General features: G+C 41.1%; 3 protein-coding genes and 1 non-coding gene across 5 annotated transcripts; 1 reads left to right on the forward strand and 3 right to left on the reverse strand.

Annotated features, from left to right (window-relative positions):
• Window positions 1-260: 260 nt before the first annotated feature.
• On the reverse strand, window positions 261-32,892 carry LOC115799192 (polyamine-modulated factor 1-binding protein 1-like). The gene is made up of 12 exons (XM_030756213.1): window positions 32,811-32,892; window positions 32,519-32,663; window positions 31,214-31,451; window positions 25,246-25,330; window positions 22,604-22,694; window positions 10,027-10,136; window positions 9,569-9,643; window positions 8,561-8,654; window positions 8,408-8,448; window positions 3,794-3,896; window positions 523-793; window positions 261-433 (listed from the first exon to the last, which is right to left on the reverse strand). Exons 3-12 carry the CDS (start codon window positions 31,308-31,310, stop codon window positions 261-263), a joined length of 1,140 nt encoding a protein of 379 aa, XP_030612073.1. The 5' UTR covers window positions 31,311-31,451; window positions 32,519-32,663; window positions 32,811-32,892.
• Window positions 32,893-32,981: 89 nt separating this feature from the next.
• LOC115799193 (trichohyalin-like) lies at window positions 32,982-89,193 on the reverse strand. The gene is made up of 16 exons (XM_030756214.1): window positions 88,727-89,193; window positions 85,577-85,696; window positions 77,497-77,567; window positions 71,412-71,535; window positions 69,837-70,016; window positions 62,577-62,660; window positions 50,504-50,623; window positions 44,301-44,471; window positions 39,253-39,336; window positions 38,767-38,934; window positions 38,577-38,660; window positions 37,728-37,895; window positions 35,596-35,823; window positions 35,219-35,449; window positions 33,319-33,420; window positions 32,982-33,062 (listed from the first exon to the last, which is right to left on the reverse strand). Exons 1-16 carry the CDS (start codon window positions 88,955-88,957, stop codon window positions 32,982-32,984), a joined length of 2,247 nt encoding a protein of 748 aa, XP_030612074.1. The 5' UTR covers window positions 88,958-89,193.
• Window positions 88,599-88,680, reverse strand: trnal-uag (transfer RNA leucine (anticodon UAG)). The gene has a single exon. It is a non-coding gene; the product is annotated as a tRNA-Leu (tRNA).
• Window positions 89,194-89,367: 174 nt separating the features above from the next.
• Window positions 89,368-97,595, forward strand: pex2 (peroxisomal biogenesis factor 2). Of its 2 annotated transcripts, none has more exons than XM_030756826.1 (2): window positions 89,368-89,460; window positions 96,147-97,594. In XM_030756826.1, exons 1-2 carry the CDS (start codon window positions 89,457-89,459, stop codon window positions 97,133-97,135), a joined length of 993 nt encoding a protein of 330 aa, XP_030612686.1. In that variant the 5' UTR covers window positions 89,368-89,456; the 3' UTR covers window positions 97,136-97,594. The 2 variants fall into 2 exon arrangements, with proteins under 2 accessions (XP_030612686.1, XP_030612687.1); XM_030756827.1 differs by having other exon boundaries at window positions 89,381-89,460; window positions 96,150-97,595.
• Window positions 97,596-113,498: the final 15,903 nt, after the last annotated feature.

Genomic DNA, 113,498 nt, shown 5'->3' on the forward strand with positions numbered 1-113,498 from the left:
CTTGTGTGAACTGTTGGGAATTTTCAATTGAGTGCATTTGAAATTTTGTGCTTATCGCTGCAGTTCTGCTGCAGAATAATAATATTATTTGAAGACGTAATTGCTTGGAGCACTGACACATTTTGAGGACACAATCGGTTATCTTTTTTTTTTTTTTTTTTTTAAGTCTATCTAAATAATCTGTCAGTGTGAACATTTTCCTGGCATGAATCTCTGCTTGGAACAGTAGTAGCCACATAAATATGGCTGAGGAAATTCCATTATTTTCTGGTTCTGAGCACCCTCAGGCACAAAGAACTGTGGGACTTGACTTTGACCCGCAGGACATTAACCTCATCCTGGGTATGCTCCCCGGCAAGCAGCTGAAGGTCAAAAAGCCATGACAGGTCAAAGTCTTCAGGGCGCTTCATTTGGCCAGATGCCTGCTTGTCCCCTTAGACCCCGCATCTTCCACAGAGGCGGAGAAAACTTACTCTGAAGATGGCCTTATCAAGGACGTTTTATCCAAAGCCTTGGACTCACCTGGCTTCTCTTCTCCAACTGTACTCGGCTTGGTTTGAGTCCCATTAGTGTCCCCTGTTACTGGGTCTAGGCTCAGAAGACGAGGCAGGCCCAAGGATGAGGGAAAGGAGGCAGAGATAGAAGGAGGGCTGACACTGAAGGAGAGTGGGAGGTGGATGGAGGCTGGAGGGGGAGGAGGGAGGGGCCCACTCTGCTCCATTTGTCTATGCACAGACCGCTCCTCTTCCAGCTTCCTACGCAACTGCTTATTCTCCTGACTGACAATGCTTAACTACAGAGAAAGAGAGACATACACAGAGAAGGACACGTACAGACAAAGAGGTTAATACGTTTGCAAGAAAACCGTCATGTATGGCTGAAGGAACACGGACACATTTTTGAGAAGTTTCAAGGAACCGCTCCTTTAGTCAGAGCAGCGGAACTACAAAACTTAATGCAAAGTTAGCAATAAATATCGACCGTCAAACGCGAGCAGCTATCGTGTTCATCAAGTAACTGACACTCCATTATGTGATTAATTCATGATCTTTCACAGTTAGTTTCATGCCTTTTGAAACAGAAATGCAAATGGAAATTGCGAAGGGGGTGGGGGGGGAGTTCAGGATTGTATTGTGTTCACAGTTTGAAATGGTTGCAAGTGGGAGTCATGCGACAGTGTAAATTTCTACATGAAAACAGCCAATTTGAGCGATCATTAGAGGTCGATTTGACACAAAATCATCCGTGACACAAAACAAATCGCACATCGTCAGGACATGATTGGGCTCCCTGAAACACAATTATAGACTAGCTAAATTGAGTTTTTTTTTTTTTTTTTGGTTTGGTTTTGATTTTTGGTTTTTTGACAAGGACATTTGGGTAAAGGCAGAGAGGAGTGCGAGTTAAAAAGTGTCTTTTAGTACAAAAAATAAAAGCATTTATATTTGTTGTAAAAGCATGGTAATTATATGCAAAATGTGCCAGTCTAAAAATTGTAATAAGGCAGATAAAAGAGAATAAAAGATATGAAATAATGTATTTTTAGCTATGAGTAAGAGTAAAATAAGAAATTAAAGGATGTAAAGACACAAAGACTCATCGGGTAATGACAGTTGCACTCATCCACATCTGTTTTTAAGTGTGTGTGTGTGTGTCTGTGTGGGTGTGTGCGCGTGCACGTAAAAGCTGCGGTTAAAGAATGATGTCACATTGACATGTCTGGCCATGTGTGTGCCTATAACTCTCTCTGTGTGTGTGTGTGTGTGAACGAGAGTGAAAAACACAAACGGAGATGAGACAGACACATTTCCGGATGGTTCTGCTAATATTACCCGTCCAGACACATGCACACAGACACACATGCTCAGTAACTCTGAGCATGGGTCTTAGGCTTAACCCTCAAAGAACCAATGGTGTGTCGACGTGTCAAAGCTATCATAAGATGCTTAAAAAGTATTTACTATCTTCAACGGGCAAACATCCTGCAACGCGTTCATTTTCTGTCACGCCAAAAGCAATAGAAATTCTAGATGAAAAACACTGAGGCTGACATTTATAATTAACTGCACAGGACCTGTTTAATTTTTCTCATCTTTTGTGGCTCTGGATGCTTTTCTAATTGCAGGGGGGGGGGTGAAATTAAAAATCACAGCTTGTCTCCTCAACCTTCACTTTCAGCGGGTGAATTGTGTGCATATGTGAGAAGGACACGAGGATGTGTATGAGCAGGGCTGAAACGAACTAAGAAGGTGTATGCTTGTGTGTGTGTGTGTGTGTGTGTGTGTGTGTGCATGCATGTGCCCATTGTTTGTATAGTATTAATACAAATTACGAGAATTACTTAACTGTAAAAGGTAAACAGGTAAAGAAAACTTGTGTACATCTTGAGTATGTTGAGTTTTTTGGGGGGTTTTGAAATTGTTATATAACAACAGTTCAGCTTCCAGCCACTGATGTGCGAGATTACTGCCTAATTCCTGTTTTAATTGTTGCATGTAGCCATGAAACAACCGGGATATCATCAGAAGAACAATACCCTAATGCTAATCAAGGCTAATCAAGGTCCTCTCATATTTGTCTTCATCTCCGTTAATTTTCTGTGACATTTCAAAAGTTTGCATGAAATTGGCTTGACAGTGTGATGGGACTCATGCATATGTGTTCTGTATAATGCCTTTCGGCGAGCGCGAAAGCGACGGCGTCAAACCAGTTTGTTACTATGAGTAAATACGACTGATTCAAGGAGACACAGACCTGATTTGTAACCCAGCGCCTTTCACAATCTGAGTCATTTCATTCAACTTCTTTACTGATAGCTCTCTGCGTGTGTGTGTGTGTGTGTGTGCAAGTGTGTTCAGTGGAGAGTGAGGTGTTTACATCCTCTCCTTTCCTGACTGCCTGCATGTGTGTGTGTGCTGTCCATGTTGGATCAATGTGTGTAATGATTCACACTAGAGATTAAGAGGTGCTATTACACACCTGACCTGTTAAACAACACCTCTCTCTTTCCCTCTGTCTGTATTCTCCTCTGCTCCACGTTCCTCTATCTTAAACCCACAGCTAATGTCATTTGCTCTTCACTGAAACAACACTACATTAAAACTTCAACAAGTACCAGCTTTTGTCATACCCCGTCAATCAGCAGGCCACTTCACAAACTAACAAAAGTCGGGTGAGCCGTTCCCTAGGCCCTGGAGTTTTGGAGAACTGAGGGGGCTGAGGAGTACTTTTGATTTGTCTCTTCTTTGGTGATTTGTTGACTCTTGTGAAGCTCAACACAGTAAAAAATGTCAGCATTTCCCAAGAATATTCCTCTGTGTTTTTTCCCCCACATTGTTTTATCACAGCGGGCCATTTCCCTATGCTGTCATGGAGAGATCAGCACGGCTGTATTGATATACATCTCTCTCTCAGTTTCATGAAAGGGAAATCATTTACCAGTGGAAAGGAACGTCACTGCTTTTTCCCGATACGATTTGTCCCCCCCTCCACCACCACCACCACCAAACACACCCTCCCCACACTCCACCCCGTTGCCGATTTTTCACTTTTATCGTAGGAAGAGGAAATGGATGTCTGCGTGCGCCTCTGTGTAAGTGCGCTTGTGTGTTTGAAGTTGGACGCATGAAAGCTTCCTCTTCTGTGTGAGCTCAACAGCAGGTGGGCCGGTGTGTGGGTGTGTGTTTGTATCTGTCGGGTAAAAGGACTGTCAGGACCCGGTGTGCATGTATACTTGCGCGCACGCGCGTGTGTGAGCCTGTGCGTGTGTGAGTGTGCGTGTACGCGGTCTTACTTGTTGATTTAGCATTCCGATGGCCTCCAGGTTGCTTTGCAGTCTGGTCTGCATGTCCTCGATTTTGCTGAGGTTTAGAGCAACACAACCCTTCTTTTCCGTGCTGCAACACAAGTGTATGCACACAGGCAAACAAACATACATGAAAAATAGACTATTTAAAACAGTATAGGGAGTTTAGTGGTTCAAGAGTAAAAAAAAACAAAAAAAAAAACAGATTTTTTTTTTCTTTCCTGCAGCTCCTTTAACAGCTTTGTCTGTAGTTTAGCTTAAAAAGCACATTAAGTTTACACTTGCTTCCACCTATTTTTGCACAATGATATGCATTTGCCTGACAGAAACAGTTCCAGTCAAATGTCCTTGGAAATCTGGGGCATAAAGAAGTTGGCGTACATCATCTTCATTATAACTATCTTCATTATAACTTATTACTAAACTCAAAGATGGGTGAGCAAATGGCTTCCAGAAATCATTAAATTATATAAGAAAGTGCATACAAAACTGGGAGGAAAAAAAAAAAAAAAAAAAAGCAGCAAAAAACAAAAACAAAACAAACGCAAGCGCAGCCAGGGAACATTAAGAGTACAAGAAGCCATTTAAGATTTTAACTGTTTATTAAAACCGTTTTGGGAAATGACAAACAAATGTTAGGATCTCCTATCTTCAGACCGAGGGCTGTCTAAGGAATGTCTATTAAATTAACGACGGTGGATAATGGTACTCTGTACAGGCTGAAGAGCTTGCTGCCCCCGCTTTACGCTCTTTCTTTCATGCCCCAATGAACCTGTCCAGTTAGCATTTGGGAAAAAAGAGCCTTCTAAATACTTTATTGAAGAGTTCTTAGCCCATTAAAGTACCACTGTACCTCTCCAATGTTAATTTTCTTGTAAAAGAGCAAGCTGGGATTTTCTATCAGAGCAGCGGATGGGAAGACGGTCCCATTTTGCTTCAGCTGAGAAGATGCGTGCACTCATCGAAACGCTAATAAATAGCCTCATTGTTCCTGTAGATGTCTGCGCACGCATGCACACACGCGCAGTCATAAACTTTCGCTCTTATTAGCTGCAACTGAAACCATTTACTGAAACCATCTGGAAGACACTCGAGAAAGACACAAATATTTGAACTGACATTGTTTTCAGCGCTCAGCTATCTGCAGTAAGCCTCAACCAAAAACAACAAAATAGTGACAACGCTGCATAAAAAATGTTATCCAGTGTAGTCTAGCAGCAGTGTCTTGACGAGTCATTTATATGGATACTGTACACTTATTTTACATTTCTCCAGCTAATCCTGCAACCCTGAGTTAGAGCACGTAGCTTGGACACCAAACAAAGTGTGAAGGGCTAAATCTTTAAATGACTCAAAACAAAATACAATAACAAATAGATTTAGATAACATGAATTCCCCCAAATATATCCAACAGAAATAAAACAAAACAAAAAAAAAAATCCATACATACTTTAGCTGACAGAACATAATCTGAGTCACTGCATATTAGCCAACTAACTAATTTAGATTGGCCAATATAAGTAAGAAAACCTAATTTCCTGAAAATGACATTTATAAACTGAACATAATTGCGACTGACCCTCGCAGATCTTTTAATTTCACACCCTAATGATGATACAAAGAACATTAATAAGAGAAATGCTGAAATTTCCTTTGATCTTTCAAATTGCAAATGCCGCTTAAAAGATGAGTTCCACGGGTTTCCACTGCCACGGTGAAGGAAAAAACAGAAGACATAAACTTTAACCACAAGCCAATTCCATAAAATCCAAAGCGCCGCATCTACACATTTTCCTCAAATGATTTAAACGCTTTCCTACACGGTAATGTGGTCTTCAGCAGATCATGAATCATCTCCGCTGCTGAGACAACTGCGTGAGATTTATGCACTCGATGTGAGAAACCAGAGAAGTACTGAGCGCTTGGCTTGATGCCCATGCAAACATGTGTTCCTGTGTTTACACGCAAACACAGATGTGTGTAATTAGCAGCCTAATCCAATCAGTGTGTGTATAATTACAGTCATTAGTGTCAAAGCCAAGCGGCCATGCTCTCTAAACCAGGCAATAAACTACACTGTTCCTCTCTTACTCCAATCTCACTCATCTTTCTTATTTACTGCTTTCATTTTGCTATAAATTTTATGCAAGGCTTGACTCTCCTTTCACACAATTTCCCTCTTATCGCCTCTCTCTGTTTCTCTGTCACTTTAGTTCTCTGTGTTTGTACAAATCCTCTGCTGTGATCACTGGGTGCTCTTAATTGGAAGCACATCGTTAGCGGTGCAACTGATGAAGCCTGATGCTTTATGAGCGCTTCCCCCAGTTGGCTTATGTCAGGCAGCCACTGAGTCAGTGCTGCCAGAGGCAAACAGCATCAATCTCTACTTCCACCACTCAGTGCATTTCAATGTGTACTGGTATTTTCATATTTTCAGATATTAGCAGGAATCCTTTTTGCATTGTAATATCTGTTGTCACAGGTTATCCTTCTGCTTTTTCTTCATAATAAGCATTTCTGGAGGAGAGGTATGGAGAGACAGGAGGGGCAAGTAGCATCAAAACCAATCATAATCCATAAAGCACTTTGGAGACAGGTACACGACAACATCAGTATGAAGTTTTAATGAGGCTGTTAATTCACTTCAAATTTTGAGCGAAAACAATCTACACTTTCTGTCACAGCTAAAGCATCTCTGCTTTATGGACATATGGACAGTAGGAACAAGGTTTGAAACCCTGCAAGCGATAAAGTTCTGCCCTAGTTTTTAAATGGCTAAAGAAAAATATATATTTGATCATCTACAATTCCACAACATCTGGAAAACAGCTGCTGAGGAGGATTATAGAGAAAGCTACTAAATGAATTTGGAAAGGCACAACCAAGAGCACACCGTTACACAAAAACGTTTGCTCTTACAGACATCACCTCATTAACAAGCTCTTAATGTATCTGTGTGCTCCGAACCCCAGCTGACCTGCCTGCTACGGCACCAAACTCAGCGACGAGTTGGCCGATGTTTGGAGATTTCCTTTTCTTTCATCCGCTAAAGTAGATCTTGAGGAGAAATATATATATATATATTTGCATGTAAAAAAAAAAAAAAAAGGAACCTTCAGTTTAGCATAATTTTCTAAGGCTACATTGTGTGGTCTTAAGCCACCCTTCACCTTAAACATTACAGAGAAATCCTTTTACCAAGCTAACAATTTCCATCCGCTCCATTGCGCTTTTCTTCCCTTTCCTGTGGGCTTTATTTTTGCAAAATACTAAATGCAATGAAAGGCCTTCTCACTCAAGCAGCTTTATAACAGGAGGTCAGGTAATCATAATAAATTTCTTTAATAAAGGCATATCTAATGACAAAACCTTCACCCCAATGTTGATTGCTGTCAGTGATAGTGACAGTAGACAGACACTGTTAAGATACCCCCTGTCCCACCAGTAATGAAATTTATACACTGAATGTATACGGCTGACTTGCAATCATGACACATCTATTGCCTTACAGAAGTGCAATTTTAACACATCTGGCATTTTGGGTAGGCGTGAGTGTGGGGGAGGGTGTGGGCATACTAATGAAATAAAATAAATTAGGAATCATCATAATGAAGGAATAGAATGAAAGGGAAAAAGGAGGAAGAGAGGCTGGATGGGGAGACACTATGGAAGAGGCTTTCATTCACTGTTTTTATCTCGTTCCGTGTTATTATATTCACTCAATCAAAACCTCTCCTTATGCATACATCTATATGAACTGCCTCTCTCACTCTGTCCCTCTCGCTTGCTCATTTGCAATTATGAGGGAAAGACAAAGAAAAGCGATTCATCTTTCTGTCGCGGCCCCTTAATGATATCATTAAAATGACTGACAGCTTTGAATAGCACTGGAAACCTACCCTAGTCAAAACAAATCTGATCCGTTTTGGAAACAGAGTCTGGTGGTTTGTCAGGGGAGGGGTGCAACATGAGCACATGTAAAAAAAAAATGGGGTGAGGTTAGTGGGGGGGTGCGGGGGTGGGGGTAAGTTGTTAATGAGCAATACCTTAGGGGGTCACACTCGGGGTATGGGGAGTACTGCTGCAGGCAGGTGCTCCCACAAACACCCTCTTCCATACGCACACACCCTCTTTTCTCACTTCCATCCTACACCCAATCCCATCTGTGCCACATTCATTTTCATTGCCTTAATGAACATAATAAATATATCTCCTCTCTATTGATGAATGCTATTTGGCAGCCACGGGGGTGGCAAGCAGGAGAGGATGGGCACTTGATTGAAGTGTAATCATTGTTAAAGGCCCAGCATGAATAACATATTCAGATTGAAGAAGAGAAATAACACACCCGCACGTGCACACACGCGCACAAGTACGCACAGGTGCCCGGGCCCACGGGGGAGCTCTATTCACAACTTGGCACTCCTGCTGTTATTATCATCATCAGCTTTGTTCGGACCAGATTGCGTGTGAAAGAGCCAAACGTGGTGGCTTTTGTTACATTTCTAAACTTTGATCAGCTGGTGAATGCAAACAAATGCACGCCTCAAATGTATGGTCACACACACGCGCGCGCACGCTCACACATGCAGATGACTCACGTTTTCCTGTCTTGCTGAATGCCCCGGTCTCGGAGATGGGCCTGCAAACAATTATAAAACAAAAAAACAAAACAAACAAACCTGTTTATGATTGACTCTCTTTTGTATCCCCTTATTTGTTGCTCATTTCTTTTCTACTCTGCTCCTGCTCACCTTGAAGAGCTCCATGTCTTTCTCCTTCTCATCCATCACTTCTTTCAGTCTCTTTACCTCCGCCTTCAGCGTGTCATTAGCCTCCTGAAGATGTCTGACGAAAGCAGGGAGACGCGGAGATGTGTTAGCAGAGAAATATACATAGAGAGGCAGACGCAGAGAATAACAGACACCTATTATCATCAAGAGACTCTTGTTAACATTGCTGACAAAATAGTCTTTCAAGCAACAGCAACGGTTACCCGCATTTCTTTCTTTCCGAAGCAGCCTTTAACTCGCAGCTCTGACATTATCACGTACACACACACATATACTGTAGTCCATTATGACAAAATTCTTTTTTGCACAGCATTTATCACTTACTATTGTGACTACCCATTTCAGTATGTCCACCAATTTCAGACCTATTAAGAATTCTGAAATTGTTTTATTTGCAGGAGGGAGGGGCAGGCATTTTCCAGTTTGGGAATATTGAGGGACTGGGCTCATTATGATCCACTGAGGGAGATGTGATTTCAACTAAGGTGTATGCAGTCTGTTATGCACAAGAGCCACATGTTAGCATGATGCAAAACACACACACAAACAAGCACACGGTGTGAACTGAGACAGAAGAAGACCTGGACTGAGGTGGTGCTGGGTGGAGATTAGGGATCTATGCCACTACAGCTGGATCCCTTTGATCTCTGGCATGAAGAATAGGTCACGCACATGTCTGCGCATCTGTGCATGCGTGTGCGTTATTTATGAGACATGACTACACAGGAAGACCGTCAAGTGTGAGTATGTCAGGGAGTCTACCTGAATCACTTCAATACACGGACACGCACACACCGTACAGACACACATACACAACTGCCCCACTTCCAAACCACCGTCGACCATCTTTAGTCACATTCCCTAAATAAAGTGCGATACACGGTTGAAGCACATTTATTCAGACACACTTGTCCACTAAAAGAAGCAAATTTAGCTACTGAAATATATTGCTGTGCTAGATATACTCACTCTCTCTCTTCAGTGATGATGAGCAGTGCTTTATTTTGGGCCTTCATCTGGGCAGTAATGCTCTCACTGGAAGCCCTTAATAAGGAAGACACATTTCTGAAATCTAATTTTACACCAGCTAACACTTTAACAGTTTTTGGTTGTCCTTTAGTTCTTAAATAATAAATAAAGACATTAAAATGCAGCACAAAATTAAACAGATTTACATAAATTCAATATTTTGTAGATCATATGGTGTGTTTTCAGTATGCTTTGCAGAATCCATAGAGGAACAAATCGATAACAGTACTTACAAGTGCATGCACGACACACTACACTATGCAATACACGCATACAATGCCAACCAATTAAACAGTGATAACTTGCTTTTTATTACTTAATTCCTCAGTTTTTCAGTTCAAACAAACAAAAAAAAAAGTAACATAAATACAAATACAATGTTGTGAGTGTGTTCATACTTTTGTTCACTGATCCAAAGGTTGACATTAGTCATGACCAGCCGGCTCTCGCAGAGAAGCTTTGCGTTTTCGGACCGTGCCCCCTCCAGCTCTGACCAGAGTGTGCTCACCTATAATCGATACAGCAGTCAAGTATTATCCACACAACTTAAACAGCAATGTTATTGCAAATTTATTAATTATTTATTGGGCCCTCCCCGCTGTGTCAAGCTGTATGTGTGAGCGAGTTAGTTACTTCCTGTTTTTACTTTGGTAGTCTTTTGTGTCCCGTGCTTTGTATTTAGCTCTACTTCCTTGTCTTGTGATTAGTTCCAGTTGTGTTCCCCACTTGTTTCCATCTGCCTCATCACATCTTGTATTTATTGTCTCAGTCTAACCTTGTTGGCTTGTCACATTTTGCTGTTTATTTTTCCTTGTGTTTGCCAGTTAGTGATCACTCCTCGTGACTCCTGAGTTATTTTCCTTTGCACCCTCGTTAAAGATGCTCACCTTATGCTAACCTCTGCGTCCTGCATTTGGGCCCACAAAACTACAACCCCTCTCCACACAGCAAACCCCGACAGCCCCTTTTTTTGTACTCTACCGACTGGATTAGTGGAGCACACACCGACATTCGCTCTAACCCTGTGTCCATGTAGTTCAAACAGGTTTGCAGCTTAAACGCAAATTTTGATGTAAGAAAAAAAATATTAACATCCTGCAGCTTTACACATTTATGGATTGCATGTCTCTCTAACAAACAGACACACACGTGCACGCACACAAACACGAACATGTATAGGTATAAATACGGGGTGGAGGGGAGCAAAGGTGTGATTAAAGAAAAGATAGAAAGCGAGGCAAGTAATGCTTTAAGCAGAGGGGGAGCAAAAGAAGAGGGGCGATAATAAATGCTAAAAAATAGAGCATAATAGCAACACAAGAGAAAAATTAGGTAAATGGAGAATAATGGAGGATGAAAGAGATGGCATTTGCAGACACAGGTATAAATAGCAAGGTGAGGTATTAAGCAGGGAGGACGGGAGACGGAGGATTGGGGGGGGGCAGACTGAAGGCAAGATTGGAGTCAGGGAAAAGACGGGTGTAGGGTGAACAGGGACCGGATGGCACTGGCCAAACTGCTGACTTTTTCATTCTGCTTATCAGTCAGGACCTTTCCAGGCCTAAACTCTGGGGACCCTGACATATTACCCTTATCGCCATAGAAACACCTTGATATGCCATACCATCTTCCCACAAAGACTTGAGCAAACATAGAAAAAGTTTCCAATATGTGCGCCGTGATTTAAGTTTATAAAAATGTCAAATGATTAACCCGAAATGTCAAAATATCAACTGCAGGTATGAGATGAATCAAGCACGGTGTGCATATGTGTGTGTGTGTGTGTGTCAGCATGTGTGTGTGTGTGTGTATGTGTATTTTGAATATCATACGTGCACCAAAATATTTTCCTGCCAACGTGTTTCTCGAAAGTTAAAGAGGAGTTAAACGTAACGCGCGGATAAGACAGGCGATTCAAAGAAAAAAAAAAAGTGATTAACAATTATTATAATTCATTTTATCATCCAGTGACTTCACATGAACATAACACATAACAGTGAAATGTGAAACGGGGAATGGTTAATTATCAAGAAAGTATAAATATAAGATTGTCTATAGTGCCCAAAAAGTTTCATAACTCAGCTTCTGTTTGCTGATGTTGGTGACTGAATATCCATCAAATATCTGTTGCCTGTATCCAGATCGGGCTACAGGAAAACAGAAACAAATATTTTTAGTTGCCTGAGGTCATGGTTTTTAAATTATTGATGACTTTATCTAACAGAAGTCAGTCCTTAATGTTCGTACCACATCAGCCCAGGGCTACAGACGGAGGCATCGGTTCAAAAGTTTACTACTTCTAAAGCAAATGAATTTTTAACACACAAAAGAATATACACAGCAACAGATGGTGCATCAGGGTTTGCTCCACTCTAATCCAAAATTTAAATCTGTTGCGATGCAAGGGAGCTACATGCTAAACAAACCCATTTTTCAATACCTTATGCATGTGTTGAAAAAAAAAAAAAAAATGATATACATAAGAGTTTGAAATGAGGCTGTGAACATGGCGGCGACACATAATTCATAATTCATCTTGCATAACACGACGAAGAATTACACTTTTAATTACATTTGGATTAAGGCAGGGTCGCATCTCAGCAAATAAGCAATGAAGAGAAACTGTGGGAACAGTGAAATTACATCAAGCAAATCATTCAGCTTTGCAGAATAAACTGAGTCAGGCTATCAATTGTAATTACATTAACAGTTGAGTAAATGTTGTGAATCTCCTGTTTGTGACTTCATCTTGTGTTTTTTCTCGTGCATCGACACATTTTCATGTAAAATAAGTTCTGTTGAGGATTTAATGGCAAAACCCAGATATGAACATACCAATATTAATTATGAGCGCAAATCTATCAAGCTATACCATTCAAAAGATCAAATAACAGCCACCCACACAACACGTCTGCACACACACACACACACACACACACACACTGGCAGGATCTGCAGCATGCTGTAATGACAGTAATTACCTGTGGTCTCACATTAACATCTCCCTCCTGACTGTCTGACTGGCTCAGCTAGTGGAGGGATGTAAATCGCAGCACAAGTCTGATGTTGCGATTAGGTCTAAATTACACATCATCACTCTGTTTTCCACCAGTGTCAAGGGAGGCAGAGAAAGGGTTTGTGAGAGAGGGAGAGTGTGAGAAAGAAGGAGGGGCATTTATAGAAAAACGGGGAAAAGGGACAAGGAGGTGCCACCGCACGATGGGGGAGGAGTAAGGCAGCGCACCTGCTTAACATTTAGATTGGTTTTGTTGCACAAATATTTTAGCAGATGATGGGGGCTAAAAGGGGCAACAAAATGCATTTATAGCCAAGTTTGGTGATACCACTTGTCCTTTCAGGTTTATGCTACAGAATATGAGTTGACTACTGCGGCGCTGGTGAAAGATTTAGAACCTTTACAGCTGCTGCACCAGTATTTATTATTTTTGATTTATTCTACCGTCTAAAAAAAAAAAAAAAAAAAAAAAAAGGGAGCTGGATTTGTCCAGCCCACACTTTTCATTGCCAATAGATGCAAGCTAGACTCAAACATTCATTTTATTTTTTTTTCTGAACTTACACATCTGAATGAACTTTCATGACAACCCAGAAAGCATACCTGCAGACAGGGGTGGTGGTGGTGGTGGGGGGGGGGGGGGGGGGGGGGGGGGGGGGGGGGTAAATAATTGTAGAGACTTTAGAAGTTAATAGATTTTCCATCTTTCTATTCTCCGCGGAGCTGTGGACTGGTATCACATTGCGCACTGGACAAAAGTGTATTTTCACTAAAAGCGACCGAAACCGTCCAAGGTCAGGGGATAAACATGCTTCAAAGCAGACTTTTCCTGGTAATGAGAGGAACATAAAAATGAGTATAAAATCAGAAACAGCCTCGTTGTTGCTACTACAACCATCAAACCGCTAGAGCTGAATATGAGCCATTACTCTGTTCCACTCAGCTCATCAGAGCACATCCTCTCATCAAATTAATGAACACATTTATTGTTAAACACGTTTTTATAAAACATTCATTCATTCTGTCTAATTAAAAGACCCAACAGGCCTGACATCACTTAAATATGCATACTTATCACTCACATGGTCTGAATTAAAGATCTACAAGTGTGTGTGTGTGTGTGTGTGGCTCTCTGTGTGTATGCTGTATGTGTGCATGTATGATGGTAAAAGAGAATGAGGCTTCCTAAGCAGGCCTTCTCACTCTAGGCTTAATGGTGGTAATCGTGGTGCGACCCAACATTAAGACAGTGTGTGCGCGTGTTTATGTGTGTCCCACTCTCCCTAATGGCGATGATGATGACATGTTCTCCATTAGACTAGTCAGTGGGCCACAGCAGATCTAGCATATTAATGATGCTGATGATGGCTTCTTTAATTACCTTCGTCTGCTGCTGTGTGGCCTGACTCCTTTTCCCCGATTCCTTTCATCACACACTCTCCTACGCATGCTACTGGGTTGTTTATCAGCGGCTGCCATTACTGAAATCCTCTATCTTGCATCTACTGTAGCCTGTGTGAGCGCAGCTGCATGATCAGCCTTGGCTGAAGTTTCGCAGGCCCTTTCAGGAAACAGTAAAAATATAGTTCTTTTAAACTTGTAAGGTGTACAATGGAAACATTGTACCAAGTTCAGTCATTATGCCAGCACTAATATAGCATCAAATAATATCCAGCCTTAGAAATAATTCAATTTTGCAGTTTTATTTCACAGCTCTTGCATAAAGCAGGGTAAGTTAGTCCTTGAGGCGCAACAGGATTACTGATATAAAAAAAAAACAACTTGCAAATTTAGTCGTGCAGCTACTAAGAGGGCTACGTTTTCAGCAGAAAACTTTAAATGTGTTACGGATTGAAAGGATTGATGACTGATGTTTAGCTTTCCAGGTGTCCAAAAGTGCTTAAATAACAGCAGCAACACAAAAGAGCAGTTTTAGGTTTGAATTGCAGCACTGCTGTTTTGTTTTAGTGATGAGTTGACACAGGAAGAGTTAGGGAAAGCACAACCAATCCTGTTTTAAGTAACTGCGACATACAGTTCCAGGGAGGAACTGCTGCCCCAAGTGGAGGCGTTAAAGCATCTCGGGGTGCCCCGCAGGTGGCTGCCCTAAGAGAGTGTTCTGGGTGTCTCTGCTCAGACTGCTGCCACCATGATCTGCACCCAGATCAGTGGCAGAAAATGGATGGATGGATGTAACATACAGTGCAGCATGCAGTTTGCTTTTTTTTTTTTTTTTTTTTGAACTGCAAGACATTTATATATAATTCATCATATTCTCCTGCATGCACGCATGCACACACCAGCTAAATAAATTTAAAAAATGAGCCAAGGCCAATCCTTTCACAGTTCAGTGTGGTAGCTGAAGACTCAGCAATGTGGGGCTATGACAGAACACAGTTTATGGTATGATCTTTTCTTAGACACAATCATTTACATAAGATATGAAATTTTATTAAAAATCTGGGCACCAGATTAGCTCACGGTGTAAGCAGGAGCCCACATGTTTTATGGCTGAAAGTGAGTGGCCTGGGTTTGAGTCTGACCTGTGGACATTTGCTACTCTTTACTGTCACACTACCCAAGAAGGGCCAAATTTTTTATTTATTTTTTTAAATCTCACAAAACGGGGAAAGAAAAATGTACGGTGCTGCGAGAGCTGGTTGCAGTGAACGGCTTCTCATTAGAGTGACACAACACAACTCTTGGAATCCATGAGGGCAAATTTAGCAGAGCTAAACCTTTCTGCCAGGGTGAAATAATTAGATGTTGACCTTGAATAATTGCAATATTAGTATTTTTCCTTACTTTTATTTGATTAATTAGACACTGTTAAGTTAGTGTCATGTGTGATTTATAAAAACTAATTTCCACTCTTTTCAAAAGTGTTGTAAAACCTTGACCGGGGAGACAAACTATATAAAGCAGGAAAAAAAAAAGAGAGCTATGACTGATGTGAGTCTGCTTTGGAATAACTAACAAGGTAAATACCTATTTTGTGCTTGGAGAAGAAAAAGCTTAAGAAATCCAACCCATTATCCATAAAACAAAACCACAGGTGGCAGCAAAGAGGAGAAAAAAACAAAAACAAAAAAACTTTCTATATGCTTATTTCTGATTCCCTCTTCCTTACAGTCGGAGACTAAATTCGTCATGCCATATGTCACCTCCATGAACCTGTACAGGAACTTTTCATGGTGTTGAACTGAGTTTCTGCATTTGTTTCAGTACACTGAAACACATACATACAGCTTTCTTTGGTGAAGAAAGATACTGCGGGACAGCTAAGAAGGACACGGTAAGTTACAGTGACAATACGAGAAAAAAAAAAAAAAAACACCGTTAGTTTGCCTGCTTGACTGTCCTTTCGATCTCCCAAATGAATTACAGCAGTGTAGCTTAATGAGCTGTGTGGGATGGTGATGGGACACACATGCGCACACACGCACACTGTGCAAATACAAAGTCCATTCCATGGTTTAACAGTCAGACAATTGGGCAACTTCTCTTTATTCATCAGCTAAACAAATGAGCTTCATTTGTCTGTCCTCATTTCACCATGCGTGTTAGTGTGCATGTTTGTGTGTAAAAATGATGATCTTAGCGCAGGTCGTTCCAAGCTAATTAGTCCAGGCTTGAAGGCTTCTATCAGGTATAATGAGTGAGATCAGTGAACAGCTACAACCATTACAGGGACCAACATCTCAAGCGTCTCCAAAATCAAATGTAAAACACACTCTCCTTTTGCAGTGTGCACCCATTAAATGCTGCCGTCAAACCAGAAGCTTTTCACAAATCTAAAGAAGCGGCGTTTAGCGTCTAGACCTAAACAAAATATTTCTTTGTGACCAGCTGAGTGAAAGTGAAAGTAAAAACAAAGTGTAAACGTGAAGCTTCTTAATTGGATACAACCCACTGTCTCCTGTTTGACAAAATTATGACCTATGATCCACAGTCAACCCACCAGCCTCCAAATGTGGACTTTGTTACTTTAAATATTTGCCAGGCCTTTACTACATCTGTCTATGCTGTTCGCTGGTCTTTCTGCCTTTACTTCTGTCTTCAGCAAGTAAAATGCAGCTCAGTTTGATTTAGTTCACATGACCGATTCCGCTAGTGCAGAATATTCCAGTTCGTTACCGTCAAAAACTCCTGGGTTACTCGTATGTTTTGGGCCACTGTCCATCTGTCCTTCGAAATGCAATCTAGTCAACTTTGTTCCAATACAGCTGAATCCAAGCAGATAGTGTATCCCTATACACTTCTGCCACATCATCAATAAACAGTAGTGATCCAGTGCTGCTGGATGATATGTATGTCAGTGTGTCACACTGCTTCCAAGATATTCTATGGATGATGTTGTATGCTTCCAAACCTTCTCTTAGTTTTTATGTGTCCAAAGAATATTGTTGCAGAGCTGGTCTGGATTTTTTTGCAGCGCAATATCAGCTTGGATGATGCAGTGTCACCTCCCACACGCCAAAGACATGCATGTGAGGCTAATTGGCGATTACAAATTGGCCGTAGGTGTGAATGTGAGCATGAGTGGTGGTCTGTCTCTTTGTGTTAGCCCTGTGATAGACTGGGCACCTGTCCGGGGTGTAACCCACCTCTTGCTCTATGACAGCGCCAATTACACTGCCTTAGTGGTTAATGCACTTTATGCCAACTTTAGTCATATAACTGTTATATTGTTATGGTTTGGCAAATTTATCAAAAACCATATGTACCTAACTGCACATTATATTGATATGATTCAACACACCTTCTCACAACTTAAATTGATATTGTGCATTCCTGCAGAATGACACAACTGTTGCTGTTACACATTCTAAAAAGTATGTTTGCAGGTTAAGATGTATTTTGTGTATTTTGCCCAAAAAAAACAATTTCATAATAGGATTTTTAGGCAGTTGAATACTGCCTAATGATTCATTGTAAAAAAAAAAAATGTTGTAGCAAGAGGTAGTAGGAGCAGATGACTCTTTGTTCCTTTTTTTTTTTTTTTTTTGGTAATTCTGTGTTTTTCTCAAGGATATTAACAAGGGACCGGGCTTCTCTCTGTAATCACTAGGCAAGCACCCCACTGACTCCGAGTGATTAAAATCCACTGTCTAATTGTATTTGTACAGATGACATCAATAGTTGTAATGATATTTGGGTAACTAAAAAAGTTTAAGAGCATGAAAACATGCTTATAAACTTTGCTATCTGGAAACTTCTCTGCAAATTCTCATTAAAACTGTTTGAAATCTTTAACTCCATGCTCAAAGAAGTTGAGGTAAACACACTAATGACTGTGATTGTGTGTGTTGTGTGCATGGCTGAATAAGTGTGAGGGAGAGGGAAAAGGAAAGAGGGATGATCTGATCAATCACATAAACATGCCTCATTTTTACCCTGATTTGTATTTGAACTGGACTCATGCAGAGGGACAGGACTAAGTGAAGTGTGCATCGGGTGTGTATCAGTGTGTGTGTGTGTATGTGTGCTGAGCGGTATGCATCGACGAGCAGAGCAAAACTGTCTAACATGCAAATCGTTATCGTCATACCAAAAAAAAATATACTAACAAACAAGACTCTCTCACACGCACTTACACTGTGCATACAAAGACATACATAGAGAAAAAGACTAGCGCTATCTGAGGTTCAGCTTCTCTGCACCAAGGCAATTTGTAATATAGATTTCCTCTATAAGCCACTGTAGAGTACCATTTACCATTTCAAACCCTTTGATTTTTTTCGCCATTGGATAATTCATCTTCTGGCATTCAATAACAGAGATTGGGACCTAATGAAGGAGTCATAGTCACAGCGGCCATCACACAGGTGTTTAAACACTGTTTGGAGTCAAATTCACTGAAAGACTCATCTGTTGTTGAAATGATGGAGGACGTGAAGGATGCAAAAGGAAAATGCAAAGGACTGGCCCACAGGGGTGGGCCAGTGAATACACACATACAAATACATACATCTGTCATCATTGTACTTAAAACACTCTGCTCATATAGCATACTGAGCCTTCAAAACTCAAAAGGCAATTGAAACATTACAGTAACAGTAAAAGCTCCAGTTACACTTGTAGTTTTTGGAAGGTCTTTATTAGCTGGCAAAATATGCTTATCTATATACTACAAATGCTGCAGAACTTTAGGTTCTATCCCAGCAGGCTCTACTCTTTTTCTACTAATACTAAAATGCCAGAGAGGAAGTCCATTACTGATATTGACAAGTTTCTGAACTCATCTAACTTGTCAGTCCATTAAGGTCACCCGATAGGGGATTCCAGAGTCTGCTTTACAATCTCAGTCATTAGATGCTCATGGCTGTTGCGCCTTGAAGTGGCGTGAAGAAATACTATGACGCTATGGGTAAGAGCTGGGTGAGAACATTTCTAGCACTTTCATATTAATCCTTTAAATATACGGCTACAGACAGCAGCCTATTTGCTCAGCTTAGTATGAAGTATGGCTAGCCCATCTCTTTGGAGCCCCTGTAAAGTCAGGCTAGCTTGTAATCTGTGCTCACGTTTTTTTCAAGCCATGCAGAATTTGTGGGAAAAAGAGAATAAAGAGCACAAGGAAAACAAGGAATTAGAGTATGTGATTGGATCAGCCAAGCAAGTCTACTTTATCTGATTTTAACAGTAGATACAATGCTAAAACATGATTTGCAGTTGACATTTCACAGCTTTCATTGTATTTTTAATGTGTGCTTCACTCCAAAACAAACAGCAAAGGTTTATTTAACATTCCTTGTCCTTTAAAGAAAGAAGTCTTTACAAATCTGTGGGTTGATTCCAAAATCATAGGCACAGGTTATGATACCAGACCATGATTTACATATGGCCCATCTACTGAGCCCAGGAGTTCTCTGTCCACGGGAACTGGGATAGCCAGATATGATTTAAAAAAAAAATCTTTAATTTATTCTAATGCTAGGAAGTTATTGAATTAAAACAAGAAACATTGCTCAGTTCAATAAAATATAACATGACAGAACAGCAGGAAGCAACTTAGAAAGGTAAAAAAGTCACTCCAAAGAAGGAGATCAAATCAATAGAAAATACAAAAAGTAAATCAATCAAAATTGAATAGATACCATAAGTAGCTTAAATATAAAATCAGGTTCGGTATGGTGATATAAGATGCTGTTCCTGTGGCAGCGGAGCTGAAACAGATGTTAGAGAAAGTGCTCAGCAGCAGTAAGTCGTGGAGGCGCCATTAATTGTCCACAGCCATTCACTACAGCCACAGTCATTTTGATGACCTCTGTGTCAGCTGATGGAGGAATCCAAAAAATCCAAACAGTGTGTTGATTGAAACTAGATTCAAACAGCTACAGCAATGATAAAATCTCTTGGCAAGTTATACGGATGCATTCAAACAGTTGGCAGTTCACTATCCAGGCTACAGAAACATTTTACCCAAGGAAGCACGTCAGTCCCTCCACATTTCTTCTAACCACTAAGATTAATGTCTCTGTCCATGCAAAAAAGTCCTGAAGCCAGGTACACACTGTGGTCCAGTAAATTTGTGTAGCAACATCTCACTGCAACGCTCCAAGTAGCACATGACATTATACTCTCTGTGTCCCCTTTGGTCTTAATCTGTATTATTGTCTAAATGCCTCATACACCGCCCCTGATGATCACTGGAACAGCTCCAGCATAGAAACCCCATCGTTTCCTCCATAGGTCCTCCAGGATTACAGGCTGTGTTCCGCTCAATACAACTGTCAGCACTGGTGAAGAGCCTTTGTTGGCAAGAGTGTAAAGCAAAGAAAAACATCTAGTAGATTAAACTTGACTTCACAAGACTTGCAAAACAAAAACTGGACATTTTGCTTTTGCATAAATCACGATGAGCAAGAAAATTCTACTTTATCAGGCGATGAAGTCATTAAAATATTCCATCCATCCCTCCATTTTCTTAACCTCTTATCCAATTTAGAGTCGCATGAATCTGGAACTACTCCCAGCTGTCATTGGGTGGGAAGTGGAGTACACCTTGAGCAGGTCCCCTTTCTATCACAGAGAGGCAGACAACCATTCATGCACACATTCACTCCTACAGCTAATTTGGAATCCCCAATTAACCAAACATGCATGTGTTTGGACTGTGGAAGGAAACTGAAGCAGCCAGTGAGAACCTATTCAGGCACAGGGAGAACATGCAAAACCCACACAGAAAGGCCCCGGCCCAAAGCATTCTTATGTTGAGACAGCAGTGCTAACCGGTGCACCACTGGCACCAAGAGAAAAAAAATGCAACATGGTATTTTTTTAAAACAGTATGCATGTTAGGTTAACCAGATTCTTCAGATTTGAGTGTTATAAGCTTTTCAGTAAGGTAGGTAGCTAAAGGGTAGGTAAAATAAAAGTATAGGGGTTGGGACAAAAAAAAATTCAACATATTGATCTTACATAAGATTTGTTTTGTTTTTTTTAATACATCCATCTATTTTCTTCCACTTATCCAATTCAGGGTCACAGGATAGGCTGGAGCCCAGCTGCCATAGGGCAAGAGGCGGGATACACCCTGAACAGGTCGCCAGTCTGTCACAGGGCTAACACAGAGAAACAGACACCCATTCACACCTATGGGCAATTTAGAATCACTACTTAACCTAATCCCACTAACTGCATGTCTTTGGATTGTGGGAGGAAGTCAGAGCACCCATGCGGACATGGACAGAACATGTAAACTCCACAGAGAAAGGCCCCAGTCAGATGGTGGATTCAAACAGACCATTTTTTTTTTCTTGATAATTTATGCACCAGCAGTCATTGCCATGTCTGCTTCACTCAACAGTCTGACAGACCTCTGACAAATGTCGTGCAAAATTTTTGATCACAGACAACAGAGAAAAGAGAGCCAGTCGCACAGTAAAGGCAGACATGAAAGAGTTTTCAACAGTCGTGACTGTGCCTTCAGACTGACCAATCAGCTGGCCTTAGTTGGTGTCTTACTGGCCCTGGGCTATCACAATTGTCAAGCCACGGTGCACTAAACAGAAGAAAGGAGAGCCGTGTTATGTCGGCTGCATTATTCACAAGGACAGAGTGAAAAGAAAAAAAAAAAAGAGAGTAAGGTGAGGGAACATGAGTGAAGGACAACAAAATGAGAAAAAAAAAAAGAAAGTGGAGCGCATGAGTAAGATGGGACAGAAAAACAGGAGTGGGAAAGAAAAAAGATATGAGCAGAAAATGGAATACATAACAGAAGAAATTTAAAGAAAAAAAAAAGAACAAAACACAAAATCAAGACATGAGAGAGCACCACGGTGTGGGTAAGCTTACGGCTGGATTCAGAGTTTGTCAAATCTAAATGAACATCACTTCCCCACACTGCCTATGCCCTTAATTATCCATTCTGCCTTTGTACAGCGGTAGCTCAGCTCTGACAACTGCTCTCCCTTGAGATTCCCCCCCCATCTCCCAGTCAGAACATTAGGGAATATCAGGGAATATTACACCTAGGAATTAACGCTCCAAATCACCTTGCCAGGTTTAGGTCCCACATATACCCCTCCCTTTCTTGGACAAGATAATCCTGGCTCTAGCACCGGATATATGCCACTAATCATCAAAAAGGCAAGAGGGGGGGGGGGGGGGGGGGGGGTGGCAGGGAGGGAAGGAACAGCAAGGAAGATCTTCAAGGGAATGGGAGAGTAGAGGAGATCATGAGTATTAGTATTCATGTTTATGTAGTACAGTACACCTGGCTTAAATGTTTCATCCGAATGGGTCAGCGAGGAAAATCAATACCCCGACTGTGCAGAAGAATTGGATAATCACATTTAAATAATGAACCGATAAAAACTGTATGTACGGACAGTATCAATTAATTGTCTCCTCAGCAAACATCTCACCTGCATTGTGCCCCAAGCCATTTTAAACAAACACCTGAAATTATTTGACAAGCCCGTGTCACTGAGGTTTGGTGTGTATTTATTCACCTGGTCCAGCGCATCCTGTTTCTCTCCCTCTGCCTTGAGTTTCTGATCGACAGCCTCTGTCAGCTCCTTCTCCAGCCTCACAGCCAATGACCTGCACACGCAAACAAAACAGCTGAGCTTTATTATCATTCTAAAACAAGGCTTATTTATGAAAAAAGTAATAGTTGAAGGGAGTAATTATTTTCGGCTACATTTATTTGGTTATTTAAATGAATTTTATAAATGCATTATTTCCATTAGTGCTCCCAAAACCAAACACAGACAGAAAATCCCGCTCCGCGTTAGTGTTTAACGCAGGCCCATGAAGCGTGAGCATGTGTGTGTGTGTGTGTGTGTGGCAGCCGAGCTAAGGGAATGTGAAGGGGATCAATATGAAGGGGTCTATTCCTGCCACGCACCGTGCATCTGCGTGCGCGCGAGTCAGTTAGTGTCTACGAGCGTGTGCGTACGCGTGTGCTTGTGTGCTTGTGTATGCCGGCTGCCCCGGCTACAGCCGAATCAATACGACAAATGATTACCATTTCCACAAACCTCCCTCCACAGCCTCACTTCAGCCGCTCTTGAGCCTCAACACCCCCACCAGCCCTCTGCACACATATATACACGCACACACACACACACGTAAACAAACAACCCCCACTCTTGACCCGTCCCTCTAAAAGCCGATATAAAAGCAAGAAATTAAAACTTTATGAATAGTAAAAGCATCTGGGCCTTTAATAGCCAAAAGTTTTTTTGACCATGATCTGAAGTTAGCATATTATTGATTTTACAGTTAAAAAAAAAAGAATGACTGGGCAGGGAGAGACCACAAAGTCAGCATCTGTCTATTAGTTTTTATTGGCATTTGTGTTAAAATGACTCATCCAAAAATATCAAAACCTTAATACAGAGTCCAATATTTACCCAACTAAATCTTTCTAACACTGGTGATAAATGTATTTTATACTTTATACTTAAGTTAATCAATCAGTCTATTAAAGGCTTAAAAAATATGCAACTTTAACATACTACCACTTCTGTCTTTTTTTTGGCTGCTTATTACAACTTATTATTTTCATTATCGTTTAATCTGCCAGTTATCTTTCATATTTAATTATTTACATGCTCTACTGCAGTTTCCCAGGACCCAAGTCCTAAAGTGGTTTCATCAGATTACAGGTTTTGTCCTCCCAGAAACACAAAACCCAAAGACAATTTCTTTTCAGATTTAAGAAGCTTGGGAAACCTGGCTTTAAAAAAAAAAAAAAAAAAAAAGATCTTTAAATGAATAATTAAGTAATAACTTCTCAAATAATGCCACGGATAACCGTATAGTCGACAGCAGAAGGATGCCAAAAAGAAGAGAGAAGCATGTGGCAGATATCTCTGGGCCATCGGTGCTCTCTCTAGATCATACAGTTTTCCTTGAGTAAGAAGTAAATGATCAAAAAGTAATGATCAAAAAAATTATGAAAAATGAAACCTTGATAGTTATGAAGGCATACCAGCAAGAGTTTGGCAACTTTAATTAATTTTCTTCTCAAGTGATTAGAAGGCGAGAAAATGAAGAACATAAATCCTTATACACTTGCATAATGAAAGTAAATTATCACTGACTCCACACACAATCACTGACTAAATGTTCCACAGCAACTTTAAAGCTGATCCTAATAAAGCAGCTCACTGGTAGCAAAAGTTGAAGTAAAAGTCATACAGCCAAAACAAAAGGAAGAGAAAATGTCTGATGGATCGGTCCATGGAGAGAACATATGATAGGATGAAGAGAGTGGGAAAGAGAAAGGAAAGAAAGAGAGGAGGCGTCCTGTGGAGAAAGAAGGGGGATTTCCCACAGCACAGATGGAAGCCATTAGTATGGTGCTGTTGCTTAAAAACCTTTCATGTCTTTGCAGTTATTAGATAATACCCAGTTAACAGTAAACAGCATGATTCTGCAAATGGATCTAATATGCAGGCACAGCGATTGTTTTACCATACAGCATCTAAAATTGGTTAAAATCTAATAAAATGTAATAATTCAGAATGTAACCTATAAAGTCTCCATACTGAGTTTTAAATTGTCAGTTGACGAGCAAAATGTTCCATGGCTCAACTTAACCAAGAAACTCCCCGAGACGGAGACCGTAGCAGTGAGGTCACGTCGAAGCCAAAGCCGCAACCACAACTATGCGTGCGCAAACAGCAACACACAAACACACAGTCGACTGGGTGATACATGTTTGCTGATGTCATCACCGCAGCTCGGGTGAAACAGAGAGGTCAACCAGGGGTCTCACCTCTGAACTCTGAACTCCATGACCCAACATCTGCTTACTCACCTTCTCCCATTATATATATATATATATATATATATATATATATATATATATGTGTGTGTGTGTGTGTGACATGAATTAAGGAACAGATGAAAAGAAAGCAGTTAACATGTTCAGGGATAATCTAACATTTTGCTTTGTAGACTCAAACAGTGTATGCATTTAGAGCTCAGGGCTGTTCTGTTCGACACATGTTCAGTTAAAAAGCCTACTGTACGTCGCACGTAAAAGTCTAAATGTTTTTGATTACTGAGCTTACACAAGGGACGACAGGAAATGGGATGAGAACGGAAGCCTCTTTCCCTTTTTCCTTCTCTTGCTTCTTACCTTATTTTCTCCTCTGCTAGCTTTCCTTCATTCAGGCACCCCTCCATCCGCCTCACCTCCGCTGCACGAGCTGCCAACTCCTCCACTGAGCAAGAGAGAGAGAGAGAAAGAGAGAGAGGGGGGGGAGACAGGAAGAAAAGTGTGTGATAAAGAGCAACAGTTCACTTCAGACACACTCAGGATTTGTTAGAGAGTAGGCCTAATTCAACTAACCACATGACAAAAAAAAAATAAAAAAATCCAAAAATACCAATAAAATTGTCTTAGATGGCTCTAGATGCAAAGGTGATTTTGTTTTTGGAAATGGATTAAAGAAATAACTATCCAAGATGACCGCAGACTTACACAGTACTTCATATCTTCTAGCAGACAAACATTAACTGCATGATTTACAAAACCTGCATACAAAGAGGTCTTTATTGATTCTTGTCAAGTTCAGCACGAGTGGGAAAACATGAACTGCGAGTCACCTTCACAGCAAACCGAGAACTCTGCCACAGAAGAGGCACTGAATGCCTTTCAGAGGCGGAGAAGGAAGGAGTGAACACAGTGCACTGCTTACAGTTGGTTGGCGAAGCAACCTTTTGTTGAGAGACAAAAGGAGTGCTCCCTGATTTCGTCAATAGATGGCACTCTTTACCTTGAGCAAGCCACTTGAGCTCATACCCCTGACTGCAGCCCTTCAATCACATACCCTTTTCAGCCGTCTCTTCCATCTACATGCAATAAAACCCCATTGTCCTACACTTAGTAGTTTAGCACACTGAGAATGCATAATAAACCAGTAGTCAGGTTTCTTGGTTAGGTTTGCTTTGCGGGACCTATTCAGTTTGAATTTAAAATTTAGGATTTGCCCCCCCCCCTCCCTTTTTTTTGTTCTCTGTGCTGTTTTGTGAGTCAATGTTTCTTCATAGCTCTTAAAACCTTTTCACTAAATTCAGTATTCATTGAATATAACATAAACTGTCAGCCATCGGTGACCGAGGCTAGTGAATATTAAGAAGGTGTGTGCACTGAATATGAAGAGGTGTGTGTGTGTGCGTGTGTGTGTGTTGAATATTTACGGGACGGACCTTGACTTTCTGTGTGTGTGAAATAGAAATATAGGAAATGTGTGTTTCTGTAAGGCTTTTAAGGCCACACAGCAGCCTAGGATAGAAATGGGAGGAAAGACTGAAGAGGAGGAAGCCAAAACCAATACCATAAAGGAAACAATACAGAAAAAGAAAATCCACATTTAATAAAACTATGACTAATTTATGGTTTTGTTGCATCAAAACAGTTTAAACTAAAGCCCTAGGAAAATTGAAGCTGCAACTGCAATTGCTAAATATTTAACGATGTGCTTTTATTTGTGTATCTATGTGCATGTATGTGCCCTGCCTTGGCTATTTTACGGAACCTCAAGGTGAAAGTTTGCTATGAATCTCAATAATCAATAAAGTCGAGGTGCGAAAACTTGAGATGGGGATCAAATTCGTATTCGAGGCATTCGCTTCGCAGGTGACCTCAGTGACACCTCCCACCAGGGGAGGCCACAGAGAGAGCAATTAACTGTGTAGACTGACCGTTTACACAAACTCTCTTATTTGTACTCAAACTATCATAAATGAAGGTGCACATGCAGCTGAATAACACCAAGAATTAAGTGAAAAAAAACAGCTTGCTGAGTTGCTTAAAATTAGTAGAAATATATCATATAAATGGGCACAAAGCAAAGTAGTGCAAACACATACAAGTGCTTACTTGAATGTGGTGTATATTTGGCTAAGTAACGATTGATGACCAAATACTGACAAATGTTTCCACATAAAATGAGGATCTGCAGAGGGCTGTCGATTTTGACACTTCTCTGTATCTTAGTGGTAAAAGAACTGCAATCCATATCCTGAGGTCTGAGGCCCTTTGCAAACTGTTTTTAGTGGCTTCATGAGTTATGTCCGTAGTTCACAATCTAAGATCTTCAGTCCTTCTCTTTCTTAACCCGTTTATTCTGTCTTCACAACTTATGGTGTGACATTAGGCCACAATGTAACTCTCTGCCGATCTCTCCCTCTCAATGCCTTCGTAGGAGCTTCAAAGCCCATCATACAGCATCAGCCTATAATCACAGATCTGCGGTCAGATTACCCTGCTCTCACCGCTAACCTTTAACATGAGAAGGATGAAAACCTCGCTAACCCTGAATCAGTGGTTGGGGCTAGGCTGGGCCCTGCATGGCCCCCATAAAAGCTTCATAAGGCTTCATGGGAGCTTCCTTTGGCTTTGTTGGGGGGATTCGGAGTCGGCTAAGGTGCTCCCGAGAGATGTCCCAAAGCCTCCCAAGACTCTTTCTCTCGCTTTCTGAAGTTTCATGGGCTTGCAACACTGCTTTTGGGTATAAGCCAAAAGGTGCAGACACACAGCCGCACACTGTCATGCACACAAATACACCACAAGAAGACCAAAAAAAAAAAAAAAACACACCTCATATGCACACAACTGTGAACACTTACAAAGACAAAGACAAACACACGCACTCACACAGACACACACGTACGCCCCAACACACTCCCCTCTTGCTCTCTCCTCTTCGCTTTATTTACAATCCTCTGGCAGCGGTACAAGGGCCCGGGGCTATAACACACGGCACCTAATGCTCAAACTGCCAGGTAATCTCATGTCTGACATCCCCCTTTGATAGAAACTGATCAATAGACTCTTGTAAAGGAGTCATTTTCTCTGATGTTTCTACCAACCACTTCTCTCTATCTCTAACTCTCTCTCCTTTTCACTCTCTCTTTCCCCCCCTTCTCTTTTATTAGCCATACATTTATAATTCATATTTCAGCTGGGCTGAGTTTGCTCTGAGACAAGGGGGTGGGGGCTGGTGTGTGTGTGTGTGTGGGGGGGCTGCTTCTTTGTGTAATAAAGAACAATAGTGGTGAAATGATGGGGAGAAATGCCAGTGTTTGCTGCTGGTTCCGGTGAACAACAGTTTTGGGGATCGATAGAGTGTGAAATGGGATTATAGCTAGTAATAGAGGTGAATTGGAGGAGAGAGGCCTGTGCACGTGTGTGTCCAGGGATCTACACTGGATAGCAGCACACACACACACATGCACGCACGTATATACACACACACACACACACACACACACACACACCCACCCAATAATGATTTCATCATCTTTAGGCAGATGCACATCAGCAGCACAGAGGGGTGGTAATATCACATTTCTGTTTTGGTGGAAGTGTGGAAATAAGGATGTAGTGTTTTTGTTTATGCTGTTATTTCATTTGTTGTCACACAGCATCGCATTTATTTTGCATCATAACCAACCTTACAACACATCTTATTCAAGATGCAAGTTGACTCTACCAGTCATGTTTGAATATTTTCAAGATCCGTCCCTGCTCGCGTTCCACAGGCAGATGCTGTGAAAACAGCCACTTAGAGTGCACCACGTGTGATTTGGCTGGAAAACAGATTGCAAACGCAATCGTCCCTTCGGTACACCTTTGTGTGTGCTTTCTGTAATTATCCATATACGCCGCATGTTCGAAATTGTGCACAACAGTTCGCTGCATGCGTTGCACACACCCTAGCCTGCTCCAAGAGCCATAAGTGACAGAGTGACAGTAAATTTGACACAAGCACCCATACGCCAAGTTTAAGGACTTTTTTTTCTCTATCCTTTTTAATCACTCCTTTCTTTCCAGTCTCTTCATCCTATCCTGACACAGTCTGATTGAATCCAGCTGCCTTCAGACACTTCAATCTAATCCATGTGACACTTCCCCGGTTTCCAACTCACTCTTTTTTCCTGCTTCTTTCTTTCTGTCTGGCCACAAAGACCTTTATATAATATCCATTACATCCCAACTACATTTATGTATTAAACTGTATAATGCGCATTAACAGCATTAGAGGTAAAAAAAAAAAATGCTTTTATAGAAATCATAAAAATGGCAATTTATGTTGTTAATTATCTAAATATCAACATCAAAAATTATGTCGGCCTGATAAGATTGTTACTTTTGAAAAGCTGATACTGGCTGCGACTGTGTTGATATTTCATTGCATTTTAATTTACCAGCTGAATAATTCTGTTATTTTACATGAAAATTTACAAATGACTGGGTTATAAAAAGCTAATAAGTTATGTAAAGTCATGTAAAATATCTTAAATAGACATTTATGCTTAAATTATTCTGGTTATAGTCACCACTAGCATACCTTGTTTTGTTCACACATAATTGTATACCTCTCTGTGTGTGTCCATAGTTTTCTTATTATTTTCATTCAAACCCATTCACTTTCACAGTCCACTCTGTCTTAGATGAGATCTACTGTTATTAAGCAACAAACAAACCCATCACCACTCAATGTAATGTTTTCATAATGCAGAAAGAACCTCGACAAGGGCTTCATGTTAATAAAAAGGCCCTTTGTTCATGACAGTAATTTCTCAAGCTGACTCCTCACCCAGTTTATTCAGACCATTTCTATATCCAGGTAAACAATGCCCCCCTTTGTTATAATAATGCATCTTTATTCTTCTTAAGTCATTACAATAGGCTCTGCATTGCTGGATTGTATTTGCTGAAGGTAAAAGCTGAATAATATGTGGTTTTGTGTGTAGAGTAGAGTTGAGGGAATGCGTTTTGATCACAGACAAAGGCCAGGCTACACAGCGTTGTCCTTCTGTCTCTATCTTGTTAATGAGCAGTGTTCAGTGAGCAAGCCAGCCACTGTCTGCCACAGAGAGAGACCTCAGATTCATCTCTCTGCGGACAATAGGTGATTGTGTGTGTGTGTGTGTGTTTGTACCTTGGAGAGCCAGTGTGTATGTGCTAATTAAAGCAGTGGGAGTTGGAAGAAATGGCTGTGAGCGTGCGTATGTGAGGTGTTTGCCTGGCGTGACCGTCGATGTGTACGTTAATTCTTAATGAGACATTTCTGTACCCAGAGAGACCCAGCCATCACCATTCCTGCACTGACACACTACTACAAAGGCCACCATTGGCCACACGCACACATGTACAGACACACACAGAAACCAGATCATTACCATACAGCTAAAGCAGTGCACCATTAAATCAAACCTCTATCTACAGTGTGTGTGTGTGTGTGTCTGAGTTAACATGGTATGCAGACAGCTAGCAACAGAATCACCACATTGCTGGCTAATTTGAGCTAACTGATTGAGCTAACAGCAGTGCAGGTGGTTCTGCAACAAAAGGCAGGACAGACTGCATACTGTATACTGTAGCTCCTCTGGTATGTGATGGGCTTCTGATGGCCAATAATATCCAAAACCTTAACAGCAGGGAACTGTTCATAGAGAGCTAATAATAAAAGCAGGGTGATGAATGGATCAAGCAGTGAACTGACATAAAATCTTTGCTTTTGGTCATGTTGACTTGCTTTTAAAACACTTGGATACTTAACCGAGCACCGGTGAAATACAGCCTAATTTTCATATTACACTGAGCGTAGTGTCAGTTCCGGCAGGTCACAAAGTCAATCATAGCCATATTCCTGTCAGATCAGTTGATCTCTATGCTAGACCACAGCCTATACCCTACAATGCATCTACAGTAGCTGGAAAATCTCATGAAGACCACACTGTGTAAGCATCCTTAGGTACCTACAGCTGCTGCTCATCTGCATGCCACATTGCAACCAATCTTCATCCCAGCTCTTCCTTTTCATGCTGTGCCTGACAATGTCATATAATTCATACAATAATATTGTCTTGTTCTTGCTTTCTCCTTATATAGCAGTGACCTCCCTGAGCAGTGCCAAAATATCAAATATAAATAATTACAGACAGAATCTTCCTATAATTATAGTGGTCCTAAATGAAACATGTATATGTAATGAACATGGACATATGGTTGACTGAAAATTATCAGCTGATGACTAAAGAGAAACGTGGAATGGCATCATGGGTAACTTATCAGTTTATGGACTGATTGCTACCTGTCACTTGGTGGCTGCTGCGTAGCTCCTCCAGCTCTTTGCTCAGCTTCCTGATGAGAGTGCTCAGGGTCTCATTCTCTCTGATAGCACTCCTCATCTTCTCCTGCTCCTTGTGTAGCTCCTCCTGAAGTATCTGCGCCTTTCTTCTCTGTACATCCACCTCTCCACTCTTTCTTGTGGACTCTTGTCTGGCCTCCTTCAGCTCCTCGTGTGACTGCCTGAAGAGTGTCACCTGTACCTGAAACATAAGTAAGGGCCAAAAGAAACAGTGAATAAGTTAAACATGTAGCATTTGTGGAGCTCTTCAGTTTGCAAGACTTTGTTTATAATGCAGATAAAAAAATACATATTTGCACCTGATTTACAGGCAGAAAAGACACAAGGTGGTGGAAATGAAGGTGGATATTTAGGAACCAAGCAAATTTCTTTTCAAATAAAGTTTCCTCCAAAATGTCTTTAGTGTTGATGGCTCCGAGCTCAGCCCCTGAATGTATGACTAACCATTCATGTAAAGGATTTGACTCTTGTATAATTATGTATATATGCATAATGATAAAAGTTAATAATGTGTATATGCATTATGCATGTGATAAATGTAGATGTACCCTTCAAGATATGTGTACCTACATGACACGGACTCATTATGTGGTATTCCATAGGGAAGCTGTCTGGAAGAACGGGCAAGACCTGACAGGAAGAGAACCTGCTGCAGTTGCCCGTGTGTGTGTGTGTTTGTAAGAGTAAACGCATGTGTGCATTGCATATAATTTTGGTAAGTATAATGTGTTTTGCTAATATGTGACAAACACACATTAAATGTGCAAAATCAAATATTACCATTTCTACCTACGCATACACGGCTAAGCAAGCATACACACAAATACACACACGCACACATATAAACAAATGATGTGTCCAAGACTGCCAGGAATGTTGGCACTCTGCCAGGCTACAGTCACCACTTTGAGTAATTTGAATATTTAGTGTCCCATTGAGCTCTTAATTGGAGTCAATTTCACCAGCCTTGGCACCGTTTGGTTTTTTAATTAATGGCGAGGCAATTTGTTTCTGCCAGACAATCGCAGGACATTCACATGAGTGGTGGGTGTGTGGTGCCCGTGGAGGTGGTTGAAGTACTCCTCTTTGGGAACTCAAACATGTCCTTAGAATAAAATGACTGCATAGCGAACATTTAAGGACAATTGGAGACGCTTCTGAATTTAAAAGCAGATGGGACAAAGGTCAGATTAATATAGCTCTCACTAAATTAGAGGACAGGTCAGCAGATATGCATTACTTTAATACCTTTTGGGTGTTCGCCAGTTCGAGCTCTAAGGATGCCACTTCCTGTTTTAAATGTATCACTTCCTGTTCCAGCTGCTTTTGGTTGCTCCGCTGAGTATGCTGGGACACAGCAAGACTTTGCTTCAGGTCCACCTTTTCCTGGGCTCTACGGGAAGGAGAGCAAAGAGTAACTGCCTGACCAAACTGCTCTGTAAAGATGTATTGTCCAAATTAACACAGTGTAATAACACATAAACCAGATAACAGATTAATGATTAGTGAAATTAAACAAAAAGAAAAAAGATTTAAATACATGTCACATCCTCCTGTGTCCCATTTAGTAAGCAGACTGTTAAGAAAATGAGAGAGAGAGAGTTAGGGGGGTGGGGTGGGGGGTGGAGACTGATGAGAAGGGCACGAAAGGAGAGACAAGGACAAAAACCAGGATCAGCCGAGGAGAATGAGAGTTTTATAGACTCTGTTATTACTGTCTCTCCAGCTCTGACTTCATCTGAAGAATAGTGTTTTCACACACCGCAAGGTGTTCAACCTGCGCTGCACAGCGCTGAAAAAACACACACAGACACACACAGAAAAAAAACGTGAGCAAAAGTGTAAAATAGAAAAGAAACTTTAAATATAAGCTTACATTTAAATTGATCTGCGTTACTCCTGAATACTAGAATGTCAACAAATTTTATCTCTCAGTTATCACTGAAAATAACTGTAAGTATTGAAACTGTAGCAGATATATTTTAATGTCTCATTGTGATGATAATACACAGAATGCGTAATCCCAACAGTACCAGCCAGGATATTACCTTCTGCAGCTGCTGTCTGAGTCTTACTAGACTCAAATACTCCTCATCAGAATGAGAATGGCTCTGTTGATAGAGCTGCAGGTCACACTCCACGGCAAGTTTCTATAAGTGACGAGAGAGAGAGAGAGAGTAAGTGATATAGATAGAGAGAAGAAAATATTTTTTTTTAAGAACGTGCTGCTTGGTTTAGTCTCGTTTTAATCAGTTCAACACTGACAACCAGTGAAATCCATACCAAAACCCACTGAAGCAAAAACTCAAATAGAAGCAAAAAAAAAGCCAGGTCAGGTCACAAAATTGTGCATTTGCAATGAATTGCATCTCAGCAGATTAAAGGCAATGGCACCGATGGGTCCTTAAGAACACACATTACTTTGTGTTACACTCATTTGTGTATTGATTTGCACAGAGAAGCCTGACCTTGGTGTTCCAAGCACAGTATACAAACTGTAACGCAACAAGTTCAAAATTCACATGTGAATCGAGATCAGAAAAACTACGACGAGCTCTGCAAAAATGAAAAGTGTAACTCATTGTTTTCAACTCCTGAGAACACTGTCAGGAGGAATATTCTCCATTTTTTTCTTCCATAAATTGCTTAATGTATCACTATCCTCAATCTTAGTCTATTAGCTGCTGTCCTTTATACGGCCAAATTATGTAAGTAATTCAAAAGTAGACATCTTTGTAGGAGAGGGAAGAAATCTTACTTATCTTAAACTGTCCATCTTTATGTTATAGTGAAATATTCTTTAGTCGAATTTAAATTGACCAGTAGAGATAGAATTAAGATACTACACTCACAATCTGAGCAAGTCAATGTTTTATCCATTTACCCCCAAATGTGAAATACTACAACTTCTATCCTGTTTTTATAGTCATGTTTTAAAACAACACTGCTTCCTGTTTTCTACCATTTATTTCTTTGTAAACAGGGAATGAAAGGCAATAGTGATTTTAGGGTTAGCCGAGCCCAACAGTGACATGAGGTAGCGAATTAGCAGGACGTGAAGCTCCATAAGAACTCCTAACCTCTTGATAGGCGCCTTACAATCAAAGTCATTAGCCAGTGTAATAAAGGGCCTGAGATACAGCCATTCTTCAACAGCCTAACTCTTTTATAACCAACAGATTAAAGTTGATTGGATTAAAATGACATTCTGCCCGTCTGACCTTGGCGGCAGCAGTTAAGTTCATCCAAATTAAATTTCTCCGTAATAAAGATGATTCATTTGTTGCCTGACGTAGTAAATATAAAAAAGAAAGGGGGGGGGGGGGGGGGGGGGGGGGGGGGGGGGGGGGAAGAAAAGATTAAGTGACACACGCCAGTGTACAGATGCACAAAATGCACACACAAAGTAATATATCCATGCATGCACTTGCACAGCATTAGTGGAGCTGGCAAGCACCTGGGTGCACATGCAAAAAACTGAGACTCATCTGAGTTAAGCTCAAAAAAAAAAAAAAAAAAAAAAAGCATGTAATCCAGATCTATTTTTTGAGGATGTGGGCGTGTCCTTAAAAAAATATACAGTAAGACAATAAAGTATGTAACAACACTTGTTTCCTAGTTTGAAATGAAAGACTGAGCAGGTTTATGGGCAGCTTTTCCACTGATCTCACAGTCAACCTCATTTATTACAAGACATGTTTACATGGAATTAGTGTACACAATGAATCACACTGTTTTCAGATGTTTTAATTCATGTAGTGCAAGGAGAATAACTCTGCTGCAAGAAAGGCTAACACTGTTTGTTACGCAAACAAATCAGGATTTCCACAAAGATATAAAAGATTCACTATGTACTGAATTTATATGTGTGTTCATGTCTGGATTTATCCCTTTGTTATTGCTGCGTAAGGAAATATCGTAATGTATTAGGAAAATGTTTGCCCTAACCTGCTGATTGAATGCATCCATCTGCTCCTCGAGGGATCTCACCAGGCTTTTGAAGTGCTCCACCTTTTGCTCACTCTCTCTTAGCAGGTTGTGACTGGCCTGAAGTTCATCTGTCAGCTGGTCAAGAGCCTCCTGTGAACTCTCCCACTGACCAACCTTTTCCTGGTACCGGCGTTCCAGCTCTGCCAACTCTTCCTTCAATGCAGAAGTTGCTACCTGCGACTCTCTTAGCTACCATTTAAACACAGTGAACATGTAGTTGGACTCAAAATGAAAGAAAACATATGCAAGTCAGAATCTAATGGCATTTATTTTTTATGGAAAGGGGATGCAAATTTCTAAAAACTGCACATGCATTGATATCAACCATTATTAACCTTTTCCTGTGGATATCGTAGTTCCTCCTCCAGATGTTGCACATGCTCTTGCACCCTGCGCACCTTCTCTAATGCTGTAGTGTATTTTTGTTTGAAAACTGCGGCTGTTTCTTTCTGCTCCTGGGTTTGCAAATTGGCGTCTTTGAGCTCATCCTTTAATTCTTTCACCTGCTGAGTAAGACGTCCCACCTCCTCCTCCTCCTCCAGATTCTTTTCAAATGTATCAACCTGACGGCAAAATCAAATAGAATACAGATGCTGATGTTGACCTTTGTGCTTGATAACAAAGACCAATGCAGTTAAATTTTAAAGACAGTGGCACTGTGGCCACAAATGTAACATGTGCATGTGTGAAATAACCAGTGTGCAGTAGGAAGACATAAATAATCTCACAAAATCTAAACTTTTACATTACATAAACTATTACAGCAGCAACCATCATCATCATCATCATCCCCACAATGCTAAAAACCAAACAGTGAAACCAAAGTCTTTACTTGATTCTTCACGACTAAATGTGCCTTAAAAAAAACCCTCTGAAAACAGACACATGCTAGTTTGTTTAACATGGTGTAATGTACTGCACTGCTCTACAATAACCTCTGTCATAATGAAAGAGGAACTCAGGAAGTGAAACCAGGCTTAATCCTGCCGTTACACTAAGAATCCTACCGTGGCTCACCTTTCAAGGGGAGAGGTTGAGAAAGTTAAACCCGCTCTAACACTCAGCTTGAGTTCATCCACATTAATCCCGCTCTAATCTGGATCAGAACACGAGGGTTTACAACTAATGACAGCCAACTAGTTAGATTTCAATGGTTCACCATGGCTCGGTTTAACCAGGGATTAACCGGGCCCACAGGACTAACACGGGATTGAAGGTGGCACGACGGAGCAGAGAACTTGCTCATGCAAAAGGAAGAAAGAGACAAACCAGAGAGGAGTCATCAACTCTTATTCTCTATTTTCGAGTGAAAAACTGAGCAACCTGTGTAGGTGTAGGACCGCGTGTGTGGACTGTTTAAAAGCATTGACTCAGCCCATGCAGCCTCTATTTTATCTGAGCGTGATGGTGGTGAATGGTGAGTGTTTTACAGGGTTGTCTGAGGTAACGGTTTAAAAATCGCACTGAGAAGCACACAGTATAAAGTAAGGTGTTGTATGCCAGCTTTACATATCAAAGCTATATTCATTACTTGCTCTACTTGTGTCACTGTATTTCTTCCCTTTAATGAATTCACTATCCTACAGGCCAAACGCTAATGGTGGACTTTGCATTTATCTCTGTTACTGGATGAAAGGCCTCATAACAAGACTTAATGGGGACACTATGGCTTTCTTGTGACCATAATCAGAAGCGTGTGCTTTGGGGAAACAAACAACCCTCATTAAACATGATGGAAAACACATTTGACCCTCATGACCTGACAAGCCTCATTTGGCCTGATGTTTGAGTATTCATTGCTGTCACATGACTACCCAAGTTGACCCTAAGTTGATAATAACTTTATTCTTGGTCTACATTTCCCTATCTGTATTCATGTTTAGTTCCAATTAGATGTGAGAGCTGGACAAACAGTAGGGTCATCGTGTCTTGTTTAGTTATTCAGATGATGTAGATGGGAATATATGTAAGTTGACTACAAAATAAAGCTTGTCTGCCGCAAATGAGTCGCTTTGCTCTTCCTGGCAGAAAACTCGGACTCCTCGATTGTCTAGCGTGATTTAGAGCGCTCGCACTCAAAAGCACGAGTGCATCAGATTTTTCTTTTTATGTTCCTCACTGGATTATCACAGTCGATGGCTTTTCTGTAGGATCGTGTCTCAGCTGACAGACAAGCGAGCGCACAAAAAGAGCTGGCTTCTCTGTCGTTATGTGCTTCTGACTTAAACTGTCCTTGAGCTTCGTGACCTCCGACTCTCAGTCTTTCAGTGTGCTGTGCATTTGGCCGAGCTCAGAGTTGTTCTGCTTCAATCGGCTGCGAAGCACGGCGCCGGTCCCCCTCCGGGGTTATGCTTCAATTTTGTGAGCCTGTTTCACAACTTCCTGGTCAGAGTTCAACTGATCCATAGATTTCAGAAGAAATGAGTGAAAGTGAAGAGGAAGAGGAGAAGAGAGAGTTCCTCTTTACCTGCTGCTCTCTAATACGGAGCTGCTCTTGTAGCTGCTGCTGTTCTTTCTCCTTCTGGTCTTTAAGGTGCTCGATATCTCTGACCTTTCTGTTTAACTGACAGGCCTCTTCCTTGTGTGCTCTGATGGTGCGATTTAAGCGTCTTACCTCTTCCTCCAGCGCTGTCACCTGAGCCGAGAGAAAGAGAGAAAAAAAAAAGATGAAAATCGCAAAGGATGGAGAGGGAAAAACTTTACATTGGGATACCATGCACACCCAGACAGACAGAAAAGACAGTGAGGGGGTGGCAGTAAGCAAAAAGTGAGTGTCAGGTTTGAGTCAGAGAGTTTCCCAGTTTAGTCTCAGGACCAGCTGGGAAAATGTAGGCACGGCAAACATGAATGAGTAACGATTCCCTTTTCCTTAGCTCCAACTTTCGAGGAGCCTTTGAGCAAGGTGGTACGCCTCCCATCGCTCTGATGGAGCCGCTCAGTAGCCAACAGTAGAAGACTGCTGCTGGTTTGGGCACTTCCCTTGAGTAGATGTGTGCAACTCTGTGGGTGTAAAGCAAGGAACTGTTGAAAAAAATAAGGGTGATAACTGAACCCAGCCTCGGCGTATGAAAGAAAAAATAAATAAATGTGTTTAAAAAAAAAAAATGGAAGAGATTTGAAGCCCCAAGACAGATTTCAAACCTAAAAAAGAAACAAATCCAAAATAAACAGCCTTTTTTTTTTTTTTTCTTTTCAGGGAACACAACTTAAAAATGACTAAATATGCTGTTTTAAAAGGAAAAGTATGATCTTTTCTTTTCTATGAATTATACTTTGTTCAGTGAAATCTCAAAAAAACAAAAAAAAAACACCACACCTGGTTCTGTGTTCCTCCATGCTTATGTTCAGCTGCCTTCATTTCAGCTCTGAGCTGCAGAATTAACTGATCTCTGCTTCGAACCTAAACATCCAAAAACGAAGATTTAAAAAAAATTAAAAATTAATTCCAATAAATTGCATACGCTGGCATTTTAGCCTCTCCAATTCCTTTGGTTAAAGAGACGGACCTCCAGGTGTGAGGTGTGGAGTTTCTCGTGGCTCAGAGCCAAGTCAGCCTCCACTTCGGCTTTGCTCTGGTTGAGGTGGACGCACTCTCTGCTTCGGTCCTCCATCGCGGCTCTCAGCTCGTTCCTCTCCTCCTGCAGCTTCTCCAAAGCCTTTTCTTTTCGAAGCAACTGTTAAATTTGCGCTTACATTAGCATCCACAATAGGGGGGAAATACTTTAACTAGTCAAAGAAGGAAATATAACCATGTATTAATGTATTAATTCCAAGACTACAAAACCCACTCATCATCTAACAAGCAATTCACAAAAAAAAAAGATAATAGACTGATTCAAATGGTAAATCCATTATCAAATGCATAAAACAGCAATTACAATAATCTCATAAAATTTTAATTTAATTTCACTGTAGTTAACAATAATATGAACCATTAATATTCTAACAATCATTCTGATGAATGATGAAGCTGGTGTGTTTTTCTTTTTTACCTCTTTTTGACACTCTGAGTGTCGCTCCTTACTTTCTGTGAGCGCCTTCATCAGCGTGCACATCTTAATCTCTCTCTTCTGTATCTGCAAGATGAAAACACTTTTCTCATTGTTTAAATACACACATTAAACACAAACACACAGTTTTGTTCAAAATATTGTGGCAATGAAACGTGTTAAGACTGATGCTGCCTGGATTCACTGGCAACTCTGTCACCGTTTACAGAACTTGAGATAAGATATGAAAAATTTTGTTTTCATATTTGTGTTTCAGGTAATGGTGGCAGTGGGCAGATGACGCTACATCCAAAGCAGCGGTTGTTGATGCTTCTCTTGAGTATACAGTACGCCTCACAATAGCTTGTGTTTGTCTGTTTCCTTGGTGACCTTCCCTAATTACCCACTTCTGCTCGATGCCAAACGAGTGCGTGTGCGTTCATGTGGGTGTGATTCTGTGATTCTGTACGTGTTGACTGCGTCCTCACCTTGCCAGGATCTTTTTACATTTGAGGTCAGTAAAAATGGCCAGGTGTGGATGTTGAGCCAAAAAATTCCTAATTAACTTTGGGATATTTTTGAGATGGATGACTAACATTTTAAAGACGTTAAGGTTTTCTTTTAACCTTTCAGTGGTTGAAACATGAATCTAATTATCTCCAGAAAAGAGGCCTGTATTTTGGAGTTGGAGACTGAGAGCATTAGGTTGTTGTAGATTAGTTAACCTTTTATATATTGGCATGAAGCAAAGATATGTATTAGCAGATATGCAATCCTGTGTTGGTGGCTGATCTCACCACAATATCACTGTTGTACTCGGCAGCTTAAAAGAAAAACAATGACAGTAATAATAAAGAACTGCTAGGTTTCAGTCTAATTTTAACAGCTTATTTGTTATAGTTGAAGCCGACAAGTTTTCACTTCCAATTTATAAGAGTCTTGCTTTCAGAAGTGAGTCAAACGCTCACTCGCTCACACTCTCTTTCTCTATCCCTCCCCACCTGCCGTCTGTCAGCCATGATCTAGGGATCTTTTTTGACCAGAGTGGAGGGCTTGTTTGTAACTGTCCAGGGGGATTGATGGAGTTAACTTGGCTCTTTGGCCTCTCACCTCTGGCTGTCGGTGGCCAGGCTCACTAGGCACACTAAACCTGAGCTATGGCAAGGGGAAAAAACAAAACAAACCACTGCATGCACACACACACACACACACTGCTTTGCACGTATCAGTTAAACCACACATGAGCATTCATGTAAACACTTTGACTCATACAAACAGGTAGTACCCTGGTACCAGAATGATACCAGTAGTGTTTTGCATTCCACAGACATCAGATAAAATAGCTCAAACATGTGCATACAGACCAAAAAAAAAAAAAACTGACCAAAGCTTTTATTCATCTTACAAACACAAGTCATTCCACTTACCCATAGCAAATACTGCGCTCTCTTCCTGCCAATTTTTAAATCTTAGCTCGATTCATCTTTGAGTGTGTGCGCGTGCATGAATTCCCAATGTGAGCGTGTGATAGGCAGAATGGATGTTGATAAACACCGGAGGACGTCGTGTCAAAACAGACAACTTGTCAAAACGACACGCTAACTAGGTCAATCACAAAGTTTAAGGAGAAACTTTGGAGTGGAGCTTTGGTTTATGCATATCTCTACCTGGATGTCTATGTGTGTGTGATAAGCTCCTGAACGAATCTGCAGGAGGGGACCTCCAATATCGAAGGTATTTTTAAATCAATGAGCTCTTAAGTGCATCCCAGTCTCAATGTGTTCACACATAACGCACGCACACAACACTCGGCGTAGATAGAATCCCTACTGACAGGCAATGACAAGATAAAGAGAGGGAGAAAAAAAGGGGGGGGGACGACAGGAGGGGGAGAAATAATATTTGAACAGTTGGGGGCGGGTGGGGTAGTGAAGAGGGTGGCGGGGATGAAACAGAGATGTGGCAAGGCAAGAAAAGAAATGAGCAATAAGTGAGATCAAGAGAGAAAGCAAGGAGAGAGAAAAAAATCTGTAAGCTATTCTGACAGATGTAAAGCACTGCGGCCAGGACCGATGTCTGTCCACGTCCAACCTTTAAGGCTTGTACAACTTTCGTCAGCACTGCTTACCTTCCGCTGTACTGCTCTTACTCCTTCCATTTGTGATTGCTTTCACCTCCTTTTTTCCATTTTAAATAGTAGCGCATTTGAATCATGTTTCTGAAGTGCTTCATACACAAAATAAGTGTCCTTGCATTTTAAGGTAAAGCCCAAGTGAGAAAGCTGAAGACACACTAGGCTGGAGATGTGTCAGTAGATTAAAAAAAAAAAATATAGTGGACAACACACATGCGATAGTGTGCAGATTTGTGTTTTTGAAACACAATTTAATTTACTTTGAATAGTCTCCGTGCGGTTTTGGGTCACTGAGACACAAGTCTCAGTAGTGCGTATAGAGTCAAAGATTTTAAGACTTACAGTAAAGGGTCTGAAAGACTGAGCCAATACCTCACATGGCAATAAAGCTCTGGTGTGAGAAAGGACGGCTCTATAGCAATATTTTGTGGCTTTTACTGTCCACGAGCCAAATTGCCACAAATCAGAATCCTCGACTCAAGAAATCCCCTGTTCTGCTTCCTGTGTGCATTTATGACCCGAACATTTAAAGAACAGTCTCCAGAGAACTGTGTGTGTGTGTGTGTGTGTGTCTGTGTGTGTGTGTGTGTGTGTGTGTGTCTGAGTTCCTTTTGGTCCTGGGAAGATGAAGTAGATCGGCTCTAAGACAAAGCCTCTTGTGATGTTAATGATTTTATTATTACCATCAGAAGGCGGTTGTGGTGGTGGGGTGGGGGTTACAAGACTACAGCCTCATGTCACAGCTACAGCATGAGGCTGCTCACATGATGATGATGATGTGTGAGTTAGCTCGATGGCAAGAACCGCAAAAAAGAAATTGAGGGTAAGTAAAAGAAAAAAAAAAAAAAAAGGATTTCAAGATTAAAAATGAAGGAAATTAAAAGAATTACAGAGGAAGCTGTGCCTGTCCAATTTCTGACAAGCCTGTCTTTATCAAAAGTGTGTGCTTTTAATAAGGCTCTAAATTTAACACGGGACATTTACATAAAAAAGGGCAAACATCTGCTTTTATTTGATGGATTTCCTGTGCCATGTATGTCGTGTCATTCACGAAAACTTTCAGCAACAAACCGCAGCTGTTGTGAAGATATCAGTATCGATGTTCGGTGAAATGTTGTTTGGACTTTGCAACCAAGGATGCAGTTCAAATGATACCACAGGAAAAGAAAAGAAAAAGTTAAACAGATGTTTCAGTGATTTCTAATATAAATGCCGTGTCCATGTCTGTTTCCCAGGAATTTAGGTTAATTGAGACTTTAAAGTGACTAGAGAGCTTGTTCTCTACAGCACAAGCAAACTGCTTCCCTTTTTGTTCTGAGGACAGATGTGCAACTGTACGTGAGCCGGAGAGAGAGCGAGAAAGTGAATCAGCAGAGTACAGTTAAGATGAAGGAGAGAGCTTTGACAGTATTTGTTCAGCTGTGCTAACGTTTGGACATTTAGAGCCGAGGAGAAAAATACTTAATGCAAAGTTCTCTGTTTCATTTATATCTGAGAGGGAGCGGGCACGCTCGCTCTCGCTCCCATACACCTACTGCTGCCGCTGTCCACACAATGACGGAATGAAGTGTGCATGAGGGAAGGCAAAGCTCCAAATGTGTGTGTCCTTGTGTGGGTGTGTGTGTGTGAGAGAGAGGGCTTGTAATAGATCAGAGACAACCAGTTTTGGTGCATAAAGCAAGGCCAGATGTGAAGCGGAAACCAGATCCCCGGACAGAGCGTAATGGTCCATCCTTTGACTTAACATAAAAGACATAACTTTAAACACACACACACACCCACACGTGCGCAGATGTACAGCAAAGGTAGCTGCATGAAATGTGTGCGTCCTACAAAACACAGCAGCACAAACAGAATTTGGAGCTCTCCTGCATACGATGACTTAGCTCTGATGACTTGTATTTAAGGAAGTGAATGTTTGCTTTCGTCCTGTAAATGAATTCATGTACGCTCCTTAATGAAAATATTTTAAATCTACCTGAACCCCATATAACATGAGCTACTGAGGACTATTTTTAAATGGGCACTCTAATAAATGGGTGACTATTGTAACAATAGCCTCATGGATAGCCAGCAAAATCCTGACCTTGACCTTCACCCTAAAAAATATGTTGAAAAAGGGTATTGTCAGTGAAGAGGCATGCCTGTGACAAGGACCGAACCTCGTGTGAGGCGTACCTTTTTCACAATCCCGAGCCCTTGAAATTTTGCAATGGCTTTGGGAAAAGTATCTTTGCAACCTGGTTAATTGAAGGTTAAATACAAACCAGTAAACACTAACATATGCTTTTGGTGTATCACATAAAGAGCAGGAGGGGGGGGTCTAAGAAGCACTGCAGCACGGGACCACGTGATTTCTGAGCTTTACTGTAGTCCCAGCAGTTAAAATCCCATTTTAGCGGAATAATCCAAATTTTTTGCCAAGTCTGTCTTCATCAAAAGTATGTGTTTTTAATAAGGCTCTAAATATCAGAACATCCTATTACCCATTATCTAAAACCTTATTATCAGCACTATTGTAGAAATAGACAATGCCTGTCACAGTGAATATTACATTTGAAAATTTCATATTTAAATGAATCCCTCACCTGCGCGACCCATCTTATCAGGCCCATTGTGGGAAAAGACAATGCATTACATTAAAGTGAATATTATATTTAATCTCCCGTTCTGTAGAAACTTCGTATCTTTAGATTAACCATTTTTTTTCCTTCCACTTTGTGAAGAAACTGTTCCTTTAACAGAGAGGAGGAAAACTCACCTTTAATGTATCAATTGTCAACAATTTAAGGGAAAGAAAACACACTTGTCCAAGTTCAACTGTCAAAGTAAAATGACACAGTCAAACAAGCAAGACTTTACAAGAAATCATATTTTAATATTTGATTTAAAAACCTTGGAGACGAAACTTGATTACCTTCTTTTCACTGGTGCGACGTGCGTGCGCTAATTCCAGCCGTAGACGTTCTACCTCTTTGCTCGCATGGTGCAGCTGGCCCAAGATCTGCTGTCTGTCTGCATTCAGGCTGGTGGTGGTCTGATCCAGGGTCTCCGTGATATCATTTAACATAACCTCACTTATTTGTAACTGAAGGGTGAGCAGAGACGGGGAAAAAGAAAAGACAAAGAGATGAACAGTAAGTACTGCATGTTTTAGATGTCTGTGGCTAGAACCTTTAAGCATACTGACAGCTGAAAAGAAAGCTGTGGTGGACAGACACACAAGGAGAAGAATGGGCGAGCCATTACAATCAAATACAAATAAGAGAGGTGGGAGATGAAAGTAAAATTTAGAGATGTTTGCCTCCGCTTTGTCTCCGTACTAGTGAAAGGGAACATCATAAAGGCTTTGTGCCAGGCTAGGGACCCCTACAATTACCGCTTTGACTCGGGACCAATAAAACTGCTTGACTACTCGTCATAAAGCTGTAGGACACTAACTGGAGAAGTGCTTCTAAAACCTGGAGGCAGGGTTCTCACTGCGTTGTGATCCTTTTGTATTTCCACTACATCAGATGCATCAAAAAGCTTTTATTAAAAAAAAAAAAAAAAAAAGCATCACATGATGTTTAGCTGGGCCACGGCCTCTTTTCTAATGTACAAAATCATTCAGGCAACAGAAAGGAACTTGTTTATTTTCAAATGGTTACTTAAAACCTTTGACACTGCAAATTTCAAAAAGTCAGCCTGAGAACATCAGTAACATGATGAAATGAAAATACAGCCTTACACTTATCACATTTAAGCTGCTGGCGCCTCCTGAATGCACCAGTGATGTCAAAAAGGTAATAAGGAAATTAAGTTAGTGTTAGAAAAGTAAGGGCGTAAAGTCGGCATCTAAGGCGGTGCTGCTTTTATGTCGAATGTATTTCATTTAGTTGGCTGACAGGAACCCACCATGCTAAAACACTAAGGAGCAGACAAATGACTTGGTTTGGCCAAGGACACAGTAAATAGGTTAATTTAAGCCTAAAACACATCACTGCCACGCGCCACTCTGATATACCTAGAGGGGTGAGAGGAGGAAAAGAAGACGAGAGAATGAAAGAGAGGGAGCGAGACAGAGAGGGAGAGAATAAAAATAAAGAGAGAGAGAGAGAGGACAGTGAGAGAAACCTAAAGGCCATTCCATTCATCATGCGTACGACTCTTTAATGTTCACATTCATTACCACTGATTCTCATTGGGGCAAGAGAGAGGCTGGACAAGGGAGATGAGAGAGGAAAAAGACAACAAAGGATGCAAAAAAGAGGAACGATCTGAAGAAAAATAATTAATAGAAAAGAAAAAAAAACCAAGCCAACATTTAACCCCCCCCCCCCTTGTTCCTTCTAATGGCTAAGCGATATTCACACAAACATGTTTCTTTAATGTACGAGGCCTACCCTCTGCGGAGCTAAGATGGTGGGGATGAGTTATTAAATATGGAGAGAGGGCAAGAGAGGAAAGGCAGAGGAGGAGGAGGAGGAGGAGGAGGGGAAGAAGGACTGATGATTAACTGTGAAGGAAGTAAAAAATGAGGAGAATTCCCCGATGTACCTCACTGGATTTGATTTAGAGAACAGTGCCCAGTTCTGTTCCTTGTTTAAGAAGATCTCCTCTCCTCTGTGTGCACGTGTGTGAAAGGCAGAGTGTGCTACCTGCTACGCTCTGCCGTGTGGCCGGGCTTTCTGTATCCTAGGTTTCTCCTCTATAACAAATGTGCTCTTCAGAGACTTCTCTGCGACTCGCAAACTAACCGCATCCTCGTCGAGGTGCTTCGCGCGATCCTCGTTCTAGGCTTGATTTTTAGCTGCAGATGAAAGTGCTTGCAGGCACCCTTTCACCTGAATCCTAAAAGTGTTCATTTCAAGTTGTGCTGACATTTGTCCTCTTCCTACATAAAGCTGCTCACAAGGTTTGTGTATTTTTATTTTTTATTTATTTTGCTTGATTTTTGTTTTTCTTACAACCAGGTCAGGATTTCTAGAAAGACACATTGTTGCTGAGTTGTATTTTTTGGCACTTAAAGCCAAAAACCTTTTAAGTGCTGTTTAGATTCATTATATTCAAGAGAGGGCATTTCTGCAGCCAATATTTCCAGTGATTGTGATTGGTGTCCCAGGTTTTTGAGTTGTGTATTCTGGTTTATTATTTGATCAGGATTATTTACTCCACTTGTGCTCTTACTGTACTTTTTGAATAGGTTCAGAGGTTCAGGTTCAGACAAAAATCCCTCCATAATGTGATGTGATTAAAACTATAATTGAGTCTTAATATGTATTAAAAAAAATTTTTAAAAGTAGTAAAACCAAGGTAAATTTATTTCCACTAAATAATAAATGGCATTTATAGAGCCCCTTTTCTAGTATTACTGACCAGTCAAAGCCACATTTTTCCTTTACACATATTTAAATAGACTAAAGAATAAAGCACTTTACACAGTGCTCTATTCTTTGCACTTTATTCAGCACTTTATGCATCTTGCATTCATTCTTACAGCCAACTTGGAATCACTAACTTACCTAACATGCACGTCTTTAGACTGTAGAAAGAAGTCTGAGCACCCGGAGAAAACCATGGCAGGCACTGGGAGAGCATTCAAACTCTACAATGAAAGGCCTCGTGATCAGGGGAGGCGAAACTGCTAATTAGTGCACCACAGTGCCGCTTTAAGTAACTGTTGGGGTGTGTGTGGTGTGTGTTACTGTACATGAATTTGCGCTTGAGTAATTACTGATATAAAAAGACCAATAATTTTAGAGGAAGCAGACAGTGGTTGAACTCCTCACCCCAAACATGAATATGAGTGTGTGTGGGCCTGTGGTTCAGAGCCCCTTACCAAATCAAAGCCCCTATTCATTGGCACTCTGTTAAATGGACCTGTGTTAGATTATTAAGGAAGCGCCACAGAGAGTCACTGCATACACAAGCATTAACTCATAAGCACACTTAGATATACCATACACACACACATATATACATAATTCTGCATGCACATGCACGCACTAGCAGAAACCCCTGCATATTTATACTTCTATCAGAGGGGATAAGTTATAATTTGTCAGGCAGAGCGACATGCAGATATAACCACAAAAAATATGGAGTTAAAGACACATTCACAGTGGGCACCACCACCACCACCAAGAGCAGACTGTGGTCAGGGGCATGTGTCTTGGCATCGACACAACCTACCTCTGCCTCCTTAAGTGAGCCTCCCAGACACACTTCCTAGTATTAAAATGTCCCACCCAACATAGCATAACAGTGAGTTAAAGGTGGTCATCAATGCAGTTAAATTATCTACAGCTTTGCTAATGGATGGTAACAATTATAAGCAATGGGCCACCCAGTATTATTGCAGTAATGAATTAAAATCCCTCTTTTATCTGGATTCTTCGCCCCAATTTTTTGTGTGACTATTGGGAAATAAGTTTTACAAAACTAGGACAATAATGTGTTAATTTCCGTGCTTCAGCCAAGTTCAACATATTACACAAGAGAGCAAAAGTTCTTTATGTTAAACCATCTACAGTGCAACGGGGATTTCAAATGAAAAATGAACATTTTGGCAAAAGAGCACATTTTTACACATTTTAAATATTCTTGCCATCAATGTTAAACCAAGTAAAAGCAATAAGATCTAATTAAAAGTCAGCTTCTGTAAATGTTTTACTATACTTAGTTATGACTACAATCCAGACTATTAGACAATAGCCATATTTCACATGCAAGACACAATTAAAGGCAGTGCTCTGCATCCACTTAGTTACTAGAGAAAGTCTTAGCTAATATTCAATATTAAAACTAAAGAAAGATAATGATTTAAAGTCTTACAGAGCAGCAATAGCTACTACAAAATCAGCCTGGATTCATGTAAAGTACCCAGGAGCCAAAAGACAGAGCAATGCAAAGTGACTGATGGCTCAGAGCCTTTATTCCTGTTAGCTAGTGCCAGACATCATGGCACTTTCTGTTCCTGTGAACAAGTAAAGACTGAGTATTATTTTTGCACCAGCAATCAAGCATTATAAGAGCATCCAGAGTACAAGTCACATTTACCTTGGAAAGACAAACAAACAAGATATTTAAAAAAAAAAAAAACTATATTGTCACATCTGATTTGTTATGAGCCTGTAAAACAGTATGTTGACATTTTCTTATTCCCACTCACTGCAGGTCAGGCCTGTTGATCCAGCTAGTTAAAGATCTCAGTGCCTGCCAAAATCCCTCCTATAGCTCAAGGTCTTTACAGCACTGACTCTCTCCATAATATTGTTACATAATTAATACATTACGGTGATTTTTCCCATCTCCAAATCTGCCACCATCAAAGATGATTAAAAGTTCCCATGTGGTCTCTGTGAAGTCTTAATTCTCCAGTGGAGGAGTATAGGACCTTGGCTGGGAGTCCGGAAGAAAGAATATCAGATTTGTGATTTTATTTCAAATGAGTGCTTAAGCCTTGGACTTTCATATTAGTAGAGCTCCTATTGAGAGAGAAACCTCAATCTGATCAAGTCTCATTACTTTAGCAATCAAAGTTTCGCCCCCGGGGTCCTCCCCTCAACTCCTGCCTCCCACCTCCTCTCGTCTCTCCTTTTTCTTTCTCCCCTCCCTCTCCTAGCCATCACATGTTTTTGCCACCAAGGCAGAAGAGAGGAGAAAGGGAGAATGGCTTGCACAAATCCTTGATTGGCCAAAGTCTATCCTCCATCTAGGATTACGAATAGAAATGGAACATTTGAGGACAAAGGAAGGAGGGGTAAGATGGGAAGAGACAGAGAAGGAAAAAAAGAGATAGATAGTGTGTTAGGGAGCGATGTGAGTTGCAGAGTTATGGGCACAGAGAGAGAGAGAGAGACAGAGAGAGGGTGGCTAATATAATTGAATTAAAAAGATGGAGCGGGGCCATTTCTAAGCAGGTGGGAGTGTGGAGTGAGAAAGAGCAGGCGAGATATTAACTTCTAATAAAAGAGAGATTAGAAAGTGGCTGGGAGGACTGCTCTGTCTTTACCTGTGGGAGTGACGGCCCCCACATAACCTTTCACTGCAATATGCACACTGATATTGGCCACCATATTATGAGCATACTACACACAGACAGACAAATACATGAGCATTCACGCACACGTTTTCACCCCAAAGAACCACACATGCAGTGCATACAGTATATAGACACATATATGCAGAAATATACGACATACGATGAGATATACAAGCGCGCGCGCACGCACACACACACATACACAGAGTGCATTATCAGCTCTCATGCAATGATCCAACAGGCAGCAGCTATCAGATAATGAAGACGCAGCTCTTTGGGAAGCTTCTGCCATACAGACAATTAATTAACTAATTGGTCTAATGAGCTTGTTAATGCCACGCTTTTTTGGCAGCCTGTGCGAATACATTAACGAGGCTAATTCAATTAAACAGGTGCAGATTTCACAGCTGCTTCTCTTGTGAGCACGCACACACACACACACACACACACAAATCCTACAGGTGTTGTGTACATGCTCGCTTCATTTGACTCTGACGTCTTTCTCAGCGAAAACCTTGGCATTCGATCAAAAGCATAATGATATGCAGATCAAGTGGTGTGCACTTGTGCAATGTGTGTGTACGTCAGTCAGTGCTTGTGCCTCAATGGGCCGGTGTGCCTTTGAATCAAAAGTACAGCTCAATAAGCTCTACTAGCAACGGTAATCTGTATAATTGAAAGGGTATAAAATAAGTGGGTGGAAAAGTGATTGAGGCGCTAGGATAGAATAGTTAAATTAGCTAACAGAATCCCAGGGGTCAACCAATAATGTTAGCCAAGGGTTCACAGTGCAATATATTTCATTTACTCAAAAGCTTTTCAGTATTATACGTTTATTTGTCTACTTGTGTGTTTGACCAAAAAAAAAGACTATGACCCGCATGATAAAAATACTAAGCATGTCTTTCTTCAAGTTACTCCTTCCCATTTCTTGGCAGCCTCAGGTCGCAAACACCGTTATTGGGAAGCAGCAATTCATTAATGACAAATAGGACTCATTCATCGAAGAATCTGTAAAATGTCCTTAAATTTTATACAAACATAAAAGCAGCATTTGAAGCATGCACTTCTGTACCCCCTTGCATGCATTTTACCTTTTTCCTCGTTCCATTCAGCTCCTCACTTAGTTGCTTAATCGTCGCCTCTTTCTCCTCCACCCGTGCCTTAAAACAGGCACTCAGCTTGTCCTTCAAATGCACCATTCTGGCCTTGGCCTGGAGCAGAAAGAGTGGTAAAATGTAGTCACTGTCATAAACTGGAGTCAAGCTTTTAACTTTGATTCTTCTATTGTCAAAACTGATAGGAAGAAGCAATTATGAGCAATGCTGTTGTGGATTTTTAAAAAATCTCAATAAAGTTTTACATTTTTTGAAAAATGTCACACTGTGACTGTCACAGTGATTTTCTTACTCTGCGCACACATTAATATGTTTATACACTTAGATTATATTATAATGTACATGCAAGCACAGACTGCCTCAAGGCCAAACTCAAGCAAACATTGCAGAGCGGGACTGATGACACTGGACTTATCTAATGTGAGGTCAACAAGCGAGTGTGTGTTTTTTTTCCTTTTTTGTTTGTGTGCAGTGTATATGCACAGTGATTTGATGTGTATGGGTTGTTATACAGATACAACAAAAGTTCCCTCACAAGCTAACTAAGGCACTGAGAGTATTGTTTCTGAACTTACCAGTGAGGCATGAAGCAGACCTCCTATGAAAAACTTGCCAACTCTTCTCGGCCTATGCCAAACAGCTTATTCTGCTACGGACTCTTGTTTTGAGCTTCTGGTACCCCAGGTGCTGACAGTCCGGCTTGTCGTTATTGGAGGTAATCTCAGTGCAGAGAGATATTGAGATGCGATCCTGAACCCGTGGCAATCCCATATCTCCTCATTCTGGGACTGAACTCTATCCTTCAAGATGACAACGCTCGCCCCCACAGAGCGGGCTTTATCAGAGAGACTACCTTCAAAATTTGGGAGTGGAGAGGATGGGACGGCCTGCCTGCAGTCCTGCCCTCAACCCCCACTGAGCTCTTGTGGGATCAGCTTGGGGTGTGCTGTTCGCGCCAGAGTGACCAACACAACCACATTGGCTGGGATGCCATCCCACAGCAGTGTGTGACCAAGCTGGTGACCAGCATGAGGAGGTGCCAGGGTGCTGTGGCTGTGTATGGTTCTTCCACATGCTGCTGAGGCGCCTGTTTGTTAAACGAATAAACTGTTAAATTGCCAACATGTCCCATTTCTTCAGACTTCCAATAAACAACACCAAACAAGAGTCAGCAGCAGAATAAGCTGTTTGGTGCTGGCAGAGAAGAAAGTTGGACTTTTAACACTATCATATGACGGGAAAACACTAATTGCTGCACTATTTCCTGACTGGCGGAGATAGTGTTAACTCAAGTGCCCTGGAGATGATACCACTGATTAATTTTCTCCATCTGCTTCCACCCCTTTCCCTATACATGGCTCCACTTTCAGTCCCTCCCCCAAAACCCTTTCAGCCACTGCTGAATACTAAATCAGCCCCCTTTTTTTTAATTTCCAGATAACCAACATTCATTTTTCTCCTAGCATCATTTGGCCATGACATGGTGTAACATCTTATATATTAGGTACGGCTGATGTGAATTATTGTTATTGTTATCTTTTTTCCATTTACTACTCGCCTGTCCAGCTGTATACTATGCATGGCTAAATCATTACCTGTGCATGTGGTACAAATATTGATTCACAGCATTAGTAATGTGCAGTGAAAGCTCGACAGTTAGACATGTTCACGTTGCTGTTTAAGAACCAAACAGCACCAAAAGTGTTTCTTTTGCCAAAGCACAAATATTGCCAGAGGTGTTTTGTGTAATGTTTGTTTCTTGCTGGATAATAATGAAGTCTGTGTTTGAGAGTACACCTTATGTACGTTTGTGTGTACATGTTAGCTAGGGAAAAGGGGAAGAGAGGTGAATGAATTTCGCCACTGCATTCTTCTGCTTATAGACATATATTAAAGTGGTAACTGGTACACAATGGACTACAAACACAACCCTGAGAGCAAGCCTATAGTTTATACTACAAATGTAAACAAGATTCGTCCATGTACAGCAACAAAAACTCCTATTATCCTTGAGTAAATTAAATAGAAACTAGCAATACTGGCTTTGAAAATATTGCAACGCCAGCAATTCTCTTTAGCTTCTTCACTCTGGCTAAAACCTCTATGGGGGCCATCAAAACTTCCTCAATGCCTGAAAAACCTTGTGTGTGTGTGTGACGTCTACGCGCAGACACACTCGGTCATTAACATGTGCATGCAGACAGACATACGTGTCATCACTCAGTGTCCCAGCTGCAAATGAAATCTCATTCTCTCTAACAATCTCAGTAGCCCACTCCAAAAGGCCTCTCTCTCCCTCCTGCCTCCCTACCCCGTCTCTTATTCTGGATCTTCACTAATCACACCCTATATTTTTCTCTCCTTCACTAATCCACACAACTGTTAAAAATCAAAAACAGAAGCTGAGCAGAAACCATAACATGTGCAATTTGTATGCGCTCACTGGGTTTTGTTGGTGTGATCAAATATTAATATATTCTTGCATTTTTAGACAACACTTCTCTATCTTGACACCAGGCTTCTTTGTCCTGCATTGAGACATGTAACAACTTGGGCTGCTCTGAGCTTCTCTTTCCTTTCTTACGTTGTTGTGCCTCCCTATCATCATATTACTTCTCATCACCTGCTTGCATAGCCTGGAACCTCGCCCTGGAAACTGGAGAAGTGGGAAGTGATTTGGAAAAATGAGGGCAATAAAAAAAAAAAAAAAAAAAGCACAGGGATGAATGGAGAGATGTGATATAAGGTTATATGCTAACCCAATCAGCAGGCTGCTGTTTGCCGACAGTATAATCAACATATCGGCCTAATGTCATTACAGCTATATGAGAAATAATATTGCGTGAAATGATATTGTGCGGCGCATGCGTGTCTGTGTGGCGCACACATGAACAAGCTCCACGTCCAGATGTATGTAGCCCCTAGCATTTTTTTTTTTTGGCACAGTAAGGCACAAAGATGCAAAATCGTGCATGAATGCACACATAGTGAAAAAGGCTTTTGTTACAGAAAAAAAAATTCAGGATGATTAATTAATTGATTACCCGATGCCTTTTATTGATTAGATAATACTTATATTGTTTTTGCCCCACCGGCAATTCATTTTTTAAAGATTTTAAAATGTAAAACCAGATTTATTAGGAAGAAGAGATCACTTAAAATGCAATCACCGTTTTTATTTTCTGTGCCCAGCATGCGCACATATGTATATTTGAATAGTCACGCACAAACAGGCTGCCCACTGGCTCTGACACAAAAGGATATTAGTTAGTGTGTGGCTTCCATATCCTCAATGCATGAGGCTGCTGATGGCCTCTATTGATGGACACTGGCGTGAAGCCATCACTCAAGTTATGGAGCTTTAATTGGAGACAGCATAAAACGATAAACCAAGAAACATGCATGGCTGAGCAGCCCAATGTAAACCATTAATCATAGCATAGGCAAAGACAAGTGGCCGCCACGTGCACACGTGTGAGCAGCTGCAGCGGCGCACGCATACTGCTCTCGCGCCGCGCACCTTGCATATGTGTGAATGAGACACATATCGCGTGCGCGGACACACACACACACACACACACACACACACACACACACACACACACACACACACACACACACACACACACACACAGAGAGAGCAGAGACAAGAGTCCCAGTCACATATTCTCATGATAGATGACCCATTTAACTTTGATTTCTGAGAGAAATGAGCTTGCCAGCGATACAGGGTTACCACACAGGCACAAGTGCACACACACACTTACTCATTCATGCTATACACTGATACTAAACACAGGTTACATATATGAAGTCACACAATACATTTAGTTTATATGCAAATAGCAGTTTGCTTTATTTTGCACACAAGTCCTCTCTCCTTCATGTGCACACAGACACACACTTACAGTGCCACTTATTTGCATGTAAAGGTTTATAATATGGTAACATTTGTGATGTAAGCAAGAAGTGAATAATTCAGCTGTGTCTATCATGCATATCCTCTGGTTTTAAATACGGATCTACACTCACTGTCACTCACACACACACACACACACAGAAATAAACACAAAAAAGACAGACGTGATATGTTTTATAAAGTTTGGGGGGTTTGTAGCCCTTCTCACAGCTGTAAAGCCTGGGAAACAAGTTACCAGTGTCATCCTAAAAATGTTATTTAAACGTTTACATGCGCACCATTGTTAAATATCTATGTTTTTACAATGCACTTCAAATGTTTTTAAACAGCAAAAATTGAAATGCCTTGAAGCTTTTAACTATTGCAGCTAATTAACACCGACGTCCACATGTCACTCAGCAATGAAGCATCAGAGAAATCCTAGGACAGATCTAGGTGAGGGCAGGCTGTTTATTAGATAGCAATTGGAGTGGATAGAGATGTGATTCATTTGGAGAGGGAAGGCTGCATTGAGGAATTTCCTGAAAAGATGAATTCTCACATTAAAAGGGAAGATGAGAAGTGACTGCTGCTCTGAGTGAAGTGTGAAGGCCATTCTTCCAAATGGAAAAGGAAAGAAGAACTAAGGAAGCCCAAGGTCTCCGTGTCAGTGGGTGGACCAATTCAGAAGGCTGACATTTAATTGAATTATTTACCGTGGTGTGTCTGCTGCCAAATCCTCAAAACATTTCTGTTCCAGCTTTTGTACAATGAGTAATTATCTCTTGTGAAGTTATACTGTTGCAATCCAGACCTTTGCTTATTTGGTCCTTGATTGCAAACATTCAGCTTACACCTTATTACAGCCACTGTCCAGTGACATATGAGACAGTGTTGATATTTAGACAGATGGATGGTGCACTAGAAGGATAAAAACCTTCTAAATGCACACAAACATATAACACACGCACACACACACACACGTTCCATACAGCGGCTGCAGCCCCTCAGCGCTCCTCTGTCCTCACATGCTTGGTTTCCCCATCTAATTGCTGCCATTCGTCAGTGTGTGTGTGTGTGTGCGTGCGTGCATGTGTGTGTCTGTATTCATATGCTCCTGTACTTTGTGTTTTTGTGTTTCCTTCATAATTCTGTCTCTGTGCATTTACAAACAAGCATGGTGAAAAGAGAGAAAGCAGCATCATCAGATATACAGGTGAGACTGGGAAAAGAGAGAAGGAGAAAGACAGAAAGATACAAAGACCGACACACACATGCACAGAGCTGTCACACTGCCATAGGGCATACAAAACCTGTCAGCATGTAAAACTACTGGCTTGCCAATTGGAATTAGTCTCACATAATATGCCAGCTTCTTCGTCAAAAACAACAAACACCTATTTTATTCTTACTACTGTATATAAACACAATAGGTTACAGTCAGACTCACATTACAAAGTACCATAAAAGTCATCATATTAGGTGTTTCCTGAGTCATCTGTCGCATGGTTCAGAGATGAAGAATTTCAATAAGCAGACAGAAATGCTGCCGCACACAGTAAGACAACAAGGAACCGACAAGGAAGAGTGTGTCAATAAAAAGCCCCCCTCCCAAAATGTAAAAAAAAAAAAAAACATAAGTGAATGCACATCAATATTTTAGACCATTGGCTAAGAAGCTTCCAAATAATACTCCAGATTGAAGCAAATCAAAACTCTAAATGCCTGAAACATGTTAATTTCAACGTAACTTGATATGTGATGTTGACATTTTCATATATAAACAAGCGAGACTGATTGCGATCCTTTGTGTAATCATGAAAATATGACTGTGCTGAAGAGTAAAGTTGTTTATGTTCTGGATGGCCAGTGTGTGTCTGTGAAATTGCATGACAGTGTCTCTCTTGCGCTCTCTCTCTCTCTGTATATTTAATAAGACGGTCAACATTATTATGTTTTTTTTTTCCCCCCTTTCACGTGTGTCTGCATGTGTGTGTGTGTGTTCAACATGATAATTTGTCAGTTTACGTTGTGAAGGGGTAAACAGATAAGCAATCCACAGCACAATCCTTCATCCTGCTCTGATTATAAATCAGCTGGAGCTCTCAGAAGCAATCAGCAAGAGCAATCTGCAGCCGGCACAGACACCTTATCAATCAGAGGGGGCCATCACACTGTCACACATACGCGCACATAAACTCCCATATTTGTACGGTCTTGCACCCACACCCACCTACACATACACTTCAACATAGAGGCAGGTATGCCCCAATTGTAATTCTGCATCCCTACCCTGCAGTCTCCTCTTTTAAAACTTCCATCTTTCTCTCTCTCTCTCTTTTTATTTATTTTTTTGTCATGTGAAACAGGATCACAACAAGTGAGTCGCAACAAGAGTTTCATCCAGCCAGCTGCCTGGCGGCCACACAACCGTGCAGAGCGAGACACATCACTCCTAATTACAGTCTGATATTAATAACAGAGAAAAATATTAATCTTGGAGGTAAACACTAAGCCGCTTAAAGGAAAATTGCAAATAAATCAGATTATCTTATAGGAATATCCTCCAAATAGGCCAGGGGGGTAATGAGAAACCTAGGCCCAACCTCTCCCTCCTTCTCTCCCTCGCTCACTCTGTCATTTCCCACTCCCCATTCTTTTGCAGGATTGAAAAAGGTGTGACTGTGTGTACGTGTCTGGCTGTGTGTTTGTGAGCACGTCTGTGTATTTATAAAGCCGCAGTGTGATCCCTCACTCCCCACCAAAACACCACCACCAGCATCACCTGCCGCCTTCTTCTCTCTTACCGAAAATTGCTGTATTCATTTTTCACCTCCAATTTTATTTTTTCAGCGGTTGGAGGGGTATGGTGGGGTGGGGTCTTGGGGGGGGGGGGGGGGGGGGGGGGGGGGGGGCAGACAGATTCAATTAGGTTCTGTGATTGGGCCGCTGGCATTCAGCGAGGTCATGGAAAGGTTAAGGAATTCAGTGGCACAAACATGATTACAGCTCTGCAGCATTTGATCAGAAATAAGGTGTGTCACGCCAAAATGGTGCTCCTTTATTTCTTGCACTGGGACCACCGGTTTGCACTGAGTGTTATTTGACAACTGAGTACTGGTTTAACTGATTCGTCCAGTGAATGATAATTACATACAGAAGACGATACAGTTTCGAGATGATAGACAGCAGCATTTATGTATCATTTTGTCTTTAACTCACAAAAAAAAAAACTGATCTCAAGACTTAAAACAAGAATCATAAATGCTCTTAAATATTTGAAAAAAAAAGTCCACGGATCAGATTTAGACTCCCCAACCCCAAGTGGCAAATGTTTTCTGGCCCGATGAAACTAAAGCTTCATTGTTTCAGCACAAATGTGAAGTACGATTTGCAGCTGTTCTGCTGCCTACAGAGCGTGTTGTCGCTGAGGGAAAAATTAATGAAGTCCCGAGTTTTACGGGATAGGGCTGCTCACCGGTTGGAGCTGGATATAGATGTTGGGTGATGCAAAAGAACTGGGAAATCAACAGGTAAATCAAAAAAGAGGAACTTTAACCAACAAAAATGTATTTTTTTTGCAGTAGCCCACTCAGAACCCAAGCCTTGACCAATACAGTGACTAACCTCAAGTAAGCTGTTTACACACTGTTTTTTGTGGTTATTGCTACACTTGAAAGTTGAACTAGTTATTCATTTTTTATTTTTTTTGTGTGTGTCAATTTTTTTTTTTAAACAGTCTGGTTTTCAAAGGTTCATTGTTCATTGCCACTCTACTAAAGTGCATGCAAGACCTCCAAATAAAGATTAATATTGGATCTTAATATTTCGTCCTACTGAGGTCTCCTACCTGTAGTGCTACAGGTAGGAGACCTCAGGGCAGACCCAGGTCAAACTTGAGAGATTGTGGAGATTGAGACTGGACCATTACTTTACTTAGAATGCTGCACCTGTGACCTGGAACCGGATGGATCGATGACCTAAGGTCTAAATTGACCCATATAAGCATTTCTGAAAAAGAAAAGGTTTTCACAGGATTCAGTACACAGCACACCCATACTGCTCCCATAGGAATCAAGAGGGTAAACAGCATTTGATCAGTTTGATTTATTGATCATCAGCTGATTTGTAAAAGCAAACGTTTTGGTAGTTTGCTTGTCTGGTGCATTCAAGTGCAAAATACAAGGCCACAAGCTTCCCAGGAGTAGATCTCCCAGCAAACTCACCCCAAGGTCAGTCTGTGCAATGTTCAGAGAAAATGCAAAAAGCCCAAGAGCTACGTCTCAGACTCTACAGGCCTCAGTTAGCATGTTAAATGTTAAAGTTCATGACAGTACAATTAGGAAAAGAGTGAACAAGTATGGCTTGTTTGGAAGGACTGCTGAGTGAAAGCCTCTTCTCGTTAAAAAGAACATGGCAACATGTTTGAATCTGAACATACCAAAAGACTTTGGACTGTCCTTCGGACAGACAAGACCCAAGCGGAGATGTTTGGCCATAATTCACAGTGCCGTGTTTGGCCACAACCAAACAACATATCAGCACCTCATAGGGGTGATTTGCAGGGTTGATAAATTGGGCTCGTTTTGCAGCCACAAGACCTGGAAACCTTTAAGTCGTCTGTATGCCAAAAATATTTTAGAGTCAAATGTGAGGCCATCTGTGTGATAGCTAAACTTGGGTGAAATTGGGTCATGCAATAGGACAGTGACAGGAGCAAATCTACAACAGAAGGGCTGAAAAAGAAGAGAATCAAGGTGTTACAATGGCCCAGTCAAACTTGAAGGAACTGAAACAAGACTGTATAGAAGAGTGAGCAAAAATCCCTCAACAATGATGTGACCGACTGATTAAGTCACACCGAAAACCATTACTTCAAGTTATTTCTGATCAAATATATGGGCAGGTTTATATATATATATATATATATATATATATATATATATATATATATATAAATGCTTTTCTACTCTACATGACCACTCACTTCACAGTATGTTTAATTCATGCATTCACACACACTCAGTCACACTCCTATGAACATATCGGGGTTCAGTATCTTGCCTAAGGACACTTAGGGGCAGCCAGGGATCAAACCACCAACCTTCTGATTAGTAGATGACCTGCCCCACCTCCTGAGCCACACAGATAAACATGATCCTAAAAGTCATTGAATCATTTGGTGTACTTAGTTTTTCCCAGGACTTCACAGCGTACTGTGAAAACCTTCCCGCATGGCTACAGGAGTGTTTCCACTTTGAAAGAGTGGACAGACACAATTCAGACATACCCGAGTTTTGACCAAGTCACTGGAAATTGAGTTTTCTGCGGGTCCATTTTTTTAAGTTTAGCATTTAACCTGCTGTTTGCTCCGTCTTACCTTTGGTAGCTTTAGGCACCAAAATCTACTTAGTTAAGTTTAGAACAACTTTGCTCGCCTAAAAGTGACGACACCAGCGCATTTATTCACATGGCCACTAAACTTCAAAACATAATTATAGTTGTTAATAACATCCAGCACAAGGGGAGGGCAGTCTCAGTACGTGCATGCTGCAAAGCTAACGAGCATGAAAGGAGACATATATACACAGAAACATTCATTTGCACCCTCTCTTTTTCTTTGTAACCCCCCCCCCCCCCCACACACACACACACACACACCTCACATACACTCACACACACATATTTACAGAGTAGCAGAGTAATAAAGCCCACCCTTGCAGTGAAATTAAAGCTAGTCAATGACACTGCCTGCTGAGTACACACTAAATCATTTTTATACTCAGATGAAACAACCAACATAATACCAGCTCTGCACATGTATCTAATATCACCTGGAGACTGAAGAAAAAAAAAAATAACGGAACAAACATAAAACAAAAACAACTAATCAAATACCATATTGGATGTGTCAGATTCATGTCAGTACAAGAGATTAATACTAAATATAGGAAATATGGTACAATAGGAGTATGAGATCTTTTTATATTCAAAATGACCAGGCAGAGAGCACATTATGAGATATTGGATTGATAAACAGGCTGTGATGCTGTTATTCAGTGAGCATAATAGAACTATGACGCTACTCCTGGGTAACCAAAGATTGCAATGTGATTTTAATGCATTTTATAGACACAAGCCCTTCAGTGAGAGGAAATTATGTCAATAAATAAGCAGCCTCACATTTTAAAACAAAGGGAATCATGGTCAATAAAATATGTGCACATATATTATGGTGTTTGGTTATCAAATATGATACATAATACAGTCATGCATCAACACGCCCACACACACACAAACTCTGACCACAGTACTTGGTGAGATCTGAACCCTAAGGTTCTCTCTGACCTTTTAAATATTATTATTGATGCATGCTTGTTTTATGATTTTTGCTATATGCTATATGCTTGCTTTTTTCATAGTTTCAACTCTAAGTTGCATATAAAACACAGAATGACAGTTTAACATTATAAAGTACATAAGAATTTAGGCAGCTGATACTGAAAATTTGTGATGATCAAACAAAGTTCCAATGGCTTTCTACGTGCATACGTATTTCTTTCCACCCTCACCTGATTTTGCCCAGGAGCAGACATTATGACAATGTGTGTCAGTCTCCTCATGTCAATCATCTCTCCCCCATAAATCACTAGAAGCCACATCCCTCAGTGAGATTTCCCATCTGCTAATGTCTGTCAGTTCAGGTTGCAGTCAATAGACCTGTTTGGCACACCCATCCCTTGGTGGGGCCTAATTGTCCACCGCAAACCCTCAAATATGTCCTACACTCCTCAACTCTTGTGAACCCCCTCTCCCCCCCACTACGAAATCCCCATTCCGTTCTCAGGATGGGTATTTACATGCCCCGCGCCGTGGAGAGCAAACAAGCTCATTTAAAAGTTCACATGCTAATGTGTGACATTTAATTCAAACTTTACACGGGGAAAAGGACACGCTACAATAGATTTTGATTCCTTTCTTGTCCCTGAATCTCATCATCTTTTGCCTTCCATATTTATGAGCTGAAAAGGCGGGACACCTTGGAGGAGAATAGGGGAGGGGATCGGGAGTTTACTGTTTGAAAAGTGGGTTGGGTTAGCGGTGATTATCCAGAGTCGCATTCTTTGTTGATACTGCTGATATGCACAGTTTATTGATTGTTCATCCCACTTAAAGCCACGGTTTAGAAATCCTCTAAGTAGCTCCTAGGTTTCCTGCTTCGTGTGTATGCAATATTCGCTAACTGCAATATTATTTATTTATTATCAACTCTGAATTTCTACTGGCTTCTAATTTTAGCTAGGAACTTCTTGGCTCAGCTAACTGCAGTGACAACTGTCTATAATATCAGCTGTAAGTAATTTATGGATTTCCAAGTCACAAAGTGAAAGAGAAGTTCGAAGTGGTCTGGTAAATGTACTTTGAGAGGAAACATCTGCTCGCTCAGCAAAATACAGTTTTCAAGTGTTGTTTTGGTATTTCAAAGGGGTGGAAAGAGTGGAAAGTGGAAAAAGTACAAAGTTAAATAAAGGGGCTGCGATTGAGACAGGTCGCAGTTTCTGTGTATGTCTGTGAGCTACATTCTTGGTTCCACCAGCTGGCTGGCTGCCACACAGCCACATGCACTGGATATTACTGTACATTCCCATGAAGATTTATGACTAATCTAGATTTTATTTGTAGATGCTGAGTATTTAAATCTTAAATCCCGAGTCACTTCTTCTGTGTGTGTGTGTGTGTGTCTGTGTGTGTGTGTGTGTGTGTGTGTGTGTGTGAGTGTGTGTGTGTGTGTGTGTGTGTGTGTGTGTGTGTGTGCGCGTATGTTTATAATACCTTGTGGGGACAATTTTCCTGACATATACTACGTTGTGGGGACCAATTGCTCCTTGTGGGGACTGGAACCTTGTCCCCACAAGGGGAAACCCTGTTTTTGGGTCAGGGGTCAGAGTTAGGGCTAAGGTATGAATTGAGTTTAGGTTAGGGTTAGGGTTAGGTATGTGATGGTTAGGGTTAGGAAAAGGGTAAAGGTAAGGTTTAGGCTGTAGAAATGAATGGAAGTCAATGGAAATTCCCCACAAAGATAGCAAAACACACGTGTGTGTGTGTGTGTGTGTGTGTGTGTGTGTGTGTGTGTGTGTTTTATCTTCGTACCTCACACAGAAGTGTCTCCTCCTTCTGGTGAAACTCTGATAACTCCCTCTTCTGTCGTTCCACCTGCTTTCTGCTGGCCTCCAACTACAGAGGGAAAGAAAGTGTGCAAAAGGAAACTAGTGCAATTAAAATGAGGGGAAAAAATAAAAATAAAATAGTAGCCTTTTATGGGGCTTAAACTGTTTGCATTTCCAAACTGTTTGCTAATAAGGATTTGGAATCTTGCATGATTTTAACACATTTGAGGCCTGGAAAGAACATATTTAAAAACACATTGATGTGAATCGAGAACCAACGCTAGCAAAAGACACAAATGGATGTAAAATGTAAATTTTCTGAGCCAGACAAAAAGATTTGTGATGTCCAAATAGTCAGCTCGTTTTGTGTGAGTGCGTGTGTGTCTTACTCCGTCTCTTTCTCTCTCTCTCTCACACACACACACACACACACACACACACACACACACACACACACACACTGGGATCGACCAGGACAGGCCAGGGATGAGCACACCCCATCTGATCTGTGGCCCGTTCATTCATTAGACCCATGCTCTCCCCTATTGATTTCAGCTTAAGTAATGAGAAAGCTTATCCAAAAATCTTTAGCATTTGGGCTCCAACTTAAGGGAATCAATGGGGCCATTTCCCATTTTGAACAGCACATACGCAGGGGTTTTATGTATGGTGAACGGGACAAATCCTGATGCTGATAAATCAATAAGCCTTTTTGTCAATGGACAGGCATGCTTGCACTCACACATACATGCATATATGGACACACTTGACTGATAAATGGTATTTTTGAGGCAATTAAAGTGAGCTGTAAACATATGAAGGCCAATCAATTGGTCAGTGAGGTCTATTATCAAGGCTTTAACACTGATTTAGAAGGGGCTTTAAGTGTGGCACAGTCACTTGTGCAGATCAGCAGCAACTAGAGACCTGCATAGATCAGTGCTGCACTGTGCTAAGCTGCTCACCCAACAAGATAGTATGCACCTCACCTCTAAACACTAGAGTAAAGAAAAAGAGGAGACTTAGTGTTACTAAATGACAAGCCAAAGGCTTATTGTTGTTTAATAGATTTTTGGGGGGTTTTGGGGGTTGTTTTTTTGCTGCTTATGAAATAAGGCCCTAATTGTAACCCTCACTTTGCACTCTCTCTTTAATAACCGGACCTTGCATCTTAGTGAAATAAGATAAGTGGAGGGGAGGAGCTGTTTGCTGAACAATTCTATTTTAGCAGGGACAGAGAAGCTTGCTAGGAAGAAAACTAATACATCAGTGCTGTCCACCCCACCCCAACAACCCATCCCCCAATGCTTCTACTGTGCTAAAGGTGAGACACGCGCGTTAGCAAAGTTAACCCACAGACAACATTTTTCTGAGGTAATTGGTTCTGCATTAATATTCATTTGACTCTGCATTCAGTGACTATGGCTCCCACTTCTCTGCTTTCATGCACTGTGCCTATGTCCCCTGGTACGCCACACAACATTAACCCTATAACTATGATTATGATTTCAGCCATACACACGCATTTACCCTTGCCTCCCTGAAAGGCAAGTGATTTAAGGCTCGGCCAAAGCCCGTCTTTTCTCTCGGTGTGTCTTAGCCTCTCTCTTAATTTACAATTTCATGTGTGTAACATGTCCAGTTCTTTCATCCCCCTTTTCACTGTGGTTGATCGGGTGCATGTGCATGCATTTTGCTGAGGCATGACATTTCAATTGTGCATCCAATCAAATTGGAAAAGAGGCAGTAAGAAAGGTTGGGGAATGATGAGGGGTGCGGGGGTGTGCTGAGGGTTGCAGACCAACCGTTACCATGGTGAATCATTTCTGTCAAAACCACCAAGGTCACAACTGCTGACCTGCAGTGTTATGGGACTTTGGAACAGCATACTGTAAATGGGCACGAGGAATTCACTCTCTCTTTCCTTTTTTACATGTTTGCCACTTACTTTGCTTTCTTTCTCTCATTATGTTTTTCTACATTTCTCCTTTTCTGCTTTTCTTTTGCCATTTGAAAAACCAAAAAGCGTCTTCGTCTTGCCTTTCTTTATTACTTTCATATTTAAGATTGACTAATTGTACCATTATGAGACCTTTGGTGTTACTGAATCCATTATGCATGGCCTGTGCTGGCAGTGGGTCTGAACACAGCCTGTTTTGAGTCATTATAATTCAGTTTGCTAACAGCGCAGCCATTGTGCTAGTGTGGGGTTAGGGGAGATGGTATGATAAAATATTGAGGGCGAGCAAGGCAGCTGCAGATGCTAGCTGTCATGTGTGAGCGAATGAATGTTATGACAAGCATGTTTAAACATTCATGCGGGGAGGATAGTTTAGGAGGGCTTTTCATTAACACCAATATGTCTTCGTCTCCCTGGTGCAGACACTGCTGGTGGAAGCATGACAACAACAGGGAGGAGAGGAATTAACATCTCGAGAGGAAACTGCCACATATATAGAGAGAAGTAGAAACAGTCGGTCCTGTGCCGGAGCACACACACACACACACACACACACACACACACACACACACACACACACACACACACACACACACACACACACACACACACACACACAAGCGTACACGTTTAACACTGGCTGACTAAACTAACTCTAACAGACAACTTTCTCTTATTTACCAGGACAGCTGTGAAAATGTAACATCGTGTTCTCAGCTGATCACGCAGCGCTCACATAAGAAGATGCAAAACGTCAGTGGTTTCTCACAACAACAGAAATTATTTCTCAAATAAAGAATAAGAATGTGGGAGGTTTCTGTGCCAAATGTGCACCACCCTGCATGCTGTTAGGATGTCGGGAGATTTGACTGGGTTGCAACGGTGCAACTTCTTGATGGTTTCTGGAGACTAGAGAGAAGAAAAGCTATTTGTGGCACTTAGTGGAAGCGCAGAGTATCTAATCAGTTTACATAACCTTGATGAAGTGAGATCAAGGAACAATTACAGGTGATAAATAAGGATTTAAACTAATGCTGCTGTGGTATATGGGTCAACAATGTGTCCATGTAGAAATGAATCATGTTTTTTTTCTTATTATCAAGCCACCTGAAGTATCTGGGTAGGCAGTGATTAAAAAGATGGCACAGAAACAATGTTGTAAAACTGTTCAACGTCACTCTCTTGTTACCGAGGCATGGTATTATGAAAAGGAGCAGACACATTGTAGCAAACTCAAACTCCATTTAATGGAGTGCAAAATCAATACTTATGCTGATGATCTCATGAAGTCAAATCAAGGCGAAGCAGGAAAAAAAAAAAAAGGAGCATCACGGATTCTCAACATAAGTGGCTTTGACTTGCAAAATGTGTTTGCATAACATGAGCTTTAGTTAATGTCATAAATGGCTTTAAATGCTGCAAGGTGCATTAGGAATATGCACAGTCATCTGTTTTACCTACACCTTGATGCAAACATTTTGAATTAATCTAGTTTTCACTGGTCAAGCAATTCCATTTTGATATTCAAATTTGGTGTGTGCGCGTGCACGTTTGTGCATGACTGATCTAATCAGTCTTAAATCAGTTAATAAGCCAAGGACACAGAGGAGATGACTCAGCTGATGTGAGCATGAGCTAATATTAGCATCTCGGCCCCCCCATTCAGGACCTGTACTGCACAGAGTAGCTTCTACTGTTTGGTCTTCCCATTACAAAAGTGCACGCTTTGGACATTAAGCCCCGCAGTTAAGCGCACCACAGTGAATTCCATTAGCACATTAGCAAAGGTGCCACGACCTAATGCTAAGGTTGGGTGCAGCTTTTAATACCTCACAGTATTTGTTCTTTAAAGCAGCTTAAGTCGAATGTGAGGGCAGCCCTGAAACTGTTCTTAAAACTAAAACCAAGGCTAATCCAAATGGCAGGTTTTTATATGTGAAAATGCCGTTGTTGCCGCTCTTCTAAGGGCGCTTGTCAGAGCTCTAAACAAAGTATAAATCTTATCTTAATGCAACATTATTCTGGTGGTGGTGTTTTAATTAAAGGTCTCCCACTGTCACATATACAGGCCAGACTAGACGGGAAGACGAGTCCCGTTCTGTCAAAACGAGCAGTCATTTCCAAACCACACATGATCAACTACATGCCTCGATGTTCAAACACAGGCAAACAGATACATATACATGAATGCTGCCTATTAATTAAAAGCCAGAGCATGAAGTTGACTTGAGGTAGGCGGTTTGTGACACCACAAATCTGGGAGACTTCCTGTAAGACATAAATCTGTTGTGTTCTCACTCTCTCTATGGCATAGGCACAACAAAGACAGTCTTGTCTCCCTCCCTTTTTTTTTTTTGCCCCTCACCATTCATTAGAAGCACAAGCAGCTGCGGCCAGGTTCAGAGACAATCTACATTCTCTCTCTTTCAGTCACTCATTAATTCCCTCTGTCTTTTTCTCTCTGCTTTGCTCTTATTTTTAGCCACTTTCTCCCTCCCTCGCCCTCCATTTCTCGCTGTCCCTCTCCAAGACTCCCTCTCTCTTCTCTCTAAACATTGTCTCTTCCACATGGCCCGGATAATGAGTGGTGGAGCTAAACGAGAGGAAACACGGCTCACTATTAGGAGGGGAACGCTGACTGAAGGTTTTAAATAAACGGAGAGAACTTGAGGCCAAATTGTATTTCCAAGGACATAAACTAATGGAACAGCCAGACATTCTCTGAACAAATACACACTCTGTTTAAACAACCATAATAGTTGTAAAAATATACATGTCAATTTAGATCCGACTGAGAGACAGGCTGGCAGAAGGCAAAGAGAAATACATATAAATGCAGATATCCCCACATATGAAAGCACAAAAACAAACACTGTTCAATCCTTATTTTCTTTAGTGTGGAAAGCCTATTATCTCACATTTAACTGCAGAACAATAAGGACTTGAAAAAAACATAAATGCTCGTCTCTGCCATTGAAAAGTAATTAGGCAAACGTGTTTTCTTAAGTGCCTCTGATATGCTCTCAGGCACAGAAACCCACACCCACACATAAGCACACAGAGAGGAGCCCACCCTGCCTCAATATGGGGTTAATTGGGTTATCTAGTCTGATTAGCATAACTAATTAGGATCCTTGTTAACGGAGAAGTGTTATTTATTCAATTAGCGCTCTGTGTGTACGTATGAAGCTGCGCGTGTGTATGGAATCCCCTTCATCACTGGTATAAGTTCAAGTGAAGACGAAGCAACGTAGGCATGAAGGGAGACCTGTGGGCGTCTATGCGCGTGTTGATTTCATCATTTATCTGTTCGACACACAGATGTTCACTATCAGGTGCCAGGCACTTCAGCCTCCCCCCACCCCTCCAACACACACAAATACTCCAAGCCTGCTATGCTGCAGCTCTTAAGCCCCTCGTCATCATCATTAGATTTCTGATTAGCATAATTAGCACTGTTAACCAGATGAGCTTGAGTGGAGCCAGGCTGTGCCAGTCAGGGCAGCTGACAAAATGTCAAGCTCCTTGCACCTTTTCAGGTTGCAGAGGAGGCCACTTGTTCCCATCAGGTGGGTTTATGGCACATTTCCATGCCCTCACTGATTGCTGACAGATAACACAGCAAATCATCTTTGCAGTGAATTTTTATGCAATGTGTACCAAAAAAAGAAGAAAAAAAACAAAAAAAAAAGTCAGAAGGGATGATTTCTTTCTCAAGGCAAGCAGCCTGTAAAGTGACACAGATCTTGAAGTTGTATCAGTCGATAGAACAACACTGAGCTCATACCACCAATTTATTCATTCATGTTTGCAAATGCAGATGCTGTCTTTTGTTTGTGATGCTTAACATGCGCTTAAAGCCGACAGTAAACACAGAAAAAGCAAATCAACAACGCTCCTCTAGTCGTCAGCTCACAAGTGAAAACTCACAAACACACTCCAGCACTCACAAATAACCAGAGAGAGGAAAATGAAACAGAGAGAAAGAGAGAAGGAGCGCTACATTTACTGAAATTAAACATTTTCTCATCAGCCTGAGGGTGCAGCAGGCCCACTAATGTATTATTCATCCCCACTTCACAAAGGAACATTAATCAATTATGAAGATATGAGGATCTTAAAGTATAGAGGAGAGACGAAGAGCGGCTTGTTCGTATTAATATGCGGCCGCAATCGTGTGCCTCCACCCCCCCACCCCCTTGGTCCTCAAATCAATATTTTGCAGATTAATTTGGAGCGGTTGTGGCGAGATGGCAGGATGGAAGGGGTGGGGAGGGGGAGAAGAGAGAGTGTCTGAGGTCTGAATTAAGGTGAAGTGTTTTGTTGGGGGTTTTTTCTAAGCCTGTGCAAGTGTGTGCATGTCAAAATATACTGTCTGCTGCACTGTTTTAGGAAAACATATCAAGTCTTCTCAATTAAGGTACGACCATCATACAAAAAAAAAAACATCTTGAAGCTGTGAGTTAAGATTTTGATATAAACATGTATCAATTTGTAAATACTCAAAGGTTGTAAGAGGTAAGCTGATGTAAATCAAATTGATGACTGAAAGATTCTAATCATACTGAAACTGTTGATGAAGGTGTGTAACTTCCTATTGGCAACCCAGTTTGCACACTTTTACCCGCTGATGAGTCGCTCTTGTTTAGCTACTGAGTGCATTAATACACTCGCCTCAAAATTCAAAATAGCTGCCTTCTTAGCCCACTTTTTAACAGCCTGAATATAGTCCTTTCTATCTTCCTCAAACCCCCTCTTCCACTCTTTCTCCATCATCTTCTCTTCTAACACCCTCTTTATCCACTCCTCTGTCTTCGGTTGCTCCTGCCTTCTCCTCTCATCGTGCTTTTTTACGCTCCTTTTTATCTTTTATTTTCTCTTCTTCCTCCCTCTGCCTCCATCGAACCTCTTTTTTCTTTAACTCCTCCTGCAGCTCATTTGTTCTTACATTCAGCTCGGAGAGCTAAAGTCAGACAGGGAAAAAAAAAAAAAAAGGAATGTGCAGGCAGTCACATCCCTGCAATGAGTGGAACAAATGAGGTACCAGTCACATAATCTAAAAAACTAATCTGAAACATCAAGAGACCTCATTGCGAGACAACATCCTGCAAGACAGCAAAAGAAAAAGTGGGTCAGGGAAAAGATGGCTAAATTGACTGGCATTAAGTGAGTGAATTTATGTTTTATTAAACCACACATTAATAGCTGTTGCATGTGTAATATGTAAAAGTGCATGTGTGCAAACAGCAGCCCTGAATAGTACACATGTAAGCCTTTGCGCACCTGAGCCCGCGTGTCAGCCCCCTCCTGTTGCAGGAGCTGAATGTTAGCTTGCAGTTTGGTGATGCAGATGTCTTTCTCAGCAATCTCCTTCATGTTGTCTTCGTGGATCCGCCGCAGACAAGACAGCTCGCTCTGCAGGTGCACCAGCCTCTCGCCGCTTTCCAGCACCTGCGTTGCAGTCTTAGCCAGAAAGGAATTAAGATGTGATTTTTTTTTTTTTTTCCTCAAATGAGACAAAGGTTTATTTTCATTGACAATTATTCACTGACTAATACTCTTCATGCAGTTTTTCCAAATTGCATTTGATTACTTTTTCATAAATGTCTTGCAATAATCTGAAATGAATTGGAATGAATAAAATTAAATTTTTATATCAATTCTTAATGTCTCATTTGAAAACAGAAGTCTCTGTAATTACAACTGCAAGAGCATGAGCGATAATTGCCTGAGTTGTGTAAGACAAATTCATAGTTAGAAGCTTGCATTTTACAGATTAAAATATAACATACTGTAATTACATCATTTAAAGTTTTATGGGTATGCACTTAATTTGGCCACATGTTCTGGAAACCCATTCATTTCACACCAATAGTGGATCCACGCTAACAAACAGTATTTTTTTTTAATTGTTGCAATCACACATAGCAAAGCTCCATGTGTGTATGTGTGTGTCCTGTGTCAGTAGATCTGTTTGTGCATCTGCACTGCAGAAGTACCAGCTAAACAGAAACACAAGCAGAATAGAAAGTACATAGCCATTTGTTGAAAATGTGATTAACAGAACAAGCTCCAGTTCCTCTACTTGTTTCTCTAAGGATCTGTCTGTAATCACACAAACCACTAATTAGCAGCAGTGCAAATGAGTCAACTCACAAGCAGCATAAACAAACAGTAACCAGCCAACACACACATAAACAACCAACAAGTCTGGGTTTACCACAAGCACAAAATGCATGTGTGTGTGCGTGAGTGTGTGCATTTCTGCAAGCCTGTGTGTGTGTGTGTGTGTGTTTACGTGTGTCTTAACCATAAGCCACAGAAGACAGTAAAACAGCAGTGGGTATAATTTAGTGACACCCTGTAAGGAGGTGTGGGAAGGTTGTAAAAAACTCTCCCTTTTAATCCCGGCCGGCGATGCCATGTTTGTTACCCAGGGCTCTGAGATATGCTGGTAATTCATCACACACGCCATGGCTTCCTGTTAAACCTGACTGCACATGGAGCGCTTGTAGCACAGCTGCCAAACCAATATCGTAAAAAAGACTTCTCCACCTTTTAAACAGCCTTATGAACAAATGCTGGGAAAAAAAAGATAAAAAAAAAAGAAAATAATTTGCTTAGCAAGTCATTTAATTGTGTCAGGCTTAGAATTGCTATGAAAACAAGAAAAAGATGTTTGTTTACATTGTATTCCTTTTTTGGGAACTATCTTGAGACCTTTGACAACACTTTGAAATAAGGGAAGTCAGGACAAATACATGCATATGTAATTAAGCCAGGACAGAATCTCGCGATGAGGTGCAATCCTGGTAGTCAATTCTTTGGAATGCACTAAAATCAAGTCAAGTCAATTACCTTGTGCTTTTGTTGTATATTCTCTGCAAGCTCCCTCTCCAGATCCGAGATGACAATGTCCTTGGTTTGCAGCTGGACTTTCACATCTTCCATCTCAGATGTCATCATGTCCAAGGAACCAGTGCTATAACGGAAAAACATGAGGAAGAGGAGGGACAAGGTGAACTATTAAAGAAGCAGATGGATGTAAAATACAGTAAGGAAAAAGTCTCTGTACAGGTACCTGCATGTGTTGTTGTTATACATTAACAACATATTGTACTAGAAGGAGATTGCATCCATTAATAAGTGATCTGAATTGTAGAGATAAAAGCCTGATCATGGTTACATAAAAAAATAATCACAGTATATGTCAGTGCATAAGACTGTTTCCATCACCAGAATAACAGAAACTGTATGTAAGACAAACCCTGCGTAATCTGTGATCCTTAATTGAAATGTATTAACCATCAATGTAATGCTATCATATATAAAATAGGAATGTGCAGACAACATGCAGCACATGTATAAAGTATAAAATGTGATTCAAATTCATCTAATTCAAAAGCAGCAGAGATGCTGAGCCTGTTGAAATTTGTGCTAGGTGACAGCAACCAGAGCTGATACGTGTTTCTCTCTGTGAGTGTGTGTGTGTATGTGTGTGTGTGTGTGTGTGTGTGTGTATCAGTCTGTGTGTTTCCCGGCGGTGAAAATACGTTAACTCTGCCCAGACACCTTTCTGAGTCACCAGTGACAGCTGTCACACACCCAAGATGGAAAGAAAGAGAAAAAAAACAGATCATACGGTACTGTTCACAAACACACAGGCACGTACAAAGACATACACAGACACGCACACGCACGCACACATGCGCACACACAATTTCATATTTACCAGCCTCATGAGATGAGCTATTCTGATGAAACTTTGCACAGATTAAAAATGTTAAACTCACATTTGATCAAGCGTGTCTACACTTTCACACCAAGTGGAGAAGGAAAGGCAAGATTTGACAAAAGTGACATGTGAGTGGATAGAGAGCGCTGAGAGTTAAATCTTTCACTTTGGAAAAAAAAAACAACTTTTCAGTCAAATGGAGTAAAAGCCACAGAGGAGACAGTGAAAACTGACTTTAGATTATAGTCTCTTTCTGTCTCGATAGGAGAATGGGAAAGTCTATGTTCTGCTGTTATTAATCCACTGCTTTTTTTTTTATTATTTGATTCTAACTTCACTCTTCCTCTGCTGTAAATTTTCACCGGACAAGGAAAAATGTACAAGACCTCTGCGAACAGCACTTTATGTAGCATATACGTGTATGTGTAAAACTTATTTTCCTATGGGTTTGATAGGAAAACACTTAAACAACCCCAAATGCAGAAGAGACACTTCAAAGATGCACGTGAGTGCGTGTAAGCATACGTTCAGTGCAGAAAACACTCACCGGGAAAGATCTTGTCTTATCTTATCTTGTCCAAAAACTCAAATGCATAAACACACAACTAATATGTAGTCGTAAGATTTAAACAAAAAAAAAGTATAATTTGTATTACTTAATGTACATAAGCCGCTATTTTCTGCACCATTAATGGATGAAACAGAATTTTATTAACAAGAGGAGGATCCTTCATTCCCAACAGTTTTGCTTCTTTTGGGAAAATAAAAATGAAAACATGCAGCAAATCCTGATCTGCAACAAGTCAAAATGCAAATTTATTCATGCCATTCAAGTGTGTATGCATCTGTGGGTGTGTGCGCATAATATTGCAGGTCATGATTATGCATATAACAAATAAGGCTGTATAGCTTGCTATATTGCAATATACACTAAGTACTTGTGCTAAACAAATGACACAATGTCACACCACCAGAGGAACAGAGAATTCCTATTAAAAGCCATAAGTGTTGTTATGATTACTGTGTGGACAGAGAGAGCAGGTTGAGTGAATGTGACTGAAGAGTGTGTGTGTGTGTGTGTGTGTGTGTGTGTGTGTGTGTGTGTGTGTGTGTGTGTGTGTGTGTGTGTGTGTGTGTGTGTGTGTGTGTGTGTGTGTGTGTTACTGTGACTGTGTGTGATATTAAAGCAGGCTCTCGATTTCTCAACCTGTCATTCAGCCCTATTAAGCAAGGCTAACAAAATTAGTCATGAATATGCAGTAATAACAAATGCAAATTGCCCCCACTTCCCCCCCACACGCTATGCATGTGGGTGTGTGAGTGTGTATACATATGTGTTTGCCCTCAGGGCTATAGACATTGGCTCTGTAAACCCAATTCTTTCTACATCATTACAGCAACAAGGCATAATTCATAAGAATAATCTCAACATGTATGCACTCTGGCATGCACGTGCAAGTGCATACACACACAAAAAGGACACAGCCCCCCACCCCCACCCCCCCGCGCGCGACTCGCTTCACACGATGGGGTTCATACGCGGCAGGTTAGTCTTAACCCTTGAGAAAAAAAAAAGGCTGGGGTTTCCCGCTCCACATTTTATGCTGAAGACACCACCGTACACGTGTTGATGCATGTACACACACCAACATGTAGATAGTCTGTTGCCTCCGTGTCCCCAGGGTGGTGTTTGACACAGCCTGGGTGCTGCCACAGCAATTAACCTCCTCGTTAATGAGAGGAGTTCTGTCAAGCAGCCAGATGGCACTGCCTGGCACGCTGCCACGCAGAGACACATGTGCTCATACGCCCACGCCGGTTCATTCATAGATGCACATTCACACACACAGTAATGCGCATATACACATTTAGGAACACGTGCACGCAAAGCAATCGTGCCCCCACCCCCCCAAAAGCCCCCACTGTACATCTAACTGTTGCTGGTTGTCAGCGTCCCTCACCCCTTCCTACTGCACCCCCTCCTTTTCCACCCTTCTCCTGCATTGTCTTCTCTCCATCATTCCTCCCCAGCTCCATCTCTGGCAGCTGCTTATCCATGTCGCAGCACTGCAGATGTCACAACTCATCAGCTGGGAGAACAGCAGGGGAGGAGAAGAGAGAAGATTTTAGAGGAGAGGAGGAGTTTCTTGCATCTCTGTATTTGACAGAAAAGCAACCAACTGGATGAAGATTTATGTATTCACGCATGACTGACTAATCGATGTGCTCATTTCAGGACTTTTGTTAATGTTGGGCAACTTTTTAATACACATAGAAATGTTAGTCATGTTTTTTTGTTTTTTTTTTAATAATCAGCTGTATCATCTGTTTATATTAACAAATGGGTAGATATGAGCACTGTGATTATTCTACTTTGTGTGTTTGTTTGTTAATGAGCGTGGCACTTGGCCACAGCACAGCCCGCTGTGTGTGCATGTCTGCATGTCCATACAGCAGCCCACCAGGCCTCTGTATTGATCAGTTAGCTTGGCCTAATAGGAGAAGAGGAGCCTGACCTGGGAAAGTCAATATGGAGAAAAAGAGACATATCCTCCTCCCGTCCTGAGAGAGAAGTGGAAGAGAGAGGTAGGGAGAGGAAGAAACAGACGAAATAGACACAGAGGCAGAAAGTGCGTCTACTGTACACTGTCAGTGCAGAAGAAAATGGTGAGGAAAGAGTCTGCAGACTTTCAGGGAAACAGCTGGACAACAGAAAAACAAGCAGCGCCAGAAGAAAATAATAATGTAACAATAATGAACCCCCAGTCTCTTAAAGCCCATATAGCTTATCACTCTGTTAACAGAAAAAAAGTTTGGAGTTTTGAATTAGAACAGTCTCACTGAGGGATACCGCCTAAGTTTCAAATAAGTGAAGTTCCTACCTTTCCCAAATGAGAATCAGGATATTCTGTCAAAGCTTTATTTTTTTCTTCCTTTCTTTCTTTCCTAACTAACTTTCAGCATTTGACTGCTTTTGGCAAAGGAAAACAGCACTCAAGTTAACTCCAGTGTTAAAAAAAAACTCTGCTGGAGATTATACTAAGGGAAAATAATTAAAAAATAAATAAAAATTGAGATAGATGGAAAAAACTGACACCCACTCACACATCAATACATTGATAGATCAATGCGTGTGTGGGTGTATTTGTATGTGTGTGTGTGTGTGAGAGAGAGAGAGAGAGGGTCTATGTGTGTGTTCTGTACACCATTTCAACAGAAATATATAAATAAATTTGTAGATAAACAAAAAAAAAAAAAAAAAAAACGGAAAACGGAAAAGTAGATAAAAGACTTAGGTTTCACCACGCACACGCATACATACACGCACACACACACCTGGCTGAGTGATGCTACCCTGGAGGGTGGCTTCAATCTGATGTGTTTAATGTTGACGCTGGTGGCAAGAAACGCACACACTCACCCGCTGTTTCAACCTGCCTGTCATTTCATTTTCTGGAGACCTGATTTACTCATTTCATTTATTTAATTTTTTTATTATTATATGTGCAGCCATTTAAAACGCTCAAGGTGCGATGCAAATCCCCACATCTCTGACAGCAAGTACGCTGACTGAGGCTCCATCACACCCTTCAGTGCCTTTATCAAGAATGGCAAAGAAGCCCCGTATAGCCACAAACTCGGCTGTGCCACGTCGTGCCAGACCATTGATTCCTGCTTAGCTGGGTGCTTTAATTGGCTGCACTGCAGGCTGTCAAACTGCCGACTCTCACTTTTGACCATATTTGGATGGTTTTTTTAGCTATTATATGACAGCTTGTAAAAAAAAAACAAACATCAACTGCAGTAATATCCCTGTGTTTGGAAATTAACCAATTTTCTTTTATGTCAGCAAATATTATAATGCCACCTTGGAGGACAAAGCATTTGTCAGTAAGGCATTATTTGTCAGCAGGGGTTAAATTGGAGTTTGAGGTGAGGAGCAGCTCTCGCGTAGCGACGTCTGGATCACAGACGCTGCTGCAGACAGTAGCAACAGGAACAATTTCTTCAGTTAAAAGTTGGGCCAGTGAAACCTAACTAAAGTGTCTACAGTAACTTATAAAGTGAGGATAATAAACTGCATTTATTAATAGGCTGTCTATTGTTCATGCTTGCAGTAATGCCCCTGCTGCATACAACGCTGCTTTTAAGAATCAAAGCAAACTACTTCCTGCAGTAATCACTTGATGCAACCTTATCCACATGAAACTAACCGATATTTTTGACTTCTTGCTGCACGCAAAAATGCTGACTTCATTCTAACACACAACTGCTTTGTTGCCAAAGGGTAACTATGAATTTGTGTACAACAGCTGGGTTAATACCTAAGATCACAATGGCGTGTCAGAAGACATAAATAATTAATGAAATTACTGCTGCTGCGCCACCTGCGTAAACTGCGCACAGCCCAATCTTTTAGTGTCAAGACACTAAAAGATTGGGCTGTGCTGTAGCATCAAACAGCTGTGCGATGCTGCGGTTGTGCTATAAAAGCAAAGAACAAAACATATGACATTCTACGTTCAGCACAAGACGGAAAGCAGGTTTTGAAATATGTATGTGAGTTGATGATACAATAATGCCAAAAGTAACAGGTGTAATTTGGATATCAGGAGGTGGAACTCAGCTCCACTGGGCTCCCTCCAAACTGAACCCCTGTTTGTCAGAGCAAGGCAGAAAATAAAGGTTCATGTAGGCGTAGAAATGTCAAATTACAAGGTATATATGGGATCAGATGAGTACAGATTTTATTTGGACTGTTGTTTTCATTGCTACTCAAATGCTACCCAATTGATTTTTCACGTCAAACTTCTCACTGGTCAAGTAAGCCCAAGTGCCTAACCGGCGATGGAAAAACGCAGACTAGATAAATATGTATGAGCATGAAGATTTCAAAAATTCTACTTTCATTAGTTTTGTCAGAATGTAAAACTAAAAATCTGTCTCTCCAGAAAGATCTAAAGTAAAAAGAGAACAAGTCTTAGGGGCTTTGGAGAATTGCATGGTGGGAAATATCATATAGGGATTTGCATATTGCCAAGGGGACAGTGGTGTTGCAGTGACTCCCTAAAGAGTTCAAGCTCCCTAAGGACAGACACAGTCCCTGAGGCCAGCTCTGTTACCTTTCTCAACAGTGTGGTTGAATCATGAAATTAATCATTTTGGTCAAAAGTGAACTTCTCCAAAAAAAAAAAAGGTGATACAAACCTTGGTGGGTTGTGAACCACAGGTCCAATAACCTCATCCAGCAACAAAGGCTTCAACCCAAAGTCAGACACCTAGGACAGACACCAAATGATTACTCATTTAATTAAGTATTTGCAGAAATTATTAGACTTTTATGAGCATTATAATGCATACAGCTTGAAATGAATTTTAATGCTAAACTGTTACACGCAAGAAATACAATCTACAAAGACACGACCTTCAAAGAAATGCTTCTCTCACTCCTAACACATCCAAATAGTTCAATATTCACTTCAGTAATAACTTAAACTTCTATTTATTAAACAGACGCTGCTAAATAACTGAAAATAGTGTTGCAGAAATTGATTTTCTCGGGTGTAAACTGTGATGAAGTCCGACAGCACCCAGGGGTGAAGGTGTGAGGTGTGTCACCCCTGACTAATTGCTAAGAATTTGCATCTTGTTGACGACAGCAGCATGATAATATTATCACGAGGAAAGACGACATTAACATACAGCGACTGCATAAATAAAACTGAAGGAAAACAATCATTCCCCATTTTCAAAACCAGAATCCAAGATGAAAATGGAGATCGGATTGATTTAATAATTTGACTTCCATCCTTAGAGATTAAAAAAAAGAATATATTTAATGCAATACAGTGTGGGAAGTCAAGTGGGGACTGAGCAAGCAAGACAGAGCATACGCAGACAAAAGCTCACGCAAAAGACACCGACACACACGCACACACACACACACACACACACACACACACACACAACTCTCAGTAAGATTCAAAGCACTCCTTGCCATTATCCTGTCTGCATCTCTCTTTTTTTATTTTCAAATGAACATTTGTGAGGATGAGTGAAAAATATGTGTCAGCACAGTTATTGTGAGGTCAATTCACACTGCACAGAAAAGAGAACAGCATGAGGGAGGGAAAAAAATGAAATTAACTGAGTTCAAAAGACAAGTAAACAGTTATGATTGTTCAGCTTTTTTTTATTAGACAGGGCTATTAAAAAGAGGGAAGAGACAGACAGGGCCGGTGGAAAAGGGACATAGACAGCGGCTGAAAAGAGAAAAGGGAAGATACAGAAAAAGACTTGCAGAGGAGGAGGGAAAGGCAGGAGGCTGGACAGAAAGAGAGAGAGAGGCCCAGCAGTACTGGTGAAATATCGGCCACTCTATCGCTGTGGTGACAGGGGTCACTCCGAGAAAAGGAAATCAATGCTGACAGCAATGACTCACAGGTCAACACATAGCCCCTGTGTGTGAGTTAATGTGTGTCTGTTGGTGCGCTTTTGACTATAAGCGCGTGTATGTGTGTGTGTGTGTGTTTGCATGTTTTAATTATGCATATGTTAAGTGTGTTTTTGTGTATAACCATGTTGTTTGTACGCATGCAAGATAAGATATGGAGCAGTAGAGCACATATGGAGTTAACCCATCCAAAGGAGGATCTGAAGCACCTGTAAAGATAAGATTCAGTTCATTAAATGTGATGCAGAATTTAAGGCATAATGGCCAAAGACAGGTAAACAAGTTGCCTTTGCTGTTTTAGGTCTAAGTCCACTTTAAAGAAGAGTAATCATTAAATAATACACAGAGCGCACACACTATGAAGCTGAAGAAAATTAATTTAAATTGCATTTAAGGATTTTGATCTGTGAATGATGATTACAGAAAGGTGTCCACTGACATATTGAGCTTAATCTGCCGTCAGTATTTCAGCAGGGAGACTCCTCTTAAATGACGGCGTGTACTGTAGATTGTGTTATATAATACCAGGTGAGGTTTATAAGAAAGTAATACAAAAAGCAAAGTTGTCTGTGCACTAAGTAATCAACCTGGTCAACAAACCACATCTATAAAAAACTACAAAATTACACATACACAGCGCACACAAAAGAAACGCAAGATTTTCTCCCCCATCATAAAACATTCATATTCCAATGCACCCGCAATGTGACAATGAGAGGACCTGGAAAACGTGGAGGTCACTGGCTAATATAGGTAGGCTGTGTGTGTTTAAGAGCGTGTGCGACTGTGTCTGCAGGCCTTATATATACCCTTGGGTTAGCAGGAGTTACGACCTGCTTACATTATTAAGGTGAGTAGTGGGCTGTGTTATGTATGCCTAAAAAGCCAGTCAGTTCATTACAGATGCAATCCCCTAAGTACATGAATAAGCGCGCCGCTTTCTCCTTTTCTCTGCCTCTCTCAACTGTAAAGGAGACAAAATATTGCCGTGATGCAGGGGGCTTCAGATAAATCAGAAACAGGGGCAAATTAATAATAAGAAATAAAACAACATTAGCTGATTAAGTATGTATAGTAGAGTGACGGCTGAAATTTACAGGCAGCTGGATTGGGTGTCCGGAATAAGGTCTCATTACAGATCACAGTATTTATGTTTATGTGTGTGTGTTTATGCATGTGTGTGTGTGTGTGTGCGCGCGCGCGTGTGTTCATCCTGTTAGTAATCTGTCACCTGTGGTCTCAGCTTTATGAAAAGGCCTGCAATCTATGATAATGAGCCCTGTGAAGGTTATGACCACAGTAAACTAATTTGTTAGCGGGAGGTATGTGTGTGTCTGTCTGTTTTATGTGTAATGCAACAATATCAGAAAAGGGTGGCGAGGAAATACACTATTAAAATAGTGATGAAAATCATCAGCGAACACGAGTGAGAGGGGAAAAAAAAAAAAAGGCGAGAATGAAAGAAAAGGAGAGCACGTTACACAGATGTTGCATCACACCAATTAGCTTTCTTGGCCAGTTATAAAACAAACAGAGAGGGCTTATACAATACATGCTTTTACACGACGTCCTCGGCATAACAAGCAAAACTAACTTCAAATGTTGTGTGTGACAATCTCTTACTGCGAAGGCAACAGAGGCAGGAAATAGTCCACAGAAGTCCTATCACTACAGGCCCTGTTAGACCATGGAGAAATTAGTATCAGGTACTGTAAAAACAGATGACTGGTAATAATAAAAGTACAATAAATGGTTGGTAGTAGTACTTCTACTGTAAGAAAGACACAAAGAAAGGCTATAATAGCAGCAGTCATTCACAGAATGGTTTCCTTCTCTCCCACTGTCACTCTTCCTGTTTTCCTCAATTTTCCTTCATTTCTTTTTCTTTGTTTTCAGCCTCCAACCTCATCACAGTCTCTTGTCTCCTCCTGTCTCAATCATTTGCCCCCCCCCCCCCCCCCCCCCCCCCCCCCACACACACACACACACACACACACACTTCCCTTTTCTTGTTTCCTTTCTGTCTGAAAATAGTCATCAATTTACGCAATCATTCCATTTTCCCACTCCCCTCCAATCCTTTTCTGCGGAGCTGGGTCAACTAAAAGCAACAGAGGAGAAAAAACAGAGCGGGAACGTGTGCGCGTGAGTCACCAGATCAGAATAGAAAGAGAAGGATGAATAAAATGGAATAATGCAGCTCAGGGTGATAGTGACTGGAAGGAGCATGCCAGCGTCTTGTTCTGCTATGTCAGGACCTGCACGTTTAGCACGAGTGCAAACTAAATAAAGTTTGTCAGTGATGCAGCTACACTCATCTGCTGCCTTCCTGCAATGAATACCGCACCTGTTATTGACTAGATACAGTGTGGCATCAAATGTACTGGCTGAACCTGTACGTAATATACTGTATGTGCTGAGGTATTTCTGATGACACTTTCCCTTAAATTCTCCAGGTTTTCAAATAAAAAATGTAGTACTATGCCAGTTTGTTGCAGAAAGATGGGGAGAGTACATACAAGGTTTATTCCTAATTAGTGAGGTGATACCATACCCTCAATGGCATATGCAAAAAATTCTGAATAATAAGCATTGTTATAAATGTTCCCCCCGCCCACTGGAAGACGACTAAACTGTAGCAATTCACATTCATTTCAAGCAGTTGCAGCTTTTAATTTTGGCTTTCCCACCCATGAAAGTTCTGCTGCCGAAACTTAGAGGTTGCTCTTAAAATAAAACTCAACTAAAATAATTTCTGTACAGTTTAGGAAGCTGCAGTCATCTCTGTGGATCAGATGGACTTGTTACAATTCCATCCTGTGGCTGATATATTAACAAAGGTTTACAAGGGCAGAGCACTACATATGTAAGTTTGGCCTTATGGCTGACCTTACAATGCACTTAGTATCCTGTACAGGGAGTAATGCTGCAGCCACTCCTACAAGCCATTTATTCCAGCTAACGACCGTCAAGCACTCATAAATCAGCATTAGGAACCTCTTTCGCCCTCTCTCTCTCTCTCTCGTTTAGTTCCCCCTCTCTTTGGCTCCCTCCACTCTTCTGATAATTTTTGCCCCTTCTTGCATGTATTTTTTTTGCCCTCACCCACTTTTTAAAATTTTACCATTTCAGACTTTGAATCCCTGTCACTCATCCTCATTTTAATTTAATGTTTCTCGTTCTTCTCCAGCTTTTTGGCTACATCCACACTAGCAAAGTTGAAAAACCCTTAAAAAAAAAAAAAAAACGCACACACACACACACACACACACACACACACACACACATATAGCCCCTGACCATTCATGTACACTGCGCAACAAATGTTGGTATGAAATTTGTTAACCATGCTTAACTAAACACCCGCAGTTAGAGCTGATGTCTTTGTTTTCTTAGAGGTAAAGATCGTGTGCTAGGCGCATGACACGCAGTCACTGCAGCAAACGGGGGTATCTGCATCGTTGTTTCCAAAACTCCATCTCTAAACTAAAACTGGGTCATTGTGGATCTGTTTTATGGGTTCTAAAATGGCACTCGTCCTGATTTTTTTTTTTATGTGTTGCTCCTCTAACCCCCTGGCATCCATCCTATTTCACCCCTTCTTTCTGAAAATTCCTTCTACACCAGATAGAGATGGCGTCCCTGAAAGGTCTAACCTGGTATTGGCACCTCTATTGATTTTAATTAAGCTAATTAGTTCATTATTCTAAGGATCAAACAGGGGCATCCATTACTGCATAGAGACAGAGAGGGAGAGAGTGAGGGAGAGAGAGAGAGACTTAGGCCTCTTGGGGTACGGTGGGGGGTGTGTGTGTGTGTGGGGGAGGGTGTTATGGAGTTAATATGGTAATGAAGACAATAAATTATCACTCACAGCAAAGTCATTAACAACAGCATTAGCATAGTCAACCATCGTGACCCCCGTGACCTCCCCTGCTCTCTCTTTCTCACCTTCACTGCTTCTTTCCCTCGGAGCACCTGCTACAAACACAAATGCTAAAGTGTGTGTACGGTGCGTGCATGTGTGTGTGTGCTTGTTGGGGGAGTGTAAGAGGGTTGATAAAGGCCACACAGTTCACAGACTGTTTTTAATGCAAACCTGTCAGCAGTCACAGCTATGTAGGGTGAGACAGGTGTTCTTGGAAATGCTTTTACTGTCCACAGCACGACTCGTATACGAGCTAACCAGAGACTCTTAATTAGTTACAGAAAACAAACTATATCAGTACTGCTATTAAAATCAATCTTCTTCAACATACATACATATTTGTGGCACAAAGGCGAGCAGATGAAAGTTTTTAAAGAGGTTTGAACATGCATTGTAACTTGCATATTTCCATCTACTTACATGTTTTATTTAGACTTAACTGCAACCCAGGAAGAAAACTTAGAGTCCTGCTACGAACAGAGCTCCGCATGACAGGAGAAATTATGTTCTCATTAGCAAGAATTAAGTCATGAGACCAATTTTATCATTTGGTTCCCAGGCTTTAAGATTTTAATAGCCCCTGTTCTCTGGTTTATGGGAATGTCATAAATAGTCACTTTGTGAATCACACACACAAAAAATAAAAATTGGAGGCTCTCATCACAGCTGGAGACATTGCTGGCATTCAGTGAGCAAATTTGCTGTCATCACTTGTTGGAACTGACTTTGCTCTCTCCTCCGGTACAAATAACACAAAGAAAATCAGGCTTCCTTTGTTAACCGCCGTTTATAAACATTAACAAGCATGGCAAACGAGAGACTTCCAGTTTAAGCAACCACAAAAGAAGACTGCGGGTTTTCCAATGCAGGCTATCGAATTGTGTTTGTCCTAGCATGTGGGTGTTTTTTTGTCTGTGATTGCCGGAAAATTTAGGGGACAGTGCCGTACCATGACAAGTTGAGTGGAGCAAATAGAGGGCTGATTTGTTCTTACTCACATATCTCAAATTAAAGGGAAGTGCTTTTAGTATCATCCCACAGTCACTGCAGATGTTTTCCTAGTACAGTTTGACTGGTTTAAATTAGTCTCTTTTACTATGTTAAACCTATTTCTTCTTTAGCCATCAGCTAAAATTCTATAGCCTGCTTAGTTAAAGCAGGTGTTCAGTATTATTCACATAGTGCAGGTTTGTATTGCATGTAAGGGACTTGGTGATCTTACAGCAGGTCTGTCTGTAGATGACAGAGACCACAGGCTAATTGTAGCAGTCTAGAACACAGAATACAATCCTTGAATTTTATGATATTACGGCCACAAAACAAACTCTGTTTAGTGTCCATTACACTTCAGCCCTATTGTGTATCAACAAGACCATACACTACAATTCAATCAGACGTTAGCCAAGCTCCTATTACAAAGCTCATTGCATCGTTTACATTGTGGAACGGTCCATAAGTAGCTCTAAATGCTCTTCGTTTGATTGGATTTCGCATTATGGACATCAGAGCAGAAATACACCGACTATCCTGTCCCCTGACTATCCTAATAGACTGTTGAGTGAGACGGTCCATTTGTTTGTATTTGTTTACCGATCTAGACCCTGAAAACATACAAAGTAGCATAAACAGACAGTGAGAGCATCGTTTAAGACGGGTGAAAATGGAGATTCAAAAGCTCAGAGGGTGAATCGATAGCAGCAACAAACTATTATATTCCCTCACAGTGTGTCTCTTTGGCTGCCAGAAGAAGCCGCCGTTGTCACAAACAATAGTAAAACCGTGCGACCGGATGAACTGAAGGACTCTTGGTAACTAAGCGAATGCCACTTTAATAAATTTTACAAATTGTTTCTCACCTTTTCCCTTTAAGCTGTGTGTGTGTGTGTTTTTTTTTCTTTTTTAATCAGCAGGAGAAATGGAAAAATAAATTAGTAAAGTTCCTAAAATTCCATTACTGATAATAAATGTGAAAATTAACAAATGTCTTTGCTTTTCAAACTATCCTGTAGGCATGCATTGTGCTGTAATTTGCAAGAAAGCCATATATTGTAGAACCTATTCAATAAAGGAATCTGAGAAAGTGCTATGGAAGAGAAAACGGCAGAGATGCTGGTATTTGTGTTGCTGAAGAAAATTAAGTTTTAAAATGATGAAAATTAAAACTGGGGGGCTTTGAACGGTGAGAAATTCAAAGCATTATGTTGGAGTGACCTTTGTAGCAGCGGTATAGAGAGCACACAATGCTAGCCCTCTGACCTTCTACATAATGACAGGTAAGTACTTCGATGTATAATAAGCCGTAATTACTTTTCTGTGTATAAAATCCACTCAGAGGAAACATTGACAGAAGCCTGGCTGTAACTGAAATGGAACAATAACTTAAGGTCACTACATCAAGTGGCGGTGAAGTTGTTAGTCTTTCCTATATTAAAGTTTTCCTTTTTTAGGCAGTTTTTCCAAAGCCCTAAAAGCAATAGTTCATTATATATCTAAAGGATGGATTATTCGGCACATTAAGGAAGAAAGGCCACTGTAAAACTGCTAAATTTACAGAAAATATATATTTAAAACAAAGACAGCAGGGCTTTTCCAACCCAAAAAGGTTTTAGCCAGCCATGAAAGGAGCCCTCCAACCCTGATGTTGTAATAAAATGATTTTTTAAGAGTTTTTTTTTTTTTTTTTTTTTTTTTTTTTAGGGCTTCTTTAATCAGGCGTGATAGCATTTTTGACCAGAAAAATGCACTGATTTTTGTCAAATAAGGTAACAATGTAACATTGCCTTTACAGTACACAGATCAGTCACACTTAGTCACATGTAGTCACCTCTTGTGAGCCCATTCTGAGCCAGGAAAAAGCCCTGGATGCAGTACATTTGTGTCAAGATGAAGCATTTATAAAATCTTACACCCAGAACACGATCATGGTTCTGTCCAGCTTCTCTCTGCAAATCCTCAATGGTCTGAACAAGCACCTGGATCTGGTCTGTGAGGTCATTCACATAGGACTGCAGGAAATCCACCTTCTTCTGTAAGAGTAACAGTACAACAGGATAAAACAGTGGTTTATTAATTTTGGTTTAACAAGCCGACACTTTTTTTCTCTAAATGTTTAATTGTTTGCTGAGGTAGTCGACTTAGCCACTAACACATCAGCGTCACAGTGCGTGAGCGGACCATGGGGCTTGTGTGTGGAGGTGAGGACCCAGAAGCAGGACTCAGGAGCTAGCAGTTTTAATAAATGAAAAGCGAGACTTTACTGTGGCAGAACACGAAGTGGCTAACAATCAAGGTAAAGGAACAAACTAGGAAATAACCTAAACTGAGAGATAAAGCTAGAAAAACCAGGAACACACAGAAGCAGGACACAGAGACGACAACAATCCGACAAGAGGAAGACTGAGACAATAAATACACATAATTAGGGAACAGGCAACAGGTGGGGAGCACAGCTGAACACAATCACAAAACGAGACAAGGAAGTAAAGCTAAACACAGAACACAAGAGACAAGAGCTAACAAAGTAAAACAGGAAACAACTAGACAGAGACGAGAACGCAGACTAGACACACCGCACAGGAAAATAACAGCACAACAAAAACACATGAGACTAGGGACAGGACAGACACGGGGGTACCGCACATGGAACAGGGATTCAATATAAATAACTATAATTAACAAATACAGAACATTAAACAAACTAAGACTCTAAATAAATAAACTAAGAAACACAATGAAACAGAACCATAAGGGTGGAAACACAACACGCTGGGCATAAGGCTCAGCACCATGACAATAAGCCAACAGAGAAGTCACAAATTATGGACATTTTTAGGCCTCAGTCACACAAGCTTAGAGTCCAGTCAGCAACCATCTGGCAACCACTGGGGAAGCAAAAGAGCCAGGTAAACACAACCTATTTTTTTATTATTATTTAGTTGCCTCTTACCCTTTTTTCCCCATTACGATGGGGAATCTTTGACACTGACACACATTAAATGAGGAGTCAACAGTACGGCAGGACAGGTTGTGATTATTTTACTCTCTGAAAAAAATGAAACCAACACATCTAAAGACAACAAGAGCAAAACATGGTAGTAGTGAAATCTACAATAGATGCCCACAGGCTCTAATTCTATCCCAACAAATACAGCAGACACATAAACCCGCTCAAGCGAGACCCAAAACACAATAGCTTATAAGAAAGGATAACAGTGAGGTCATCCAAAGCCAATGATGACTATTGTGATCCTATTTGCATAAGTTAATAGCAGTTGTTATAACCGCAGGCTTATTGTTAATATAGCACTTTTTGAGTTTCTACATCCCTTTTTTTTTCCTTTTCCATAAACTTTATATAATTCTGAATATGCCAAAAACCCTCAATGGAAATCTAAGATTCACAATAGATGACACTGGCCCTATATCACATAAGAAAATGAATAGTTGATGGTTAGGCAGGAAAATGTGTAAGGCAGACTCAAGAATGCATTTTAATGTTCAGATTTTATTGCTTACAAAAACAGGTCACAAAACACTTTATTTTATTTATTTATTTTTTTTGCTGTTTTAGGTTAAAATAAAAAGTTTGCACACTTAGCTTAAAGGGATTGTATAGTTTTCCAGATAGCCTCCACGTACAATGATTGCCCCTCTGATAAAAGGGAGTGCCAGAAAACTTTAGAACTATATTGCCTTAGAGGACCACCTGTACACCTGTGTTCAAAAACATCTGTCCCCTACAGCCAAAAAGTAAATAAGCAGTTTATACTGTCCCCTGACGCATAACATTATACTGATGTTTAGCTTCAGGGAAAGTAACTTTACAAAGATGGCAAATGTGACAGTAAAGTAACATTCTAGGGTTGACATTGTTTGCTTGTTGTTGTTGTTGTTGTTGTCTTACTTACTTTTCAGTTTTGGAGTAGCTACCTGTGATAAGTGCCCTAAAGCATAAGAAAAAAAATGAATTCTTGAACTGACAGGTTGCTCAAAAATTTCAACATTTTAAGAAACCTCATAAATCTACAGTGGGCTCATGGAATAATGGATCACTGCATTTTCAGTGGACATGTTTTATGATTACGTGTCCCCATCAACCTTTAGGACTTGGGAGCTCCTGTGTTCTGAACACATAACCTTGTTAAGTAGGCCCTTGACTGGGGCCGGCTGACCATAACCTATTCTGAAACCTTGTTATTCTTGCTTTGATGCACAGTCCAGCTCACACGGGCTACATTCTGTTGCTAAAAGATGTTACATGACGATCCTGATGATTAGAAACCTCTCTTTTTTAAATATGAACATGGATCTGTGTTCCTGATCTCTGCCGCTCAGATGGAAACGTAATGCAATTTGCCACCTGTTACAAGTGCTGCGGCTTTATGAAAGCACCGCTGCGCTTCCTCCTGTCATTTGTCTGACAGGACAGAGGTCATCTTCTGATGTTAGAGTCAAGGTGGACAGGATGCTCTATGATTTGTAATGGATGGATTATAACCTAATGACCATAGATGTTAGCCTAAATCTAAACATGCTGTAGAGGCTGGGTCTGCTAACTTGTACTTTATGCAATTGTCTGAACCCATAAAAGCAACTTATATAATCCAGGATCCAGACTACTGGAAGGGTAACCGGAGGGTACAGAGCTCTCAGTAAAGCTCTCAGCCTGCATTCTGTTTTCAGTTTACTGAAACAACATATAGTATTAGGTAGGTTAATAGTTTTGGCGGGTTTTAGATATTTAATCAAAGATATGGGACTTGTGTCTTTCAATCCAGGTGTCTACACTAACACTAGGGAAAGCCACTCTGAAAACACAGCTTAGTTTTTCAGCAAGCCTGGATGAACTATGTCGATGGGAATTGTAGTGTGGGAGGCTTTATGACTGTGTGCTAGAGTTAAACCAGGTGTCACAGAGTTCAACAATAATGGCAGCGGTGGGATTCGAACCCACGCCCCCGAAGAGACTGGAGCCTAAATCCAGCGCCTTAGACCGCTCGGCCACGCTACCGCCTACAGAGGACCGTCTCACACCACCTCCCGGAAGAACTACTCACCTGTGAAAGTTCCCCTGTTGCAGAGGTGTCCCGCTCCAAGCATCTTAACCTCTGCTCGTGAAGTCCTCTGAACTCGTTTAGCAGCAGTTTAATATTCCCTGCCACTGTTTCAGAACTCTGATTGGCTGCTTCCGGCTCTTTTTCACCTGAGCAAGAGGACAGGTGAGAAGTGTGACTTCGCGGTTCCGACAGCTTTGAGTTTTTGCTTGGCTGTGTGCAAGCTGCAAGCATTGCTCCAACAAAGTACCCGCTGTTTCCTACACGAACTGCATGGAGGCTTGCAAAAAGCTGAGTAGCTTAATAACACTCATACAATTATGGCTTGGTTCAATGTTTGGACAGTCTTAGTTTAGAGAACTACATGGTAACCTAAAAAAAAAAACAACTGTCCGGCACTTTGAATGCACTTGACTTTTAAGACTGAGTAAATAATTACGAAAGGTTTGCCAACAATTTGGTCGCTATGTGCCGTTGCTACAACTGAGGAGTTTGAATTTTTTTTTTTTTTTCAGGCGGAATACAGTTTTTTAACCACTGCTTTGGCGCTGCGCAATCCGATTGGTTCATTTTGATCACGGGGTTCTTATTCGTGACGTAAACACTCGCCACTGGTGAGTTTTCTTTAAGAGGCGGGATAACGTTGTATAACCCGGAAATACAGATAGTGTTTTCATGTCAGGGAAGACTGGGTTACATTGAGCTCGCGTTTCCCCCCCACCCCCGAAAAGAAATGGGTAAATATATAAATATATTCATTAAGTCTGCTTTATTTTCTTCTATGCCCACATGAAGCCCAAAAGCGGCAGGTCTGCTTGTTTTTCCCTCGTCGTCACATCTTATCGCCTTCTCCTCGCTGCTGTATCAGTGTTTTATCTGTTAGTCGGTTGCCTGTTTCTTCTCCCTTTTCCTGCACGCTTGCATTTAAAATCGTATCGATTGTTGGTGTGTATAATGACTGCTGCATGCGGTTCAATCAACCAGCCGTTTTTAAATTAGCATTCATTAGGAGTACAGGTCCAGGTGGGTATAGCAGCTGAAACTTTGGACGGTAACCTTGTGACTGTGTGCTCCTTCAAGAGTATGTTGTGCAACTCCGCACATAATTCCATTATTCCCCTAAATAATCAGTGCCAGAGATCAAAACCTTCCACATTGAGATTCAAGGCAAAGTTGATCTTATTGATTTTTCAGGAGACTACTCACTTCATTTCTCTCATCCCAATCATCACTCCTCTACTCTTATCTGTCTCTTGGTTATATCTCTCTTTTCCAGTGGCTTTGACTGTATGGCTCTCACACTCTCTGCCAAAACCTAATCCCTCCTGTGATTATCACATAATGCTCTTGCCTTATTATCAAAATGGAGCAGATTTGGGTTTTGTTGTTGTTAAAGACTGATGGGCTCAAGCTTAAAAAAAAAAAATTAAGCAGACAATGTCATTATGAGGAGAATGTGGACTGACTGATTGCATGAGATTGTTGTGTGGTGTGCGTGCCTCTGGAGCCAAACACTTACTTTGATGAGTGTGTTTTTTTAAGGCACTCGCAGAAGTTAAATTAGGTTGTGATCTCACTCTGGGGTTCATAAGGTCATTTTATACAGTTTCCAGATGAAGGCGAGTCTTAAAGGCGCTGGTTTTATCTGTGTATATTTTGAGGGGAAAAAATCAATCCACGATTAATTTGTTCCACAAAAAAAAAAAAATACAATGTAAAGTGTCAGTCCGTTTACTGAATTTAAGAAAAGTGTTCATATTTTTGCAATACTGTATTTACAATTTTAAGTAATAACAAAACATACAGAAGCTCTAAAACCTTCTGATGTTAGAAGCTCCAATCTGCAACTTAGACATTTATTAAATAGCTAAGTATACACTGATTATCTAATGTGTCATTTCAGGACTACTGTACTATGTACTTCATATTTTAAAAACTCACATAGACTGAGAGGAACTAGAAGACATAAAACTTACATTTTTTTTTTTTTTTGCAAAAGTGGTGCCAGAACCGTTCTGTAAATCCAGCATACAATTTTATTTATTTGTGATTAAGTCTGCATAACATATTGAATTGTCTCTTAATAATATGTAATGTGTACATTACTAAGAACGCATTTTGGGTTACTTTTGAAGGAAATCAAGCTGCTGCACTTCAGATTTGAGATGATGAATGAACTTGTACACGTAGCCTCAGTACTGCGAGTTTGAGTGACATTCCTGTAGATTTTACTTGTGAAAAAAGTAAAAAGAAAGCTTGAAAAAAGCTTGCCCTCAGTTACCCAGCATATTTTTTTTTTTTTTTTAAAAAAAAGGTCAAATGTTTATTCTTTTATTGTCTGTGTTTTTTCATGCATAAAGAGAGGTCAAGAAATGTGCAAATCAGATATTCCTGCGGATAACACTTTATTTGCATGAGTTGCTCTCTCATTGACTCCTCAGAAAGACACAACTTTGGTTCTCCAATTTATTAGCCATTCTGCTGTTTCCTCCACATTCATTGTGCCTCTCTCTACACTCTAAATGTTTCATGACTTTTTAAGTTGTTTTCTGCAAACCCTTGAACTTATTACTCATACAGCCTTAGCATACTCAACCTTCGTACTCACGAAATCAATTAATTCTCTTAAATAATTCACCTTCGGAGCAAACCAGATTAAGCAGAGCAGAGTTTTGTGTGTCAAATGTGTGTTCTATCTGATGTGTATTTTTTTTTTTTTTGTATTCAGGCATTAACTTGGCTCCCACCCCAATGGCTTGGAGGAGTTTTGGGTGATTAGAGAAAGAGGAGAGCCTTGATAAAGCATTAGTGTGTGACGCACACACAGCCCTAAGACCCCTCTGTGCATCTGCACACATTCATTTTTCATGAAACAGACTCATAACAATTAGTCTGGTTACCGCCTGGGTAATCTTAGTGTCCCCGTAATGCCTGTGGTCTGCTGTATGACATCACTCTCTTAAAAGTTCTAAATCTGACATTCTCATCCGTTTTCATAGTGAGGACATTAGCAAGCCTTGGCTAATAGGCCCCGCACTCGTTCCTGGCGAAAGAAGGGCAATAAAGTGAGGGAGCGGGAACGAGGAGAAGAAAAAAAAAGACGACTGACTGGAGTGCTCAGAGAAATAGGTTTTATCCACCAGAGCTTTTACACAAATTAATTTACATGAGCGAGAGAATAAAATGTAAAGTTGTAATCCAGCGTGCTTTGCCAATGCATAGCCTATTTCTCGCTACAAGCATCATAGAAAGCCAAGTGAACATTTATGCATTATTTCAGCAAATACATTATACTAACAACCACGGCTAAGTGCTTAGGAATCTGAGCACTGCGCTACACGAGGAGCTAAATCGAGACTTTCAGCTGCGCAGTTTCCAGCTGGTGTGGAATGAGCGGGTTCATCGCACAGAAAAAGCCAAGCGCAAACCCCAAGAGACGCTCATCCTCCCAGCGCCCCCACCCCACCCTCCAATCTTTAGTCCCCCTGTCCTAAACACCCTCACCCCTCCCTAGACGCCAAAGCCAAGGTCAAGAAGAAAGTGCAACCTTCCTCTGTCTATAGGCTATTCCCTGGATGCCCACACCTCAGTAGGGCTGAACCACATATGCTTCAGAAATGCTCCCTCCTCCATCTTTCTCAAGGTCGGCTCCTACGGAGAGGTTGGAGCTTATCTGTTTTCCCCTCCCTTTTATTTCCCTCTTTACCTGTCGTTTCCCCAAGCCCCCCCCACTGTATCAGTAGACATTAGCTCACAGCTCCCAGTTGGCAGTTTCATGACGCGTTGCCTGACGTATCCATCTTTGTCTGTTTCTTTGCCTATCCGTCTTTTTTGTTGGGTAGCTGTCATTACAGCCCATTGTCTAGTTTTCAGAGGACCTGGTGCAGCTGCAAGGCTTCAGACTGATGCTCCGTATGCTTTTGTTGCCTCATCTCTCCTTCCTCACACTGGTCATGGCCCCTTTTGCCTTGAAGCACTGTTGCACTGTGTTCCCTGTTAGATTGGATATTGTTGTTGTTGTTGTCTGTAAGCTATGGTAGTCAGCCTTGAGTCAGTGTGTTATCTTTGTCTGAACAAGATGCACAAGCTAAGGGAACAAGGGGAAGGAATAAAAAAAAAAAAAAGGATCATATGACCCGAATCAAAATACCCTTCAACATACCCAGGAAAATGTTTTTAAAGCATTCTTCACTGCTCTGATAGAAGAGCAAGACCTCAGAAATGTCAGGTGATTTTTATTTTATTTTTTTTCTGTTGATTTTCAGCAGCCTCTTCTGACTCTCCCTGCTGTCAGTTATCAACTCTCCAAAAGAGGGCATTTTGTCTCTCAGCCAGTTGGATGTCTGACCCACAAGAGAATTATGAAGTCAATATATCACATCAGTATGTGTGTGTGAATACATCATCGAAGGAGTCTCTCTGCTTGTATCCCTGTATATTTTTTTTTTGCGTGCAAATGCTGTGCTGTCTGTCCTCTCACACACACCGTGTCATTACTCTGTAAACACTGGCATTGACTGTGACTTTTGACTATTACATAAGGAACATGGATTTCCAGCTGTCCGCGGTAAAAGCCCTGTAAATTCAAATCCTTAATTTTTATAGGCAGCCCCGCATTGACTGAAGTGTCTGCTTGTTATATATTTGGCAAGTGCTGCAAGTCTGAAGGGAAGCTGTCAATAGCAATCCCAGCTATTGATATGGCAGTGGGCAGGAGATGTTACTTGGCCCCCAACTCCAGCATCCCTCTGATCCCTCTACATCATAATTACATTAATATTGACAGACCCTTGACAATAGTCACATTACTATTGATAGGTGGTTGTCAATACTGTGTTTCCCCAAATAAAACATATTCATTCATAACTTGTAAACTGCTCGATAAAAGGCTTTGAAAAGACTATTGGACCCGGTCGGGTTTACTCTCCTGAGAGAGCTGCTGCTGTGACGGGGATTTCCACCACCTGGCGGTATGTTTGTGTGCGCGCGTGTGTGTGTAACTGTGGGCTGATAGATTAAGTTTGTGCTGCATTAGAGCTCTGCATAGATCAAGGCTATCCTTGACATACATACATAGTCTCACACACACACACGAGGACACATAATCTGCCCGTTTTCTCCCATCAAGGAAAAAAACTTTCAGATTAAACTAAACAAATGGAGCCAGTTTATTGGTTAGCAAACACATTCACACTACCTCTCTCTCTCAAACATGGCAGCATTTCAAATGCAGCTCAATGAATTTGTCATACCTGCTTACTTTAGTGTGAATTCACTCCTTTCATTCATTTGCTAATTCTAACTTAGTTGCACCGTGCATCCCAGCCCTATTCAAACATCTTGAATACACAGATGGTCATGTGCACCACCACAATAAACCCAAGCTTTGCCTCTGCACATTAGAATGTGTTTTTTTTATTATTTATTTTTTTTAACCTCCTCAAAACGTCTAAAGTGACCATCATCTCGCTCCTTCTGTCAAAACTGCCATATTTACCCGGCTGAAATCTCTCTTAAAGCCTCGTGACAAATCCTGTTCGGCGAGACACAAAAGTCACTGTCAAAAAAAGGTCTCTCTCTCTCTCTCTCTCTCTCTCTCTCTCTCTCTCTCTCTCTCTCTCTCTCTCTCTCTCTCTCTCTCTCTCTCTCTCTCTCTCTCTCTCTCTCTCTCTCTCTCTCTCTCTGTCTCTGTCTCTGTCTCTCTCTCCCTGCATTAGTTAGTCTTTCACTTCTTAAGTATTTCATTTGAGGAAATGGCAGATAATACTGGAGAACTGTGAGCGGTTTGGAAACTTATGCAGCACTAAATAGCCCAGATGTCACAATGGTGAGATCCCATATGGAGTCAAATCTAGGGGGGAGAAAATTGTTCCACATTTGGCAGATGTTTACGGTGTACCAGAGACTGTGCCGTTAGCCTAATCCCTAGTGATGTGATTTGTACACACACCCCTATCTCTAGAGGGAGCGGGCACCAGGAGCCCCTGGGCTTCTGCTCCTGTATGTATATATGTGTGTGTGTGAGGGGGATTGTGTGTTTTTAAATGCACGAGAAAGCAGTCTAAGACCCCCTGCTCCTCTGCATGGCGAGGCTCTAAGGTTGCATTAAGGACGGGTTTTACATGTGAAAAGTGATTTCCGTTCCTGTGTATAAAGACAAAATGACCTTCCTAACAGGATGGGCTTCACCTCAGGAGCCTCATCCCTCCCAGTGACCGGGTTCACCTTTTTAATACTTGAGTGTATATTTTGTTCATGATTTGAAAATGTCAAATAAGCTGTTGTCCATATGTTAATAAGATATTGGGAATTTTTAATGCCTTTACATCAATCAGTCTTTAGAAAAAAATATTTTTCAACAACCTGTATTTCTTGTATTTCTGTTTTTTTTTTTTTTTAAAGCATGTATAATCCTTGTTCACTTAAGCAAAATGTCATTTTCTCAAAGTTTGCTTTGTCTGAATAATATTTGGTGAACCATTGTATCATCATGGCTAGTCGACTAGATTACTAACCGTCACCAGTTGGTACCTGATGTACTAGCTGTTTAATCTAAAGTTAGCAGAAAAACGTAAGCAGATTGGTGTTTGGTCGATTATTTCTTTGTTGTAATAATTTTTTTTGGCAATAAATCTTATACCACTGGAAAGCCTGTTTACTTCCCCTTAAATGGAGCCACATCTGTAAGGAAAATGCTTTTGTGGGTTGAGCAGCAGAGTTGAGTATGTTGGTTGCACCCATGAAAAACTTGTCAAGCCTTCTCTGCCAGTTGACTCTTGTTTTTGAGCTTTTGGTACCCCCAGGTGCTGACAGTCAGTCCTGTCATCATTGGAGGCAACCTCAATGCAGAGAGATACTGAAATGAGTTCTGCAACCAATGGCAGTCCCATATCTCCTGAGTCTGGGACCAAACTATTCTCCAAGATGATAACACTTGCCCCCACAGAGCGAGGTTTATCAGAGGCTACCTCCAGAATTTGGGAGTGGAGAGGACCTGAGCCCCATTGAAACCTGTGTGATCCGCTTGGGTGTGCTGTTCATGCCAGAGTGACCAACACAACCGCAATGGCTGATTTGGGACCAGTGCCGGTTGAAGAACGGGATGCCATTTTCCTTACAAATGTGGAACCATTTAAGGGAAAATAAACTTTCCAGCAGTATAAGATTTATTGTCAAGAAGTATTTTTACAAAAAGGAAATCATTGACTAAACACAAATTTTCATACTTTTTGTGCTAAGTTTAATTGTTAAGGTTTTAATTGATGCCCAGTGCTGGTAAATCTTTGTAGAAAAACACCATAACTCTGTTAATCTAGGCCCAAAATTTTTGTTAGTTTTATTATTGTCACTGATACCAGCAGCAGAAAAGTGGAAAAAAGCAAGTCTATATGTTCTTACTGTTTTCTGTTTTATTTGTTTTCAGCAGGGTTGGGAAGTAAGAACAACCAAAAAAAGACAGCTGGAAATCACGGTCCAGATTTTGACGTGAACCCACAGACCCCAGTATTACGTATCAGCCAGCTGGATGCCCTCGAGCTAGACTCAGCCCTTGAGCAGCTAGTATGGACTCAGTTCTCCCTGTGCTTCCAAAATTGCCGCCCAGGCTTGCTGACTCCTCTGGAGCCTGAACTGAGGCTTCTGCTTCATCTGCTCCTATGGAGGTTCACACTCTATTCCAACAGTGCCACGGTGGGGCAGTCTTTACTGAGCCTGCGCTACCATAGCAAATTTTCCCTGTCTCCCCGTTACAGGCCTTTGTCCCCTAGGCAGAAGTTGGGACTGGCTGTTCTCACTGCAGGGCCCCGCTGGCTCCAGGAGCGTTCCCACAGCCTGCTGCCATGCTTGGGTTTGAGTTCACAAGGATCTGTGCCCGAAAGAGACAGTGGTTTGCTCCAGGAGGGTCTCCGCAAGGCCCTGACCCTTGTTTCTGGCATTATTAAGTTCACAAATCTAATCAACTTCCTTGGGTTCCTAAGGAGTGGCCGGCATCCCATTCTAGCTGAAAGAATCACAGGAGCTCAGGCAGTTTTCAGTAAGCCCAATGTGGCCAGGGATGTAACCTACCAGTACATGAACCGAGAACTGCTTTGGCATGGCTTTGCGGAGTTCCTCATCTTCCTGTTACCTCTGGTCAATACAAAGAAACTGAAGGCAACGGTACTGTCTGTCCTTGGGGGGAAACCTGCTGGTGGGGAGGGAGCGAGGGAAGGACAAGAGTTGTGGAAAGAGTGTGGACTATGCGGAGAGTGGCCAACCATGCCTCATACGGTAGGATGCCAACATGTCTTCTGCTACTACTGCGTTAAAAGTCACAGCATTGCGGACCCTTACCTCACTTGTCCCAAGTGCGGGGCAGAAGCAGGGAACCCCACGCTGGTCAAGATGGAGGTGGAGATGATTGGCAGGTCATAATTATTTCATGCTATGAAGAAATTTACTATGAAACTGCAGGTGGCCTCCTTTTTTTTTTGTTTGGTCTTGTATGAGTTGATAACTGGACTTATCTTTATGATGTCTTTGTCTTTTCTGAACACACATCAGCCTGCGATGTTTAATGTATATGTGCATATATTGACAGTCTGCTGCCCCTTCTGTTTTTCCGGCTGGACTTTGGAAGGAACTATTTGTCTTTGGCGCACTGGACAGACTGCAGAGAACGACACAGAGCATATATTTGATGAGTGAACGTGTTGATTTATGCTCCAAATTGGCTCTGTGCTGGCATGGGTGTGTGTGTGTGTGTGTGTGTGTGTGTGTGTGTGTGTGTGTGTGTGTGTGTGTGTGTGTGTGTTTGTTGAAATGGGAATATTTGTTCTGATGAAAAATGCAAAAAGTCAGCTGAATAAATAATGGGAGGAATTTCTGATGTCTCTCATCATGGCCAAATTAGCATTTGTTGTGTATTTTGTGCCTAAATTGTATTTCAACATCATTAAAATTGATAGAGTGCTACCTCTTGGGTGTTTATTTAGTTAAGTGGAGGAGAGAGAAATGAGGGAAAGTTATAACAATCAGCACACTTCTCTCTAGACAGGCCGGTCGTTCTAACTCCCATTATCCGTTTTCACAGCACCCCAACATGCTCAAGATCAAGGGGGCAGCCGGGGGCTTGGATTGATTCACGCACACACACTTGACAGCCAGCCTCTCTTTTCCCTTGGCCTTTCTCTCTTTTGCTGCATTTCCATCTCTCTCTTTCTGTAATCTCCAGGGCCCTCGCCCCTATAAGACTGTAGTAAACTGTACCAAAACCCTGGCAGTCGTCTCCTTCCTCGCAGGCGAATTACTCTCTAATCCCTGTAATGAGTCCAAAGATGCTTATTTATGCTGGAGTTAACCTCTACCAGTGAGCCCAGCCCCGGGCCAAACTCACCCCAGCTGAGTGAAGCCTTTCCTGGGCTGACAAGACAGGAGTGGGGTGGGGAGGCTACCTCCTAACTCTCCTTCCCACCCACGCCCCCCCCTCCCTTCCCAGGCTCTGATCACTAGTACTTAATTGCTGATTGCTGAGACGATCAATCGGAACTGCAGGCGTGATAGAAAGCCTATTCCAGAGGAGCTTGTCTCAAATCTACCAGCTCAGACAGACATTTGCACTCAGATGAGGTTAATGTTTCCCTTGGACAGAGAGGATAACTTTAAATATTTGTTCTCGTGTGGTATACGAATACCCTAAAGAATACTAGCTGGTTGCACCGGAAGGGCTGATCTTAAATTATTTTTTACTGGCCAATGTGATCTTGATTTTGCTTAGTATTTCTGCAGGTCTTTAGAGTATATGTCCTTGGTGTTAATGCAAGGCCAAAATCAATGAATTATCTGTATTAAAGCACCTGCAAAAGTACTGAGGTAGGCCCACGCCAGATTAAAAGAAAATGTACACCTTGGAATGGTGATGGTGGGGGGTCATAGATGGGGGTCGTGAATGATTAGTTTGACATTATGTAAAAAACATAGGGCTCATCACATGGATAGTTGAAAGTCCTCTTTTACATCAAGGACATTTTGACTAATGAATCACACACTAATGCACATAAAGCCAGAGACAGGAAAGACTAGTTGTCAATATTTTATGCACTGCATTACTTTAATGTGCAGCAAGTCCCAGAAAGTGAGATTAAGGAGATGTTTGAGATTAAGGATGCATATATGATCAACCTTAATGCCACTGGGACACTGGGTCATTGTCTTAACATTCAGAAGGGACTTAAAATCCAAACCTTTTTGCTGATATTACTCTACAACTCTAATTGAAGTCCCCAATCCCCAGGAAAGAGAAAAGATAAAGGAGAAACATTGCATTAAAGTCTATTAATTGAGTTAGGCCATGGACTGCATTAGTTGAAAGTTGGAACAGGGCTCTGGACTTAAGGAAGGTAGCTTGGGCTCAGTTAAGCCTATCTGTCTTTGGATCTTTTCTAATTCACGGGCTCCGTGTGGAGAAGAAAAAGAGGAAGAAGCCCAGATTCCCAGCGGCTATGCAAAGCAATCTGCACATTCACACGCAGCCATTTAGGGAGCAAATTGGCCCTGTGCCCCCTCTGACGATGGTTTTAAGAGAAAGGGAATTAGGGCGTTGAATCCCTAACTAGATCTTCTTCTTTGATGAGCCTCTTCATCCGCCTGTCCCTCATCTCCATTTCTTTGATGTGAGGCGTTGATTTTCCTGATTAAATAGTTTTTAAAGTGAAAAGCTCTTCTCTGGGCTCTGTAATACTGGGTACTTTACTTTACCTATTGTAGGTCCGTTTGTGTGCATGCTTGTTGAATGGTCCATCTGTGGTATTCTTTAATTGGAACAGAGCCCTTGGCTTGCAGATAATAATAAGGGTAGTACATGCATATTTTTCTCTTAGAAAGAATGTTATCATTTAAGCTTATGTCTGGCTTTTACCTCTTCATTTGAAATGGCTAGAAGGACTCATCGAGCCCTATGAATTGCTAATTAAATTTAAGAGTAAAAACACGTGCTTTTTCACTTCAGCTAAATTCCATCTCTGATCCTTCTGCTGCTGCTGCTGCTGGAAGCTTTTACCTGCTTTTCAACAGGTAAGGGAATTACATCCCTCTTGTATTGGGAGATATTTCCAACAACTGACAACGCTTTTAAAGAGTGAATGACATTATTTTCGTGCCAAGAAAAGATGAAACAAAGCTGCACCATTTATTTGTTGACACCTCAGAGGATTTTTGACACCTGTGTATTTTTTTTTTTTTTCTTGTGGCATGTCCAATACGTCAATAGGAGTTACAAGTATCTCATATTTCATCTATTCAATAAAAGACATGCCAAACATAAAACAGCAAAATTCCTCCAAGGTAGTGAAATCCTAGGTGTGCTGAAGTTCAGGGCTGCAGCCGCTGCAGGTACCTGTATTATGAGAGTTCTTTCAACACCTGCCGGGCTTTGGATACCACCGGGCCCAATTATCTTAGTCTGCCTCTTCTTCTTAACCACCTCTTCAGTCTAACAGGTCAGGGGGACAATCAATCACACCTAAAATAAGGAAGTAATTTCCTGAGCTTTTATCATGGTGTTGAGGTTTTGTCTGGTTGCATTTCACACCTAGAAAAAGATGAGGCAGCGCTGGTTTGGGAATATATATAAAATTGGCCTTTTGTTTATGGTTCTGAAGACCCAGGATAATTTGGGTTTTATATATTTGACGTATATGCTCATACCAATACGTACTGCACAGAAGAGCAAATGCAAAGATCAAGAAAATACACTAAAAAGTCTTGTATCTCATGATGCACGTCGATAAAGGTTGTGCTACTTTATTACTTTAAAAAGCTGTATCCTCCTCCACTACATCAGAAACCTGCATCTCGCTGAGAGCATGCATGCAGACAGTCAGGGATGTGGTGGGTGTATTCTTGTAAACTCAATATTACATACTTTGATACACTGCATATATATATATATATATATATATATATATATATATATATATATATATATATATATATATATATATATATATATATATATATATATATATATTAGTTGTTTTAATGTATCAAATAAAAAAAAAATGTTGGATACTTTGTGCCCATACAGTGATTAATATATTTAAAAAATCTTTTTTAAATCTTCTCCGAGGTAATTCTTTACTTTACAACCCCAGTTTTCTTTGAAGTACAAATATTAAATTGCACTCTTTTAAAATGACATTAACCTTATATTTGAGATTCAAATATAACAACCACGTAATACAAACTTTTAGGATTATATTTTACATCCTCTTCTTTATAAAAGATGAAAGCAACCTTACTGTACCTGTCCTGTGATTGGATGCTAGGACAGGTGTAGCAGAGAACTGGACAAATGACCTGAGGGCCTCATAATGGGGGATTATACCCCGGTGCGTTGTGTGCCTGCAGTAGCATCTTTCAAAACCAAGCTCAGTTTTATGTATGTGTGTGAATGTGTGTGTATACATCTTCTAGTCTGCGTATGTGTGTTTAGCCATCTCTGTCCTCTTCCTACTGATGTCTAGAACAGACTAAATGAGCAATAATCTGCACACATCCCTCCAGATGTCTCAGTGAATTTCCTGTGGCTTAAGGCACCAGCTGAGCTCTTTGGAAGTCTTGATAACTTCTGCAAATGTGAGTGAACCTCTGCTTCTTCAGGAATTTGGTGCAGGACACGTTGTGCTTCTTCCTATTTCCCCTCAAAGGGATGAAAAAGAGCGGATGGGCTTAGCTCGAGTACTAGATCACCTATTGGTACAACAAAGTCATATTTCTCTTTATAAAAGGAATATTACAGCAGGATGTTGAAAAAGTGGTGGGTTTTTGTTTTTTGTTTTTTTTTAGGTTGGACTGAAAAACATTACTTTAAATTATAAGATGAATCCAACGTTCAGACTTGGTTTATCTCAGACTATATAAATATCCTCGCTTTTCTTTTTCTTGTGTAGAAATCATTCACATCATGCTGCAAATGTTAGTTGTCAGCAGCAACAGGGTGAGGTAACAGAACAAAAAAGCACTTTCCCATCATATGTCAGTCAGTCCTGCTACTACAAGGCCCTCACACAAGCCACTAAACACAAGGTGGAACATGTGCAAAAAAAAAAGGCATGAATATTTGATAATGTCCTGCAAGTCTGACTAGATATTTAAAATCACTTGGCTCAATCTTGAGCCAAGTGGGAAAAGAATATGTTCAGAAGCATGATAGTATTTGGATTTTCTGGAAAGGAGCCTGTTGTGGGCAAAGAGAAATCACGTAAAGACAGTATGGAGTTTCTGTCTGGGAAAGGTAACGAGAGGAATTTCTAAATTACACGTGTAGGCAACGCTGAACAATGAGAACAGCAGGCAGAAAAAGCCTAGCCCTGTTAAGCATGAGGCAGCCAGGTAATGACAATGTATTTGTGCATTTCAGCATCTCGGAATCTCCAGCTTGCCGGAGGAAGGAAGAAATATGATTTTTGTGGTTGCCATGGATACCTGCGTATGAAGGTTTTTCGCTGCGAGTCCCGGCTCCTCGTGGAGATCAGTGAACCGCACGTGTCAGCCAGCATTAACCTGCTATGTCCAACAAATTCGCCGAGACACACATGCACAAGGCAGAATAATAAACGCACACAAACATGCACATTGCGTTCCTCATCTCAGCATCAAGTACAATGCAAACTGCCCCCCCCCCCCCCCCCCCCCCCCCCCCCCCCCCACACACACACACACCCATAAGCGTGCGCGCACAGTTGTGAGCAGAGCCGCGCATTGTCAGAGCTGGTCTTGCGCTAGACTCTTGAGTGAGCAGGGAGCAGTAACCAGAAGAAGGAACAGATGTAATGCTGTTCTGTTGTACTACATGAACCTCGACTGTGGAGTGTTTCCGCGTGCGATGTTGTCTGGCTTGTTTTTTCACTGGTGTAGCGTTTGTAATAATACCCACGGCCTGCTTTAATGCTTTAATGCGGAATTTTTGGTGAAGTAAAGTGATGAATTCGTCATTCTCACACAGTTCATGTGTGATGCTCTAGCTTTAAATATGCAGCAGTCTTGTGACAACCCCAGAAAAATAAATAAAAGAATGCGTACTGTTACTGATCCGTGTAGAGCAAGAGGCGAGTCTAGTGTAGCATTTGTGCGTGGCTGTGGCTCAGGAGGGCCATTCACTAATCTGAAGGTTGTTGGTTTAATCACTGGCTTCTACATTATATGTGTCTGTTGGCAAGATACTGACCCCCCGCCACCCCCCCACCCCCCCCCACACACACACACACACACACACGAGTACCAAAAAGTGCTGTATGAATGCATGTGACTTTTGTGTGTTTATATAAAAAAAAAGCACCTTGAATGGTCAATAAAACTAGAAAATTGCTATGTGAATGTAGTCCATTGACCACAATACCCAAACCAGCCTGAAGCTGTTGGTCTGTGCCTCATGATATGGTATCATTTTTTTTTCTGTGCATAATTGCTACTAAATCCTAGAAATAAACCAAATTTTTTTGCAATCGCTGGCTTTCCAGTAATAAGATTTTTGTGGGTTTTTGTGGCGCAATGTCTTCCTTTGGGAAGTAATACTAGATTTATAAGTAGACACATTTTATGAAAGTAAGGGGCATAAATTGGGACTCCAGATAATCTTGAAATTCCAACTAAGAATCAGCACCCTGGCATCTCTTTCACTTCCCAAAAACGGCAGACTTTTTCTCAGTAGGGCCCCTAACACTCTGGGCTCGTTGTCAAATATTATGTTCTCAAGTGTTTGTGTTCGTCTTCTAAGCCAAGCTGCTGGAGTCCTCTTTGCCCCATCCACAAAGACCTACACAACGTTCAGCAGTCATATCTCTCCCTGTCTATCTCGGAGCCTGGCTTGTTTTTTTGCTCAAAGTCAAATTAAAAAGGTATGCCAGAAAAGAGAGCATATCTGCAATTCAGAACACATTTTTCTATCAGACAGGAGATATATTGCCGACTAAGTATTGTCAGATGTTGGCAAATTCCACATATTTTTCATATCCGGCCCCCTGAAACTTGGGGCCGCTTTAAGACTCAAGGCACATCATGGACAAAGACTGTGTTTGACCTTAGGAGCACAGGCAGGAATGAACCAAATATTCATTCTGTTTTCTACGAAAATATTTTCTCTGATCTAAATGCAATATCACCAGCCATAAATCATTTAGGAATTCATTTGGAAATCATTTGAAAAACACATTTATTCGGGGGGGGGGGGGGGGGGGGGGGGTGTTCATCAATAAATGTGGCTCCTGTGGAAAGTTTTATTTATATATTCAAGTATTCTGTAGATTCAGTTATTCATGTATTCACTCATTCACAAGGCCCAGTCACTGGCTTTGCTTTTGTCACTCTGTGTGTGTGTGTGTGTGTGTGTATGTGTGTGTGTATGTGTGTGTGTGTGTGTGTGTGTGTGTGTGTGTGTGTGTGTGTGTGTGTGTGTGTGCGTGCGTGTGTGAGAGAGACCAGCAGCATAGCCCTGCTGTGGTGCAGGGCTAGTGCTGTTCCCCAGGGGGCTCTCATCTTTTACTGAGCCTTGACAGAAGATGGAGGCTGGGAGAGGGGTCCGCTGCATTAAAAAGCCTTTACCTAGTTCTGATTTATCACCCCTGCCTCACACACTCACAGACACACACACACACACACACACACATACAAACCCGCTTGCAAACCCCACACCATCTCACCATTCCTCGCCCCAGCTCAAGTCTACACTCTATCAAACGCATGGACATGTGGATGCATGGGCGCGTGCAATCACATGCACAGAGTCAAAGGGACACACATTCACACACCATCAAACACATACTCATTCCATCATAAGATGGCTGCCTTGGAGAAAAAGTGAGGGTGCAAGGCGCCGCACTGCACCGCAGTGGTGATTTTGCATTTTAATGGTACCCCTCCTCCTCCCACCCCTCTGTCTCCCCTCAGTTGGTAATTCTGGTGAGTCGCAGGCTGGTAGGCAGCAAGCCACCAGCTATCTCATCACAGGAAGACAGAGTGACACAATTACAGGACAGCATTTCCTCGGTACGTCACCTGCAAATGGTTACATTTGATTGTGACCGCCACTGAGGAGGCGATGGAGGGGAGCAGTTAAAAGATGGGTATTTTTGCTTGTGCGCGCACCAGGAAAGGAAGTAGATTGTAATTACGCAACAAAAAGAAGCACAGAGTCAGAGAGGACACCCCTCACGCACAAACCTTTAATTGCACATGAAAACAGACGCAGATAAAACAAAATTCTCCCTCAAAGCTACAACTGAGACGCGGACAAAGGTAAACACTGTGTTCACCTGCGTTACAAGCTGCTCAGAAAAGATGCAGAAGTACAAATGCACGTGCAAACACACACACACACACACATACACAAGTATAGCACTATGTCCTTGAGAGGGTCCAAGACTTGGTAATCATATTCATTCATTCATTCATACATATGGGTGGAATACATTTGCTCCATCTCTCCGCTCGAGTTATTGCATGAGTGCTGATAAAAACTCAGGACAAAGGGCGTAAAAAAAAAACAGACACAGGGAATGAATTTGATCACTGAATAAAGAACTTTTTTTTTTTTTTCCCCTCCCAACACACATTTATATGAGCTGACTGCATGAGAAGTTGCATGTTAAGCACTGCTAATTTTTATCGTTGTGGTTTATGATAAACTTGTGCATTCATGATACCGTAGGTGAACTCAGCAGTCTCACATTAAGTCACATTTCTTCACAAACAAGGCAGGAAGGGTTTTTTTTTTTCTTCTGTACAGATTTGATATTTCCAAGGCAAACAATGTAGCCATTCACTGCAACACATAACAGAAAATATTTTAGGGCTGCAACGAGGTCAGCAGACGAAATTGGGATAAAACAGTAAAACTGAGGTTGCCCTACCACAGCTCTCCCTGTAGATATCAATATAAAGGATGCCTTCTGACTTTTGTGCATGTGTGTATGATTTAAGAAGGCATCTGGTGCTCTTTGGTGTAAAATTTATATTTGAAGCAAGGTTTTCCTCCTTCATGCAAAGGCTGTGTGCATCTTACTACATGCACGTATTTGTGGAAGAAATGAAGGAGGAGGAGGGAAGAGGTGGTTTGTAATGGAATAATTTCTCATTTCTTGTAATAGAGGTTGCTGGCATTAGAGAAATTATCATAAGTTCGGGCTGAAAATGGGGATAAGGCATTTGTTTAACTTCTAGGTCTATGAATTTTTTTTAATACGTTTACATGACAACAACATGACACTGAGAAACACATTTATTTTTTCACATTGTTTTGTTTGTGTATTTTTTTTTCTACTTTAACGCTTTTAATGCACACAGTTGTAGCTCAGCTGCCTGTCACCACCACCCTCTGGTTTACGTTTAAATCTTCATTATCTACGTTTGTATATAAATTTGTCTGATTTACAGGACATGCGAGGCCATTTGTTTTTAAAAAGCAGTAACATTAAACCTGCTAAACTGGGGTGGGTGGTGTGTGTGTGTGTGTGTGGGTGTTCCAGTGTTTGTGCATGTGCTAAGGAAATGGAGGGTGAGAGGGAGGCTGCTGCAGCTGTTGCCTCCAAAACCGTAATTCATTGTTGGTCATGCTACAATCTAGATTACATCTCTTGCAGCTTAAAAGTGTATTTCCCCATAAACAGCAATCTATGGCTCATAAAAATTCATTCTGCTTCAGCATAAACAATCCCCTTGTCCTCTCACCCTTGCATATGTGTACGTATGTGTGTGTATACATGTATTTGTCTGCATGGCATAAACAATCCCCAATACTCCCGTCAGGAACACAGAGTGATCCATCAGTTTCTCCACAGAAAACCAATTTCACTGGAGATGTTCAGTTTTTCTCCGACACACCACCTCACGTCGCAGAGAGACAGAAAAAAAAGGAGGCTGGTGGTGGTGGTGGTGGTGGGGGGGGCACTCACATATACAGAATAGAGGCAGATAAAGAAGAAAAAGAATGGCAAGGAAATGAAAAAGGGAAAAGAGGGAGGTATGAAGCAAAACTGTAATGAAAAGATGGAGGAATAAGAGCAAATATGAAAGACTCATCTCTATGTGTTTAATAGGACAGCCTGATATTTGCCATCTCATCGGTTCAATATAGTATGTTAAAACTGCTCATCTGTTGCTCTACACTCACATGCACTAGAAATTGACACATAGCGCCTGTCAAATAGATTTTATATGAGTGCCGTGGAAAAAAAAAAAAAAAAAAGTGACACAGTTTCAGTTTCTAAACAGTTGTGTTATAATAATACACAAAGGAAAGACGAAAGACTGCGGGGGAAAAAAGGAAAAAAAAGCATCCTCGCTTTTGACTTTGAGAGCTTGATGTGTGGAATTATGAGCAAGGAACAAGGCATGCTTTGGCGGCCCAGTTTTCCCGTGTTGAAGCGGGCGCATGACAACATAATTACAGAGAGTCATCTCATAACATGTGATTAAACAAACAATGCATTTTGTCTCCTCCTAAGGTCCCCGTTTCTCTTTTGTCTTTATGCATGTGTTTGTTGAATAGCTGCGTCGCATGTGTGTCTGCGCCCACAGGAAGGAACCCGTACGCGTGCGTGAGCACGTATATGTGGGCACGACACAGAAATAGTCAGAGGTATCATATGCAGGCAAACAAGAAATGGACAACAGGCTAATGCATCTTTGCAGTAATGGGTCTAAGTTAAAACGAGATGAGAAAGGCCTTCATTTTAGTGGAGCTGCATTGGTACTAATGACTAGAGGGCCTCCAACTGCCATCTCAGCCTATTATAACTTGGAGATAGCTCTTCTGTGTTTTTAAAGATGAATGCAAATTAAAAAGCATTAGGCTACATTCATTTGCGGTCTTTGGCATATAGGCCACTTTTGGTCCGAGGGCCACTTAAGGCTGCCTTATTTCTTCAAATGACCTTGAAATCAAAGAAAGAGCAAGTTTTAATGATTTAGAGGGCTCTTAAAGACTCGAAAGGAAAAGCAACACAGGATCTCATTAAAATTTTCATTTAAACATTAAAAAAGCTTTTTGTTACAAATGTTCCTGCCAGGATGCTGAGTTGATATACAAAGAGGGCCTTAATAATGGCCAGCATCTGAGCCAATTTGATGTCAACGCATCTTCTCAACTGTTCAGCGGTGATTCCATAAATAACAAGGCATTCTCATTTGGTTGTTTTATAATTTTCTTTGTGAGTCTCTGCGAGCTGTGGTGCATTGTGATTTAAGAGCAGGGCCTGTGAATGACCTGGGGATTGCACAGTGTCACTTCACATTTAGCTTCTATTTCCTCACTGCCGGCTCGTCCACCGCGCATGCTATGATTTCAGCTTGTGTGCGACCGTGAACAAAAAGTGAGACATATTCCATCACCCCCTAAAATTCCTTCATTCCCTCCTCCATTGCTCCCTTATTTCCCCGATGACTCAGCATGCCTTGTAAAAACCTTAGCCTGGCAGCTCAGCACCCTTTAAAATGTAAAGCAATATAACAAAGCCTGACACAATGATCTCCATTACTGTGGTATTGTTTTAGAGGGCCAGTGAATGTAAAGAAAGCTGTGGCTGTCTGGAATTAAGCAGGCCCACCCCGCAATGTTCACAATATTAGTCTGAATGAAAATATGTTTAAAAAAAAAAAATGCAATGAGAGGACTGTAATACTGTTTGTTTGTTTGTTACAGGTGTTAAAGCACTATAAGTGCCAAAAAAAAAAGAGAGAGAGAGAGAAAATGTGTCACATATTTTTTCCGTTTTTGGCATGTGAATCCAACCCCTCCATAACTTCACATCTCATGTGTTTAGTTATTTACAGCCCTGACAACAAAAAGCCTTGAACTGTTCAGCAAACTACACAGCACCTTTTGTGTCACAGGCAAAACAGGAAATCAGGCTTTTGTCCGCTCGAGATGGCATCAAAAAACACCTTGTTTCATCTGTCTTAAGCAATCCCATCTTGACGCCTTCACACATCCCCATGTGGGGCTGTGCAGCTCCTCAGAACAGATTGGGAAACAGCACGATCTGCTGGGGAAGTCCCAGCGGGCTGCCATAACATGCTCGTTTGCCGACGTACCTCAGTTGCACTGAGCCCATGTTTGATTTCTCTCAGCTCGCCCCTCCTTTTCTTTCTCTCCTGCTCTCACTCTCACTTTACTTCTATCACTTGCTCATTTCGCTGTCTATATCACCTACTTTCTTTCATTCTCTCTGTTCGTCTTTGTCCCTGACACTCGGTCTCTGTCAACCTGTTGGCCTGTCTGTCTGCGTCTCTTTATTTTTCTCTTGGGCCTCCCTCGCTTCTTCTCTCACACCTCCCTCTCCTTCTCTTCCACTTTAAAAAACGTGTTAGTTGGCTGCGCTTTTTTGTAGAAATGCCAGCAGTGATTGTATCCTTCATCCACATTGCAATAATAAAGCAGGTGTACTCCTGCCCCCTCCATTTTCCTCACCTTCTTTCTTTCCTTTTGTACCTCAGAAATAAGGTATTGCAGCAGTAAACACTACAGGCAACAAGGCCAAAAGAAAGATATAGAGAAAAAAGATTAGATTGCCTTTTTCATATGTTAGTTTCTGTGAGGCTTTTGTTGACACCTGGCTAAATCCAGAGAAAATGCTGCTAATGTTTATTTTCTACATTAAAGAATGCATCGCTGCAAGAAATGGGCCTTTTTATTGCCTGTTTCTGTGTCCTCCTCCCCGCTGATGCAGTGCTGCCAACTGTATAAACAGTATTTATATTCTCATTTACCAAAAAAAAAAAAAAAAAATCACACTGAATTCCCCCCCTGTGGGTAAAACACACTAAAGTTTTGCAGAATCAGTTTTTGGATAAGTCTAAAAAGTTGTATTACACCTGTTACCAGAAAAACAACAAGTTTTGTTTTGGTGCATACCCTGAAAAACAGCTAGCAATAAATAATAAGATTTCATGTTGAGTATTTGTGCACAGGGGACAATGGTTTCCTGATTTCTCAGGTGTAATGCTTCTGTGGATGAATCGCAGGTGTAGGAGATGTTGTGTGGTGGATAGAACCCAGGTGCAGGAGTTATTTCCAGTCTGTGCAGTTAATCACCAACCTGACGCTGAAATATGGCTTGCATTTTAGCGGTTTTAAAATAGAGTTCCCTTGACTGCACGTACTTAGGTAGGGAAATACTAATAATAAGGGCAAGATAAAGTCAAGAGACTATGAGAATGTTTCATATATATGCTGCAAAATATGCTCTATTTTATCAGCAAGTCTGGCCTCAAAGTGTGCAACATAATAAGAACTCAAAGGAAGAACCGATGCTGTCTGCCTGATAATAATTTGATAGTTTCAATTCCTACACAGCAATCGGGGCTTTGATTTAAAGAGCTGATTAATAGCGAACTTCGCAAATTCCCGTTAAAGTATTTGATGTGCAAATGCAGTCTTCTACGTAAAAAAAAAAAAGGAACAACGAGTGAGGACAATAGAGGTTAACTTTTCCTTGTTTTTGTAGGCCCAAAACACAACGCAGAGACACGGAACGTGTGGAAATTTACACGTTCGGTATAGATTTGAATTCCACGGATGTTACATGAACATATTTATTCAATAAACAAACAGAAATTTGATGGGTTTATTGCAAAACATGCTCCTTCTCTCTTCATTTTGGTTACGATCCCTCGAAGAGTCAAAATGTCACAAAGGTTTACATCAGAAACAGACTGTCTAAATATCTGATTATAAGCTGTTTATCCTCATTAAATGATGACAACATGGCAACGCCAATGTGCAAGTGGCCTTAGATGTGATGTTGGTCAATATCTATTGACAGACAAATCATTGTTGTTGTTCTTTCGTTTCATCATTGTCCAGGCCCAATGCATGAGGGGGCTAAACTGCGACTGAATGTGATTGGATTTTCAGTCTCCATCATTAAATTCCCATGCGGGGAATACTAATTCCAGTATTTAGTGCGGTGATGCTAGGGCTTGCTTTCATCTTAAACTGATTCCAGTCTAATTAGATTGGGCATGTGGGGGGTGGTGGATGTATCCGTCTGGACTAATCCCTGCCTCTCTGTCCCAAACATTGTATTATCCAGAGAAAATCCATTGGCTGCAGGCTATTCAAAGCCAGATCTGCCTCCACTGCAGCCTCTGCACTGTATCATCTGGAAAGCTGTGGCTAGAAGGGTGCACTGTGCGCTGAGGGTGGAACCTAATGGTCATGAGTGATGTATGGGTTTCAGAAAACGCCATTTAGAATTTACAGTAAACCTTTTATCGTGTATTCAGGGCAAGAGCGCTCACTGCTGTGGCCTCTTTAGCAAAGCTGTGTCTAAACTACTGTGAACTACTCTTCAATTCAGTGGGCCTCTTCATTCTAGGACAGTGCAGTTAGGTAGTCAGTTTGGGTGGCCCCTTTATGGTCACATCAAAATTCAGCTTTAAGGCTTTATGCTTTGTTTGGTCTATAAAAAGAAAACAATAATACACTTGTGTATACCCTCAGTAATGCGCACACACAAACACGCACACACATGCATGTGCACGCACGCACACGTTACTGTGCACAGATTACCCTGTCATCCTGCTTGAATTACTGGCAGACTACAGTGAAAACACAATGTAAAGAGGTCCTACTTCTAGGCGCTGAGAAGGCCAGAAAAATGAAAGGCCTTCAGCCATTGTTCCCCACAAAGGTCAAACGCAATTCAATCCCATAATATGGAAGCGGGGTGGGCTAAATCGGCAACCGCCTGTGCTTTAAGGGTGAGCAACAGGAAAGGGCCATTCAGCAGAACAGTTGCACCCTGTGAGCTGAGCACATTCGTCAAGGGCGAGGGGTGAAGTCAGAGGGGGGGAAGGGGGGACGCTGTTTTTCAGGTTTTTACATGTTGCGGCTCTTTCACTGCACACTGAAGTGTGTGAAGGGAAACAATAGAGGCCACAACTGATTCGGACTGAAAAAATTCCCATCTTCCCCTTCATTTTTTCCTGTCCTTGTGAAATTTCATTAGGTGGATTTAACAACTTGTGAATGTCGGCTTTCTCTGTGACCCTGACACTGATGGCCGACGTGTCTCGCTGGCAGGGTGTGATATATTGTGTTGAGGCGTTCCTGGGGTGCAGTTTTTAATATGACAGCTTCTGTTGACCTCACATCTAAAAAGTCACCCAATCTGACACCGGTATTCATTTTGCTTTTTAATATTATTTTAGAAGCGGTATATATTCGCCATTACAAAACACATCTATCTATCTGTCCAGACATCAAGGCTAAAAATGTTACAGTTTTTCCCTTAGATTATATTCTATGATTGCTAGCATTTCAAACTGAACAGATCAACCTTAACTATCTAAGTAACAACAATTTTGGAATTCTTTTGTGGCTGCACGCCTTTTAATCGATGGTTATGATTTATTTCTGTGGACTTGCACTATGAGGGTTTGAGAACAGCACCTGATCAAATCCAGATTAGTAGACACTTTCATCATAATCCCCTGCATCTGCTTAGAGTCAGATTACCACAAATAACATAATGACAGGAAATACCCTTGATATGATTTTGAATTTCGGTCAGTGACTGGAATGGTGATTCTTGCTGAGATGGTGACACAACACATGCAGTCACGTGAAACAGAAGAAAGTTTTACATATCAGGACATCATAAAAAAAAAAAGAAGCAGGTTTTAAAATGATTTAAATACAATATCAGATGAACAGCAACACATGACATATTACACCGCGTCATTATTCATTTAACAAAAACTAAGCTGAAAATGCAGAAGCAGTGCGAGAAAAACTAAGACCTCCCCATGATTCAGGAACTTGTAGAACCACTTTTGGCAGCAACAACTTGAAGTAACTGTTTTCTGTATGACTTTATCAGTCTTTTGCATTGTTGTGGAGGAATTTTGGTTTACTTATCTTTACCTCAGTTCACTGAAATTTGCAGAAATTTGTTTATGTCAGTTCTCTTAAAGTGCTGACACAGCATTTCATCTAGCTTTAGTTCAACACATTGACTGGGCCATTGCAACAACTTAATTCTTTACTTTATCAGCCATTCTGCTGCAGATTTGCTGCTGTCCCTGGGACCATTGTCCTGCTGTATGACCCAATTTCAGCTAAGTTTTAGCTGCCAGCCCCACATTTGACTCTAGAGTACTTTGCTATACAGAGGAGTTCATGGTCAACCCAATGACAGCAAGGTGCCCAGGTCCTATGGCTGCAAAACAAGCCCAAATCATCATCTCTCCACTAATGTGCTTGGCAGTTAGTATGAGGTGTTTGTCCTGATATGTTCTGTAATCGTGGTGCTGTGCATTAAGGCCAAACATCTCTACTTTGGTCTTGTCTGTCCAAAAGACATAGTTAAAGAAATCTTGCGGTTTGTTCAGATACAACTTTGCAAACTTAAGCATGCTGCCATGTTCTTTTTAGACAGAAGAAGCCTTCTCATGGGCAACCCTTCCAAACAATCCATACTTGTTTAGTGTTTTTCTAAATGTACTGCCATGAACTTTAACATTCAACATGCTAACTGAGGCCTGTAGAGTCCGAGAATTTCTCTGAACATTGCACTGGTTGATCTTGTGGTGAATTTCCTGGGAAATAAACTCCTGGAAAGACTGAAGTGTCTGAATGTTTTCCACTTGTGAATAATCTACCTCACTGTAGAACGATGGACTTCAAAATGTTTGGAAACAGCCTTACAACCTTTCCCAGATTGATGGGCAGCAATAATTGCTTCCCTAACATCATTACTGATATCTTTTTTCCCTGTGTATTAACACACATCCGAATGCT

The sequence above is a fragment of the Archocentrus centrarchus genome, chromosome 20 (genome assembly GCF_007364275.1).
Source record: "Archocentrus centrarchus isolate MPI-CPG fArcCen1 chromosome 20, fArcCen1, whole genome shotgun sequence".
Classification (NCBI taxonomy): domain Eukaryota; kingdom Metazoa; phylum Chordata; class Actinopteri; order Cichliformes; family Cichlidae; genus Archocentrus; species Archocentrus centrarchus.

Coding starts and splice junctions, on each gene's coding strand:
- LOC115799192 (XM_030756213.1), bottom strand. CDS start 31,310: ATGAGGAGTGCTATCAGAGAGAATGAGACCCTGAGCACTCTCATCAGG. Junction 8,449..8,560: donor AAGACATGGAGCTCTTCAAG/GTGAGCAGGAGC, acceptor AATTGTTTGCAG/GCCCATCTCCGAGACCGGGG. Junction 794..3,793: donor TCGGAATGCTAAATCAACAA/GTAAGACCGCGT, acceptor CTTTCTCTGTAG/TTAAGCATTGTCAGTCAGGA.
- LOC115799193 (XM_030756214.1), bottom strand. CDS start 88,957: ATGCTTGCAGCTTGCACACAGCCAAGCAAAAACTCAAAGCTGTCGGAA. Junction 38,935..39,252: donor ACTCAGAGTGTCAAAAAGAG/GTAAAAAAGAAA, acceptor CAAATTTAACAG/TTGCTTCGAAAAGAAAAGGC. Junction 37,896..38,576: donor ATGGAGGAACACAGAACCAG/GTGTGGTGTTTT, acceptor CTCTCGGCTCAG/GTGACAGCGCTGGAGGAAGA.